This window comes from Bufo bufo, chromosome 1, assembly GCF_905171765.1.
Source record: "Bufo bufo chromosome 1, aBufBuf1.1, whole genome shotgun sequence".
NCBI lineage: Eukaryota > Metazoa > Chordata > Amphibia > Anura > Bufonidae > Bufo > Bufo bufo.
The window spans coordinates 171,637,306-171,781,484 of NC_053389.1; the positions used below are offsets into that span (position 1 = coordinate 171,637,306).

At 44.6% G+C, this 144,179-nt stretch overlaps 1 protein-coding gene across 1 annotated transcript; it reads left to right on the top strand.

Moving 5' to 3' along the window:
* The first annotated feature begins 16,693 nt into the window (after positions 1-16,693).
* On the top strand, positions 16,694-77,170 carry ADAMTS15 (ADAM metallopeptidase with thrombospondin type 1 motif 15). Its single transcript, XM_040432162.1, has 8 exons — positions 16,694-18,365; positions 48,904-49,036; positions 58,829-58,996; positions 62,527-62,810; positions 68,726-68,903; positions 71,455-71,630; positions 73,505-73,680; positions 74,282-77,170. Exons 1-8 carry the CDS (start codon positions 17,400-17,402, stop codon positions 75,021-75,023), a joined length of 2,823 nt encoding a protein of 940 aa, XP_040288096.1. The 5' UTR covers positions 16,694-17,399; the 3' UTR covers positions 75,024-77,170.
* The last annotated feature ends 67,009 nt before the right edge of the window (positions 77,171-144,179 follow it).

Genomic DNA, 144,179 nt, shown 5'->3' on the forward strand with positions numbered 1-144,179 from the left:
CTGAGGGCCCGGCCACCAGGGTCACCTTCCTGGGCATCATAATAGAAACCATCAAGATGGAGGCTAGCCTCCCCAGCGAGAAATTGCTCAGGATCCGCTCAGCTATCTCCCAGGCGGTTCGGTCCCACTCTCTGATCAAGGTGGAGCTGCAATCCTTGCTGGGGATGCTTAATTTCGCCACTAGAATTATGCCTCAGGGCAGGGCCTTTCTTTCCAGATTGTTACGTCTTCTGCCCTCTGCCCCAGAGCAGGATTCTGTCGTCCATCTGGACAGCCAGGCCATTGCTGACCTTGTTATGTGGAACAGTTTTCTCTCCGACTGAAATGGTATTTCTTTGTTCGTTCCACAGTGGGACTCTTCTTCCCCCATTGTATTTTCTGACGCCGCGGGTTCCTCCGGGTTCGCCGCCATTTTCAGGTCTCACTGGCTGGATGCCGGATGGCCGCCGGAATTAGCCTCAGACTCAGCAGCACTCAAATCCTCTCCCCTTCTGGAACTGTATCCCGTCGTGGCGGCAGCTCAGGTTTGGGGTCACCATTGGTCTAACGCTTCTGTGACCTTTGTTACGAATAGTCAGACCCTGGTGGACTTTGTCAACAAAGGCAGGGCCCAGTCCTTCAAGATCATGGCCTTGTTGCGCAAATTGGTTTGGCTGTCCCTCCGCCACAATTTTCATATGCGATGTGTCCACATTTCAGGCGAGCAGAATAGGGCCGCGGATGCTCTTTCCCGTTTTAATTTTCCGTTTTTTTTTTAGGAAATGCCCGACGCGGATCAGTCAGGCACGCCCGTTACTCGATTCAGCACACTTATTCTGGACTAGATTCCCTCATAGACGAGGCCAAGAGTCTGGTTAGAAAATCTCTGTCACGCAATACGGCAAGGAATTATCAGGCCGGGTTGAGAGCTTTTGATAAATTCTCCAAGATTCATCCAAGCGGGTCATCATTCCGAAACCTCCTATATCATGGCTTTCTTAGCTTATTGTCACTCACAACTGTCTCTGTCGCATAATAACATCAAACTTTATTTAGCCGGACTACAATATCACTTTATGCTGACTAATCCCCACCGCAGGTCCATTTTCTCCATTCAGGCTATCAAAGCCACCCTCCGAGGTATTCAAAAGGAGGGTAAGGGGTCCGTGAGCCGCAGGCAACCAGTGTCCAGCGAGTTGTTTAGGGATCTCTCCTTGTCTTTAGATGGTAATCCTTTTGGGCCCTCCACTAGCCTGATCCTGAAAGCTGCCATGTAACTCAGTTTTTATGGGTTCCTTAGGCCCGGGGAAGTTTTAGCCGGCCCAAATCGTCAAGGCTATCCTTTAAAGCAACATTTGTCATGGGGCATTGGTCATTACACCCTCCTTCTACCCTCCACCAAAACTAATCAGACTGGTCCCCCCACAGAGGTCAAATTCTACCCGATCTCAAACAATTGGTGCCCGTATCAGGTGCTGCATAAATTACTTTCACATATTCAGGACTCACCGCCAGACAGCCCGCTCCTGCCACACGCAGGCAAACCTCTCAACACCTCGCATTTCATTTCCTATATCCGTGCCCTTGCCCAGGGCCTAGGTTATGACCCCAAAGTAATTTCAGGGCATTCTTTCCGCATAGGGGCGGCCTCAGCAGCATCCCGGCATCAGGTGCCAGCTCATGTCATTCGGTTCATGGGGCGATGGCGGTCCTCCTGTTTCACCAGGTATATTCCCAATCCTCAAGTAGAGATATCTCGAGCCTTTTGTTCCTTGGCTTTGTAATCATTATAACAAAGTGTTGTACCTAACTGTGGTTTTTGCCCCCTTTTTCTTGGTGTACCCACGCCCGTGGCTCCCGGCACAATTCAGCCACTATGTTCAGGGCAGGATTCTCAGCGTACGCCGACTACTTTCCTAGCCCTGACCATAAATAGGTAAGGCTGTTACCAGCCTGTATTTGTGGGAGGGGCGTCTGGCTACTTATTCCTCACGCTAACGGTCAGCCAGGCGCCCGAGCCTCACGCCCCTCCCTCCCGCCCTTCTTTCCTTGGGTATGCCCCCTTTTTCTTGGTGTACCCACGCCCGTGGCTCCCGGCACAATTCAGCCACTATGTTCAGGGCAGGATTCTCTGCGTACGCCGACTACTTTCCTAGCCCTGACCATAAATATATATATACACACACTGCATCTATTATACAGTATAATAGATGCAGTGGACACAGGTATGTAGTATACCCAGCAGTGTACTGATATATGAGGTACGAGGTATAAAAGATGCAGCGTGTACAGATATATAGTATATACTACAGTGTACTGATATGTGAGGTACAAGCTGCAATTTATACCTCATAACTCACATATCGATACACTTCTAGCCAGGAACGGGTAGTGAGAGGGGCTAAGAATGGGGCATTTGGGCCAAATTTAGATTCTCTATGGGGCCCAGTGACTTCTATGTATGCCCCTGATTTCTGGTGTCTTTATAATCATATACAGTGGGATGCGAAAGTTTGGGCAACCTTGTTAATCGTCATGATTTTCCTGTATAAATCGTTGGTTGTTACAATAAAAAATGTCAGTTAAATATATCATATAGGAGACACACACAGTAATATTTGAGAAGTGAAATGAAGTTTATTGGATTTACAGAAAGTGTGCAATAATTGTTTAAACAAAATTAGGCAGGTGCATAAATTTGGGCACCACAAAAAAGAAATGAAATCAATATTTAGTAGATCCTCCTTTTGCAGAAATTACAGCCTCTAAACACTTCCTGTAGGTTCCAATGAGAGTCTGGATTCTGGTTGAAGGTATTTTGGACCATTCCTCTTTACAAAACATCTTTAGTTCATTCAGGTTTGATGGCTTCCGAGCATGGACAGCTCTCTTTAAGTCACACCACAGATTTTCAATTATATTCAGGTCTGGGGACTGAGATGGCCATTCCAGAACGTTGTACTTGTTCCTCTGCATAAATGCCTTAGTGGATTTTGAGCAGTGTTTAGGGTCGTTGTCTTGTTGAAAGATCCAGCCCCGGCGCAGCTTCAGCTTTATCACTGATTCCTGGACATTGGTCTCCAGAATCTGCTGATACTGAGTGAAATCCATGCGTCCCTCAACTTTGACAAGATTCCCAGTCCCTGCACTGGCCACACAGCCCCACAGCATGATGGAACCACCACCATATTTTACTGTAGGTAGCAGGTTTTTTTCTTGGAATGCTGTGTTCTTTTTCCTCCATGCATAACGCCCCTTGTTATGGCCAAATAACTCAATTTTAGTTTCATCAGTCCACAGCACCTTATTCCAAAATTATGCTGGCTTGTCCAAATGTGCTTTAGCCCACCTCAAGCGGCACTTTTTGTGCTGTGGGCGGAGAAAAGGCTTCCTCTGCATCACTCTCGTATACAGCATCTCCTTGTGTAAAGTGCGCCGAATTGTTGAACGATGCACAGTGACTCCATCTGCAGCAAGATGATGTTGTAGGTCTTTGGTGCTGGTCTGTGGGTTGACTCTGACTGTTCTCACCATTCGTTGCTTCTGTCTATCCAAGATTTTTCTTGGTCTGCCACTTCGAGCCTTAACTTGAACTGAGCCTGTGGTCTTCCATTTCCTCAATATGTTCCTAACTGTGGAAACAGACAGCTGAAATCTCTGAGACAGCTTTCTGTATCCTTCCCCTAAACCATGATGGTGAACAATCTTTGTCTTCAGGTCATTTGAGAGCTGTTTTGAGACCCCCATGTTGCTACTCTTCAGAGAAAATTAAAAGAGGAGAGAAACTTACAATTGACCCCCTTAAATACTCTTTCTCATAATTGGATTCACCTGTGTATGTAGGTCAGGGGTCACTGAGCTTACCAAGCCAATTTGAGTTCTAATAATTAGTTCTAAAGGTTTTGGAATCAATAAAATGACAACAGTGCCCAAATTTATGCACCTGCCTAATTTTGTTTAAACAATTATAGCACACTTTCTGTAAATCCAATAAACTTCATTTCACTTCTCAAATATCACTGTGTGTGTCTCCTATATGATATATTTAACTGACATTTTTTATCGTAACAACCAACGATTTATACAGGAAAATCATGACGATTAACAAGGTTGCCCAAACTTTCGCATCCCACTGTATATTGTGCAGGACTTTTTTCTCCAGTAAAAAAGCGTTCACCCGAACTAAAACTGAACAGACCCTATTATAGTCAATGGGATCTGTCCAGCTCCATTCATATCAATTATGTGCTGAATACGGCACTTCCTAGAACGCTGATATTAAAGGTCTATTACACATCTGGAAAGGCACTATCAATGCTGAATAGTATATAGAGGTTATCGAACAACATGTGCTCTCATCCAGAAAACTTCTCTTTCAGGGAAGGCCTTTCATATTTCAATGTTAAACCACATTCTCCATTCATCACAAAGTCATGGCTTCACAGAAGAAGGGTCAGGGTGCTGAACTCGTCTGCCTGCGGTCCAGACCTTTCTCCAATAGAAAACATTTTCCGCATCATGAAACGAAAAATCCTGCAAAGAAGACCCAGGAATGTTGAGAAGCTATAGAATCCTACATCAGACAAGAATTGGACAACATTCCTCTCCCAAAACTCCAGCAATTGGTCTCCTCACTTCCCAGATGTTTAGAGACTGTTGTTAAAAGAAGACGGGGTGCTACACAATGGTGGACATGGTCTTATCACAACCTTTTTGAGATGTGTTGCTGCCGTCAAGTTCTGATTCAGTTAATTTTTTTAAAGAATTGGTAAAATGTTTCACTTTCAATATGTGATATGTGTTCTAGAATCTAGTGTGAATAAAATATGGGTCTATGAGATTTGCAAATCATTGCATTCTGTTTTCATTTATATTTATTTACATCTTAGCCAGCATCCCAATTTTTTTGGGATTGGGGTTGTAAGATCTTTGTCCCCATGTGCAGTTGCATACTGCAGCCTGGCCTTCTTATGGCTGTTTTGGAGCAGTGGCTTTCAGGTTATTTCGATATAGGACACATGTTACTGTACATATAGATTTTGTACTCGTTTCCTCCAGCATCTTCATGAAGTTGTTTGCTGCTGTCTTATATTGATTTATATTTTTGACACCACAGTACATTCTCTTACAGGTGCGTACATAGAAATCACTGGGCCCCATGGCAATAATCTGAATTAGACCCCCTTGTGAGTGACCCATAGCACCCCGTGGGTACATGCACATCTGTTGCAGAGGTTCCAGCAGAAGCCTCAGTTGCAGATTCTGGCAAAAACAAAGGGCAAAATAATGCTGCATGCGGGAGCTTGAATGACCCCATTATTGTGAATGGGATCCGGCAGGTGCCAGCAGTGTTTGGCATATGCTGGATCTGGCGATTCTGGTATTCTGCTGGTATGCTGGAACAGAATACCAAAATCTGATCGCAGGTTATTACCTAGCCTTACCCGATGAATTGTGCCCGCTGCTGCTACATTTTATATAGTGTGCCATCCTTCCCCCATGGACTGTGCCTGCTCCTGCTTCACCTCCTCCCTGATGCCGACTTACCGTTTTTGCTGCTGGCAGAGCGTAGTCAGGGCCTGAGGCAGATCTTCACGGAGCTGGACTGGAGTCTGGACTGGTGACGCTGCTGGATCAGGTCAAGTCCGGACTGGTCAGTCAGGTCACAGTGCGATGTGTGCTGGCAGAGGAACAGGCAAGAAACATTTCACAAAGTGCAGACACAAAACTAAAGGATTTAATCCAGTCACAACTTATGTTTCTCTGACTGCTGCAGAACCTCCTAATACACACCTCAGCTGCTGCAGAACCTCCTAATACACACCTCAGCTGCTGCACAACCTCCTAATACACACCTCAGCTGCTGCAGAACCTCCTAATGCACACCTCAGCTGCTGCACAACCTCCTAATACACACCTCAGCTCCTGCAGAACCCCCTAATACACACCTCAGCTGCTGCACAACCTCCTAATACACACCTCAGCTCCTGCAGAACCTCATAATACACACCTCAGCTGCTGCAGAACCTCCTAATATACACTTCAGCTGCTGCAGAACCTCAAAATACATACCTCAGCTGCTGCAGAACCTCCTAATACACACCTCAGCTGCTGCAGAACATCATAATACACATCTTAGCTGCTGCAGAACATCATAATACACACCCCAGCTGCTGCAGAACCTCCTAATACACACCTCAGCTGCTGCAGAAGCTAATAATACACACCTCAGCTGCTGCAGAACCTCCTAATATACACTTCAGCTGCTGCAGAACCTCAAAATACATACCTCAGCTGCTGCAGAACCTCCTAATACACACCTCAGCTGCTGCAGAATCTCATAATACCCACCTCAGCTGCTGCAGAACCTACTAATACACACCCCAGCTGCTGCAGAACCTCCTAATACACACCTCAGCTGCTGCAGAAGCTAATAATACACATCTCAGCTGCTGCAGAACCTCCTAATAAATGCTTCAGTTGCTACAGAACCTCCTAATATGTACCTCAGCTGCTGCACAACCTCCTTATACACACCTCAGCTCCTGCAGAACCTCATAATACACACCTCAGTTGCTGCAGAACCTCCTAATACATACCTCAGCTGCTGCAGAACCTCCTAATACACACCTCAGCTGCTGCAGAACCTCATAATACACACCTCAGCTGCTGCAGAACCTCCTATTACACACCCCAACTGCTGCAGAAGCTCATAATACACACCTCAGCTGCTGAAGAACCTCCTAATACACACCTCAGCTGCTGTGGAACCTCTTTATACACACCTCAGTTGCTGCAGAACCTCATAACACACATCTCACCTGCTGCAGAACCTCATAATACCTCAGCTGCTGCAGAACCTCATAACACACACCTCAGATGTGGCAGAACCTCATAATACACACATTTAGCTGCTAGAAAACCTCACAATACACACCTTAACTGCTGTAGAACATCATAACACGCACCCCAGCTGTTGCAGAACCTCCTAATACACACCTCAACTGCTGCAGAACCTCATAATACACACCTCAGATGATGCAGAACCTCCTAATACACACCTCAGCTGCTGCAGAACCTTATAATACACACTTCAGCTGCTGAAAAACCTCATAATACACCCCTCAGCTGCTGCAGAACCTCCTAACACACACCTCAGCTGCTGCAGAACATCATAATGATGCTAGAGAACATAAAAGGCGTTGATAACATCTGTGTTAGGGGCCTCGTTCACAGATCAGGTCATAAATTCTGGACACAATTTTATAGCCTGGCAGATGGAAAACCGTCAGATCTCATCATGGTCAGTGGGATCCGTCAGGTGTTGTCCATGAAGCGCCAGTTCCAGAACTACGGTGATTTTCGTTGTTGTGCTCCTATGACGGCAGAACAGCGAATGTCACCAGCACAGATGTGAACAAAGCCTAATACACAACTAAGAAACTGCAGAAAATTCTAATAGTGACAAGGGAACTACAAGTCTCATCATCACCAGATTGTTGTTATTGGAAATTAGGGGGCAACAAAGAGAGAGGTAAAAGTGGAGAGAACTACAACTCCCAGCATGACCAGGCTGTTGTAATTGGATACAAGTGGATCTTACACACAGAGAGTATAAGGCCTTGTTCACATCACCGTTTAGTTTTCTGCACTTCTAAACCGTCAGAAGAACAGAAAAATAAAGAAAAAAAACAGATCCTGTATTTCAAGCATCAGTTCTGAGTCTGAGATCCGTTATTTTAGACGGACAAAAAGTCCTGCATGCAAAATGCAAAACTAAAAGATGATGTGAACCCAGCCTAAGAAGAGAGAACTACAACTCCCAGCATGTCAAGATTATTATAGGGCATCATCTAGTTGTACTAGGTGAGAACTTTAAAAGGAAATAACTATAACCCCCAGTATGGCCAGACTAATTATGGTGCATCAGTATACATTGCAGAGAGGGGGTATAAGAGGAGAGAACTACAACTCCCAGCATTACCAGACTGTACTAGGGCATACATTGAAATTACATGGAGAGGGATATACAGTGGGATGCGAAAGTTTGGGCAACCTTGTTAATCGTCATGATTTTCCTGTATAAATCGTTGGTTGTTACGATAAAAAATGTCAGTTAAATATATCATATAGGAGACACACACAGTGATATTTGAGAAATGAAATGAAGTTTATTGGATTTACAGAAAGTGTGCTATAATTGTTTAAACAAAATTAGGCAGGTGCATAAATTTGGGCACTGTTGTCATTTTATTGATTCCAAAACCTTTAGAACTAATTATTGGAACTCAAATTGGCTTGGTAAGGTCAGTGACCCCTGACCTACATACACAGGTGAATCCAGTTATGAGAAAGAGTATTTAAGGGGGTCAATTGTAAGTTTCCCTCCTCTTTTAATTTTCTCTGAAGAGTAGCAACATGGGGGTCTCAAAACAACTCTCAAATGACCTGAAGACAAAGATTGTTCCCCATCATGGTTTTGGGGAAGAATACAGAAAGCTGTCTCAGAGATTTCAGCTGTCTGTTTCCACAGTAAGGAACATATTGAGGAAATGGAAGACCACAGGCTCAGTTTAAGCTAAGGCTCGAAGTGGCAGACCAAGAAAAATCTCGGATAGACAGAAGCGACGAATGGTGAGAACAGTCAGAGTCAACCCACAGACCAGCACCAAAGACCTACAACATCATCTTGCTGCAGATGGAGTCACTGTGCATCGTTCAACCATTAGGCGCACTTTACACAAGGAGATGCTGTATGCGAGAGTGATGCAGAGGAAGCCTTTTCTCTGCCCACAGCACAAAAAGTGCCGCTTGAGGTGGGCTAAAGCACATTTGGACAAGCCAGCTTCATTTTGGAATAAGGTGCTGTGGACTGATGAATCTAAAATTGAGTTATTTGGCCATAACAAGGGGCGTTATGCATGGAGGAAAAAGAACACAGCATTCCAAGAAAAACACCTTCTACCTACAGTAAAATATGGTGGTGCTTCCATCATGTTGTGGGGCTGTGTGGCCAGTGCAGGGACTGGGAATCTTGTCAAAGTTGAGGGACGCATTGATTCCACTCAGTATCAGCAGATTCTGGAGACCAATGTCCAGGAATCATGACAAAGCTGAAGCTGTGCCGGGGTTGGATCTTTCAACAAGACAACGACCCTAAACACTGCTCAAAATCCACTAAGGCATTTATGCAGAGGAACAAGTACAATGTTCTGGAATGGCCATCTCAGTCCCCAGACCTAAATATAATTGAAAATCTGTGGTGTGACTTAAAGAGAGCTGTCCATGCTCGGAAGCCATCAAACCTAAATGAACTAAAGATGTTTTGTAAGGAGGAATGGTCCAAAATACCTTCAACCAGAATCCAGACTCTCATTGGAACCTACAGGAAGCATTTAGAGGCTGTAATTTATGCAAAAGGAGGACCTACTAAATATTGATTTCATTTCTTTTTTGTGGTGCCCAAATTTATGCACCTGCCTAATTTTGTTTAAACAATTATAGCACACTTTCTGTAAATCCAATAAACTTCATTTCACTTCTCAAATATCACTGTGTGTGTCTCCTATATGATATATTTAACTGACATTTTTTATCGTAACAACCAACGATTTATACAGGAAAATCATGACGATTAACAAGGTTGCCCAAACTTTCGCATCCCACTGTAATAGAACAGAACTACAACTCCCAGCATTACCAGACAGTACTAGGGCATCAGTTGAAATTACATAGAGAGGGATATAATAGGACAGAACTACAACTCCCAGCTTTTATAGGACGTTATATGGGTCTTCCCAGAACACCACTAACCTCTCCTCCAGGCACAACACAGAAGCTCCGCCCCCTCACAGCGACATCCCACAGGTCTTTCTCCAGGTCTCTGCACTGGTCACATGGTTGATTACATCACCAAAAGTCCTTCTCCACTTCTTACATTCTCTTTTAAAGGGGTTATCCCATGAATAATGTAAAAAATGTAAATCAGACATCATATAGTATATGACAATCTCTTTCTGACAAAGCTAGAACCAACCCTGTACCTCACATGGGTCCAGAGATCTCCCCATTCATTGCTCTGCTAGATTTACAGTCAGGTCCACAATTCGGATGCTCCGTTCCGTAGCCCCGCAAAAAAATATAACATGTCCTATTCTTGTCCGTTTTGCGGACAAGAATAGGCATTTCTACAAAGGGCAGCCCGTTCTGCAAATTGCGGAAGGCACATGGGCCTTATACATCACCTTTCTTTCCCAAAAGGGAACTCGGTTAATGATGGGATCGCGCCGGAATTGTGTTCGGTTGTATATACGTCGTTTGATGAGGCGGTTCGTTGGGTCAGGTTGTATGGGCAGGGGGCGCTGTTGGCCAAGGTTGACATTGAGGCAGCGTTTCGTCTTTTGCCGGTACACCCGGAGTGTCAGCACTTGGGGTGTTTCTGGGATGGGGGGTATTTTGTTGACCAGTGTTTGCCGATGGGTTGTTCGATTTCGTGCGCTTATTTTGAAAAGTTCAGTACTTTTCTGGAGTGCGTTGTACGCGAGCGGTCAGGTTGGGGTTCTATCATTCATTATTTGGATGATTTTTTGTTTATCGGGCCGCCATGTTCTAATGGCTGCTCAGTGATGTTGCATTCTTTTGAAGCCATGTCTCGCCTTTTTGGTGTTCCTTTGGCGGCTGGAAAGATGGAGGGCCCAACAACTTGGTTGAGTTTTTGGGGATAGTCATTGACACGGTGGCTATGGAATGCAGGTTGCCTGAGGATAAACTTGTGGATTTACAGCGGGAGGTGTCTGTGGCTTGCGGCAAACGCAAAATGCGGCTCCGCGAGTTGCAGTCCCTATTAGGCAAGCTCAACTTTGCGTGTCGCATAATGCCCATGGGGCGGATTTTTTGTAGAGAATTGGCTAGGGCAACGGCGGGAGTGCGGTCTCCCCACCATTTTGTTCGGGTTACCCGTGAGTTGCAGGACGACTTGACATTGTGGGCGTCTTTTGCAGGACGACTTGACAGTGTGGGGGAATGGCCGGAAGTATGGAAGGAGGAGTGCTTGTTGACAAACTTGGTGTTACTGGAACTTTTCCCCATTGTGGTGGCGGTGTCCATTTGGGGTGGAATCTTTCGGGACCGGAAGGTATGTTTTCATTGCGATAATATGGGGGTGGTTGAGGCCATTAATCGCATTTCCGCTTCGTCGCCACCGGTTGTGCGGTTGCTTCAGTATTTAACGTTGGGTTGCCTATCCTTGAACGCGTGGGTGGTGGCGTCTCATGTACCGGGGGTTAGTAACTCAATTGCGGATGCTTTGTCTCGTTTCCAGTGGGATCGTTTTCGTGCATTGGCATCGGAGGCAGAGACGGAGGGGACCAGCTTTCCACCGGAACTGTGGAATCTGCCATTCGGTCGGTTGAGGATCTGGTGAGGGGTTCTTTGGTGGCGGAGACCTGGGCGGCGTACGAACGGGCGTGGGCCCTGTGGGAGGCGGCGTTTGCAGGGTTGTGGGTTGGAGGATAGCGCGTTGATGTTGCTTTGGGTGGGGCACTGTAGGGAGGAGGGGTGGTCGTATTCCAGGTTGACTAAGTTTATGGCGGGTGTGGCTTTTGGTTGTCGGAGCCGGGGGGTGGGGGATGTGACGAAGTCTTTTTGGGGTTGCGCAAGCTTTACGGGGTTGGAGGAGGCGTGCATCCGAGGTGGATAGTCGCCGTCCGATTTCTTTTACTTTGTTGGTGGATCTGTTGGGTCAGTTGGAGGGGGTTTGTATTTCGGAGGGGGAGGTTAGGCTGTTTAAGCTGGCTTTTTCATTGGCCTTTTTGGGGGCCTTGAGGATCGGGGAGTTGGTTAGTCCGAGTAAGGGGCGGGCTGGGGGCCTTTGTGGGCAGGATGTGGAATTATTTGATGACCGATTGAAATTCTGCATTAGACGGTAAAAAACGGACCAGCTGGGTCGGGGTTGTCGGGTGGTGTTGTTCCAAGTAGAGGGATCGGTCGCGTGCCCGGTTCGATGCCTCAGGGAGTTATGGGGACGGGGTGGGACAGGGAGAGCGGGCCCTTTATTAGTTCATGGAGACGGGTCTTATCTTTCTCATTTCCAGTTTATATCGGTCCTGCGATCATGCTTGTTGGACTTGGATAAGGATCCCTCTTTGTATGGGAGACATTCTTTTCGGATCGGGGCAGCCACGGAGGCTGCCAGGAGGGGGTTGGGTGATGATGTTATTTGGCGCATTGGCCGTTGGGAGTCTATTCCATTTCGGTCATATGTGAGGCCCGCATGGGTATAAGGAACTTGCGGGGGGGGGGGGGGGGGGGGGGGCTGGGGGTAGGTGGCGGTGTTTGGTTGACGTTTTTTCTTTGTTTCTCGTAGGTGTTCCACCGTGCTTGGTTTGGATTATGGGGCACTCCTACGTGTTTTGGGGAGTATTGCGAGCAGCAGTCAGGCTGGATGGGAGGCAGTTGTCATTTTCGAGAGAGGTGGCGGTGATTCGTTGGATTGGGATGCGAGGGATGCTCTGGAGTCGGGTTCTTCCTGAGTTTCACAGGTTTGCACGGTTGGATAGGCCTCCTGGTGTTTTGGTGTTACATGTAGGGGAGTTAGCGAGGGACATTAAGTTTGACTTGCTACGATTGTGGGCGCAATATCCGCGACTAGTGACTGTTTGGTCGGATATGGTGCCGCGCCAGCATTGGAGGGAGGCGAGGTCTGTGGAGCGGCTGAATAAGGCGCAAATTAAGGTGAACAGGGCAGTTGGTAGGTTTGTGGCACGTAACGGTGGCTTTGTTGTTCGGCATAGGGAGCTGGAGTCCGGTGAGGGGGCGTTTTGGAGGAGCGATGGGGTGCACTTGAACGGGGTGGGGATTGATCTTTGGTGTTCTGGTTTGCAGGACGGCATTGAATTAGCGCTGCGGGTGTAGCGGGATACAAGTAGGTGAGGTGTTCACCTTCTTGAGTCGTGGGCGGTGGTGGGTCCTTGGAGTTGGTGGTTATGGTGGCTCTGCTGTGGTGGGGAGGGAGCCAAAGGAGGCTCTGGACTCCCCAGGTACTGGTTTAAGGTGTGATATGGCGGGTAGCAGCCCAAGTTGGTTGCCCTTGGTTACCAGTTCCTGCCTCTGAGCTGGCGTTTATCGGCTAGAGGTAATTTAACTGAGGACGAGGCCAGTTATCCGTCATTTATGGGGCTCCAAGGACCTTCCCCGTGTTGGCATTCATGGATTCTTGGTAAGGTTTTAGGGCGGGCCTTCAGGTGGGAAGGCCAAGGGTTAAGTTATGTATTTATGATATTTATTTGTATTTATGTTATTAATAAAAGGCTGCTGTGGCCATATAATCCACTTGCTGAGTCTGTCATTATTGGGGGGGGGGGGGGGGAGTGGAGTTTAAGAGGTAAGCGACTCGACAATACGCCGGTCATGTTCTTCTGTACCATCCTGTTCTTCTGTAACATCCTGTTCTTCTGTACCATCCTGTTCTTTTGTACCATCCTGTTCTTCTGTAATATCCCGTTCTTCTGTACCATCCTGTTCTTCTGTAGCATCCAGTTCTTCTGTAACATCCTGTTCTTCTGTACCATCCTGTTCTTCTGTAATGTACTGTTCTTCTGTAACATCCTGTTCTTCTGTACCATCCTGTTCTTCTGTAATGTACTGTTGTTCTGTAACATCCTGTTCTTCTGTACCATCCTGTTCTTCTGTAACATCCTGTTCTTCTGTAATGTACTGTTCTTCTGTAACATCCTGTTTTTCTGTACCATCCTGTTATTCTGTAACATCCTGTTCTTCTGTAACATCCTGTTCTTCTGTACCATCCTGTTCTTCTGTAACATCCTGTTCTTCTGTACCATCCTGTTCTTCTGTAACATCCTGTTCTTCTGTACCATCCTGTTCTTCTGTAACGTACTGTTCTTCTGTAACATCCTGTTCTTCTGTAACGTACTGTTCTTCTGTAACATCCTGTTCCCCTGTAACATCTTTTTCTTCTGTACCATCCAGTTCTTCTGTAACATCCTGTTCTTCTGTACCATCCTGTTCTTCTGTAATGTACTGTTCTTCTGTAACATCCTGTTCTTCTGTACCATCCTGTTCTTCTGTAATGTACTGTTCTTCTGTAACATCCTGTTCTTCTGTACCATCCTGTTCTTCTGTAATGTACTGTTCTTATGTAACATCCTGTTCTTCTGTAACATCATGTTCTTCTCTAATATCCTGTTATTCGATTGTTTCAGCTTATTATTCCGTTTTATTATTCTTCTCCGCCCCCCCCCCTTTTCTATACACTTCTACCCCTACAGTTTTGGGGTTACAAACGCTAAACTTTACCTATAGTGAGGTAAGTTGCTTGTGCTTTAATAAGCGATCCCACCCTCTGGGCCCCTGCGGCGAACCACTGAAGACCCCTTTTTTGCCATTGACTTTGAAAGGGAAAATTTTCAAATCGCTCCCACTCCCACAGTTTTGAATCTACACTCCCCAAACTCGGACCACATATGTAAATTTTGAGGGGACACCCCAAATTGGGCGGAGCTAGCAATGGCCAATGAAAATGTAGTGATACTCCTCCCACAGTTTTAGGAATACAATTACCAAACTTTGCACACTTGTTCCGCACATACTCGAATAGGTTGCTTGTGCTTTGTTAACCGATCCCACCCTCCGTGCCCGTTTGACGGCCTCCCGAAGACCCCATTTTTGCCATACACTTTCATTGGAAAATTGAAAACTTTTGCCACTCATGGGTCACTTAGTCATGGGGTCAACCTGAAAATTTCTGTCACATTTTGGGGACTCAAAAAAGTGGGCGGAGCCACACACAACCAATCAGATTTTCCTTATTGACTTCAATAAGAAAATTTAAATTGCTGTCATTCTCACAGTATTTAAGCCAGAATACCCAAACTTGGCACCGTGGGTCACTGGGTGACTGGGGTTAAAATTTATAAAAAATGGGCGGGGTCTACAACGGTCAATCAAATTTCAGCCATTTGTTTAAATGGGAACATTTTAAACTGCCGCTGCTCTTAGACTGTTAATGGCAGGGTCCTCAAACTTGGCACAGTTGGTCACTTCAGGACTGGGATCAAAATTAAATGGCAGAAAAAAAATTACTCACTGGGTGACTGCGGTCAAAATTTTGGAAAAGTGGGTGGAGCCTAAAACAGCTAATCAGATTTCACCTATTGACTTCAATGTAAAACTTTCAAATATTGCCATTCTCACAGTTTTAAAGCCAGAGGCCCCAATCTTGGCACAGACCATGACTGGGTGACTCGGCTTAAAATTCAGAAAACTGAGCGGAGCTTAAAACAGGCAATCAATTATTACCTAGTGCTATTCAATGGGAATATTTAAATTGCCATTCTTACACTGTAAATGGCAGGGTCTTCAAACTTGGTACATTCGGTTACTGGGTGACGGGAATTCAAATTTAAAAAGTGGGCAGAGCCAAAAGCAACCAATCAGATTTTCCCTATTGACTTCAATGAGAAAATGTAAAAAGCTGTTATTCTTACAATATGAAAGCCAGAGTCCCCAAACTGGCACCATGGGTCACTGGGTGAGTGTGGTTAGAATTTAGGACAAGTGGGTGGAGCCTTTAACAGCCAATCACATTTCAGCCATTCGTTTTATATGGGAAAATGTAAATTACTGCCGCTCTTTGACTGTTAATGGCAGGGTCCTCAAATTTGTCAGTCAGTCATTGGGTGACTTGGGTTCAAATTTTTAAAAGTGGGTGGAGCCACAAACATCCAGTCAAATTTCAAGCCAACATCCTGTGGTTTCTTCAGAAACTACACCATCTAGTTTAAACTAATGACTGTAGTACCTTTAGGTTTGTATATTACTCCCAAGGATTCACTAGCCTAGTGGAGATCCACAATGTATTTTTTTCTGATGTCTTGTTTAATTTCTTTCAATTTTCCCATGATGTCCAGCAGAGAGGCAAGTAGTCCTGAGTCGCATACCGCTTGGGGATAGGTCACAGCTATGGCTAGATATTGAGTTCAGTAGAGAGCAGGTAAGTATGCCTCCCTTACCACAGCAGCAGGATGGTAGCATGAAATCGAACTGTTTGGCCATAATGACAATTGTTATGTATAGATAAACCATGGGGAGGCTTGTAAGCCAAAGAACACCATACCAACCATGAAGCACGGGGATGAGAGCATCATGTTGTGGTGGTGCTTTACTGCAGGGACTTGTGCCCTTCACAATATAGATGGCATTATGAAGAAGGACTGTGCGTTTAGTTGCAGCTACATAGAGATCGTGCACAGTTCACCTTCCTATGCAACTGATAGATGCACATGTAGCAGAGCTCAGTTTTGTCATTGTGCATTATCTGTAGGTTTACATAGGACTGCAGGCAACAAGTACTGCATCAGCTGCACACAGGACTATAGGTAGCATTGACTGCATTATCTGTACTCAGAATTATCACTGTGTTATTTGTGGTGTTACATAGGACTGCAGATAATATATTCTGCATAGATATTACAAAGCAGGATAATGCAGCCTCGGATTGTTAAATAGCAAATTCAGCTCTGCTGTATCTGTATGTGGAGCCAAATATTTAAGCGGCATTGCTCAAAAGGGGCTGAGCTGTGGGTGGAGGTTTCTATAATTTTTGCGATAAGGCACAATGGTGTCAGGGTGCCGTCGCATGTTAAAATGAGTCACGTTGTGGCTCTGGACACTTCGGTTTTACAACTGTACTTTCATTACATCTTAAAATAAGAAACTCAGCAGAACTATAAAAAAGTGCTGCCCACTCCTGACCATCTATCTCCAGACTGGAAGAGAGGACATGACACTGGCTCAGCTATCTCATCCCCTAGGGGGGACATCCGGCAATCATCCTCTTACACAATGCAGATTCTATTGCTGGGAAATGTCTTGCAACTCTCTAACTCCAGTGTCAGGTCTAATCGCTGTAGTGGATGAAAAAGCCTCACATTTCTGCCAGTGCAAGAACATTGAGCATGGAGAGGGAGGGAGAGAACAGCTGCTCCTTAACAGATGATGTAGTTTGCTGGCTCTTTAAACCCTGCCGGCTATGGAGAAAGGGAGGCAGAGTAAATGTGTGTTAAAATGGGTGAAGGCAAGTCCAATGAGTCTTCACAGCACCTCCCAGAAAAGAAAAAAAAAAGTGTTTGCATGGGACAGGGATGTATATAAAGCCGTCCAAGAGGTTGATGCTGCATGTGAGCTGACAGGTAGCATAGCAGAGAGAGGCAGGGACAAAGGGCAGCCTGAACATCTGCACCACTGCCTCATTCTCCACCGGCAGAACTTCATTTATTGCTCATTTACACTTATTGGGCTTTGTATTTTGGCAGCTCTAGATCCATGGATTTATGATCTGCTCTTTCCCCTTTAAGTAGATTATTTCCAGTTTTTGTGCTCCTGGTAAATGAGTCACGGTCACCATGCACACACATCTGGCTGTCACCTTGCTGCTCGCTCTGGATTTGCTTCTTCTTCAAAGCACTTCTCTAGGCCACTCTCCAGATGGGGTCCTCGTCACCCCGAAAAGGTTGGATCCTGATATAAATGGAAGGCATTATTTCAAGGAAGGCAATGAACAGACCAAAGACACAGGAGTCATTTTCCAGATCTCAGCTTTTCAGGAGGATTTCTATCTGAATTTGAGCCCTGATTCTCAGTTTATTGCACCAGCTTTTTCCATGCATTTTCCTGGCGCTCACCCCAAACCATCACCAAGTGTCCGACATTGCTTCTACTCTGGAGATGTCAATTCTGACCGGGATTCATTTGCAGCACTGAGCCTCTGTGGAGGACTGCGAGGAGCTTTTGGCTACCAAGGGGTTGAGTATTTCATCAGCCCTTTGAAAAATAGTACTTTGGACCAGGTTCCAGGTAGTCAGCAGGGGCCACATCTGCTGCAGAAAAGGAGAGCAATTTTTCAGTCATCAGACACCACATCCAGGTGTGGGGTCAGCTCTGCATTGAACCACGGCATCATGGAAGCTCTGCAAAGATACAAAGGTTCCAAGCACCACAAATCTCATGTCAATGGTACCAGGCCCAGGGGTGGTCACCGATCTAGACGTTTTGCCTCTATTACCAGGTACGTGGAGACATTGGTTGTGGCTGACGAGTCCATGCTCAAGTTCCATGGAGACGACCTACAGCACTATCTACTCACCTTAATGGCCACCGCAGCCCGCTTGTACCGTCATCACAGCATCCAGAACCCCATCAATATTGCAGTGGTAAAGTTCATGGTTCTGACTGATGATGGGAAGGGTCCAAAAGTGACCACCAATGCAGCCATGACCCTGAGGAGCTTCTGTGCCTGGCAGAGGAAATGGAACAAAGTTAGTGACAAGCACCCCGAGTATTGGGACACTGCCATCCTCTTCACCAAGCAGGTGAGCGCTGATCATGTGTGAGTGCAGAGTGTGCACGGTGAGCATCTGTGGATGTATTGCTTGTGGGATATGATCAGGGTATTACGAGCCAAGAGGCATGGTAAGGAAGGGCACCTCTGCATCTTGTGTTGATATGGATTGCAGAATGTATGAACTTTTTGATTGAGGCTCAACCCCAAGAATTACACTGCAGCCAATACTGCATTGAAAGTGAAGCTATGATTTGGAGCTTCTTTGAAGATTATACAAGAGAACTATGAATGATTCCTACATGTAATCTCTACGTGTGCAGGTGGGAATAATTCTGATCGCACATCTACATCTGTGAGGCCACACACAGACTTTTTGTTCTGTTGCAGCTTCAATTTCACCTGTTGCTTAGCTTATGTGTGACTGCTTCAGTTGAACTATGACTTGCGGGCAAAATTTCACACAACTTGCACCAAGGATATGCGCTTGTGGTTGATATTTTGCCAACTAGCAGCTTGATAACAATCTCATGATAATTGGATGTACATGTGACCGTCTCACAATGCTCTAACATTAGCAGCGTGCAGGAGCCGGGAACAGCAGGCTCAGTTCTTTGGGGCTCTCACAGGGGATGTTGCAATGTGTTAATGGGCATTGCGACATTGCAAATTAGAACATTACATTAGACAACTATGCATAATACATAATAATGGCGGTGCCTCCAAACCAGATGTTCACTTCTATAGGAGACATCAGTTTGCAGCATGAGGCAGGGAGTTGCAAAGTTTCAAAGTTTGGGTTGAGAATTGGCAAATGGGAGAACCTGATTGAATAGTGTAAAAATCTACACTCAGGACTGAGCACTTATAAAAATAAGGACCCTTGCACACGACCGTATGTCCTCTGAGACATACGGTCTGTGAGCGGAATTGTCCCGGAACGGCGTTGATCGTGCGCACGGGAGCACACAGCATCATAGATCACAATGATGCTGTGGACGTCGGGCCGCCCGCGGGATTATTGTCCCACACTCATATGATATTAGTCCCGCAGGCGGCCCGACGTGCACAGCATTATTGTAATCTATGATGCTGTGTGCTCCCGTGTGCACGATCAACGCCGCTCTGAGACTTATGGCCCACTCACGGACCGTATGTCTCGGAGGTCATACAGTCGTGTGCAAGGGTCCTTATTGTCACAGTTACACGTTGACTGGGAAAACCGATGTGGAAAAGAATAGTGGGGATAATAGTTTATGGTTGACTGAACTGTAGCACCCAGTGACAGGTAGCTGCTGTAAAGGTTAAACATATCTTAGAATGCAGCAACACTGTTCTAGATGTACATAATCAGAATGTAGTTTACCTTCATATAAGCTGTCACATGACACATGAATACTGTGTTCAGGTTTGGGCACCAATACACAAGAAAGACATAGTAGAGTTGGAGGTTAATTAGATAAATTAATTTAGCAAATTTAAAGAGGTTTTCTATGCTCCTGATATTGATGACCTATCTGATTGGAGAGGATGCTGCACCCCCAGCACCCTCACCGATCAGCGGTTCCTGCACCCCCAGCACCCTCACCGATCAGCGGTTCCTGCACCCCCAGCACCCTCACCGATCAGCGGTTCCTGCACCCCCAGCACCCTCACCGATCAGCGGTTCCTGCACCCCCAGCACCCTCATCGATCAGCGGTTCCTGCACCCCCAGCACCCTCACCGATCAGCGGTTCCTGCACCCCCAGCACCCTCACCGATCAGCTGTTCCTGCACCCCCAGCACCCTCACCGGTCAGCGGTTCCTGCACCCCCAGCACCCTCACCGGTCAGCGGATCCTGCACCCCCAGCACCCTCACCGATCAGCGGTTCCTGCACCCCCAGCACCCTCACCGATCAGCGGTTCCTGCACCCCCAGCACCCTCACCGATCAGCGGTTCCTGCCCCCCCAGCACCCTCACTGATCAGCGGTTCCTGCACCCCCAGCACCCTCACCGATCAGCGGTTCCTGCACCCCCAGCACCCTCACCGATCAGCAGTTCCTGCACCCCTAGCACCCTCACCGATTAGTGGTCCCTGCACCCCCAGCACCCTCACCGATCACCTGTTCCTGCACCCCCAGCACCCTCACCGATCAGCGGTTCCTGCACCCCCAGCACCCTCACCGATCACCTGTTCCTGCACCCCCCAACACTGTGAATGAAACATGAAGCACAGCGCCGTTCCTAGTGCATACCTCCCAAGTGTCCCTCTTTTTGACCCATGTCTCTCTGTCCCTCTTTGACCCTTAAATGTCCCTCTTTTTGACCTGGGGAATTAGTGCATAAATGTGCATTAATACATTTACTAAATTGCTCCTTACTAAAGTATCTGTATGGTTTCTACCGATATATCAGACCATAACTTCTTTATTTTGTGCAATTTCTACCTCAAAATATCTATAATCTGATCATTTATGAGCTAATATTTAAATGGATATTGAAGCGCAAGAAAAAAATTGTCCCAGGGGCTCCACATGCTGTAAAAAAATAAAGGGTTTTACACTCACCTAACCGATCCCCAGCTAGTTGTGACGGGGGTCAGTAATTATGCTTTGGGCGGAGTTAGAGGCGTGCTGGCATATATTGTCCCTCTTTGCGATTTTCAAAAGTAGGGAGGTATGTTAGTGTAGTGGTCATGCTGGGTTACAGCACCTCTGCTCTCATTCACTTCAATGGGCGCTGAGCTGCAGTAACCCAGCATGACCACTACACTTTGAATGGAGCTGTGCTTCCTGTTCCATTCACATTGTTAGTTCCAGTGCTGGAGGCTGCAGGGAACAGATAATCAGTAGGGGTGCGGGGTGCTGGATCCTCATGATCGGATTTTAATCTTTAATGTTTTGAACTGAGAACAATTGTCAATTACCTTGTGCTTGTAATTGTTTTCGCTTTTTCTGGATGAATGCTCCATTGAAAGCCTCCATTGGTTTATTTGTAAATGTATAGGACCCCTTGAATGTTAACGGGATTTTCCAAGTTATTTTTATTGATGACCTATCCTCAGATTGGCGGGGGCAAGCAGGTAAACAATGCGCCTTCCCGGTGCGCACCTTCTCTTCAAACACCTAATCGGCGGTGCATGCCAGGATGTCTGACCCCCCGACAGTCTTATATTGATGACCTATCCTGAGGATAGGTTCTCAATAAAAAATAACTTGGACAACGCCTTTAATATGGTTTTTCATACGATTCCTGAGCCTTTAACTAGACAAGGTATGTAAAGGGATAGAGGGAGATACATGAATAAGAGGATTTATTCTAGTGGTAAAGACAAAAAGTTACTATTTAGAAATGTACTGAAATGAATCTGAGAGAAACCTTGGTATCTGTTCATACATGGAGGTGATCAGATACTGCTCCACGGTATGGGTCTCCATATGGTGTCCTGGTTTCAGTTATATGTGTTATGTCTTGGTTTTCTCTGTTATACCGATTGATGTGGTTGGATCGGGGATAGTCTGAAGTATGTAGGTGTGGTCACCGGTGTCATGTGACTGGCTGCAGCCACTTACATATACACACAGAAAAACACACTGCTCAGACTCGCCACCACTACTCCGCATGGGTGGGGCTGACAGCTTGTAGGTGGAGATAGGGGGAGAGAAGTTGTGTCAACCCTAATGTCTCCCACCTTCAGTAGAGCAGAGGCAGGTATATCTCAGTGCTGTATCCACTAGAGACATATGACCTACAGAAACTTTAATGCAACAAGTCCACAGGTTAAAATAGCAGAACACGTGATAGTAGTGATGGGTCCCCTTTAAGGAGGTCATAGATATATGTAGACATTTGTATTCTTGTGTTAAAACATTTACAAATGAGAATTTTTCAGGTTTTAAATGTTGATTAGTAACATCCAGAGACTAATTAATATCTAACAGGTGGAACAAACTATAGGAGGGGACCTTTGGATATTAATTGTATAATGTGAAATGTGTCCAGTTAAACATTGCTGGAGACTTTGGAGAAAGTTTCCATCCTGGAGATGGTGAATTGTTTATCTTGGCTAATCTGAACCATCATTAAGATGTATAAACTCCTCACGATTAGCCAGATAAGAGTGGACAGTGGAAAAGCTGTGACAGGGAGACTCAAGGACAAGTGGGTCAGATTAGGACATGAACCCAGATATGATTCTAGATGAATGGAGCCGGCTCCTGGCAGCTGAGGGCCTCTGATTTCCCTGATATTGAATCTGGGGTTGATGTTCTGTTCAGCCGCCTAATATGGGGGAGACACAGAAGATTCTTTAAAGGGAATGTGAGAGGCTGGAGACTGCTGTTATCTAGACAAGTGTGTGGAGACAGGGAACTTTACAACTTTGCAGTAACAGGATCCTGGAGCACAGTGAAGACGCACAGCTATGTAATACTGATACAGCGCTGACCACTGAAAAGGACTGCTCATATCGTTCAGACCCCCTAATGCCACTTGTCCAGAAACTCACCCCCAAAAACACTCCACGAATATATATTGCCCCAAATCTTCATCTTGTGGTTTATGTTTTTTTCTTTCCTACCCAGGTAACACACAAAGAGTGACAAACCTGAAGGGCCTATCCCAAATTTCATGTGGCATATAAATCTACAGTGTTAGGCTACATGCACACGACCGTTGTGTGTTTTGCAGTCCGCAAATCATGGATCCGCAAAACACGGATGGCGTCCGTGTGCGTTCCGCAATTTGCGGAACAGCACGGACAGCCTTTAATATAACTGCCTATTCTTGTCCGCAAAGCGCGAACAAGAATAGGACAGGTTATATTTTTTTTGCGGACCACGGAACGGAGCAACGGATGCGGACAGCACACGGAGTGCTGTCCACATCTTTTGCGGCCCCATAGAAGTGAATGGGTCCGCATCCGAGCCGCCAAAACTGCGGCTCGAATGAGGACCAAAACAACGGCTGTGTGCATGAGGCCTTATGTGACGTTTCATTTGCCCTGTTTTGATTCTATTGATTGTCTATAAGACTTCACTGTAGTTCTCAGTTCTGTAGACCTGAGCCGCCTGATTCCATTCATGAGCCAGTTGGCTAAGGATGAACCAAGCTGTGACTCCAATGTTAGAGGGAAGGAGTCCACCAGAGCAGGGAATTGTGGGAGAACACAGAAAAAAAGGAGTCAATTGGTAAGTGGATTGGTAAGGTGGTCAGAACCAGAATGATCAAGAGTAAGGGTCCATTCACACGTCCGTTGTTTCTTTCCTGATCTGTTCCGTTTTTTGCGGAACAGATCTGGACCAGATCTGGACCCATTCATTTTCAATGGGTCCTGAAAAAAATCAGACAGCTCAATGTCTGATTTTTTTTCAGGACCCATTGAAAATGAATGGGTCCAGATCTGGTCCAGATCTGTTCCGCAAAAAACGGAACAGATCAGGAAAGAAACAACGGACGTGTGAATGAACCCTAAATTGGGGTCATTTACAGATGCCAGTTTGGTATAAAAAAAAAGGTGCAAGCCCCCTTTTTGTGCCTTTTGATGCCCGTGCGGCAATATTTTGTTGCATGCAGTGTTTTTACGCCGTCCTCGCCACTGGGGAGGGACAGGGGTGTTTCAGGGCCTGGCCCACAGCTTTGGCAGATTCACTAATATTTGCACCTGGAAACAAGCGTAAATGTTGGTGCTCCAGGGAGTGGAGTTGTTCTTTACTCCAGGCGCACGGACTGCCGGAGGATGCACCGCATCATAAATTAGGCACATCTATCAGCAACCCAGGGGGGATTTAAAGACTGATGTTAAACGTCAGTCTTTGTAAGTGACCCCCAATGTGCGTCTATGGAAGAGCACCAATTTTCTCTTTCTCAGAACAGCTGTGAAAACCCCAAATATCAGAGAATCAAAACATTTATAATTAATTTTTCATTAAAAAAAAAGTAGATTTGGCTCTGATGGTTCCTCACATCTGGCCGAATCCTGCAGCAAATACTTTATTACATCTGTCTTCTCCTGCAGTCCCATCCCCTGCCTCTCGATGAAATGTTTCCCAGTGAGCGGTCTAAGGCTTCCCTGAGGTTCATGAAGTTCACGCAGTGTAGTTCTTGTTACCTTTCTCGTCTGTTGTCCTGGTTTGCCCTCCTATCCAGATATATCCTTGCACTGAGGAATCAAGACAAGGCGGTTCATTTCCTCTCTTCCTATACATTTCCAGACCATCTGCTTGTCTGAGATTCCCATACATCAGTGATTGTTAGTAGATGGAAGCAGCATGCTCTGCTGGGCTCTGTGACCCCTAATTTCATGATGCTGCACACAGAGGCAGCATAGAAGTGATAATAATCAGTCACAGCTCATCAAACTCTGCTCCGACCTATCACGTGGTGACATTTTCTTGGCTGCTGAGTGTTATCGCTTCTATTTAATCATTTATCAGCAACTGTTCAGTCATGTCCTATAGGCAACACTGCAGGTGTCCAGCTGAAATCTCTGAACGTTTCATGGGAAAATGGTTCAGATCGGAGCAAAAGGTTCTGATAATTCAAGTGCATCTGTCAGCAGATTTGTGCCTATGCAACTGCCTGACCTGTTACATGTGCACTTGGCAGCTGAAGGCATCTGTGTTGGTCCCGTGTTAATATGTGCCTGCTTTACTGAGAAAAGTAATGTTTTGATATATGCAAATGAGCCTCTAGGAGCAATGGGGGCGTTGTCATTACACCTAGAGGCTCTGCTCTCTCTGCAATTGCCACGTCCTCTGCACTTTGATCGACAAGTCCAGGCATTTTGATGTTTTCACTGCCTGGCCCTGTCAGAGGGTGCTGCAGCTGCAAAGAGAGCTGAGCCTCTAGGTGTAATGGTAACGCCCCTGTTGCTCCTAGAGGCTCATTTGCATATATTAAAACATCATTTTTCTCAGCAATGCGGACACATAGGAACATGGGACCGACACAGATGTCTTCAGCTGCCAGACGCACATGTAACAGGTCAGCCAGTTTCATAGGAACAAATCTGCTGACAGAAGCCCTTTAAAGGGCTTATCCATTGTGGATAACCTTATCTTGTCTATTAGGTCCCCCAGTAATGAACTGAACATGGGTTTCCTGCAACTCAGACTCAAGACAATGAGCTGTTATTATCAAGGGAAGTGGCCATTAACTGTTCATATTCTGCTGGGGAAATGAAGCACTACACTGCTCCCACTAATATCAGTAGTCAGCTGGGTTGTCGGAACCACATCTAGAATTATCCTGTTCCAGTCCTGAGATAAAAGCCTGAATTATGCACTGGTGAAGTCACTGTGTACATACAATACTTATCCTGTACTGATCCTGAGTTACATCCTGTATTATACTCCAGAGCTGCACTCTATATTCTGCTGGTGGAGTCACTGTGTACATACAATACTTATCCTGCACTGATCCTGAGTTACATCCTGTATTATACTCCAGAGCTGCACTCACTATTCTGCTGGTGGAGCCACTGTGTACATACAATACTTATCCTGCACTGATCCTGAGTTACATCCTGTATTATACTCCAGAGCTGCACTCTATATTCTGCTGGTGGAGTCACTGTGTACATACAATACTTATCCTGTACTGATCCTGAGTTATACTACAGAGCTGCACTCACTGTTCTGCTGGTGGAGTCACTGTGTACATACATTACTTATCCTGCACTGATCCTGGGTTACATCCTGTATTATACTCCAGAGCTGCACTCACTATTCTGCTGGTGGAGTCACTGTGTACATACAATACTTATCCTGCAATGATCCTGGGTTACATCCTGTATTATACTCCAGAGCTGCGCTCACTATTCTGCTGGTGGAGTCACTGTGTACATACAATACTTATCCTGTACTGATCCTGAGTTACATCCTGTATTGTACTCCAGATCTGCACTCACTATTCTGCTGGTGGTCACTGTGTACATACATTACTTATCCTGTACTGATCCTGAGTTACATCCTGTATTATACTCCAGAGCTGCACTCACTATTCTGCTGGTGGAGTCACTATGTACATACCTTACTTATCCTGTACTGATCCTAAATTACATTATCTATACTCTGGAGCTGTACACAAAGTTCTGCAGGCTTCAGGGCTGAAATCTCCCTGCTTGTTCAGTGTTTGCACAGAGCCTGACATAGGGAGAACTAACTAACCCCCGCATATTAGTTGCTCAACTAAGCTGTCTGGATCCATAACTATCTGTATGTGCCAGTGACCGAATTACATCACCGTAGCCATCTTTTTCCTGTATGGCAGTGAACCAATGCCTTGGAGACTTATCTTCTGGGGTCAGACATCTGTTCATCTCCCCATAGAATAACAAGTTATTGTCATGTTACATTTTTTGTGGGAATAAAAACTGAGATTGTGCAAGAATGTGAATGAGTCTGCGATTATGAACATTTCCCAAACAAAATTCAGCTTGAGTTCACTTGCTGCCGGATGGGATGTCATCCTGAGCACTGGTTCAACAAGTGCAATCTACCTCTAAGGCCTCTTTCACATGGGCGTCACGGATTTGGGCCGGATAAGATGCGGGTGTGTTGCGGGAAAATGCGCGATTTTTCCACGCGAGTGCAAAACATTTTAATGCGTTTTGCACGCGCGTGAGAAAAATCGGCATGTTTGGTACCCAAACCCGGACTTCACAGAAGTGTGGGTTTGGGTTAGGTGTTGTGGAGATTTTATTATTTTCCGTTATAACATGGTTATAAGGGAACATAATGGCATTCTTAATACAGAATGCTTAGTACAATAGCGCTGGAGGGGTTAAAAAAATAATAATAATTAAACTCACCTTAATCCACTTGTTCGCGCACCATGGGATGAGCGCAGTGACGTCACCACAGGTCCTTTTCCTTAAAGAAGAAGACAGAAGAGAAGCCGGGCTGCACGAACAAGTGCATTAAGGTGAGTTTAATTTTATAAATTTTTTTAACCTCTCCAGCCCTATTGTACTATGCATTCTGCATTAAGAATGCTATTATTTTCCCCTATAACCATGTTATAAGGGAAAATAATAATGATCTGGTCCCCATCCCGATCATCTCCTAGCAACCGTGCGTGAAAATCGCACCGCATCCGCACTTGCTTGAGGATGCTTGCGATTTTCACGCAGCCCCATTCATTTCTATGGGGCCTGCGTTGCGTGAAAAACGCACAAAATAGAGCATGCTGCAATTTTCACGCAATGCACAAGTGATGCGTGAAAATCACCACTCATGTGCACAGCCCCATAGAAATGAATGGGTCCGGATTCAGTGCGGGTGCAATACGTTCACCTCACGCATTCCACCCGCGTGGAAATCTCGCCCGTGTGAAAGGGGCCTAAGGCCTCGTGCACATGGCCGTTGTGCAGCTGTTCTGTGCATTGGGGACCGTGACTCTATTCCACATCTCCGAAATTGCGGACCCATTCTCTTGAATGAATTGATGCGTGGTGCATACGGACATGGCCGCCCAACGGCTGTGTGCATGAGGCCTAAGAAGTCCCCTGAAAGCACAAGCCCTTAAGTTGTTACTTCTGCATGCAACATAATATACTGTCTGCATGTCCAGAAATTCCCTGTGATCAGCTCTATTCACCAGGGAAGCTGCATCTGGATGCCCATTTACCTGCAGTGGCAAATCATTGACTAACAGGGCAGCTGTGCAACTGGCAGAGCTCTGTAGGGGGGTGGGAGTGGGGGGATTTGGCAAATTTGTGCATTACAGAGCAGATCCATCATAGCATCTCTCCTGTTATTATGTGTATGTTACATTGACATGCCACTGATCCCAGAATGGTACAGAGCTGGAATTACAGTGGGAGCGCAATCAAGTAACTTATTGGGAGCCATGTCCTGAGTACATACCGCACCGGGAGGCATCATGAGGAAGGGTTAGGAATGTGCTTAGACGTGACTGCCCCTGAATGCAACACCAGAATGATGTGTGCACGATCTTCACTTTACCTCAAGTGTTCACTAAGTGCAGGATTAGGTGGGAAGGGGAATCAGGAGACGTTCAGTTCTAGTCACTGTGCACTGCCATAACTGTATGTGTGCGCTGGAGGGACTGATGGCATTCCGTGCCAGACACAGTTCTAGTTACTTGAATTGCAGTGGCGTACACAGATATCATAGGACCCATAGCAAAACCTAGTATGCCCTCTAATGAGATTTCTGACACATTTACAACTTATTTTAATTAGGTGGAGGAATGTTTATTAAAAACAAAAAATTTCTTTGTCAGAAAAAGTGGATCAGGTGCTTTGGAAATATGACACTCCTTCTAGACACCATATTTGTCAATGCATTTACACCACACCGCTGGTATAAAACATTGATAAATACCCCTGCTTCCTTTCATATATTACAAAACTGGCTACCTACAGCCACCACTAGGGGGTGCTGACTGCATAGGAATTTATACAGTTACCATTGCATTTAGTAGAAGCCGTAAAATCTCTATGCATTGATTTCCCCCTTAGTGGCAGCTGCAGGAAAATGCTATAAATCTATGTTGGAAACAGGTAAAGCTGTTCAGCGTTGGGTCCCCCACTTACTCCAGTCCCATTGCAGCCCCATGGTCTGTCTCCATGGCAGGTACACGACTGTTCAGTTGGTGTTGGTGTTTCCATACTGATAAATGTACAGGACATCTTGTCATCTCTGTGTTGGGTTTAAAGGGCAGTCTTCTGGAAATAAAATTTCATAGTGAAAATTTCTGCAATAGATGTTGTGTGATATCTCACACCTGAGGTTTTGATACCGTTCTATTCAGTCTACATAATCCTTTGTGAGCTGCTCAGGCTGGACTCCAGGCTAAGTCTACTTTCACACTAGCGGCAGGCTGTTCACCCTGTCGTATCCGTCCTGCCGCTATTTCGCCGTGCCGCCGGACTGCCGCTCCGTCCCCATTGACTATAATGGGGACGGGGGGGGGGTGGGCGGAGCTCCGGCGCAGCACGGCGAGAGGCCACCGGAATAAAAGTACTGCATGTCCGACTTTATAGTCAATGGGAACGGAGCGGCAGTCCGGCGGCACGGCGAAATAGCGGCATGACGGATCCGACAGAGTGAACAGCCTGTCGGATCTGTCCTACCGCTAGTGTGAAAGTACCTTAATACATTTTACTTGCACTGATACATTGTAACAAATAGGATAGGGTACAGATTTCTTCTGATGAAGTGTTTAGGTCAAAGAGGATTGTATAGTCTAGATACATTATAGCAAATGCTCAGCTGTGAGAAGTATTTGGCTTGTACAAATTTTCAGGCTCTAAAGTGACTGCTGCATTCATGAACCCATGATGATCTCTTGTCTGCAGTGGTGTCTGATCAGTGTGTATATATACTCATAAGCACTTCCTTCTTGCTATATATATATATGCTGTGAACTGTGAATAGTAATGCTTTCTAGTGCAATGTTTTGTTTTTTTTCTAGTGTAATACTTTAGTTTAAATGTAGACAAGAATGTTTCTATTTATTGACAGTAAGTAGTGTAAGTAGTGAAGAGTTGAAACAGAGAGGGAAATGTATTAAATCTTAAAATGAAGTGCGCCAAAAGTATCAAAAGGCTCTTAATAAATTTGGTGCATCTTGGGTCAGCTTTAAACTAGAAAATTTAATATACGGCAAATTTGCAGCACTTTGTGCCATTTCTGGACTAAAAGATATGGAAAAAGATTAAAATTGCAGGAGCTAGCAAACAGTGGTGCATCTTTATGATTGACCCATTGACTTTAAAGGGTCAGTGTTCAGTCCAGATGTTCTCCATTCTGCACTTGGATAGCCCACGGACTGGAAAACCGTTTGTATGAATGAGCATTTTATCATGCTGGTATATACAGGGGAAACTCGAAAAATTAGAATATTGTGCAAAAGTTCATTTATTTCAGTAATGCAAATTAAAAGGAATTGCATTAATGCAGCTTAAAATTAGAATTTTGTGAAAAGGTTTAATATTCTAGGTTCAAAGTGTCACACTCTAGTCAGCTAATGAATCCATACCCCCCGAGCAAAGGGGACCTCAAAACTGTGACTTTGGGGTTTCATAAGCTGTAAGCCATAATCATCCAAATTATAACTAATAAAGGCCTGAAATATCTCGCTTTGCATGTAATGAGTCTATCTCATATATTAGTTTCACCTTTTAAGTTGGATTACTGAAATAAATTAACTTTGCACAATATAATTTTTTTTTTAGTTTAACCTGTATGGACACTGCACAGTATCACTTCTCCTGTCCAGTATACTGGGTGTAATGCTCTGTATCTGCTCTTATTCTGTATATATGGACGCTGCACAGTACCACTTCTCCTGTCCTGTATACTGAATGTAGTCCTCAGTATCTGTTCTTATTCTGTATATATGGACGCTGCACAGTACCACTTCTCTTGTCCTGTACACTGGGTGTAATTCTCAGTATCTGTTCTTATTCTGTATATATGGACACTGCACAGTACCACTTCTCCTGTCCTGTACACTGGGTGTAATCCTCAGTATCTGCTCTTATTCTGTATATATGGACACTGCACAGTACCACTTCTCCTGTCCTGTGTACTGGGTGTAATCCTCAGTATCTTCTCTTATTCTGTATATATGGACACTGCACAGTACCACTTCTCCTGTCCTTTATACTGGGTGTAATCCTCAGTATCTGCTCTTATTCTGTATATATGGACACTGCACAGTACCACTTCTCCTGTCCTGTATACTGGGTGTAATCCTCAGTATCTGCTCTTATTCTGTACCACTGTGAAATTCTCTGTCCATTGTGCACTGTATGTGACATGCACAGATGTGCCATCCTGCAGAGGAAATTCGGTTCAGGGCATTGTGCCTCCTGTGATTTGCCAGTTGGTGCAGGGGTGCAGGGATTATCGGACATCAGGCCCTGACAGCTGCGTTTTGGAGTCTGAACATTGAGCAGCTGTAATTTGTACCGGAGCTGCCTGTGTCATCCCTTCTCTCCATACAATGGGTATTACCCAGTGATTTTAGTCAGACCTCTGGGAAAGAAAACAAATGATTGTGTTCTCCAAATAGCTGCAGGCGGCAGGATCATCCTGAATCAGGAATGTCAGGAATCTGCGCTAGAAGAAGAGGATGATCCTGCGCCCTGACAATAAGCTGCCAGCACTGCTGGTGCAAGTGTCATGTCCATCGCCTGAGGATACAGCAACCAAGTCCTGAAATTTATGTGACAGACACTGGTCATTGGCACAATGTGGAATGTCCCACACAGTCCACATTGTGACACCCGCCGCCAGTTCCCACTACACTATCACCCAGCTTATATCCAGACTCCTGCACAGTATATCTACCTGGTTGTGCAGTGAAAGATGACAGGGGTATGTTGCCAAACGATTTCTCATTCAGGAGTGTGGGTAGTGACAGCCATATTTTTTTCCAGAATTGAGTAAAATTATGGTTGATGATTATGTTTTTTTCTGTCAGCTTTAAGTGCCAGTCACCACTACGGCCATCATCAACTTGACACCAACAGTTGTTTTTATACTGTCTGTGCCTTGCCAGTTATTGGACTCCCCGGTGCCCGCCGTCTCCTCATCATACAGCCGGCTGAGCTTTCATCTTGGCATAAAGCTTCACGATATACATTCAGGATTAAGTGTGGCAGCTTGGACATCAGAGGCCAAATTATTGTCACAGCAAGTGAATGTGCACTGAAGGGTAACGTCAGATGTCAGTGCCGACCCCCCGACGTGTGTGCTGAGCTCCCCAACACTAATTATTCACGTAGCCAATAGATTCTATGGTTAAAACTGGCAGCAGCACAACTGAATGGAGTCTGTTCCTGGGGCAAACCATTTAATGACATAAAAAAGATGCACAATAAAGTCTTCACCTTCTTTCATCGGATGCTGGAGTTCCTCTGTTGATTTTCCTAAATGCCACCAATGCCCTGCTGACTCAACGGCAGGGTTCCAAACCTCCTCTGACATTAACATCAGCTCAAAAACAGTGCTGGGAGCTTCATGGCATGGGTCTCGTTGGCCGAGCAGCTGCATGCAAGCCTTAAGGTCCAGTTACACAACAATTTTAGGCTTGACACGGATGGAGAAGCGTAAGGCATGCCATGACCAGACTGTGGAGCAGTGGAAACATGTTCTGTAGAGTGACAAATCACACTTCTCTATCTGGTAGACTAATGGACAAGTTTGGGTTAGTAAATGCCAGGAGAATGTTACCAGCCAATTGCTCTGTTTCAACTGTACAGTCTAGTGGTGGAGGGATAATTCTATGGGGTCATTTTTTAGGGGTTGGTCTAGGCCCCTTAGTTCCAGTGAAGGGAAATCTTAATACTTCAGCATACCAAGACATTTTGGACAATTATATTCCTTCAACTTTGTGGAAACAGTTTTCTGTTCCACAAGACTGTACCACATTGCACAAAGAAAAGTCTGTAAAGGCATGGTTGGTGAATTTGGTGTGGAAGAACTTGACTAGACTGCACAGAGCCCTGACCTCAACCTCATCTAATACCTTTGGGATGAACTACTATGAAGATTGTGAGCCAGGCCCTCTCGTCCAATATCAGTGTCTGACCTCACAAATTCTGGATGAAAGGAGAAAAAACAGACACCCTCCAAAACCTTGTAGAAAGTCTTTCCAGAAGAGTGGAAGGTATGTGAGCTGCAAAGGGGGAACCAACTCCATATTAAAATCTATGAATTTAGAAAGTGATGTCATAAAAGCTCCTGTAGGTTTGTGTATACTTTTGTCCATATAATGCATCTGTTTGATCGGAAATTGGTCTGAAATATGAGAAGAATCCGGCTTCTCCACACAATGCTGGGGTCACCTATTGTATAAGATGGAGCCCCCAAATCTTTCCTACTGCAGTTGTCAGGGGTTAAAAGAAAAGATTGCTAATTCATATGAATGAGTTTGAGCTGCAGGTTCACAGACAATAAGGGCGCTATTTCTCAAAATGAGTAGACCCTTCCTTCTAAGCTCATACAGTGGGCAAGAAGAGCCATTCACTGATCTGCTGGATCACCGTCTTTGGCTTGGCGCAGGCTTGCGTAAAGAACACTATGGATGTTTGAGTATTGTGTGGAGGAGGGTGTGATACATAATGGTGTGATCCACGCTGCTATTTAACGATCCTTTTCAACCACTAAAGTTGCTTTTTATAATTAGTCTGCAATGACTCCACACACTATGAGGTAATGTAATGGGCAGTTTGTGCTGGGAAAACATGGTTGAGGCCAACATACTGTATTATTCTAAGAATTCCTCCATCTCATTCCACTAATTCCGTCCTATAAATCCAGGATGTTCTGCAGCTCAACACTCAGTCTTGTCATCCGTTACCCCAGAGCTTAATGCTAACCCTCATTGTGGTCAGTGGGCACCCTGCCATCAGCCTGTCATCATGGACAGACGCCCTCTGTGATGCCCACTCTACTGAGAACAACAGAGGGGTCCTGCAAATTGGATGTTTTGATTGATTATAGCTACAATAGGATTTGTCTCTTTCTTCACATCAAAGATCGGTGCTGAGTGTTGTGTCATAGGGTCAAGCTGATGCTGAGAACAAGGGGTCAAGAAGCGGCCGGCATGGTTTTATCTGTACACATTACGATAACAAGGGCTCAGAATATAAAGATTCTAGTATAAAACATAGGCCCACATTTAACATTTCACCTAGACAATGCCAAAAATAGTGTCGAAATTTGGTGCATTTCTGGTGCACTGTGGTGTACCTAGTTTTAGAAAAATACATAGTGCCTAGCCTGCCAAGAAGGTGTGTCTCGGTGTGAAAGGAGCATGGTCTAAGATGCAACATGTGTCTTTCCATGTGTGAGTCCAAAGAGGGACATTTATTAAAGGTTTTACGCCCCTATTATATCATTAAACAATGTCCCAAATTATGGCGCACATCATAGTTACGCCACAATTTAGGCCTCTCGCCTGGTATGGAAAGGGGGCAGGGATTTGAGCGGCCCACTGGATTTTCTATAACCCTTAATAAATTAGGCACATCTCACTCTGGTGCACAGAGATTGAGTATGAAAATACCAGTCTTGATAAATATCCCCCAAAGTGTCTGTTCCTGCACCAAAATCAGCCTCAGCCTCCTGATTTGTGAATGTCAGACCTACAGTGAAGACTGCCTGGCAGAAAATAGGGTGCAGGTTTATAGGGGTTGTCTGAGCTAAATAAAACCTAGGTAAGCCCCTGTAAATGGTATAAAATAAGCCATAATCACCCCTTTTCTCCCCTCTGATGCTCTCCGGTCCTCCACTCTGCTGACATCACCTTTCTGGTTGAAGCAGTGACAATGCGTGCACACAGGTCACTGTGCAGCCCGTTTCTGGCCTCAGTAGTATATGGGATGTCACTGCTGAGGTCAGTGATTGCTGCAGTGATCTGTGGGCACGGATATCATGGTTTTAACCAGAAAGAAGCAGGGAGGACCGGAGAACATGGCTGGAATTGGCAGGAGAGAAAAGAGGTGATCATGAATTCTTTAAGGCTGTCCAAGTTTTTATTTAACTCGGACAACCCCTTTAAACAACAATAAGGATGCCAACTCACCTGGGAAATAATGCCGTTGGTGTGTTCAGAGAGAAATTCGAATCCCATTGCAAAAAACAGGTCTATTGTGTTGGCTGAAGTCTAGGAACTTCATTGCCATACTCTATCCTGTATAATATCCTCGCAGAGAATAACCCACTGGATTCACATAGTCAACCTGACTTGGCCTGGACTATAGTACAGTTGATTACCCTGCTGTACATGGCCACAGACCTCAGATCCTGTACCGTGTATGCAGCCGTGTAGTGTGACAACACAACAACATGGAAGGAAATTCTATCTTATAATTGTATATTTAATTGCTACAATGTAAAACATGCTTCCACAACACATTGCTGGCCTGCCCAGGGAGGTTGCAGAGCATTGCGCTGTAGGAAAAGGAGCTGCAGATTATAACACACAGAGAAAGTGCTGACAGACCTGGATGAGCGCTGAGTGACAGAGAGCTGTGCCTCAACCTGCCCATCTCGTCTTCATGTCAACTTCTTATTTTGCTTAAAAGATACAAGAGCCCCTTAAGTCAGTCAAGGGTCACAAGCAGCCCCCCCATCCTGCCACTCCCCAGCAGTATTGGAGAGAATACCATTTTAACCCTTTACAACCTGCAATCCTAGTATGTATGTGTGTGTGTGTGTGTGTGTGTATATATATATATATATATATATATACGTATATAGTACTGTATCACAGCAGCCTCCTATTGATACAGGCAGGTAGTCAAGTGCTTTAGCCTCACATATCATGACACCTGGAGACCGACCACCTACTGGGCCCAGGTTCACTGAGGTGCTGCGGCCTTGTCTGTATGAATCAGCCAGTAAATATAGAAGAGGAAGGGCCCAGTGTTCTACTTTTATACTGAGATGATTCCTGTGCAAGCAGCTTGATGTGGTCAGACATCCTTGGACAGAGCTCCTTCTCATCTTCCTGTGGTCAGTGAGCGGACAACTGTCCTTCTTGCCTTAAAGTTCTTTCCCTACAATAAGCATTGATGGTTTATCGATCAGATGTATTGTCAATGTTCCATTGGGGGATCTGACCACTGGGGATAATTTAGGGATCTGCCTAGAATGAAGCAGCTGAACAACACCAATCCCTACCTTAGTGCCTGGTCAGAGTTCCCCCACAGCCCATTCATTGTAGACATCGTTAGGGGTCCAGGAATTGGATTCCCACCAGTCAGATATTGATAAAAGATCAGATTAATATCCCCTCATGGGTTGTAATAAATTATGCTACTTTGTAATATACTTTTCGGTTCCTTGCTAGTTTTAAGAACTCAGTAAGGGAAACATTCTTGCTTAAATCCAAGGGTTGAAAACCCTTTCTGACCTCGTCCTGTTCACACAGTTAATGAATTGTTGCAATGTGTGAGCTAAACAGGGCAGCACATTAATGTCTCTTCTGCCCTGGACTCCAGACTCATCGCTCTTAACTTCACAAATGGCCCAGAGGTTTTTGTTAGTAGCCCTCCTGAGTGACTGCTCCTCTACTCTGATCATCTGTATGATGGGTCTTGGAAAGTCTAGGGTTACACGACGATCTTGGCAGCGCCAGCAAAGATCTCTGTATAGCAGTGCAACCTTTGAACTGAATAGGGTCGCAGTATGACTTGCAAGTTACTGCAACCCCAGAATCCCCAAAAATTCCAGCAGTGTTGCAATTTCTTTACGATTTTGGGGTTGTGCTGTGACCCCATTTAGTTCAATTGCTCCATTGCTGCACGGCCATCTTTGGTCATGCGACTGGTGTTGTGGCCAGATCGCCATGTAGCCCCAGCTTAAGGCTTCCTGCGCACGACCTTTTCCGTTTTGCGCTCCGCATATCGCAAAATACGGATGCAGTCCGTTTGCATCCCACAATTTTTATGGGACCCATTGTAAAAAAGCCTAATCTTGTTGGTAAAATGGACAAGAATAGGACAAGTTCTATCATTTGTGTCCCAGCCACAGAGATGCGACAGCGTGCGGATGACATCTGTGAGCTGTCCGGTTGTTTTGCAGGGTTTTTTTTTCTTTGTTATTTGTGTGGACCAAAATTTGAGGCCTCTACCTCAGCCAGGAGAGTTCACTTTCTTTCAAACTTGGCTGTATTAGAAATATTTGAATGCAGCCTCTTCTCTGATGAGACTACTCCCAACATCCAGTCATGGTGGTTGTCCCTTACTGAGAAGACGAATGTGCCTGAGCTGCAATATCCAGTGGATGGCGCTGTGCTTGGTAAGCTGCGAGGAGCTGCGGTGAGCGTAGCGGCTTCTTCATACAGCTGATTGGTTGGGGTGTCCGGAGTTGGTCCCTCACCGATCTGATATTGCTGACCTATCCTGGGGATAAGTCATCAATATCAAATTCCAAAAACCTGCAACTTGTATGGCTTAAAAAATAACCATATATAAGTAGGGGTAAGGCCATGTGTACATTTTGTTTTTGGCTTTTGTTTGATGTACGGTATACACCCAGAAAAGCTCCTGACACATACTCTTAAAGGAAGCCCCTACATTCCCATATTAAAAAAGGGACTCTGCGGAATGGAATAGTCTAGTGTGTTGCACTATTTCATCATCCTTTTTATACAGTAATCTAATGAATACTGGCCCAAAATGACACGTTTTTACTAACAAAGCACTATGGACACGTTTAGTACATACATCTGTTGCTTTCCTGGCATACATGTTAAATGTAAGCAGAACATTGAATGTGAACTCAGCCTTAGCTTTATGAATAGAGAGGGCCCATAGCATGAATGGAGCCCCCTGCTAGAGTTGATTCTTGCCATACCACCCCACCATTTCCAGAGAGTTGTTCCCTTCTCACTTGAAACCCTGTACAAGGTCACATAGTCTAGAAATAGGCTCCAGCAGAAGACAACCCCTCATAATAATTCCCTCTGGAGGGTCCAGTGTGCTGCAGTCTGACATTGGTCCATGGGGAAGTCTCCTTGCCGGCTATATCATTTGGATATATCATCCCTGTCCATAAACCAGGTTCCAGTGACATTAATCTCTATGAAATAAACATGTCACCCAGGGAAAAAAACCTCATAAACAGACAGCTGATCACATCCTTCAAGGATCATAATTCTGCTTCTATCACCTTCCAGATAATAAATCACATTTATGTCTTCTCCTATAAATTCCGGTAAATCCTATACTTTCTAAAAGGCCACCAGATAGGAGATAGAAGAGACTGAGATCAGGATGTTCTAATTACATTGTGTTGACAGCATAATGACACTTCACTGCAGGAAAATAGGATTATCCCCATCATAAAGAAACTGAGAGAGGCCTTCCCGATCTCAGTGCTGAGGACGCTAGGGGATTGAAGAGGAAGAGCATTTCTATGCAAACAGAAGATTCTCACAAATTTATTAAGATCTGCGTTTTAGACACTTGTCTTAATAAGCCCTATATGTGGCGGTGGATCGGCCGGAGTTATGAAGAGGCACAGTCTCTATATAACTTTGGCGCATCCAGCCCCAGTCTAAATGTAAGCCAGCTTCCTAACTTTCTTACATTTAGACCATTTTCTACCTGCCTAAAACAGGCATGGAAAATAATGAAATAGACGGGCCTACCGGCCCATCCCCTTCCCCGCCCATGGCCACTTTTTTACACTTGGCATGAAAGGGGAAAAGTCTAAGATTGCAGCGCAAATAACCTTTTTGCTGCAATCTGCACCAGAAATATGCCTAATATAGGCGTATTTCTGGATAATAAATGACCCCATAGTGTTACACAGGAACTCCACCAGCAGAACAGTGAGTACAGCTCTGGAGTAGAGGCTGTAGCTCAGGATCAGTAAAGGCTAAGTAATGTGTGTTCATAATGACTCTACCAGAAGAATAGTGTTGTGGAGTACTGTATAATACAGGATGTAACTCAGGATCAGTACAGAATAAGAAATGTAATATAATTTATGTACACAGTGACTCCACCAGCAGAATAGTGAGTGCAGCTCTGAAGTATAATACAGGATATAACAGTACAGGATATGTAATGTAAGGTGTGTTCATAATAACTAGACCAGCAAACAGTGAGAGCAACTCTGAAGTATAATGCAGAATGTAACCGAGGATCAGTACAGGATAAGTAACATATGTACACAGTGACTCCACCGGCAGAATAGTGAGTGCAGCTCTGGAGTATATTACAGGATTTAATTCAGGATCCATACAGGATAAGAAATGTAATATATGTAAACAGTGACTCCACCAGCAGAATAGTGAGTACAGCTCTGGAGTATAATAAAGGATATAACTCAGGATCAGTACAGGATAAGTAATATATGTTCACGGTGACTCAACCAGCAGAATATTAAGTGCAGCTCTTGAGTATAATACAAGATGTAGCCCAGGATTAGTACAGGATAAGTATTCTAATGTATATGAACAATGACTGATTGTTAATGGAGATTTTATCCCTATGGAAACTGAAGTGGGAAGCAATTTACAATGGTTGCACCAGATTTATTCTGGACTGGTGCCACTTTTGCTGTAGAATACTAGTGCACGTGTATGTCAGCCCTGAGGTGACACGAGGAAGCGTTACGGTTAAGCAGTCGATTTCCCTTTGTAAACATATTTTTAAAGCAGAAGAAAGACTGTGGTGTGGCTACTTCTCCCTGGATTGACAGTTGTGGGTCCTTAGTGGTAAGGACCTGGATCAGCGCACAGCACCTCGACATTATCCTAGCATTGAGTCGAGTGAGGTTATCGGATACCGCTGATAAAATGGGAGCAGAACATGATGCATACTATTAAATGTCAGACCACTGGACAGCAAAAGATGACTGTGAGGACGTGAATTGTTAATATGGTCAGGGGATGCGACCATGTTCCCCTCACACCGCGCCGTCCGCTCAGCTATTTCTCACACTTGGTTTATTTGCTGTCATATTCCAGCATGTTCATTTAGACTCAGGATACATTAATAATCCCAATCATTAGGTGTGTGACTGACTGTGGTGAACAATGTGTCAGTCGTACTATGCCGCATAACAGCCTCTGGTATTAATTCCTCAGTCTCACAAATGATTGTCCCTTTAAGAAACAATGGCCCCCAGCCCATACAGGTGGGTTAGTTGGCCATGTCCTGTCCTGTTTACTTAGAGGGGGGAGTGCCAGGACTTGCTGCCATACAGGAATGTATTACCGGCAGAGGGGTGGGGGGTGTGGTACGGCAGGTCGGGGAGGTCAGCCAGAGGACAGTTATATGTAGAGAGGGTGGGGAGAGCCCAGGTAGATTACACCGCCCCGGGCATCCACTAAGGGAAAGAGAATTAGGAAGTTATGTGATAAGAGTCTTCAAACACAAGACAGGAACTGAAGGAAACATGAAGTACCAATCTGTCTATGAAAAATAACGCGCCACACTTATAGATAAATCCTCTACTTCTACTTACCTTATGCAGAGCCTGTCACATCCAGAGCGGGCAGTCACAATTCTGCTGTTACACCATGTCTAGTGCTTCAGTCATACTTTCAGTCTGAAAAGAAGTTGGCCGTGTTTGACATTTTCGGACGTAAGATCTTTCATTCAAAGAAAGACCAATCGTGGATGAACGTGGATGAAAGAACGTTCCCAGAAAGATCTTTTGTCCATCTCCCAGTGTCATTGAACATGTCTGACCAGTTTTTAACACCTGTAATGGCGAAAATGGACCAAAATGTGTATGGCCGTGTCTGCAAAATAAGGGTGGTTTCACACATAGGTTTTTGCACACTTTTGTGCTTTTAGTGGCTTTTTTTTTGTGCGAAAATTCTATGGTAAAGATGAAACCTAAGGCACAGGAACATTTTTTGCCACTGCTATTTTTTGTAAATTAGTTTTTTTTTAAAAAACACTGCACGCTGAAGCTTTTGACCCTTTTTTTTGGCATTTCAACTTCTCCTTTTCTATAATTGCTGAAAATGTGGTTCACGCAGTCATTTGGAAAAAAAAAGACTGGTAAAAGAATGTCACAAAAATCTTGTGTAAATGGAAAAAAGAGCAAGTCGTTTCTGTAGCGTTTTTTGAATGGTAGAAAAACACCAGTGCAAAATCATATGTGTAGGGATCATTATAATGTCTGCACACAATGCGGATTACGTGCAGGAAATTCGCTCGGAAACAACTAGCATAGTACAGTACCCACAAAACGTATAAGATTAGACCAATCTCATGCACATCTTGCTTTATTTCTCCTTGTGGAAATTGACCTGCCATGGGGTTTTACAAGTCAACAGCAGGTCAATTCTTGTATGGATTTCACCCTTTTCAATGCAAAGATGAGATCTGTGGAAATTCTGCCTCAAAACGGCACCAAAATCCGCATATGGTTTTTGGTAGAATCTGGTGCGAAAACATACAGAAATTTGCACACAAAAAACGCACAGATTTTCTGTTTTGAATCCTGCAGTCATGTGCAGGTACACGTAACGTAATCGGCAACGTGTGCAAGGTACCCTAATGGTTACATTTTATAGGTTACATTCTGTCATTCTTGTAGTACTAGCGTTGTTTATTGGGGGAGCACTCTGTTATGTCTGCTTGGGGGACACTCGTTGCGTTTTTTATACGGTATGTTCTCCTAGCATTATAACGGACACTGCTGGATAATGTTCAATGGGGGTCACCTTCTGGCATTACAGTGTGCATTCAGCTAGTGTCGTTTTTGGGGGCACAAAGCCATTGTCTTATTTTTGTAAAAAATAAATAAAATAAAGGAAAAAACAGAATGCAATGATTTTTAAAATCTTATATTAGCCATATTTTATTCACAATAGATCATAGAACACATATCAGTCACTTAGAACTTGATGGTAGCAACGCGTCTCAGAACAGTTGGAACAGGAGCAACAAAAGACTGGAAAAGTGGTAATAATAAAAACAGCTGGAGGAGCAATTTACAACTTAGGGCTCATTCACACAACTGTATGTATTTTGCGGTCCGCCAAAAACGGATCCGCAAAAAATACAGATGACATCCAATGTGCATTCCATATTTTGGCGGAAACGGAACAGCTGGCCTCTTCATAGAACAGTACTATCCTTGTCCGTAATGCGGACAATAATAGGACATGTTTTTGCACAACGGAAATACGGCAAATGGAAACAGAATGCCACACGAGAGTAACTTCCAGTCTTTTTGCGACCCCATTGAAGTGAATGGGTTCCGCTTCGGTCCGCAAAAAAAAACGGAACGGACACGGAAAGAAAATACGTTTGTGTGCAGGAGCCCTAAGTCACATAATTAGGTATAAAAGAGCATGTAAAAAAGGCACAGTCTCTCGAGGCAAAGGTGGGCCAAGGTTCACCAATGGCGAAAAACTGTGGAATAATTTCAGAAAAATATTTACATAATATTGTGAAGACTTTGACAAGTCCCAGAACATGATACATGCAAAGATTCAGTAGAATCTGGAGAAATCCACGTGTGCAAGGGACAAGGCCAACGGTCAATTGGATGCTCGTGATCTATAGGCTGGTCAGACGGCACTGCATTAGGAACATACATGATTCTGTACAGGAAATCACTGCACGGGCTCATGAACACTTCAGAAATCATCATCTGTGGACACCGATCGTGTTTAATCCACAAATGGAAATTAAAGCTGTATGATGCAAAGCCATGTGTCAACATGATCCAGAAGCACTGCCATCTTCTCTGGATGAATCAGATGAATCAAAATTTTGAGATGTGTTCTGTGGGCTTAGGCCCCCTGCACACGATCAGGATTGCGTGCGGATTTTCCGCGCGGATTTGCGTGCGGAAAATCCGCACCGTAGGTCATGTCCATTGTATTCTATGAGAATTTGAAATTCTCAATGCACACGATGCGGATTTTTTCCGCGCGGATTTTGACCTGCGGTGCGGATTTTAAAAATCCGCGACATGTCTATTAATTTTTTTTTTCCTGACCGCGATTTTCTTCATTCACTTAGTGAAATCCGCATGCGGAAAATCCGCACCGAATCCGCACCAAATCCGCACGCAAATCCGTATGCAAATCCGCACCAATTAATGCGGATTGACCGCACAGATTTGCCTGCGAACACCTGCGGATTTCAGTGCGGATTCTCCGCACATGAATCCTGAACGTGTGCATGTACCCTTAAGAGGAGAGAGACCATCCAGCTTATCAGCTTATCACAGTTCAAAAGCCTGCACCTCGGATGGTATGGGATGGCACTATCAATGTTGAACAGTGTATAGAGGTTTTAGAACAACATATGCTCTCATCCAGACAATATCTCTTTCAGGGACGGTCTTGAATATTTCAGCAAGAGAATACTAAACCACATTCTCCATTCATCACAAAGTCATGGCTTCACAGAAGAAAGGGTCAGGGTGCTGAATCGTCTGCCTGCCGCGACCAGACCTTTTGTCCAATGGAAAACATTTTCTGCATCATGAAACGAAAAATCCGGCCAAAGAAAACCCAGGACTGTTGAGAAGCTAGACTCCTACATCAGACAAGAATTGGACAACATTCCTTTCCCAAAACTCCAGCAATTGTGTCTCCTCACTTCCCAGACATTTACAGGCTTGTTAAAAGAAGACGGGGTGCTACACAATGTTGGGCATGGCCTTTTGTCCCCAACTTTTGTTTGAGATGTGTTGCCTGCCCGTCATGTTCTAAATGAGTTAATTTTTATTTATGAAAGGATAAATGTCTCACTTTCAGGCATCGAATATGTGTTCTATGATCTATTGTGAATACAATCTGGATCTATGAGGTTTGCATCCTGTCCTATTTACAATTTGTACACAGGGCACCATTTTTTTGGGATTTGGGGGTTGGTACATACACAGAAGAATATTAATAATGTTTTGGTGCGGATTTCACGTAGCCTGAAATGTCATTTACTAAAACTGGCTTCTTTTATGGACTGTTTTAGATTTCTCCCTGCGCTGTCATGAGATTTTGCTAATCTTAAAATTCTTACTCCTCATCATAAGGCGAAGTTCACACGAACGTGTGTGACCCATGCCTGTGCTGCGGACCGCAAATAGCGGGCCGCAATGCACGATCGCTGGCCGTAGGTCAGCCGCATCGGATCGCGGACCCATTCACTTTAATGGGTCCGCGATCCGGCCGTTCCGCTAAAAGATAGGACTTGTTCTATCTTTTAGCAGAGCGGAAGTACGGGACGTAACCCCACGGAGGCACTCCGTAGTGCTTCCGAGGGGTCCCGTCCCGTGTGGCCGTTCCGCGATTCCGGATTTGCGGACCCATTGAAGTGAATGGGTCCGCATCCGTGATGCGGAATTCACACGGAACTGTGGCCGTGTATTGCGGCCCGCGATTTGCGGGCCGCAATACGGCCACAGATCACACAGATCACGTGTGAACTTAGCCTAAATTAGGTGCATCTACAGCAGTCTGTGTGCCTGGAGGGAAAAGCAACTCCACTCCATTCCCTGGAAACAGACGTAAATGTTCCAGCCCAGGCCCCTGCCTCTCCCAAGTGTCAAACACAGTGCAAAAATTACTGTGCAACAACATTTTGCTGCATTGGTGCTAAAAAAGGGGGGGTCTTTTTTACACCTACAACAGGCGTAGCACACTTTGTAAATGACCACCTATGTTTCCATTCATTTCCATGGAAATGTAATCTGCACAGAAATCCACAACATAATTCACTAATGAAATACCCTTCTTGTTCCGTTCCGTAAAGATATACAGCATAAACCGCAACAAAAACTGAAACTTTGTAAAACCTGCACCTAAGGATTTTGCTAAAAATTCCACCACTTAGGGTGTTGCCACCGAGTCACTGGCTGTGCTGCCAGTTTGGGGTGGCAAAAAAATAAAACGCACAAGGATTTTGCAACAACATGCATGCATTTATGCTGCAAAGGAATGCACACGGCAAATTTTAAACTCTATTTGTAATTAATGTAATTCGGTTTTGCTCCTTTTTCCGTTTATGTGTTTTTTTTTATGGCGTTTCTTTTTGCTGCACCAAAGCACAGCAGAGCGGCGACGTGTCGCAGCACCCTTAGGGCATCTGTATATGTTGAGTATTAGGCATGGTTTTTCTGCGTGGATTTCCGTGAGGAAAAAAGCCCAAAAGCCCAAGATACGCAAAGTGTATGAGATTAATCAAACTTTGCAGATTTTTTTCTGCGAGGAAATTGAACTGTTGTGTGGATTTCAAAATGTTCCAATGAAGGGTAAGATCTGAGGCAAAACTGCAGTTTGGGTGCAGAAATTCCCAAGATTCCTCAGCACGTTCACCCCCACCCGTGTGCAGGTGCCCTTAGGGCATGTTCACATGACGGATTTTGAAAATCTGCCTACAAAATTCTACGCAGAATCGGTTTGTTCTTTTTTATGTTTTTGAAGCATTTTTAAAAAAATTTTTTTTTAACCAATGGTTGTTTACTTCAATACAAAAATGCATTTTCAACTCATGTATTTTGGTCCAGATCCTTTCTTTGACATGCTGCAGATTTCAAAATCTGCACGGCAGGTCAGGTTCCACACAGAAGAAAAATTGCAAAGCGTACATGAGATTTTTCAGATTTCCTTCACTTTGCTGGTACTGTATTACGGTGTGGTTTTTCAGAACGAAAATCTGTGTGTAATCCACATCGTGTGCATTTACCCTTAGAGAGCTGCCACATGTTCAGCTTTTTTTTTTATGTAGTTTTTGAAGCCAAAACCAGAACTGTATTAAAACAAAAGTGGAGAAATGATATTAATAGTCTCTCTCCTGTTATGATCCACACCTGATTTTGGCTCTAAAAACTGCATTAAAAAATCAGTGTATAGCAACACCTTAAGGCTATGGCCACATAGTCAGGTTGATGCGGTTTTGGAAGCTAAAACGAGGAATGGATCATAAAAGTAGAAAAAGTATAAAAGACAGTTTCATTCCTTTTTTAAATTTCCTCCGCGTTTTGGATTCCAAAACTGCATCAAGAAACCTCATTGTGTGGTTGTACCCTAACAGGCAGATTGTATTTCTCCTCTTTTGTGAATCCACACCTCATTTTAGCTTCATATCAGAACAAAAACCTTTACGGGCAGCCCTAGTCCAGGTGGACTAGGGCTGTTAGTCTGGGTTGTCACTACTATTGGTTCAAATGGTCCACCATTTATTATTGGCTCAGATAGTCATCATTTACTGTTACAATTTACAATTGGTCCAGGTTGCCACTGTTTACTGTTCGTCCAGAGGACTACTGTTTCCCATTGGTTCATATGGTCATCATTTACTGTTGGTCCAGGTAGTCACCATTGGTCCAAGTGCAATAAGCACAGATTAACTTTGTGACTGGCTGATATTGATGTGGTGCAAACCCTGCCCGCGAGGGCTTACAATCTACAAAGGATGGAAGGAATCTGTAGGTGAGTGTAGAAGCTGCTCTGCTTTATTGTAGGATTTCATGGAGAGATGTGTTTTCAGGTTGCATTTGAAAGTTTTGATGTTGGGGGAGAGCCTGATGTTCTGGGGTACAGAATATGAGTAATACATGTGAGATATCTTGTAGACAACTGTGCGAGGAGCAGACAAGAGGAGAGTTAAGAAGGAGGTCTTGTGAGGATTATGATTGTGAGGATCATCATTTACTATTGGTCCCAGTGATCACCATTTACTAATAGTTCAGGGCACCATCATTTATTGTTGCTTTGAGATTTGTAATTCCAGATTTAGGGTTGATGGGGGTGGTTGAAAAGGATTTTTGTCTATATTTTCCCCGCATTATGGAGCTAAAATGTGGCAGGTCCCCATAGGGAATGGCTCAGACATGCTCTTTAATAGATTATGTTCTAAATACTGGACCCTAGCCACAAATAACAGAGATCCTGCCAAGGAATAGAGGAATTCAAACAATTACCCTGGCAAAAATCAAACTGTGCAATTCCATAGCGTGCACAGCTCCAGACAAACACCATTATGTTCTATTACATGGGAAGGGAAGAGACAATGTAAGAAGGCAGAAAGCGTAAGCAACATGACGTTAGCATGTAACACGCCTAAGGGAACGGTGGTAGACTCAAGGGTCACGTGATGTACAGTGCTAGGCATACATAACAGGACAGCAGAGGTTAGTGATATAGATGAGGGTCACGTGATGTGCTGGGTACATGTAAGGCTAAGTTCACATTGAGTTATTCCTGTGCTGAAAAAAATTTGCATTCTTCTTCAGGATTCTGTGTGGGGTTTCTCTTTTGATGTGGTTTTTCATCTAATGGTAAGTTTGGTTGTGGATTTGATGCAGAATCCGCACGAAGGATAAACATGTCATTTCTTTTTCCATGCCACGGTGAAAACGGGAGTGGAAACAAAACGTGTTGTGTAAATTAACCAGCTGTTTTCGGCGCGGTTTTTGAACGCGGAATTCTTGCCAAAATCTGTGCCCCAAAAATTCTGAACACACCCTAACATGTCTGCAAATGTCAGTTCTATACAGTCATGATAAACACAGGGTACACCCTCTTTGAAATCCATGGTTTTATGTATTAGGACATATTTAAAAAAAATCTGGTCTTTGGAAGGTCTTAATTTTAGGGCTTATGCGCACGAATGTGTGCTGCCCGTTCCGTACATTGGGGACCGCAAATTCTGGCTTTGCATCCATGATGCGGTGCACAAACAGCTGGTGCTCGTATATTGTGGACCCATTGTTTGCGGGCTGCAATACGGGCACCCGACAACAATGGTTGTTTGCATGAGCCCTTAGGGAAATACAACCTCAGATGAACAACAATGATAAATTACACCGTGGCATTAACAAAAACTAGGCCAAAATACAGAAGCAAGTACATCCATACTTCTTCCATAGGAATTGAGGCTAAGTAGCAGTCAAGTGCTGATAATCAAATGTCCTTGATGAATTGATCATCAGCAAGTGTGACCACCTCTATAAATGCAGACTTTTGGCACTTTGCTGGTCTGGAACATTCAGGAGTGCGCCAAGGAAGAAAGACATCAGCAATGATCTCAGAGAAACAATGCCCATTAATCTACAAGGGATTATAAGGTCATTTCCAAACTATTTGAAGTCCATCATTCTACAGTGAGAAGGATCATTATACACAAGTGGAAATATTCAAGACAGTCAACAATCTTCCCAGGAGTGCATGTCCCAGCAAATTCACCCCAAGATTAGACCATACAATGCTCAGACAAATTGCAAAAGACTCAAGAGCTACATCTATGACTCTACAGCTCCCATGTCAAATGCATGTTAAATGTTGAAGTTCATGACAGTCCAACTAGAAAAAGACTGAACAAGTATGGCTAGTTTGAAAGGGTTGCCAGAAGAAAGTCTCTTCTTTCTAAAAAGAACATGGCAGTACAGCGTAAGTTTGCAAAGTTGCCTCCGAACAAACCATGAGAATTCTGGAACAATATTCATTGGATAGACAAGACCAAAGTGGAGATGTTTGGCCAGAATGTGCAGCATAACATTTGGAGAAAACCAAACACAGCATATCAACACAAACACCTCATAAGGACTGAAAAGTCCAGTGGTGGAAGGGTGATGATTTAGGCTCGTTTTGAAACCACAGGACCCAGCCACCTTGCAGCATTGCAGTGACCAATGGACATGATGCAAGTGGGGGAGGTCACTAACCTCAGTGAACTGAAGCAACATTGTAAAGAAGAGTCGGCCAAAACTCCTCCAGAATGATGTGATAGACTGATTAAGTCATAGAGAAATCAATTACTTCAAATGATTGCTGTTAAAGGAGGTCCTGCTAGCTATTGAATCATAGGTGTACTTAGTTTTTCACACATTGCTTCATGGTTGTTATATTTGCCCAATTAAAGACCTTGTAAGGACCAGATGCATTTTTATTTTTTCCTGATACTGAAAACTATAGAATACAAAGAGAGTGTACTTGTTTTTTCTCATAACTGTATATTTGAGGGTTACATGATTTACAGTGCCAGGTACACGTGACATGTCTGCAGACCCCGGCCGACATGAGAGATTATGGAGTAAGAGATGCAGCAGATATGATGTTCTCTGGTATCAGGCTCTGCAGAACTCAGCAGAATGTTTGTCTTTCCCTCCTTGTAGGACCTGTGTGGCGCCTCCACCTGCGACACCCTGGGAATGGCAGATGTGGGCACCATGTGTGATCCTAAGCGCAGTTGCTCAGTGATAGAGGATGACGGGCTCCCTTCGGCCTTCACTACAGCTCATGAGCTTGGTGAGTACCCCAGAAACATGAAGTATGCACATTGGGGGGAATTTATCATGAAGGTAATATTTGAAGTCAGTTTTGCTTGAGTTGACATTGAAGTACTTGGAGCCAAATTTATCAAATGTTATCACGTTGTTTGTGAAATTTGGGGCATCTTTAACCCTAACACTTACTAGAAATGGTGCTCTAGTTTTCTTATGCTAGCCTCCTACTGGAGTGAACTTGAGACTTTCTTAAATTTTTTTTTTTTTTTTTTTTAAGTCACAGTGATGAATCTGGAGTGAAACTAAATCACATAGCTAACCATGCTCACTTTCACACTCACTTTTCTAAACTGGAGTGAGTTGTGTAAAATTGTAACATTCTGGCACAAATAAACCCAAATGGTTGGAAAAGCTCTACTCTGCAACGTTTTAAAGACAGAATTCCAGATTTGATAAGGACTTTGAATTGAATTCAGGACTTGATAAATCCCCTATAGTTGTGTTTTTTCTTTTCCATGGATAGAACTGGGATTGACAATGAGTAGAGCGCCCTCTAACATGAATGCGTTGTTTCACATTAATAGTATCATCAGTCATATGTGAATAAGGCCTCATGCACACCACTTTATCCGTTTTCTGTTCTGCAAATTGTGAATCGCCAAAATGTGGATCCGGTCCGTGTTGCATCCACATCATACCTCCCAACTTTCTAAATAAACGACTCATTGTGCGGTGCGCAAAGCATATTTTTTCCGTACTAGGCCACGCCTCTTACTCCGCCCAAAGCATAACTATGCCCCTAATCCCTCGATTATCCAGGAAGTAGTACTCCTAATTCAGAGCCATCCACATATATGAGCATAGGAAAACATCGATTTCCACATGTATCCTCCTTTCCCTCAGCGGACAACTCTGTGGAACATCAAAAGTCGCACCAATAGTGAAGCACTGTCTCCAAGGGTCAGGTAAAAAAGGAATTTATTGTACTCACAAACGTAGTCAGATAAAAAGCATTTCAAAGAGGTTGAACACCCCCGTAATCCTGCCCGACCCGGGTTTCGCTCCAAGCTTCGTCAGATAGCCTGTAGATACAGTGCTTGGAAGCATCCAGAAGGTAAAATCTGTACAGACCCCAGTGATACTACTCAAAGCTCCAGTTTTGTTACAGTGTATTCTGTGTAGACAATCCTCGGTGAGGTGCACAGGCTGGACTCCAGACCAGGGCATTTTACCTGCACCAATACCAGTGGTGTAGCTAGAAATGACTGGGCCCCCAGCAAATTTTTGAATGGGGCCACCCTCCCCCAGTAATTTTTTCACGACCCCTTCCTTTCATGCCGCCCCCATTCCTGTGGCTAGTAAAGATCGCTCTCTCAGACCAGGCCCGGCAGCTGTTCCATCCGTTTTCTACACTGTCTATACTGTCACTGTATATAATTTCATTGTGTAATACTGTTGGAGGGGCCCTGACCAAATCCTTTAGTCCTCCTCCTCCTGGATGGGCCCCTTCTGGGTCAGGGCCCCAAAGCAGCCACTTCCCCTATAGCTACGTTCCTGACTGATACATTAAAACAAACTATCAGAACATGTCAGGACAGAGATTTGTGCTGCTCATGTCTTTAGCTCACAGAGCATGGCTTAGCCTGACACATTGTCACAAACTTCAGCTGTAAGAACTATTAGATCTCTATGGTCCAGTTTAAACTAATAGTGGACTTAATGTATCGTTGTGGCACAAAGCCCTACATTTCTGCCCCATGAATAATAATCTTAGGCGGTGTTCTGTCTTTTAGGGGCCTCCATCACAGATTGCCCCTCACCTGACAGATCGCCCACTGTTCCCATGTTAGAACACAATGAGGCTAGGCTCAAACGATGGATTCTCACCAATATGGTTTCTGCTGTGGTTTTTCCATTTTGAATGTCCCGGTCCCGCTCTCGGTTTAGCTCTTATGCATGGAGATAAATGGCGAGCAGGCTCCCACTGCGGCTTTCCGTGATGTGCGAGCAGTAACCATGCCAAAAATGGACATGTACATTCTTGTCGCAGTCTGAAAACCGCATGTGAAAAATCCCCGGCCACATGAACTGCGGTGCAGCCTCACATTAAAAGATGGTTTCAGCCCAGATTCAGTGCCGAAACACATGCCAAAAAAAAATCAGTTGTGTGAACATGCCCTAAGAGTAGTGCTAAGCGTTTTTTTGTGGCAGGTTTTGGGGCCAAAATCACAAGTGGATCATAAAAGGAGAAAAAGTATACAGGACAGATACATTGGGGGTCATTTATTAAGACCATCATTTTTCATACCTTTTACACCAGTGTTGCTGCTGGAAAATGCTCCTAATTTATAATGGAGTGTGTTTCTGCAACTTTTATGCCTTTTTTCTCTTGTAAAAAAAACTTCTATGTATAGTTTTTTGCTGGACTCTGCAGGATGGAAACACGGGGTGTACTACACTTTTCCATCCTTTTTCCCCCAATGTATTTGTTAAACGTAGGGCAAAAACATTATGTGAACCCAGTCTGCAGAATTATACTGACCGGCAGTTAGTACCATGTCACACTTGTAATGTCATCTGCTATCAGCCACTAGTTATTTTCTCATAAGAGGTTCTGCAGCAGCTGACATGGTGGTTTGGCCAGTATTTCCCCCTCATGGGCGAGGTTCATGTTATTTCCAGTAAATAATACAGTTTGGGAGGACACTTCCCCGAATGTTTATACATCAGATGTTGAGTCCAAAACTTGTAAAAGGGTCCAAGCAGTTTAATCTCAGTCTGGACCATAAGGGTTCTGGAAACTGCGACTGTAAATCATAGATCCTGTCTCCAGTCCAAGTGGATGTGACAGCAATACATTAATAAATGCCCCCACATACAAGTCAGAATTTAATGGAAGCACGTGGAGTTTGTCCGTAGAAGACTTAGGCTACTTTCACGCTAGTGTTTTTGCTGGATCCGACAGGGTTCAGCAAAAACGCTTCCGTTACTAATAATACAACCATCTGCATCCGTTATGAACGGATCCGGTTGTATTATCTTTAACACAGCCAAGACGGATCCGTCATGAACTCCATTGAAAGTGAATGGGGAATCTATTTTCTATTGTGTCAGATTGTGTTAGAGATCCGTCCCCATTGACTTGCATTGTGGGTCATAACGGATCTGTTTTGCTCCGCATCCCAGGACGGAAAGCAAACCGCAGCATGCAGCATTAATGCATTTCAATGGGAAAAATGCCGGATCCGACATTCAGGCAAGTGTTCCAGAATCTTGGACGGAGATAAAACGGCAGCATGCTGCGGTATTATCTCCGTCCGGAAAAGTCAAAAAGACTGAACTGAAGATATCCTGATGCATCCTGACCGGATTGCTCTTCATTCAGAATGCATGGGGATAAAACTGATCAGTTCTTCTCCGGTATTGAGCCCCTGTGACAGAACTCAATGCTGTAAAAGAATAACGCTAGTGTGAAAGTACCCTAAGGCTCCTTTTACGCAGGCGAGAATTCCGCGTGGGTGCAATGCGTGAGGTGAACGCATTGCACCCGCACTGAATCCGGACCCATTCATTTCTATGGGGCTGTGCACATGAGCGATGAAAATCGCAGCATGCTCTATATCGTGCGTTTTTCACGCAACGCAGTCCCCATAGAAGTGAATGGGGCTGCGTGAAAATCGCAAGCATCCGCAAATAAGTGCAGATACGGTGCGATTTTCACGCATGGTTGCTAGGAGACGATCGGGATGGAGACTCTATCTTTATTATTTTCCCTTATAACATGGTTATAAGGGAAAATAATAGCATTCTTAATACAGAAAGCTAAGTAAATTATGGATGGAGGGGTTGAAAAATAAAAAAAAGTTATTAAACTTAACTCCATCCACTTGTTCGCGCAGCCCGGCTTGTCTTCTTTCTTCTTTGAGGACCTGGGAGGAAAAGGACCTTTGGTTACATCACTGCGCTCATCACATGGTCCATCACCATGGACCATGTGATGTACCATGTGACAGACCATGTGATGAGCGCAGTGACATCACAAAAGGTCCTTTTCCTCCCAGGTCCTCAAAGAAGAAGAAAGAAGACAAGCTGGGCTGCGCGAACAAGTGGATGAGGTGAGTTTAATAATATTTTTTTATTTTTTAACCCCTCCATCCCTATTGTACTATGCATTCTGTATTAAGAATTCTATTATTTTCCCTTATAACCATGTTATAAGGGAAAATAATAAAATCTACACAACACCTAACCCAAACCCGAACTTCTGTGAAGAAGTCCGGGTTCGGGTTTGGGTACCAAACATGGCGATTTTTCTCACGCGCGTGCAAAACGCATTAAAACGCTTTGCACTCGCATGGAAAAATGTGCATTTTCCCGCAACGCACTCGCATCTTGTCCGGCCCTAAGATTCCTTCACACGCTGCGGATTTTGCAGAATTTTCCGCAAATGAAAATCAGTTCCATTCATTTGAATGGGATGACAAGTACACGGATTTCTGCAAGCCCCATTCAGGTTGCAGAGAATTCTGCCACACATACACGTGACTGTACCTTTAGGCCACCTGCACACATTGCGGAATATGCATGGTTTTTACGCATGGATTCCCTTATGGGAAACCGCAGAGTAGTAGAGTACCATCAAATTGTTTGAGATTAGACAAGTCTCATGTACACTTTATGCTTTGTTTCCGTGCGGAAATTGACCTGCATTGCGTATTTGCAAGTCAATTATGTTTGCGGTTTTAGCTGCGGATTCAACCTTTTTCAATGGAAAGGTGAGATCTGCGGCAAAACCTCATCTAATCTGGTGCTGATATGCTGTAGAAACGCACATAACTCCACATGGAAATTCTTGCGGATCTTATTTGCGTTCACCCGCAGGTGGCGGCACAGGAAAAAAAAACATCACAATTGCATCAAATCATGCAGTTTGCATGCGGTTTTCAAAGTAGTTGCGGTTTTTAAAGGTGAAACGTGTTCTTCGGAAATTAAGAAAATTAAAATACCTAAATATATTGCCAAATACCTTACATTAGTTAATGGCTCGTTTTGTCTAGTAGTAATCATTAGGAGAAACAAAATGGCCGCTGTCCTATTAGTACACAGAAAACCTGTCCTGATCACACAGGAGGACAAGTTACTTCACAACACTGAGGTAAAGAGCTGCCTCATCCTCCTCTCTGCTCTGCTTGTCAGGGATTATGATCCTGAATACAGTTTAATATGATATTTAGCTAAATCTGTGTAGGAATGGAGTTCATGAGGAGACATGAAGTACAGAGATGACAGACAGGACAGACTCTGGTAATGTGGGGCTGTTGTAATGGAGACTGCAGACAAGTGCTGCTGCTCATTAGCCACATCTGCTCATGAATTCCATTCCTACAGAGATTCAGCTAAAGAGTAGCTGTATTCAGGATCATAATCCCTGACAGAAGGATGAGGCAGCTCTTTAGCTCAGTGTTGTGAAGTAACTTGTCCTCCTGTGGGATTAGGACAGGTTTCGTGTGTACTAATAGGACAGCAGCCATTTTATTTTCCCTGATGATTGCTCCCCAGACAAAACGAGCCATAATAACTAATGTAAGGTATTTGGGATTATATTTATAATGAAATAATATTTAAGTATTTTCATTTTCTTAATTCACAGAGAACCCCTTTAAATAAATCTGTTTCACCTGTTAAAACCCCAACAAAACCACATCATGTTTTTTCCGATGTGGTTTTTGCCACACTTTAAACGACTGTGATGTGAACGGAGCTTTCTTGCCATGATCCAGAGCCTGTGGAATGATACTGCTTTGTGTTACACAATCAAAAGAACACATGGAAAATAACAAATAACACCCAGTCAGAGCTGAAGTTTGGTATTTTTACGCAGTGAAGAAACTGTATAGCACCTCACAAATACAGAGACACCTCCATGATTCTTTGTCTGCAGCTATTGTGCTTCATTTTAATGCTTGGTTCCTGATCCGCAGGAATTTACCCTTTATAAACACTTCATTGACCTGTGTAAATCTCTACTCGCTTTGTCACTGGACTCTCCATCCAATATATTATTATTCATTACAGCACAGTCGTAGTGGCCATAGGGTAGTATGGGGCCCGGCAGCTGTGACCACTGTCCTGTTTCACGAAACATGCAGGGACTTTTAGGGTTCTGTTACACAGCGGTATGGCATGACATTTCACTTAATGTTTGTCAATGGTGTCTCAATGCGACATGTCGCTGCCAGACATGTTGGATTTTGTTATATATACAGGTTATAGAGCTGAGCAAACTGATATATAGTTTTATGGGGAAAACAATTTAGTATTAATTGTAATTTATACATTTAAATTCCTGCTTTGAAGTCCAGGAGGCGGTCCTATCAGTGACTGACAGCCATCTCTGCATACACAGTCATAGAGGGAAGGCTGTCAATCACTGATAGGACCGACTACAAAGCCCAAAATGAGAAGAAAATGAATGAAATACAGGTATGGCCTCATGCACACAACCGTTGTTTTGGTCCGCATCCGAGCCAGTATTTGCGGCTTGGATGCAGACCCATTCACTTCAATGGGGCCGCAAAAGATGCGGACAGCACTCTGTGTGCTGTACGCATCCGTTGCTCTGTTCCGTGGTCCGCAAAAAAATATATAACCTATCCTATTCTTGTCCGTTTCGCGGACAAGAATAGGTAGCTATATTAATGGCTGTCCGTGCCATTCCGCAAATTGCGGAATGCACACGGACGCCATCCATGTTTTTCGGATCCGCAATTTGCGGACCGCAAAAGACACAATGGTCGTGTGCATGAGACCTTATACTGATTCCCCCCCCCCCCCACAAAACTACATACCATACCAATTTGCTCAGCTCCTCCTGCTCTGTAACATGATGTCTCCAGCTCAGTCACCGTGTTCAATTTGACAGGTACCCTTAAATCCATAACTGTCAAAAATAATAATAATTGTATGTACACTTATTTAAAAACAAAAATCTTACCCAGGGATAATGTTAGAATAGTGTCACCTGCTGTTTTTATTCTAGAGCCTTTCTGTGTCCATCTCAATAAATGTGCCAAGGTGGACGCAGATGCTCAGTCTTCCCCCTTTGGGTATTCAGTGTGGTGCGCCAGCTGCTTCTGAAGCTGGAGGATCTTCTCTCAGAAGAAATGCTGAATAAGTGATCAGAGAGTGAGACAGCTATACTGTAACTGCTGCGGTGGACACCTGGAGGCAGTTTAATAGAAACAGCAGGTGGCGCTACTCTTAGGACCCTTTCACACAAGCTTGACGGATTAGATCCGGGTGCGTTCAGTGAAACTTGCACCATTTTGCAAGCAAGTTCCGTAACAGCCCGTTCAGACCTGAGCGTTTTACAGCGCGTTCCTATGCGCTGTAAAACGCTCAACAAGGAGAAACCAATGCTTCCCTATCGGCATGGTTCTCACCTGGGCGTTTTACAGCGCGTACGATCGCGCTGTAAAACGCCCGACGCCCCAAGAAGTTCAGGAGCTTCTTTGGGGCGTAGTGTCTCGCGTTCCCGTACATAGACTTCCGGGAACGCAAGACACTGGGCGTTCGCTTCTCTCTGTATGCGCGATTGTAAACGCCCGTACAATCGCGCATACAAAGCGTACGTTCAGTACGCTCTGGTGTGAACCCAGCATAAGTTTTGTCTGCGATTGCATTCAGTTGTTCAGTTTTTTCCGCACGAGTGCAATGCGTTTTGATGCGTTTTTCACGCGCGTGATAAAAGCTTTAGGCCTCTTTCACACGGGCGTTGCGGAAAAAGGTGCGGGTGGTTGCGGAAACACCCGCGATTTTTGCGCGAGTGCAAAACATTTTAATGCGTTTTGCACTCGCGTGAGAAAAATCGCGCGTGTTTGGTACCCAAACCCGAACTTCAGAAGTTCGGGCTTGGGATCGCTGTTCTGTAAATAGTAATTTTCCCTATAACATGGTTATAAGGGAAAATAATAGCATTCTGAATACAGAATGCTAAGTAAAACAGGGCTGGAGGGGTTAAAAAAAAATAAAAAATCATTTAACTCACCTTAATCCACTTGCTCGCGATGCCGGGCATCTCCGTCTGACTCTTTACTGTATAGGACCTGTGGTGAGCATTAACTATAGTTTAAGGACCTGGGATGACGTCACTCTGGTCATCACATGGTACGTCACATGATCTTTTACCTGCTCACCACAGGTCCTATACAGTAAAGAGTCAGACGGAGATGCCGGGCATCGCGAGCAAGTGGATTAAGGTGAGTTAAATGATTTTTTATTTTTTTTTAACCCCTCCAGCCCTGTTTTACTTAGCATTCTGTATTCAGAATGCTATTATTTTCCCTTATAACGATGTTATAAGGGAAAATAATAAGGTTCGGGTCTCCATCCCGATCGTCTCCTAGCAACCGTGCGTGAAAATCGCACCGCATCCGCACTTGCTTGCGGATGCTTGCGATTTTCACGCAACCCCATTCATTTCTATGGGGCCTGCGTTACGTGAAAAACGCACAAAGAGGAGCATGCTGCGATTTTCACGCAACGCAAAAGTGATGCGTGAAAATCACCGCTCGTGTGCACAGCCCCATAGAAATGAATGGGTCAGTATTCAGTGCGGGTGCAATGCGTTCACCTCCCACATCGCATCCGCGCGGAATACTCGCTCGTGTGAAAGGGGCCTTAGGTTTACAAACAACATCTCTTCGCAACCATCAGTGAAAAACGCATCACACCCGCACTTGTTTGCGGATGCAATGTATTTTTCATGCAGCCCCATTCACTTCTATGGGGCCAACGTTGCGTGAAAAACGCAGAACATAGAACACTCTGCGATTTCCACGCAACGCAGAAGTGATGCGTGAAAAACAACGCTCATGTACACAGGCACATTGAAATGAATGGGTCAGGATTCAGTGCGGGTGCAATGTGTTCACGTCACGCATTGCACCCGCGCGGAAAACTCGCTCGTGTGAAAGGGGCCTTATGTTGTTCCTGCAAATATCTGTAGATACAGAAAGGTTAAAATAATGGGCTGGATTCAACGAAACAAACAGCATTGCACACCACATCTTACTGTAACTTGGATGAAACAAGAATAGCTGAAGAAATGGCTGTATTTTTGTTTGCTTTGAAAGGGTTGTCCTTTTTTTTAAGGATAGGCCATCACTAGCTGATTGGCAGGGGTCGACACTCTTGCAGATCAGCTGATCTGTGTATCTCCATTGACAGAAGTCAGTGTCGGAGCTACCAGCACCATTGACATTGTAGAGGATGTCACCAGCGGTGTGGGATGTCAGATCCCTGACGATCATCTGAGGAAAGCCCAAAAAAAAAACTGTACAACCCCTTTAAGGTAAGATAAAGGCCCAGGGATATCTATTTGTTGGTGACTGGTTCCGATCCGGTTTATGTGGTTAAGTGATTAACAGCTGTGGATTCAGACCTGACGTCACCTGCATGTAGTGGGAATATTCTGCCTGTACTTGGCCTTGGTTTTCGGCCTTATCCCCGTACCCCATTCTTAGCGCTGACAAGCCCCAGAAGTAGAGGCTGAAAGGTCGCTTATTCTCTCCTAGCTTTATTTATAATGTACAGAATTCCTCCTATCTTCCAGAGATTTACACCCCTCCCCGCCCTCCTCATCCAATGCATTACACATCTTTGTACAATTTAAGAAATAAAATAACCCCAGGATTCGGGAAGAGGGGAGTAAATCACAATTGCCCAATATCTTGTCAAATTTCCAGCGCCATAAATAAGGTAGCTGTAAAGCTTTCACTGTCTCCTTCACTGACTCCCTTCTTTTCTACCATAGGTCACGTGTTCAACATGCCTCATGACAACGTCAAGGCCTGCGAGGAGGTGTTTGGGAAGCTTAAGGAGAACCACATGATGTCACCCACACTGATACAGATCGACCGGGCCAATCCATGGTCTGGGTGCAGTGCCGCCATAATTACAGATTTCCTGGACAATGGACACGGTGAGGATCATATTGTTCTTCTTACATGAGTAATCCAGTGCTGGGAGGAGATTTGTGGGCCCCAGAAGCCGGACTTGTGATGTCACTGCACCCAGTGTGGTCATCTAACTCAAGAAGGAGCAAGAAGCCATGGTCTGCCTCAGCTTCCATCATCTCCATCTTCTCAACTGTCCTCAGAATCAAACATAAAATATCACTTAGGGCTCATGCACACAAACGTATTTTCTTTCCGTGTCCATTCCATATCTTTTTTTGGCGGACCGTATGAGGAACCATTCATTTTAAAGGGTCCTAAAAAAAATATGGAAGTTACTCCTTGTGCATTGCGTTTACGCATGTCCGTATTTCCGTTCCGCTAAAAAATAAATCATGTCCTATTATTGTCCGCATTACGGACAAGTATAGTACAGTTTTATTAGGGGCCGGCTGTTCCGTTCCGCAAAATACGGAATGCACACGGACGTCAACCGCATTATTTTGAGGATCCATTTTTTGCGGACTGCAAAATACATACGGTCATGTGCATGAGCCCTTATGTGGTTATATACGATTCCATCAGTGGTGCAGGCCATGGTCATCTAGCACACCCTACTGCTACACGTTTATTAACACCAGACGCATGTATGTGGAGAAAGTGGTCATATGTCATACAAATCCTTCTACTCAGCCATCCATTACTGTAGATAAGTGTGTGGGAGGCAATTAGATTCTGTCATATATCATTGTCTATAACAGTCCACACCGGATGGAGAAGCAAGCAGAATTGTCAGGGCGCAGCCGTGACATGGGAAGGGCGAGCTGATAATGCCTGATTTGGCTGAGGCCTGTGCAGCCTGGATTTAGGGATACACACAGCTGTCCAGCTGAGGAACTTGGCTGGTAAGTGAGAAGTCCACTTACAGCTGGGTCCAGTCCCTAATGATTTCCACAGCTGAACGGTTTAGTTCCCTCTCTGGCTCGGCTCTGACGCCTCTTTAAACAGTTTACTCTTGGCATCCGGTTGCATTTGTAAACTTAACACGAGATTTGGATTTATGCGCTGATAGGGAGGACGCTGTGGAGATCACAGGGGTGTTTGCTCTTTCATTTTAGGGTTCATGAGATCAATAGATTATCCCTTCCATAGTTCACTTCTCAATGGCAGACTCCATGAAGATAATAGAAAACTGATTGCTGTGTATACTATTATATAATGTGTTATCAGAATTAGGCCTCTTGCACACGACTGTATGTCTTTTTCAGTATTTTGCGGTCCGCAAAAAACGGATCCGCAAAAAATACAGATGACGTCCGTGGGCATTCCGTTTTTTGCAGAAAGGAACAGCCGGCCCCTAATAGAACAGTACTATCTATCCTTGTCCTTTATGCGGACAATAATAGGACATGTTCTATCTTTGAACGGAATGGAAAAACGGAAATACGGAAACGGAAGGCATACGGAGTACCTTACGTTTTTTTTGCAGATCGCTTGAAATGAATGGTTCCGTATACGGAACGCAAGAAACGGAAACGGAAGAAAAACGTTCGTGTGCAAGAGGACTTAGGCTATGTTCCGTGAAAAACGGATGTACGATGGCCATTTTTTTAAAAGCCGTCACACGTCCATTCTAAGAATAATGGTAATCTATGGGGTTATTCACACAGCTGATGGTCAGGGAACAAGCACTTAAGCACACGACTGCAAATCCTGAAAACATGTATCCTTTTATACCGTATAAAAAAAGCCTTGTGCTGCCAAAGGCCTCATGCACACGACCGTTGTGTGCATCAGCGGCCGTTGTTCCGTTTTCCGTTTTTTTTCGCGGACCCATTGACTTTCAATGGGTCCGTGGAAAAATCGGAAAATGCACCGTTTGGCTTCCGCGTCCGTGATCCTTTTTGCAGTCCGTGAAAAAAATATGACCTGTCCTATTTTTTTCACTGACAACGGTTCACGGACCCATTCAAGTCAATGGGTCCGTGAAAAATCATGGATGCACACAAGATAGTCATCCGCGTCCGTGATCCGTGTCCGTTTTTCCTATCATTTTCAATGCAAACTTGACTTAGTTTTTTTTTTCACTTTTCATGTCCGTGGATCCTCCAAAAATCAAGGAAGACCCACGGAAGAAAAAACGGTCACGGAACAACGGAAATACGTTTTGCGGACCGCAAAAAAAAAACGGTCGTGTGCATGAGGCCATATACTGTACATAGGATAACTGTCCATGGCTGGTTCTGTATCACCTCTGTTCTGTATTGGGCTATAGTCACACCTAGCAGTTGAGATGTTAAAACCTACATCCAAACCACATCGGGGGAAAAAACGCATGCTTTCTTTTTTCAGTGTGGTTGTGTTTTTTTACAGGCAAAACTCAAGTTTCACCTGTTATAACCTGCAGTCACTTTGAAACCACAGCAAAAACACCCACATTTTCTTCTCTTTTATTTTTATGCAGTTTTAGGGCTCATGCACACGACCGTGTATGTATTTTGCGGTCCACAAAAAACGGATCTGCAAAAAATACGGATGGCGTCCTTGTGCATTCTGTATTTTGTGGAACGGAACAGCTGGCCCCTGATAGAACAGTCCTATCCTTGTCTGTAATGCGGACAATAATAGGACATGTTCTATTTTTTTGCGGAACGGACATATGAAAACGGAATGCACACGGAGTAAGGCTATATTCACATGACTGTATGTATTTTGCGGTGCGCAAAACACTGATCCTCAAAAAATACGAATGACGTCCTTTTGGAATCCGTATTGCATACGCTTTTTTTGCGGATTCATTGTAACAATGCCTATCTTTGTTGGACAAGAATAGGACATGCTCTATAATTTTTGCGGTGCTAGGGCATAGACATACGGATGACAGCATACAGTGTGCTGTCCGCATTTTCGCGGACTCATTGAAATGAATGGGTCCTCATCCAATCCGAAAAAAAAAAACAGAATAGACATTGAAACAAAATACGTTAGTGTGCATGTAGCCTAACTTCAGTTTTTTGTTTTTTTTACGGACCCATTGAAATTAATGGTTTCGCATACAGTTCTCAAAAATAACGGAATGGACATGGAAAGAAAATACGTTCGTGTGAATGAGCCCTTAACAGCACCTCAGTCGTGTGTGTATATATATATATATATATATATATATATATATATATATGTGAATATACCTTTAGGGCTCATGCACATGTCGGTATGTATTTTGCAGTCCGCACAAAAAAAAGGGATGACATCTGTGTGACATCCGTCATCCGTATTGCATCCGTTTTTTTTGCATAGCCATTGTAACAATGCCTGTCCTTGTCTGCAAAATGGACAAGAATAGGACATGTGCTATTTTTTTTTGTGGAACGGACATGCGGACATAGGGAAATGGAATACACACAGAGTCATTTCATTTTTTTTTGTTGACCCATTGAAATGAATGGTTCTGCATACGGACTTGTAAAAAAACCGAACGGAAACGGAAAAAAAATACATTCGTGTGTATGAGCCCTTATTGCTTCCATTACATTTTTCTCTTTGCACTCCTCTTTAGGTGAGTGTCTCCTGGATGAGCCAGCAAAGCCAATATTATTGCCCGATGAGCTCCCGGGGGTCAGCTACAACCTGAACCGCCAGTGCGAGCTCGCCTTTGGTCTGGGATCCAAGCCTTGTCCTTATATGCAGTACTGCACCAAGCTGTGGTGCACGGGGAGAGCCCGGGGGCAGCTGGTGTGCCAGACCCGACATTTTCCTTGGGCGGATGGTACCAGCTGCGGTGATGGGAAGTTCTGTCTGAATGGAGCATGTGTGGAGAGACATGACACCAAACGATACAAGGTAGGTCATGACTTACATATGGGCGCTTTCCTTTATTAATGTAACGAGAAAGGTTGTTACATTACTGTACTCCAGGGACACCATTCTCATTCTGTCCACGTAACTCCCTCGCTCAGGACTCCTCTACACTGTGTCAAATTAAAACCATGAGCGCTGTGTTCTCAGGGAGACACTATGATTGATAAGGTTGGGTACAGAAAGGAGTATTCTGTGCCAGCCCTGCCAGTCTGTGTGATATACTGTGAGAATGTCCTGCAAAGAATACCAGGGAGATATTTGTGATATGTCCACCGTGTCTCTGCTGAACGCACCGTGGTAATCCGGAGAGGCAGCTGCGTGTAGTGATCAGGACTTGCGGAGACATTCATCCATCGTCTGAGGAGGAAATGGGCAAAATCTGGCATAGGATACAACCTTCTGACTCCACCCTGAAGAACATTCCTGTATTATTTCTATATACATGGCCGCCGTCCTCAGGGTAAGGGTGCATTCACATGACCGTATAAATGGATCCGCATCTGTTCTGCAAATTTGCGGAACGGGTGCGGACCCATTCATTTCAATGTTCCGTGGCCCCGCAAAAAAGATAGAGCTTGCTTGTCCTATTCTTGTCCGCAACCGCGGACAAGCTTAGGCATTCTCTATATAGCGCTGGCCATGTGCGGTCCGCAAATTGCGGAACGCACACGGCCGGTATCCGTGTTTTGCGGATCCGCAATTTGCGGACTGCAAAACACTTACGGTCATGTGAATGCACCCTAAGGCCTCTTGCACACAAATGTATGTATTTTGCGGTCCGCAAAAACGGATCCGGAAAAATTACGGATGACATCTGTGTGCATTCCGTATTTTGCGGAACGGAAAAGCTGGCCACTAATAGAACACTAGTATCCTTGTCCATAATGCGGACAAGAATAGGACATGTTCTATTTTTTTGCGGAACAGAAATATGGAAACTGAATGCAGTTTACGGACCCATTGAAATGAATGGTTGCGTGTACTGCCCATTCCATCCTTGTTTACCTCAGCTGGAGACATCGAGACCATCAGGTAGTCAAGATTAGACGACAATTAGGAGCCTTCACACGTGCCAGATTTTGTTGCAGAAATTTCTGCCATTTCCACTCATCTCAATGCGGCTTGCAGAAATCCATGTGCTTGCCGCCAAAACAACCCCATTATAAAGAATGGAAATGATTTTCAGCCACAGAAATGTGTGCCACGTGTGAAGGCGCCCTTATATGTCATCTCAGACCTTCCTACATGTCCTTACTGAAACCGGTTAATAACGATGAAGTAGTTACAGATGGGGATGATGAGAGTGGGGATAGAGGAGGTTCGGTAAGATATGGAGGAGGTCTGTGCGGTCACACACTTTTGTAATGTTTGTTTTATGTGGTGACCGGCAGAATGAGTGCTTTATCTGAATGTCACATATAACCGGCATGTATGACTCTGCAGCCTCACATCTGTTAGTGTTTGCCTACAGGGTCGTTAAGATGACTGATGAGAGTTGTGTAACTTCCATGACACTCATCGTCCCATCTATAACATCAAACGTGCTCACTCCTCTTGTACTGCATTACATGCATGTCAGGGGCTTCCAGAGGGGGCATATACTGTACATTGCGAGTCTGAGCATATGTACTGAGAGGGCAGAGCAGAGTGACCTGTGTCCTTCAATGTATAGAGACCCCATCATATGTTCTATATAAAATGCACAGTATAATATAGAGGGACCAATGAGAGCTGTAATCACTATACATATGCACTCAGATATCCCAGCAGGCACGCAGCGCAGATACCCCAGCAGGTAGAAGGCACAGACACTCCAGCAGGTACATGGCACAGACACTCCAGCAGGTACACAGTGCAGACACGCCAGCAAGTACATGGCACAGACACCCCAGCAAGTACATGGCACAGACACCCCAGCAAGTACATGGCACAGACACTCCAGCAGGTACACAGTGCAGACACGCCAGCAAGTACATGGCACAGACACCCCACTAAGTACATGGCACAGACACTCCAGCAGGCACACAGTGTATATACCCCAGCAGGTAGATGGCACAGACACTCCAGCAGGTAGATGGCACAGACACTCCAGCAGGTAGATGGCACAGACACTCCAGCAGGTACACAGTGCAGACACTCCAGCAAGTACATGGCACAGACACTCTAGCAGGCACACAGTGCAGATACCCCAGCAGGTAGATGGCACAGACACTCCAGCAGGTAGATGGCACAGACACTCCAGCAGGTAGATGGCACAGACACTCCAGCAGGTAGATGGCACAGACACTCCAGCAGGTACACAGTGCAGACACTCCAGCAAGTACATGGCACAGACACTCCAGCAAGTACATGGCACAGACACTCCAGCAGGTACACAGCGCAGATACCCCAGCAGGTAGATGGCACAGACACTCCAGCAGGTAGATGGCACAGACACTCCAGCAGGTACACAGTGCAGACACTCCAGCAAGTACATGGCACAGACACTCCAGCAAGTACATGGCACAGACACTCTAGCAGGCACACAGTGCAGATACCCCAGCAGGTAGAAGGCACAGACACTCCAGCAGGTAGATGGCACAGACACTCCAGCAGGTAGATGGCACAGACACTCCAGCAGGTACACAGTGCAGACACGCCAGCAAGTACATGGCACAGACACCCCACTAAGTACATGGCACAGACACTCCAGCAGGCACACAGTGTATATACCCCAGCAGGTAGATGGCACAGACACTCCAGCAGGTAGATGGCACAGACACTCCAGCAGGTAGATGGCACAGACACTCCAGCAGGTACACAGTGCAGACACTCCAGCAGGTACACAGTGCAGACACTCCAGCAAGTACATGGCACAGACACTCCAGCAAGTACATGGCACAGACACTTCAGCAGGCACACAGTGCAGATACCCCAGCAGATAGATGGCACAGACACTCCAGCAGGTTGATGGCACAGACACTCCAGCAGGTAGATGGCACAGACACTCAGCAGGTAGATGGCACAGACACTCCAGCAGGTACACAGTGCAGACACTCCAGCAGGTACACAGTGCAGACACTCCAGCAAGTACATGGCACAGACACTCCAGCAAGTACATGGCACAGACACTCCAGCAGGCACACAGTGCAGATACCCCAGCAGGTAGATGGTACACACACTCCAGCAGGTAGAAGGCATAGACACTCCAGCAGGTAGAAGGCACAGACACTCCAGCAGGTAGATGGCACAACAGACACTCCAGCAGGTAGATGGCACAACAGACACTCAAGCAGATAGATGGCACAGACACTCCAGCAGGTAGATGGCACAGACACTCCAGCAGGTAGATGGCACAGACACTCCAGCAGGTAGATGGCACAGACACTCCAGCAGGTAGATGGCACAGACACTCCAGCAGGTACACAGTGCAGACACTCCAGCAAGTACATGGCACAGACACTCCAGCAGGCACACAGTGCAGATACCCCAGCAGGTAGATGGTACAGACACTCCAGCAGGTAGATGGCACAACAGACACTCAAGCAGGTAGATGGCACAACAGACACTCAAGCAGGTAGATGGCACAACAGACACTCAAGCAGGTAGATGGCACAACAGACACTCCAGCAGGTAGAAGGCACAGACACTCCAGCAGGTAGAAGGCACAGACACTCCAGCAGGTAGAAGGCACAGACACTCCAGCAGGTAGATGGCACAGACACTCCAGCAGGTGACACCACAGACCCAGGTAGACATGACAGACTCCAGCAGTCACAGCAAGCAGTACAGTGCAGACACTCCAGCAAGTACATGGCACAGACACTCCAGCAAGTACATGGCACAGACACTCCAGCAGGCACACAGTGCAGATACCCCAGCAGGTAGACGGTACAGACACTCCAGCAGGTAGTAGGCACAGGCACTCCAGCAGGTAGAAGGCACAGACACTCCAGCAGGTAGAAGGCACAGACACTCCAGCAGGTAGAAGGCACAGACACTCCAGCAGGTAGAAGGCACAGACACTTCAGCAGGTAGATGGCACAGACACTCCAGCAGGTAGATGGCACAGACACTCCAGCAGGTACACAGTGCAGACACTCCAGCAAGTACATGGCACAGACCCTCCAGCAGGCACATGGCACAGACCCTTCAGCAGGCACATGGTACAGACACTCCAGCAGGCACATGGTACAGACCCCCAGCAGGCACAAGGCACAGACACTCCAGCAGGCACACAGCGCAGATACCCCAGCTGACACCCATCACATCAGAAATACTGTAGCTGCGTATGTTTCATAGGGTAATATTATAAATTAGGACGGTATAATGTTTATATGGGGATGCCAGTGTATTCATTCTTTTTTTTGTAAATCATATCTTTGGAGATTTCAAGTAATAGAGGAATATATCTTTCACTTGTATGATCATCGCTTGTGTGCGATCTCATTGCTGCTTTGTAATTCATACAGAGAGTCCTGTATCTGGGCAGAACTCTGAGCACAGGTATTACCACATCTCAGATCATCATGTTCAGTACCTTGGCACCGTGCCATACATACCTGATGACAAACTTGCAGCTCATACCCCAGGGATATTCAATGCACTCGCAAAGTCTTCAGTCCCTTTCACTTTCCTTGTACCAAATTTTTGCAAATTTATTTACAAAGGAAAAACAATTTTTTTGTATGGACTTAAATATTCAGACCCTTTGTTATGACACTTGAAATTTAGCTCTGGGGCATTCCATTTCTCTTGATCTTCTTTGAGATGTTTCTACACCTTGGTTGGAGGGTACTGGTGGTAAATTCAGTTGATTTGACATGATTTGGAAAGACACAGTCCTCTCTATACAAGGTTTCACAGCTTACAATGCATATCCGAGCAAAAACCAAGACACAAGGTGGAAAAGACTGCCTGTAGAGCTCAGATACATAATTTTGTGGAGGCACAGATCTGGAGAGGGGTACAAAAACATTTCTGCTGCGCTGAAAGTTCCCAAGAGTACAGAGGCCTTCATAATTCTTAAATGGAAGAAGTTTGGAACAATCAGGACTGCAATGAATGCAGATTGATTTGGGAAGGGGGAGAAGGGGGGGACTTGATTATTTTATTTTTATTTTAGCACAAGGCCACAACATAACAAAATGTGAAAAAAGTGAATGCATTGTATTTCCTGCAACACAGCATAATGTTGTTAGTACATACCAGCATGGTGCTGTTAGTATATACAACATAAAACATGCTCTTGGTAATTAGTGTTGATCACGAATATTCGAATTGTGAATTTCAATCGCGAATATTGGCACTTCGAGAATTTGCGAATATTTAGAATATCGCAAAATATATTCGTAATCGCGAATATTCTATTCTTTTAAAAAATACCAGTTCATGCGAATTTTTATGCGAATTTTCGCAATCAAGAAAATAATGCTTAGAGATCATGAATTCGCGAATTCTCGAATATATGGCGAATATTCGCCCAAATATTCGCGAAATATCGCGAATTTGAATATTGCCCCTGCCGCTCATCACTATTGGTAATATATAAAAGCATGGCAATGAAAGTATGTACTACATGTAGCAGGGCACTGCTTGTATAAACTACATGTAGCATGGTGCTGGTAATATATACATCATATAGTATAAACCTGGAAGCATATACCTTATATGCCACTATAGAATTGTGCTGCCTGGTAGTATACACCTCATATAGCATTACACTGGGATGACACTGGTAGGATATATGACACATTGCACAACGCTTGTATATGCTAAATACATACAGTACTGTGCTGATAGTGTGTAGATAGATATAGTTATGTGTGCATCGCATACAGATGTAATATTATGTAGTGCAACAAAAATATCAATTTCTTTAGTTCATTGTTTCCTTGGTTTTCTTTATCTTTTCCAAGGTGGATGGATCATGGGGCAAGTGGAGCCCTTATGGACAGTGCTCCAGGACCTGTGGTGGGGGGGTGCAGCTTGCCAAACGAGAGTGTAACAATCCAGAGCCGTCCCATGGAGGAGCCTATTGTGAGGGTCTACGAGTGAAATACAGATCGTGTTCTCTCAACCCCTGCCCAGACACTGGTGAGTAATTACAATGGTATACAGCGCCGTGTATATTACATGCATGTCTCTCCCACTACTGGTGAGAGATCACACTGATGCATACCTCCCAAACTCCCAAAAAGCACAAAGAGGGACAATATGTGCTGCACACTATGCGTGCCACGGCAAGCAAATTTATTCATACTAAGCTACACCTCTAGTAATTCCCACACTGTGCCCCTCACAGTAGCAATGCCCACATTGTGCCCCTTCACAGTAATAATTCCCACATTTTCCCCCTTTACAGTAGTTATGCCCACTTAGTGCCCTTCACAGAAGCAATGCCCACATTGTGCCCCCTTACAGTAGTTATGCCCACATGTACACCCTTCACAATAGTTATGCCCACATGTGCCCCTTCACAGTATTAATGCACAGATTTCCCCCCTTCACTGTAGTTATGCTCACGTGTCTCCTTAACAGTAGTTATGCCCACATGTACCCCCTTACTGTAGTTAAGCCCAGATGTGCCCCTTCACAGTAGTTATGCCCAGATATGTGCCCTCTTCAATTTAATTATGGCCAGGTATGTGCCCCCTTCACAGTAGTTATGCCAAGGAATGTGCCCCCTTCACTGCAGTTATGCCCAGGTATGTGCCCCATTCACCGTAGCGATGCCTAGGTATGTGCCCGCTTCATAGTAGTTATGCTCAAATATGTATTAACTTCACAGTATTTATGGCCAGAAATGTGCCCCCTGTAAATACTCACCTAGTTCCACTGATTATCATCACAGCTCACCCTCCACTCCCCAGCTGGATACTGTTACACATTGTGCTGCTGGGCTGTATAGGAGGTGCTGATTCCCGGGCCTGCACCCATGGGCGTCCGCAGAAATTTTTCCAGGGGGGGGGGGGCATCATTTTATTGACATCCATGCTCTGCTTGTTTCTGAGAATGTAATGAAGTAACAAAGTATAATAACGCATGAGCTGTGCAACGTGGTGGAAAAGCTTAAATGTATATTATAAGTGCCAGGAATACAAAGTTGTATCCCTGGTTCTATAGCTCCCTCTGCCTCCCCTCTGCCTCCTTGCCCCCTCATATATAATAAAATGGTACTTTTATTCCTGTCTGCAGTCCCAGTGGGCAGCACTGCCCTAGGAAGTACCTCTAGCTGCCATATGAGGAGTGGTCCGTGGATGTATTCCTAGGCAGTAATGTAAACATTGGATTTTCTCTGAAAACATAGGGTTTACTGCAAAAAGCTTGAAGGGGCTGATTATACTCACCAGAACTAATATAATAAGCTGTAGTTGTACTGGACCTGGTGATTATAGTGCGCCTTTAATGTAAACATTATTCAATGCACCACATTAGTCATACACCCAGGATCAAGGCACTATAACCGAATAAAAAATGTAGAAACTGCAGGGGCAATACTGCCTGGTATATGGACAGCAGAGATGGCATCCTCTTGGCAGTACTGTCTATAGGGTCATCCTTCACCAGCACCCTGACTGCCACCTGCTTGGCCTGGCTCTCATGGCACTTCACTGCCTGCTGCTTGGCTATCAGTGACTCACCCCACACCTAACACTCAGGGTCAGGGAGTGACTCCGTAGTCACACTGTGACACTGACTGACTGTCACTCACTGATAGCCAAGCAGGTGGCAGTCAGGGTGCTTGTGAAGGATAAATTGACCATAGACAGTACTGCCCAGAGGATGCCATATCTGCTGTCCATATAATACCAGGCAGTATTGCCCCTTCATATACCGCCTGGTCACCCCACACCTAACACTCAGGGAGTACTGTCACACTGACTGGTCTGTGACACTGACTGTCACTCACTGTGTTAGTGTTGCTCTTGCTCATTCATTCATGCTGCCTATGGTTGCTGGAGTCCTGAAGCGGCCGGCACACTGCGGGCGGCTCCGCAATGTCTTTCCCGCCCCGAAGGTGGGCGGAGCTTCGTACTGCCGTGCGCGCCCGGCCCTGGTGATTCATCAGAGCGCGTGCATGCTCCTGATAGATACCGCTACTCACTCTGCGGCGCTGCGCAGTGCAGTAGCTGCCAGAGCCAGAGGCAGAACTCTCAGTTCACAGATTTCAGGGCCCCTGGGGGGGGCTACTTGCCTTCCCCTGCGGACGCCCATGCCAGAACCTCTCCTCCTACTCAGGCCCAACAGTGTGGAGTTTCTGGCAGCTGAGCTGAATGGGCAACTGTCGGCTTCCTATGGATTTAGAGACAGCTGAGAGCGGGACATACTCCAGCCGTTCCAGGACTGTAGGACAACCACGAATTCCGGGACTGTCCCATCAGATCCAGGACCGGCTGTGAGGTATGCTGGTGTACAGCACTGTGTATATTGCATGTACTTTATGTCTGTCCCACTGCTGGTGAGAGATCACACTGGTGTACAGCAGTGTGTACAGTATATTGCATGCATCTCTGCCCCAATACTGGTGAGAGATCCCACTGGTATACAGCACTGTGTATATTATTTTAGCTGATATGTTTGCCTCCTCTGCCAGCCCTGTGTGATATGCGATTGAATGGAAGCATGATTATGTTCTATGTCGCAGGTAAAAGCTTCCGTGAGGAGCAGTGTGAGGCTTTCAATGGCTTTAATCAAAGCACAAATCGTCTGATGTCCACGGTCGGATGGGTCCCCAAATACTCTGGCGTGTCACCGAGGGATAAATGCAAGCTTATCTGCAGAGCCAATGGCACCGGCTACTTCTATGTGCTTGCACCTAAGGTTAGTGCAGCTGTGGGTGAACCCTGTACAGCACTGAGTACTCTGGGAATTAGTGCAGTGTCCATACAGCAGTGAGAAAGTGAATTCCTGATTGTAGGGTCTTTTCCCTAATTTCTGGGGAGGCACAAAGTATTTTCTTCTTTCAATTTCACTTAATTCTTGGAGATATTCAGTCGGAGCTTTATACAGTACAGACCAAAAGTTTGGACACACCTTCTAATTCAAAGAGTTTTCTTTATTTTCATGACTATGAAAATTGTAGATTCACACTGAAGGCATCAAAACTATGAATTAACACATGTGGAATTATATATATAACAAACAAGTGTGAAACAACTGAAAATATGTCATATTGTAGGTTCTTCAAAGTAGCCACATTTTGCTTGGATTACTGCTTTGCACACTCTTGGCATTCTCTTGATGAGCTTCAAGAGGTAGTCCCCTGAAATGGTTTTCACTTCACAGGTGTGCCCTGTCAGGTTTAATGAGTGGGATTTCTTGCCTTATAAATGGGGTTGGGACCATCAGTTGCGTTGAGGAGAAGTCAGGTGGATACACAGCTGATAGTCCTACTGAATAGACTTTTAGAATTTGTATTATGGCAAGAAAAAAAGCAGCTAAGTAAAGAAAAACGAGTGGCCATCATTACTTTAAGAAATGAAGGTCAGTCAGTCATCCGAAAAATTGGGAAAACTTTGAAAGTAAGGGCTATTTGACCATGAAGGAGAGTGATGGGGTGCTGCGCCCAGATGACCTGGCCTCCACAGTCACCGGACCTGAACCCAATCGAGATGGTTTGGGGTGAGCTGGACCGCAGAGTGAAGGCAAAAGGGCCAACAAGTGCTAAGCATCTCTGGGAACTCCTTCAAGACTGTTGGAAGACCATTTCAGGGGACTACCTCTTGAAGCTCATCAAGAGAATGCCAAGAGTGTGCAAAGCAGTAATCAAAGCAAAAGGTGGCTACTTTGAAGAACCTAGAATATGACATATTTTCAGTTGTTTCACACTTGTTTGTTATGTATATAATTCCTCATGTGTTAATTCAGAGTTTTGATGCCTTCATAGTCATGAAAATAAAGAAAACTCTTTGAATGAGAAGATGTGTCCAAACTTTTTGTCTGTACTGTATATTTTTCCTTTTATAGTTATAAATCCATTCCTAATACTGATGAAATAGTCCCTACTGCACGTATGAAATGTCCCTCAAAGTGCAGTCAGAAGCCCCATGAAACCCCACAGACTCTGGAATGTCGGGGATATAAAGGTGGCACAGAAAGCTCTCGAGGCTTTCGACTGAGTGGGCCTATACAAAGACAGGCATATTCATTCCTGTCCCAGGAGATCACAACCTAATATCCTTATCTCAGGCACATAACATAACATGCACCAGGGTCCACAGGTTCTATGTTCTTTCTGTTCAGACCCCATGCCATCTTGTCCTGGTCAGGTGCAAACCCAAGACCCAGTTCTGCAAGATAACAGTGCCAGTTGCTCTCTGCTACCCAGTGATAGATCCAGGAAACACAATCCTTATATGCTGTATCGCTATACACTATAGCCCTATATACTCCATCCCAAGCTCTAGTCTTATAGCAGACCAGTTCAGTTCCACCACCTGGTACAGGGGAGGATAAGACTGTGCCGAGAGAACATTCCGTCATATTAGCACGTTGTTCCTGTGTCCTCTCTTCTCTCAATGTACCGTATTATACATAAATATTTAGCATATTTTTGGCAACCTCTGTAGCTGGATCATTTATTTTCCTCAGTCTCATGGTATGCTATGCTGGCAGCTACAAAGTAACCACATTAGGACCTTGAATGAGTTTATAACCTCAACCCAGTGTGACATTGTGATTCATCCACCACACAGGTCGTCGATGGGACCCCATGTGCCCCTGACTCCACCTCTGTCTGTGTGCAAGGCAAGTGCATCAAAGCAGGATGTGATGGCCAACTGGGGTCAAAGAAGAAATATGACAAATGCAGAGTATGTGGTGGGGACAATAAGAGCTGCAAAAAGATCTCTGGCCTTTTTACTAAACCCATGTAAGTATCTAGAGTCCTACACAAAGATGAAGATCCTAATCTCAATCTCCAAACAGCTGACACCTCCTGCACAGTGTTTCTCAAGGTTGTGCACTGTGGGTGGAGGGCACCATAGGAAAACCAAAATGGGCACCCCTCTTGATATAACCCCGATTTCAGCTGCGTCAAAATCCCCTCCCTATCTCACTTGGTGAGGCTGATACCCCTATTCCCCACTTCTTGAGACTGGTTGTGCACCAGTTGTCATATAGTGTTATGGCACATCTTGGTGAACATTTGCAAAGACCAGCATTTTAATAAATGTCCCTGCCCCAGCCCGCCCCCACCGCATCCCCATTACTTCCAAGTGGCGAGCATAGAGCAAAGAATGCCCATGCGACAAAAAAAACTGGAGTTGCACAGATAGTAAATGACCCCATATTGAATGGTTCTGTGATGTGTCTCCGAGTCATCTCTCCTTTTGGTTTGGTCAGGGATCTATTTGTTGTTATTTTCCTGTCACCCATGGCTGCAGATTGTTTCACTTCCTTTTTTTCCTGTTTTATGTATTTTACAGTATGGGCTTGTCCTCAGTAATGCACATATTTTCTTTTCTCTGTAGACATGGCTATAATTTTGTGGTCACAGTTCCTGCCGGTGCCAGTAATTTGGATGTGAGACAGCGTGGCTATAAAGGACTTATCAATGATGATAATTACCTTGCAGTGAAAAATGGACAAGGTCGTTACCTGCTGAATGGGAATTACATAGTGTCTGCAGTAGAGAGGGACATTTTGATACGTGGGAGCCTTTTGAAGTACACGGGTACCGGCACTGCAGTGGAAGGCTTACAAGCTGTTGGTGTGATTCACGAACCGCTGACTATAGAGGTTTTATGTGTTGGGAAGATGACACCTCCACGACTGAGGTACTCATTCTTTATCCCAAGGGAAAAGAAAGACAGCAAAACTGTGCAAATAATAAGCAATAGTCTCACCGCTCTTGCACCTCCGCCTCCCCGACCCAGACCCCAGTCTCACTGGACAGCAGGTAGTTGGGGGTCATGCTCAGTCTCTTGTGGTGATGGCCAGCAAACTCGAATAGTAGAATGTCGTGACCCTTGGGAACAGCTGGCATCAGATTGCCCAGCATCTCTCCGCCCACCTGAAATAAGGACCTGTGGTGACCCTTGTCCAATATGGGAGACTGGCGAGTGGACAGTGTGCTCAAAGACCTGCGGCCGGGGATTTAAAAGACGGCAATTGCGGTGCAGTGCTGGAGGTGGAGTAACCTTACCAAGAGAGCACTGCACATTGAAACGAAAACCTCAGGAACTAGACTTTTGTGTCCTGCGCCCATGTTAGTGATCAAAGAACAGGCAACTCTGAGAAATGTAGAGCTCTGCTCAGCAGAGAATCTTGGAGCATGTGCTAAGCTCAGGCCCCAGGTAGCGGTGAACCACATTTCATGACCAAAGGGACTAATTTTGCATTGTTATGATGACTGGGGAATATTGTGGACATTTGAAGGTTAATGCTTTGCACTTTTATTAGCTTTTATTGTGTTTCTGGATAATTCTACAATGTGTGTGTGATTCTCACCACAGTTGGCTTCCACCTTTCAGCTCTTATTGTGGAGTCAGTGGATGAGTTTGTGAAGAAGTTTCGTCACTGTGTGATCAGTCACGTCTCTATGTTATAACACTCAGTATGAGGAGATCTAGAATCTGACCAAAGGCTTGGAGAGGTGGCATACTCTTGAGATGATCCAGCCAATGTATCTGCTATTGGGCTCATTGAACAAGAGGTCCATCCTTCCATCTCTGTGGGTTACACCCTTCAAAAATTCTTTGGCATCTGGGAGAATAATCTTTTTTTCCACTCTCAATGCATTTGAAGACCTCACGGGTCTGTTCCTCAGGCACGGCCATCATGGCTGATTTGATCCTTTGTGGCGCTCTCCTGTCCTATAGCACTGCAACAAGGGATGGGGAACATGGCTATTTCTCTGCACTAGGGTGAAAAAGCCACGTACTTGTCACAGGACCAGGGGCTGTGATTGAATAAACAGCACAAGACGCTTGATTTTTATTTTTGGTCTTCCTTGTGTGTAAGAGCAGCAGAGCTGGATGAATAATCTCTTAGAGACGTGACTGTCACAGTAGTGTCCTCTGTTATATGAAGGAGTCATGTAGATGGGTCAGGCCCAGTGCAGCTATTTACAATAATATTTGCCCATTGGATGTTGGGTTATACATGGTGAAAACGTTAATGGTTTTCATACAAGAGGATATGGGGAAGGGAATGGTCCTTAGAATTAGTGACATGCAACACAATGATGGAAACAAAGAGATGACGGGCCCTCCTGTCACTCTGAGATATTCGCACATGGACTAAATTTGCACAAGACTATTACACGTGAGTGACATTGTGCTTTATGACTCCGGGTCCACGTCAGTGATTGTACGCAACAGGGCAAGTACGGGGTTAGCAAAACCAACAGTTAAATCTACCTCTATGTATCACCTGTACGACATGATGGAGAGATGGAAGGGCTCTCGATATCGGGATGGTGTATAGGGGGAAGGGCTTTAAATATTGGGATGATGAGGGGAAAGGGCTTTAGATATCGAGATTATGGAGAGAGGGAAGAGCTTTAGATATCAGTATGATGGAGAGAGGGGAAGGCTTTAGATATCTGGATGATGGAGAGAGAGAAGGGCATTAGATATATGGATGATGGAGAGAGGGAATGGCTTTAGATATTGGGATGATGGGGAGGGGGGGCTTGAGATATCGATATCAGTAATTCCTGCCCTAAAATAGATTTACAGCCTTGTCATTCGTATTCTGCAGCAATGAGCCCTTACCATCCAACACGTTTCACTCATTGAGATTACAAGGACTGCGATTTGTCAAATGATTTCACTTTTTTAGATATTGGTTTTCTAACAGGTGCTAAGACTGGGTTGTCCATAGATACCCGGCAGCCATACAAAGCCCAATTACCAGTTGCCGGCCAAGATCTTCGTCAGTAGCAATCTATAGAAAGAGGCATTGCATTTCATGTGTTTATAAAAAAAAATTACTCGAATAATTCTAAAACATTAGAAATATCTATGCAGCAAAATGTAATTCTGTAATAGAGAGGCTGGTGATTATCTGGTCATTGCAGAATATAGAGGCAATATAGAGGTGCTTGTGATTATCTGGTGTTGTGTTGCTTTTTACAAAATGCATAAAAAAACACACTGCAAAAAACAGCATGCATTATTACAGTTTTTTTTTTTGTTTTTTTTTGTTACAGGTGATACGTGTCAACCCAATGTAGTAATTGCCTATGCTATGTGGTAATTGTCTAGCTAGGGAAAAAATACTTTGTTTAGGACTTTTTTCCGTCTAAAATAACAGATCTCAGGCAGAAGTAGCAAAAATGGATGAAAATTGTACATAACTGAACATAACGGATTCTTAAAATTCAGGATCCATTTTTTTTTTTTTTTTCTGTTCTTCTGACAGATCAGAAGAACAGAAAACAAAACGGTGATGTGAACCCGGCCTAAGCCTGTGGATGGCGTAAACTTAGACTGCCTAGAGCTGCACCATATTTATCACAATGGCTCTATTGGATGATAAATGTGGTGTAGGAATAGACATTTTTGTCTGATTCTCTGCCAAGTATTGGTTGGCTTACTATAAAAGAGAATTTAATGGGGCCCAATTTTGGCGCAAAAGTTGCATATTAGGTCACTCTCTCCCTTACAATAAAGTCCCACAACTCTATCTAATCCCCCCCCCCCCCCAATCTGAACAAGTTGAAAAAGATTGGAGAAAACCCGGGTTGCTCCAGAATTACATCAATTTGCGCTACTTTTTAAACAGATTCGTGCCGTACAGACATTACTAAATCTGTTTGACCTATTTAAAAAATTACACATATGTTTTTTGGATGTGTGTTTTTTTTAATGTGATTTTAAAAAGCATAACAAAACCTGCCCTTATGTAGAGAAAATGTGAATTATCTGGACTATAGACTCTCTGGTGATTACACTGTCGAGAGAGCCAGGTTTTACAAAACTATTCATATTCTTTACAAGCCTAAGTAAGGCAGATGTGGTATGACACTGGTGATCTCACCACCAGTCCTGCCGGGTGAGGACTTCTTAAAATATAATGATGTTGTAAAGGAGCAAGGCTAATTATTCCCAAATTGGAGATCTCTGTTGTGTTTTACGTTTGTTTTTGTACATTTATTTTACTATATTTTTGATAAAGCAGAAGACAAGCCAAAGTTGCGGCTGTAAAAATCTGTATACTGTGTATACTCTGTATAGTCATGAGTGATCAAGAATAAACACTTAGAGAAACCACAAACTGTTACGTCTCAGAAATGTTTTTTTATGCAGAGAACAAATCAGCTGATGTTTCAGATATCATGTACAGGGACCATATAGAATAACACTAGACCTCATACAGCTATGTTGCTATAGAAATCCCAAAAAGTTATTGCTGTTAAGGCTATGAATGTGGAAAGGCAAAAACAAAACAAAAAAATTCTAGCTATTTCAGAAAGTAACACCCACACCTCTGTCAGGCCTCTTGCACACGAACGTTTTTTTTTTTCCGTTTCCATTCCGTTTTTTGCCTTCCGTATACGGACCGTATACAGAACCATTCATTTCAATGGATCCGCAAAAAAACAGAAGGTACTCCGTATGCCTTCCGTTTCCACATTTCCATTTTTCCGTTCCATTCAAAGACAGAAAATGTCCTATTATTGTCCGCATAACGGACAAGAATAGTACTGTTCTATCAGGGGCCAGCTGTTCTGTTCTGCTAAAAACGGAATGCGCACGGACGTCATCTGTATTTTTTGCGGATCTGTTTTTTGCGGACCGCAAAATACTGAAAAAGCCATACGGTTGTATGCAAGAGACCTCAGTGAAAGGATCTAATTACAAACTACGCAGCATACAACTTGCTATATCCAATTTAGGGTATGTTGACCCCTTGTTGGTTTTTTAGCAATCTTTGGTAGAAGTGACAATAAACTATATACAATACCTGAGTTTAAGTCATCAATATCAGAATCTTGGAAAACCTTTTCACATGATTTACATCCTGTATTATACTCCAGAGCTGCACTCACTATTCTGTTAGTGTAGTCACTATGTACATACATTACTTATCCTGCATTCTAGTCTCTATTATACTCCAGCAGTGGCGTAGCGTGGGTTGCCAGCACCCGGGGCAAGCCAAAAATTGCTCCCATCCTCCCCTACCCCGGGCATTTCGCTTTTAACAGATACTGTAATAGATCACTAGCAGTCCTATATAACACCACAGATAACAGTGACAACTGTCTGTGTACAGATAATGTAGTAGATTCACCTGCAGTCCTATGTAACACCTCAGATAACACAGTGATAACTCTCTGAGTACAGATAATGTAGTAGATGTTACCTGCAGTCCTATGTAACACCTCAGATAACACAGTGATAACTCTCTGAGTACAGATAATGTAGTAGATGTCACCTGCAGTCCTATGTAACACCTAACTCCAGAGCTGCACTCGCTATTCTGTTGCTAGACTCACTGTGTACATGCATTATATTACTTATTTCATACTGATTGACATTATAGTGCAGAGCTGCACACACTATTCTGATGATGCAGTCACTGTGTACATACATTACTTATCTTATACTTATCCTACACTCCAGAGTTGCACTCGCTAGTGAGTGTACAGCTTCTGCCATGAATATGATATCTCTCAGAATGCAAATCGCAAGAGCAAGCTCTCTGCAGACCCTGAACAAGCAGGATGTGCTAGGAAATTTCATCTCTGAATCTGCAGAGTTGCAGCTGTTTCTCAGGATCACTAAAACCTAAAGGGATTGTGCAGCTTGTTTATATTAATGACCTATCCTCAGGATAATTCATCAATATCTGATTGGCGGGGATCTGATCAGATATTGTTCAAGCGAATGGAGCGAGTACTTGTGATTACACTGCTCTTCAGAGACGATGGGCAGTGTAATGAAGAGGAAGTAGTGCTCGCATGGTGCGCCACCTCCTCTTCAAACAGGTGTTCAGCGGGGGTGTCGGGTGTCAACCTATCCTGAGGATGGGTCATCAACATAAACAGGCTGCACAACCCCTTTAAGTAATGTTATGCATTTACAGAGTGACTCTTCCTATAAATAGACTATATACTAAATGCAAACAAGCAAAATAGGGGCTACAAATAGTAATTAGCCACATACAGAAAAGCTATGAGCAAATACACCTATGAAAAAACGACTATTTATGATACACAATATTGTGAAAAGATATACCATAAGCACTTTATTGAATCACAATTAAATAAAAACACTGTAGCATCATTCATACACAAAATAGACCCCCCCCCCATAAAAACTGATCATAGGAAATACATAATCCTATTGAAACATGATACACTAGTTAACACCTCATATTGGGCGTTAACTAGTATATCATGTTTCAATAGGATTATGTATTACTTATGACCTATGCCTTATGGGTGAAAGTCTATTTTGTGTATGGTTGATGCTATCTTTTAATATTATTTAGTTAATTGTCATTTAATAAAGTATAACTTTTTATCAATATTGTGTATTGTATAGTTTTTTCATAGGTCTGTATATAAAATGATATTCACATTTAAATATATGATGACTGCAGCTCTGGATGTAACTGGAGTAAAACACATGATGTAATAGCAGAACTGTGGCTGCAGCACTGGATGTGACTGGAGTATAAGGGAAGTTGAGTAAGTCAGCTTTACACAGAGAACTTACTGTAGATGCTGCACTTTTTGCCTACAATTCAGTGCCTGGTCGTTCACTCTTACCATGACGCTGGTATTGGTTACCAGCACACCAGTTACCCGCCCCAGATGTAACATTACCCCAAATGATGACTCTAAAATCCAACCATTGTGTCAATCTCCTACAGCAGCCTTTTGTATTAACTCAGATGAATATGAAACAACTTCACATATAATTTCCTAATGACAAGGAAGGTCCTCGAAGCCTAAAATATTTTATTCCCATCCGGGGAACTCCATCTTGCCTCCAGCTACTGATCACCATTTCAGAGACACCAACTGTTGGACCCCTTAAATCCACCACAAACCACCAACCAAGAGAGTCCAGCTCCAACCATGGGGCCCATCCCTACTCCACAATCTGGCAACTTTGAGAACCTCCTATCAATACTCAGGCTTGAAACCTTAAGCTTGCATGTCCCTCAACATGGCCAATACTGTCTCAAGGCCCCCCTTAACACCAAACACCCCAAATCTATACCAACCGCATTCAAATGCACTCCATCACCCCTCCAAAACTCACCCACCCCTTGTTCCAACTCCCAATGCCACACTGCCACAGCTCCATTCTGGGCCAATAACCGCCCACAGCCCGATTCACCTTAATTCTGGCTTTGTTGATCTGCTCCACAGAATGAGCCCCTCTCCCCACCTTCTGAGGCACAATGGTAAGTTCCATTTTATCTAAAGGTACTCTCTGCCAGATACACTGCCACCTGCTGGACAACCAGGCACATATATGTAATAACAGTTGCATAACAATATTGTTAAGGCACAGTATCAGAGGACCTGGAATTAACAGATGACATTCTTTGCTAGCCATTAGAGACAGTAGATAGGTGTAAGAATGGTAGTGCCACTCTCCGGGGTACTACACACATAAGGATCCACATCCTCCCCAAACAAGCCTCCCGGCCGCCTAGTACTAGTGCTGACCAACTACCCGAGCTGAAGAGCTCTGAATAAAGCCAACGAAAATGCTAGGCAGAACAAATGGACCTCAAACATTGAATGGCAAAACCCCACCAACTGATCCCACAACCCCTGCAGCAGATAAAAGCAGACCGGCCTTCAGTGATCCCTTTCTGAACGTGAACGATGCCATTCCTTCAAGGCTTGTGCTACTAAAAATGATTTTGTGGCATCTGGTAACCCGTGCAACATGAAACTGAACGCAAAGCCGGCAACACACCTATTCAGTTTTGCCACAGACCAACCCTCATCCTTGCAATGACCCAGAAACAACAGTGAGGGTACATCAAAATTCTCTCCGGTCACACCCAACATGTCACACCAGCTTTCCCAATATCGTCATGCAGAACAATACTTGGGCACGACATATCCACTTCGTCTGCCTCCAGCACCAGCTGCTTAAACCACTTCCACTGCAAAAGAGAAAGGGCATCAGCAATGCAATTTTGAACACCCGAGACATGCACCACCACCACTCAAGTGTTTAAAGACAAATGTTGCAACAACCAAATGTTGCAACAACCTGACCTCCGAAAGAGATGAAGCAGACAATCGGTTTATCGCCTGGACCATTGCCAAATTGTCACAGTGAAAACAGACCTTGCGATCTGAAAACAAATCATCCCACAGAAAAACAGCCAGCAAAATGGGGAACAGCTCAAGTAAGGCCAATTTCCGTACCCAACCCCTAGACACCCACTGTTCAGGCCAACGATCTGCACACCACTGACCTTGGCAATATATGCCAAAACCCACACCACCTGCTGCGTACAACTTAAATTTAAAGAAATCCACAACATCTGCCATAACCATTGCTCGATCATTAAAAGAATCCAGGATGGAGACCCAAACCTTCGAATCCCAGTGCAATTCCCACCCTAGCTGAACAGCCCACGAAAGACTGTAACTCCTGCAACCAAATTTTTTTCATACAACATGCCCTGGCCACTTCCTGTCGCAACCCTGACAATTTATCCTCAGGTAAGCCACACTTCATCCTAATTGTGTCGATGACAATACTCAAAAAAATAGAGTCAAGATAACAGAAAAGTGGTGAACAGTGTTCTGGTGCCTTCTACCCCACTGTGCTGGCAAAAATAGCAAACGCCTGCAACCAAGTAAAAAAAGGTATTAGGTTTCAAGCGATACTGCCTCTTTTCTTCTCCTTCCTTCTTCCCCTTATCCAAATTAAAACCCTCCAGCGGGAGCAAAGAAAAAATATCTATGTACTCCCCTTTCCACACCCGCTCCCTAACCTCCTGCTTAAGATGCGCACCCAATTGCTTCTCAAAGCAGATGCACATGTGGGGCAGGAAGACAGGGGAGTCCTCTCCTGCATAACGGAAATGGGACGGATCCATTTTGCAGCCCATAGACTTCTATTATGACGGAATGAATAACGGAAGGCTGTCATAGAATTGCGTTATGGCGCTCCGTACAGTATTCGAATATTTTGGCTCCGAGGAGCCAAAGTTATTACTTTGCGATGTCTCGTGAGACTTCGTATAATAACTTTGGAAATTAATTTCTACTATAAAAAACCTTTGTACCGAACTCAGGTTCAGTTCCAAGGTACAAAGGTTTTTTACAGTAGAAATTAATTTCCGAAGTTATTACGCAAAGTCTCGTGAGACTTCGCAAAGTAATAACTTCGGCTCCTCGGAGCCAAAATATTCTAATACTGTAAGGAGCGCCTGCTCCGTACAGTATTAAAATTAAGTTTTATGCGAATCGACTTCGGATGAATCTTCCGAAGTCGATTCGCTCATCCCTATATGTGACCTTCACATAGTCCTATGCCTGCAGATTGTGTCCTATGAACTTCATGAAATCTCCATAGAGCAGAACTTCATCAGATGGAATCAGTTTGTCTTTCCTCCAGTGATTCCTGATTTAAAACTCATGGACCAGAGAAGAAGACGAGCCAATTTGATAGAACGATGAGCAGCAACATGACTGATGTTATGTGAAAGTTTTACCAACAAATAAAAATCCTGAGAGAAGAAAAGATCATTGTTAATCATTACTGTCTAATCCAGACCTAAAGACTCATGTTCTGCAGAGCTCCACACGCAACAATACAAAAATATTATATACATATTGATGAATCGTATCTCATCTGTATGTTTTAACATGCCACATCTACAAGACCCAACACATGATACATCAAACATATGCTATCACTCTGAAAGCAGAAAATTCTGAATATCGGGTCCCTGTTATATTGCCTCCTATGTACAAGACTATTACTACTATAATACAGCTTCTTATGTACAAGAATATAACTACTATAATACTGGCTCTTTATGTATAAGAAAATAGCTACTTCAATACTGACACTGTATGCAAGGATATAGCAACTTTAATTTTTGCCCTGTATGTACAAAAAATAGCTACTGTAATTCTGCCACAATGTACAAGAAAATAGCTACTATAATACCATCCCATATATACAAGAATATAACTACTTTAATACCCAACCTTCGTACAAGAAAATAGCTACTATATTTCTATAATACTGCCCAATTGTACAAGAATATAACTACAATAATACTGTTCCTATGTACAAGAATACAACTACTATAATACTGTTCCTATGTACAAGAATATAACAAATTTAATACTACACCTATGTACAAGAATATAACTACTATAATACTGTTCCTATGTACAAGAATACAACTACTATAATACTGTTCCTATGTACAAGACTATAACTTTGAATTGTATCTGACTAGAGTAAAATTTTCAGAAAAGCTTGAGCTTCATGTAGCCCATGTTGCGTCTTCCTAATGTGTCACTAATTGGATTTGATGGTTCTGGATCATTTACACACTGGAATATTCCATTAGAAGAGAACCAGTTTTGAGGTGAAATATCCTGGGTCACATGAACCGAAGATCTCATGTCTCTGGATTGTCTGATAGATGGTGTCACATTCACTTTGAGTAATGGGATTATCGATCATTCAGGAGATCATGAAGATTTAAGGATGAACGAGGTCACATCTGGTGGTGAGGCCGCAGATAATTTGCTGAATACCTCATACGACTGATATGCTGCTAAATTAAAGACTCTTCAACCTACTTAATAATGTGCAGCACATATGTAGGGGATTAGGGTATAAGCAGACAAGTTCCAGAATGCAAGATCATGTCCTCCTCTCCAGTGTAACCACATCCAGGTGGTCAGTGGCACATCCACTCCTCAGCTTATTCTTATTTATTTTCAGTGCCCTCAATGACATATATATATTAACACACAGGCCAAGGGATAATTAGCAGGATAATGTGGGGCCAAAACCTTTGGTATCTAGCTGCTAATTGCCCCAATCCACAATTTTTTATAGTTTGGTGCTCATGTCTGTAATGTAAAATGGTTTGTAGTGTCCATTACCTCTTCTTCAGGTATCACGTGGTTTAATGATTCAGTCCCGAATGTCCTGTGGTTTCATTTTGCTGATGTACTTTGGTTTGGTGCCCTTGCCACTGGGGTACTGTTTAACACCCCAGAGTGGCATTATCACCATTTGTGCCCCTCTACTATCTGCTATGGTTAAAATGTTGTCATTATGTGTATTTATTCTAGGTCCTGCAAAATGTGTATCTCTATTTCTATGCAAATATTATGTTAACTTGTAATGTGCCTGGTTCACCAGCAGATGGCAGCAATCTTGGCAGAGCTAGTTTCCCTGGAATGGAACCTTCTATCCATTCTAGCCCCCTCTCTAGAGAGGGAGGTGTTTGAGTAAGTAAATGGTCAGTCTAGAGTACCCCCTGCAAGGGGAAGGGTGTATGCAAGCCAGCAGAGCTCACCTTCAGCTCTTTTGGGCATAGAGGCCCAAGCTGCAAGTCTCACAAGCCAGGAGAAGTTCCCTGGATAAAGATAAAGGCAGACCAGACTACAGAAAGTAAAGTTCAGCAGAAAGGAAATGTTTCTATTTAATCTGCCAGCACAGCAGGGCTAAAGAGGTTCAGATGTAGCAAAACTGAATGTGTTTGCCTGCCAAAACTTATGCCAAAGCTTGCTGGTGACCAAGATAAAGTTGGACGATTGTTTTCTGATGCAAGTTTATTCAAGTAAAGCTGTTTTCAACATTAATACAAAGTCTGGACTCAATCATTTCTACAAATCCCTCAACTATTCCCCCTGTTTACACTGCTTCGAACGACAACACGTGGGATTCCAGGATATCCAGGTAGGAGCACCATGACACGTGCACAGCCACAACACCTAAAGCAGAGATCAGCAACCTTCGGCACTCCAGCTGTTGTGAAACTAAAATTCCCAGCATGCTCCATTCATTTATATGGGAGTTCTGAGAAGAGAAGAGCAAGTATGCATGCTGGGAGTTGTAGTTTCACAACAGCTGGAGTGCCGGAGGTTGCCTACCCCTGACCTAAAGGGACATTTTAGGCTACCCTTGCCCCACTCTGGCATTCCTATAACTGGGTACCACCTACCACCAACACCATCTACTTATGGGGACTCTGTTCCCTGTTTCTGAAATGCAACTGGCGTCACAACAAAACTCTTTTACTTTAAGGGACCCCTGGTAGTACAGTGTCCGTTGCACTGTGGTATGGTGATCTTGCCCTTCTTGGTCTGTGCTTTGTTGCTACAGTCCTAGTGTTCTGAGGTTTGGTGCTCTTGCCCATGACATCCTGTTGTTTTATGCTTTTGCCCCAGTGTCCTGTGGCTTGGGTCCCTCATGTTCCATGGTCAAGTCCTTGATCTTTGGTGGTTTATTCCTCCATAGTTCTGATTTGTTTTTTCTAAACGCTATAGTTTGGCCCTGTCCGAGCTTTGTGTTTGGTTTCTATGAGGAGGTTGCACTTTAGTGCACTTTCACAGAATTGGCTCCTAGTGATCACCTTAAGGTACAAGGAGCAGTCCTTCATACCATGTATTGGGAATCATTTGTATCTCAGCAGCATTATGTTTTGTTTACAGTCAAATGAGAGAAGAAGATAATTCCCTCATATCTTATAGCAAGTGCTGACTTTGCAATGGATGAGCCGCAGATCTTGCTGCTGCCCTCATCTTCACCTTGCATCCGTCTCTGCACTGGAATTCACTGAATTCACAAGAAAATCAGCAAAACCTCAGAGTCTTGTGATGGGAGCCATGTGAGTGTGAGTCAGAGAACAGCTTGTAAGTGGTGGTAGAGCGTTCTCTCTTAAAGAAACAAAGAACTTGTTGGTAAAATGAATTATTTTACTCTATCACACAGTGGCATCCTACACTTGATGGTTACAATTCACAATGAAGGTCACAGTAAGTTTGATGGTTAAAATTCATTTCAAGTAGTGCTGATAAGCTTGTTGGTTCCTCCCTCGTTACTCTTGATGGTTCAGTAGACTTGCATGTGGTAGAACTCAGTGGTAAACAGAGGATAAAACAGTACAATGTAATCGGTAGTTCACACTAGACAACTTCAGCTGCTCATACAGTAGGTCAGTATGTACAGAGACTGCTGGAACTAGAGGAAAGGGAGACATATATAACATTGCATAGAATTGCATATGAAACATACATAATGTTGTAATTAAAGAACACAATATTAATACAGTCAACTCTGGGTTATTACACATGCAACACTCGAACCACTATTTACTCAGAAGGGACACTCTCTAAAGGCCTGCTTTTATCAAAAAGAGCCCATAGGAGTAGAATTCTCTCTCTAGACCCGGCCAGTCCACAAGTTTCGAATGACATGCCACTAACAGGCCGCAGGGATGTTAACCCTCCCTTCTATAAGTGATCACAGTTTGTCTCAGTGCTGAAGCCTTTCAGAACCCAACTTTCCACAGGGTGAAGTTATCACAGAGCCCATGCGATATCACAACAGCTCCTCGCAAGAATAAAGTCTCCCACAGACCACCCAGACCTGACCTCTCCCAGGGTTGAGGATACTTTCAGTCCACACTGCTACAGTGGCAGTCTTCACAGCCTTCCCCAAACTGTTCTCTCCCAAGGCTGAAGGTACTCTTAGTCCAATAGTCTATAGTGGCAATTAGTTTCCACTGTCAGCTTACTATCTGTTCCTCAATTAAGTATTCTATGGCGTTCTACACAGTAAGGCAATGGTACGGTCAGTACTCTAGGTCCCAGCTCAAGGTAACCCCCACTGTTTTAGTATTTCCTCAGGCACATTGTCACTCACTCTGGCCTCTAGCCCACCAACTTTCTCACAGTGGACAAGCTCAAGCCTAACAGGCACATAGACCAACAATGGTTTCTCCACTCCATGTGGTCTGACCGCAATGCCCTTTGGCACTAAAACACTGTTTTATATACATTCCCTTTTGCCCCCTCCTACCAGCATTGTGGCAAAGTGCTGCACCAAAAAACACATGCCTTCAGCTGTGTTGGGTCCTTCTTGGGTCCATGCTAAAGCTAGCACCTCCTCTGATTAGCTGGCCAGAAAGCTATTGCTCCTTCTGTCATAAACTATATGGAAGCTGCTCCTGCCAATCCAAAATCATTGGTGCACAGAAAGTATAGGGCAAAATTACCTAAACGTACAACACAACATAAACATATTACATTTGCATCATATACAACAAACAGCATTACAAAACAAATAAACATTTTCTTGTAAAATGTTCAGCCCCCTTTACACTGTCACAAGCCTGGAACCATATCCACATGATGTTTCATTACACTGCTATCGGGCAATCACCACTGGACGTGTTGGCATTATGTCATTTTATTCAGAAATCTCAGGAGCAGTTTCATCATATACCTTGTAGTAACAGCAGATGTAACATTATATAGGAATAATTTGTGAATGTGAGAAGACTTGTCTGTGAGTGTTTCTGATGTTTTGCACCCCTATTAAAATTTTACATAAATACACAGGACTCTGTCAATGACCTAGAGTTTTACACAAAGCAAGAATTAAGATAAGAGGCAGAGAGATAAAACTATACCATAATATACAGAGTGCGAGGTTAACAGTTCAAGGAGTGGAGATGTTGTATAGAATCCATCACTCTGATGGCGGCTCCATGGACAGGACAGTTTCGGGCTACATGGCTTATAGTGCAGCATATGGGACACATTACATAGACATGCTGTTCTGACATTGCTCCACTCTCTGCTTTTTTTGGCAGCTTGAGATCTTCCACAGATGTTTTGGTGCTGACCCAGCTCAATGTGCTCGGCGAATCTTGATCCTGGTCCCAGTGAATTGTAATCAGCACAGTGTTGGCAACAGCACATTGAGGCCTCAGTCTGGGCAACACGTGGTCAGTCAAGGATTCATAGTGAGAAGCGAGCAACATTAGCTAGATGATTGTCACGGCCTTTGGTGTGCACTGTGACACTTATGCCACGTTTGCTGTTGCCTGTGGCAACGTTTTGCTGTTTCAGCATGCTGGGGCAGTGTCACGGCCTTTGTGGTGTGTGCCGTGACATCGTTGCCTTGCATGTTGTTGCCTGCGGCAACGTGTAGCTTTTTATGCTGGTGTGTACACTTCCCCTTTCAGTTGTTTCCTCCTCTGTCCAGTGCTGGCGGGGTTAATCACCTTGTTGGGCGTGGTCACTAGGTGCTTCATCTTACCTGTGGCTAGAGGCCAGGAGTCAGTGGTACTCCAGCCATGGTGTGTGTTGGAGTTATGCTCCTGGTCTTCATGTTCCATCTCCCAGAGTGAGGGCCTAGTGGGACATCGAGATCTCCAGCGATGTATTATCTTCCCTACATGTGTTGTATGTTTGGTGTGGGGTTATAATTTGGTGTGTTGTAATGTCTAGCCTGGTGTTCCTTGTCTGGTATGTTTGGTGATATCTTCCAGCATAGTTGCTAGACTTCCTAGCCTGTATGCAGTGCCACCTGGGGTTGCCATGCACCTTAAAGCATGGGGGTCCTGGCGGAGTCTGGTATGCTGGATACCTGTGTGAGTTGCTGGTACGGTGTCCTGTTTGGTGTTAGGGCTCCGGTATGTATTCACGGGTTCCAGTCGTGGTGGCAGCGGCAGGTAAGTGTGTCGTCTTGTTTTCTTACCTGCTGATTCTCTTGCTGCATATTGTCTTTTCCTTTCCCTGCTTCTAGGCCTTTTTAGACTCCTGTTCTTCCGTGTCCTGGAAGAACAGGGCGCCTCTCCTCAGCTCCTTTGTGAGGGATTCTCAGGGCGACTCAGGGCCTTAGGTATCCAGGGTATGAGCCCTCCTACTATCCAGGTCCGCTCATACGGTGAGGAGTTAGGGCTAGGTATAGGGTATAGGTATATGCATTAGGAGGTTGGGGGTTTTCCCCACTTCCCACCTTGACAACGATCCACCATGGGAAACATGGTCCGTAAGGTCCAGCAGTGGATCACAACGTGAGGCTACACCTGGAGCCGATCACTAGAGAGCTACAAGGGATATTGACTTTTAACCTTTTAATTCTTATTGACCTCTCCTGACCCCTGGAGCCTTAGCTAGTTCCTCTGGTGGGTTCAAGGTTCCCGACTCCAACACTGTATTCTGATCAGGGAGCATAGCTATACGGGTTGCAGAAGTTGCACTTGCAGAAGGTGTCTCTGCTTCATTCGAAGACACCAGTATTATAAATGACACATGGTTGGTGGGGCCCTATTACAGATTTTGCATTGGGGCCAAAAAGCTTCACAGAGAGATATGAACCAGATGCTGCATAACACTAATAGAGTCATATCCACTAATAAGTCAGTGATTCATAGTAGTGTCACGGTCCCTCCCATGACAGAGGTTAGGAGATCTGAGAGACTGGCTGCACGTGAGGTTATCTGACAGCCTCTCTGTTTTCACTTGTTGCAGTGTTGTTGTTGGTAATGACCACACCTCTTGTCTCAGGTGCAGCTTGTGGTCATTATGCCTTTTTTTTCTCGGTATTGAGCCCCTGTGACGGAATTCAATACCACAAAACTTTAACGCTAGTGTGAAAGTACCCTTAGACTACGCCCTAACTCTTCTGGGGACGAAAGTCAAAGAGTGGGTATAATAATTTCGTTACTTAAAGGTGACCCTCAGTCTTGGGCTTTTTCGTTGCTGACCAGGTCACAGTCTCTCTGGTCAGTAGATAAATTTTGCAGAGCTCTAGATCTTATCTATGGTGACCTAGATCGGATCTCCCTAGCCGAGACTAAGTTGCGTGGCTTACGGCAGGGAGAGCGTTCTGCGGAGACCTATTGCTCTGAATTTAGGAGATGGGCTATGGATATGGAGTGGAATGACCCAGCTCTCCGTAGTCAATTCTGTCAAGGGTTATCCGAGAGCCTGAAGGACGCATTGGCGTTTCATGAATATCCTGAGTCATTGGAAGCGGCCATGTCTCTTGCTGTATGTATTGCTAGACACCCGAGGGAGAGATCTAAGGTTCCTCACATTCAGGACGTACTATCATATGGGGTGGTGGCCTCCTCCGACACTTTGGTAGAGAGACACTTGATTTCATGTCTGGGGACGAACCAATGCAGCTGGGGGGAGCTAGCCCTGGACCTGGTGATAAGAACTTTAAGCTTAAGAAGAGACTCTGCTTTTTATGTGGAAAAGGGGGACATTTTTTTTAACATATGTCCATATGTTCAGCGTCAAGGTGAAAAAGAAAATGATTAGTCCTCATCTCACTCTTGGTGGGGAATCTGAAAATTTACTTTTGTCATTTGCCGGTAGTACCAGATTTCTCCTGTCTGCTGAGGTGGCGCTAGATTCCAAAACTGTGGGAACTGAAGTGTTTATTGACAGTGGGGCAGGGGTAAACCTAGTTGATGGTCAATTCGTCCGTATGCATGGGTTGACAACAAGTGCATTAGACAAAATTATTTTGGTGTTTGCAATTGATTCCGCTCCACTCACACAGAAAAGTTTGTCACAAATGGTGCAGGACATTTTCATCAAGAATCAATTTCGTGTGTGCTGGAGGGTCTGCCTGCTCCCTTGGTGCTAGGTTTACCATGTTTAAGCAAACATAGTCCTACCATCGATTGGCAAGCAAGACAGATTCTTGATTGGAGTGATTATTGCATAGGCAACTGTCTTAGCACGTCGCTTTCTGTTGTAACCACTAAAGTTGTACCTTTGTTTATTTCTGATTTTTCTGATGTATTCTCTGAAAGTGGAGACCAGGAGTTACCTCCACATCGGGAGTATGATTGCCCCATCAACCTTGTTCCCAGGCCTAGGTTGCCCAAGTCTCGGTTGTATAATCTTTCTGAACCCGAAAGAGCAGCCATGTGAGAATATATTACTGAGAGTTTGGCGAAAGGCATATTAGACCATCCAAATCCCCAGTGGCGGCAGGGTTCTTCTTTGTTAAGAAAAAGGACGGAACTCTTAGGCCATGTTTGGACTTCCATGAGCTTAATCGCATTACTGTCCGTGATCCTTATCCCCTTCTTTGATCCCAGATTTGTTCAATCAGATTGTCGGTGCCAAGGTGTTCTCTAAGTTGGATTTGAGGGGGGCATATGTAGTGTCCCACTAGGTAAATGTGGGCACTACACAAGGGTTAATATGATCAGTATAATTGATATGATGTGTTATGTGTATTTTCCTGTGTTATCTGGGTATCAGGCCTGTTAGGGTGTAATTCCTCCTCCTAGACATTAGAGGGAGCTAGGGAACCCCTAATATATATAGTTAGGCCCAGACAGGAAAGGGTAGGGTAATCCAGGTGGCTAGCAAGTGCAGACCAGCCAGCCTGTGGATATTGAGCCAGAGTTAGCTCAGAAGATTATTACCAGGGGAAGAGTTGCCTCCTGAGAAACCAAGTTCCCATAAGCAGAGCAGAGCCAGTATTCCAGCTAGACAAGTAAGCTGAAGGGCAGAAGTATTATACCTAAAGCAAGGATATATACCTGAGGAAGTTTGCTACCAAAGATAAAGCCAGCATTAGGGCATACGGGCCTTGGGATACAGACAGCCAGGATTTCTGAGGAATAGTGCAGCCTGGTCTGTAAGTGTTGTTTTTACCCTCTGAGTATCTTGCAAAGAACATTGTACCTGCCATTGAAGTGAAAGCCTGCTTTATACTGCTGCATTACCTGGAACTTTACAAAATACTGTACAAAGTTAACTGTTTCCAGTAAAGGAAGTTTTGGTACACCATAACAACGTGTTCCTCACTTATTACCACTATTATGTCACGGATGATGTTGCAGAAAACAAGAAGTAACAAATAAAGATCCGACTAACTTGATCCCAAACTAAGGAACACAAGGGTAAGCCCTATTAAATCCCTAGAGCTCTCCCTGGCTGCTCAGCCCATGCAAAGATCTCAATGATAGAAAGTTGCATGTCCACGTACCTTGACTGTGTGACACCTGGACACCCTATAATAGTGAGGGGACACGACAACCGGCTCCCTGCACTTAATACGGAGGGAGTCAGGGTCACCTAGAATCAAGTCAACAGGAAAACACAATACAGAAATAGACTTATCTTGAGGAACCAGCAGTAGCAACTTCAAGCAGTGAAACCAATCCAGGAAGTAGTATAAACCGCAAGGTGAGGCAGTATGGGAGGAGATATATAGGGAGGCAATCACTGCTAATAGATGACAGCTGGGAGAGGGAGAAGAGATGTCAAAGCGAAAGCAAAACAAAAGAACATCATGCAGGAGATACTGAAGAACGTCTGTCAGAACTCCTCAGAGATCTGGCGGTGACAGTACCCCTCCCTCTACGAGTGGACTCCGGACACTCAGAGCCCACCTTCTCAGGATGGGACCTATGGAATGCCCTGAGAAGACGAGTGGCCTTAATGTCCGCCACTGGAACCCACATCCTCTCCTCAGGACCATAACCCTCCCAATGAACGAGGTACTGAAGAGAACCGCGGACAATACGAGAGTCGACAATCTTAGAGACCTGAAATTCAAGATTACCATCAACCACAATCGGAGGAGGAGGCAAAGAGGAGGGTACAGTGGGTTGGACATAAGGTTTTAATAGGGACTTGTGAAAAACATTATGGATCTTCCAAGTCTGAGGAAGATCAAGACGGTAGGCAACGGGATTGATGACGGACAAGATTTTGTAAGGCCCGATAAACTTAGGACCCAACTTCCAGGAGGGAACCTTCAATTTGATATTCTTAGTAGACAACCACACCAGATCACCAACATTTAGGTCCGGACCAGGAACACGTCTCTTATCAGTCACACGCTTATATCTCTCACTCATGCTCTTTAGATTATCCTGAATCTTTTGCCAAATAGATGACAAAGACGAGGAGAATCTCTCCTCATCAGGTAAACCAGAAGCCCCCTCTCCAGAGAATGTCCCAAACTGCAGATGAAACCCATATGCACCAAAAAATTGTGACTTATCAGAGGACTCCTGACGACGGTTATTTAAAGCAAACTCAGCAAGGGAGAGAAAAGAACACCAATCCTCCTGATTCTCCGCCACAAAACAGCGCAGATATGTCTCCAGATTCTGATTGACATGCTCTGTCTGGCCATTCGACTGCGGGTGGAAAGCAGAAGAGAATGACAACCGAACCCCCAAGCGAGAACAGAAAGCCTTCCAGAATCTGGAAACAAACTGCATGCCCCTATCAGAGACTATGTCTGAAGGAATACCATGCAATTTGACAATGTGATCAATAAATGCCTGCGCCAGCGTTTTAGCATTGGGCAACCCAGGAAAAGGAATAAAATGCGCCATTTTGCTAAAACGGTCCACCACCACCAGAATCACAGTCTTCCCTGAGGAACGAGGCAGGTCCGTAATGAAATCCATGGACAGATGTGTCCAAGGACGGGAAGAAATGGGTAACGGAAGAAGAGGACGTGATGGCCGTGAATAAGGAACTTTGGCACGAGCGTACGTCTCGCAGGCTGCCACAAAACCCTCAACCGACTTACGAAGAGCCGGCCACCAGAATCTCCGAGCAATGAGATCCACTGTGGCTCTACCCCCCTGGTGCCCAGCAAGGACAGTATCGTGGTGCTCCTTAAAAACCTTGTGTCGTAAAGCAAGAGGCACAAACAACCTCTCAGGAGGACAAAGATCAGGAGCCTCTGCCTGGGCTGCCTGAACCTCTGCCTCCAATTCAGGATAAACAGCAGACACAACCACCCCTTCAGCCAAAATGGGACCCGGGTCTTCAAAGTTCCCCCCTCCCAGAAAACAACGTGACAGGGCATCCGCCTTCACATTCTTAACCCCAGGGCGGAACGTGACAACAAAATTAACCACCTCAGGACCGCCGTACGCAGGATTGCGTCTTTGCGGCGGTCCTGTTGTTCTGGGTGGACGCGCCGGTGCGTCCTCTCGCGAGACGCGAGATTTCCTGTGAACGCGCGCACACAGGCGCGCGCGTTCACAGGATCGGAAGGTAAGCGAGTGGATCTCCAGCCTGCCAGCGGCGATCGTTCGCTGGCAGGCTGGAGATGTGATTTTTTTAACCCCTAACAGGTATATTAGACGCTGTTTTGATAACAGCGTCTAATATACCTGCTACCTGGTCCTCTGGTGGTCCCCTTTGTTTGGATCGACCACCAGAGGACACAGGCAGCTCAGTAATATGTTGCACCAAGCACCACTACACTACACCCCCCCCCCCCCGTCACTTATTAACCCCTTATTAGCCCTTGATCACCCCTGATCACCCCATATAGACTCCCTGATCACCCCCCTGTCATTGATTACCCCCCTGTCATTGATCACCCCCCTGTAAGGCTCCATTCAGAGGTCCGTATGATTTTTACGGATCCACTGATAGACTGATCGGATCCGTAAAAATCATACGGACGTCTGAATGCAGCCTTACAGGGGAGTGATCAATGACTGTGGTTATCACCCCATATAGACTCCCTGATCACCCCCCTGTCATTGATTACCCCTCTGTCATTGATCACCCCCCTGTAAAGCTCCATTCAGATGTCCGCATGATTTTTACGGATCCACTGATAGACTGATCGGATCCGTAAAAATCATACGGACGTCTGAATGCAGCCTTACAGGGGAGTGATCAATGACTGTGGTTATCACCCCATATAGACTCCCTGATCACCCCCCTGTCATTGATTACCCCTCTGTCATTGATCACCCCCCTGTAAAGCTCCATTCAGATGTCCGCATGATTTTTACGGATCCACTGATAGACTGATCGGATCCGTAAAAATCATACGGACGTCTGAATGGAGCCTTACAGGGGAGTGATCAATGACTGTGGTGATCACCCCATATAGACTCCCTGATCACCCCCCTGTCATTGATTACCCCCCTGTCATTGATCACCCCCCTGTAAAGCTCCATTCAGATGTCCGCATGATTTTTACGGATCCACTGATAGACTGATCGGATCCGTAAAAATCATACGGACGTCTGAATGCAGCCTTACAGGGGAGTGATCAATGACTGTGGTGATCACCCCATATAGACTCCCTGATCACCCCCCTGTCATTGATTACCCCTCTGTCATTGATCACCCCCCTGTAAAGCTCCATTCAGATGTCCGCATGATTTTTACGGATCCACTGATAGACTGATCGGATCCGTAAAAATCATACGGACGTCTGAATGCAGCCTTACAGGGGAGTGATCAATGACTGTGGTGATCACCCCATATAGACTCCCTGATCACCCCCCTGTCATTGATCACCCCCCCTGTCATTGATCACCCCCCTGTCATTGATCCCCCCCCCCCCCCCCCCCCCTCTGTAAGGCTGCATTCAGTCTTTTTTTTGGCCCAAGTTAGCGGAATTTTTTTTTTTTTCTTACAAAGTCACATATTCCACTAACTTGTGACAAAAAATAAAATCTCACATGAACTCACCATACCCCTCACGGAATCCAAATGCGTAAAATTTTTTAGACATTTATATTCCAGACTTCTTCTCACGCTTTAGGACCCCTAGAATGCCAGGGCAGTATAAATACCCCACATGTGACCCCATTTCGGAAAGAAGACACCCCCAGGTATTCCGTGAGGGGCATATTGAGTCCATGAAAGATTGAAATTTTTGTCCCAAGTTAGCGGAACGGGAGACTTTGTGAGAAAAAAATAAAAAATATCAATTTCCGCTAACTTGTGCCAAAAAAAAAAAATTTCTATGAACTCGCCATGCCCCTCATTGAATACCTTGGGGTGTCTTCTTTCCAAAATGGGGTCACATGTGGGGTATTTATACTGCCCTGGCATTCTAGGGGCCCCAAAGCGTGAGAAGAAGTCTGGTATCCAAATGTCTAAAAATGCCCTCCTAAAAGGAATTTGGGCCCCTTTGCGCATCTAGGCTGCAAAAAAGTGTCACACATCTGGTATCGCCGTACTCAGGAGAAGTTGGGGAATGTGTTTTGGGGTGTCATTTTACATATACCCATGCTGGGTGAGATAAATATCTTGGTCAAATGCCAACTTTGTATAAAAAAATGGAAAAAGTTGTCTTTTGCCAAGATATTTCTCTCACCCAGCATGGGTATATGTAAAAAGACACCCCAAAACACATTCCCCAACGTCTCCTGAATACGGCGATACCAGATGTGTGACACTTTTTTGCAGCCTAGGTGGGCAAAGGGGCCCACATTCCAAAGAGCACCTTTCGGATTTCACTGGTCATTTACCTACTTACCACACATTAGGGCCCCTGGAAAATGCCAGGGCAGTATAACTACCCCACAAGTGACCCCATTTTGGAAAGAAGACACCCCAAGGTATTCCGTGAGGGGCATGGCGAGTTCCTAGAATTTTTTATTTTTTGTCACAAGTTAGTGGAAAATGATGATTTTTTTTTTTTTTTTCATACAAAGTCTCATATTCCACTAACTTGTGACAAAAAATAAAAACTTCCATGAACTCACTATGCCCATCAGCGAATACCCTGGGGTCTCTTCTTTCCAAAATGGGGTCACTTGTGGGGTAGTTATACTGCCCTGGCATTCTAGGGGCCCAAATGTGTGGTAAGGAGTTTGAAATCAAATTCTGTAAAAAATGACGAGTGAAATCCGAAAGGTGCTCTTTGGAATATGGGCCCCTTTGCCCACCTAGGCTGCAAAAAAGTGTCACACATCTGGTATCTCCGTACTCAGGAGAAGGTGGAGAATGTGTTTTGGGGTGTCATTTTACATATACCCATGCTGGGTGAGAGAAATATCTTGGCAAAAGACAACTTTTCCCATTTTTTTATACAAAGTTGGCATTTGACCAAGATATTTCTCTCACCCAGCATGGGTATATGTAAAAAGACACCCCAAAACACATTCCCCAACGTCTCCTGAATACGGCGATACCAGATGTGTGACACTTTTTTGCAGCCTAGGTGGGCAAAGGGGCCCACATTCCAAAGAGCACCTTTCGGATTTCACTGGTCATTTACCTACTTACCACACATTAGGGCCCCTGGAAAATGCCAGGGCAGTATAACTACCCCACAAGTGACCCCATTTTGGAAAGAAGACACCCCAAGGTATTCCGTGAGGGGCATGGCGAGTTCCTAGAATTTTTTATTTTTTGTCACAAGTTAGTGGAAAATGATGATTTTTTTTTTTTTTTTTTTTTTTTCATACAAAGTCTCATATTCCACTAACTTGTGACAAAAAATAAAAACTTCCATGAACTCACTATGCCCATCAGCGAATACCCTGGGGTCTCTTCTTTCCAAAATGGGGTCACTTGTGGGGTAGTTATACTGCCCTGGCATTCTAGGGGCCCAAATGTGTGGTAAGGAGTTTGAAATCAAATTCTGTAAAAAATGACGAGTGAAATTCGAAAGGTGCTCTTTGGAATATGGGCCCCTTTGCCCATCTAGGCTGCAAAAAAGTGTCACACATCTGGTATCTCCGTACTCAGGAGAAGGTGGGGAATGTGTTTTGGGGTGTCTTTTTACATATACCCATGCTGGGTGAGAGAAATATCTTGGCAAAAGACAACTTTTCCCATTTTTTTATACAAAGTTGGCATTTGACCAAGATATTTATCTCACCCAGCATGGGTATATGTAAAAAGACACCCCAAAACACATTCCCCAACTTCTACTGAATACGGAGATACCAGATGTGTGACACTTTTTTGCAGCCTAGGTGGGCAAAGGGGCCCACATTCCAAAGAGCACCTTTCGGATTTCACTCGTCATTTTTTACAGAATTTGATTTCAAACTCCTTACCACACATTTGGGCCCCTAGAATGCCAGGGCAGTATAACTACCCCACAAGTGACCCCATTTTGGAAAGAAGAGACCCCAAGGTATTTCGTGATGGGCATAGTGAGTTCATAGAAGTTTTTATTTTTTGTCACAAGTTAGTGGAATATGAGACTTTGTAAGAAAAAAAAAAAAAAAGAAAAAAATCATCATTTTCCGCTAACTTGTGACAAAAAATAAAAAGTTCTATGAACTCACTATGCCCATCAGCGAATACCTTAGGGTGTGTATTTTCCGAAATGGGGTCATTTGTGGGGTGTTTGTACTGTCTGGCCATTGTAGAACCTCAGGAAACATGACAGGTGCTCAGAAAGTCAGAGCTGCTTCAAAAAGCGGAAATTCACATTTTTGTACCATAGTTTGTAAACGCTATAACTTTTACCCAAACCATTTTTTTTTTACCCAAACATTTTTTTTTAATCAAAGACATGTAGAACAATAAATTTAGAGCAAAATTTATATATGGATGTCGTTTTTTTTGCAAAATTTTACAACTGAAAGTGAAAAATGTCATTTTTTTGCAAAAAAATCGTTAAATTTCGATTAATAACAAAAAAAGTAAAAATGTCAGCAGCAATGAAATACCACCAAATGAAAGCTCTATTAGTGAGAAGAAAAGGAGGTAAAATTCATTTGGGTGGTAAGTTGCATGACCGAGCAATAAACGGTGAAAGTAGTGTAGGTCAGAAGTGTAAAAAGTGGCCTGGTCTTTCAGGGTGTTTAAGCACTGGGGGCTGAGGTGGTTAAACCTTGAAAAGAACAAAGACCATCTGGCCTGTCTCGGGTTCAGACGCTTGGCTGACTCCAAGTAGGCCAGATTCCTATGGTCGGTAAACACGGTAATAGGGTGTCTGGCTCCCTCTAGCCATTCCTCAAAAGCTAGCTTGATGGCCAACAACTCCCTATCTCCCACATCGTAATTTCTCTCTGCGGAGGAGAGTTTCTTCGAGAAAAAGGCACACGGTCGCCATTTGGCAGGAGAGGGACCCTGAGACAAGACCGCACCCACACCCACCTCAGAAGAGTCCACCTCAACAATGAAGGGTAGAGAGATATCAGGTTGTACCAAGATGGGAGCGGAAGCAAAACTCTCTTTGATACTAGAAAAGGCCTTACGCGCCTCTACCGACCAGGAGGAAAAATCTACCCCCTTTCTAGTCATCTCAGTCAGTGGCTTAACAACAGAGGAATAATTCAAAATGAACTTCCTGTAATAATTGGCAAAACCTAAAAAGCGCATCAGCGCCTTCTGATTCTCAGGAAGCTCCCAATCAAGCACAGCGCGGACCTTCTCGGGGTTCATGCGAAAACCAGAAGCGGAGAGAAGAAAACCCAGAAATTGAATTTCTGGAACCGCAAACATACATTTCTCCAGTTTAGCGTACAATTTATTCTCCCGCAGAATGAGCAAGACCTGACGTAGGTGGTCCCTATGAGTTTTGAAATCAGGAGAAAAAATCAAAATGTCATCTAGATACACTAGTACAAATTTCCCCATTTAAATGATAAAAAATGCTGTTCACAAAATGTTGGAAGACGGTTGGAACATTCATCATACCAAAAGGCATAACCAAATTCTCAAAATGGCCCTCAGGGGTATTGAAGGCCGTCTTCCATTCATCCCCTTCTCTGACCCTGACCAGGTTGTATGCCTCTCTTAAATCCAACTTGGAAAAAACTTTAGCCCCAACCATCTGGTTAAACAGGTCCGGGATCAGAGGAAGCGGATAAGGGTCACGAATTGCGATACTGTTCAGCTCCCTGAAATCCAGACATGGTCTTAAAGAACCATCTTTTTTCTTAACAAAAAAGAAACCAGCGGCAATAGGTGACTTTGAGGGTCGTATGTGTCCCTTTCTCAGGCTCTCAGAGATATAAGAACGCATAGCGACCCTTTCAGGTTGGGAGAGATTGTATAAACGAGATTTAGGCAGCTTGGTGCCTGGGATGAGATTAATAGGGCAATCGTACTCCCGGTGAGGGGGCAGCTCCTGGACACCACTCTCAGAAAACACATCCGAAAATTCAGAGAGAAAAGATGGTACAGTCTTAGTAGAAACCTCTGAAAGAGACACTGTGAGGCAATTCTCTCTGCAAAAGTCACTCCAACCATTTATTTGCCTCGCTTGCCAATCAATGGTGGGGTTATGTTTAGTGAGCCAGGGTAGCCCCAACACTAGAGGAGTAGGTAACACATGACACATCCTCAACATGAGCATCAGCCACAATCAAATGGATATTGTGAACTATGCCCTTTAACGATTTTTGAGAAAGTGGAACCGAATCAATAGCAAAAACAGGTATGTCCTTTCCCAAAGTGCATACCTGGAAACCATGTGTTATAGCAAATTGATTATCAATGAGATTGACAGCTGCTCCACTATCTAAAAAAATCTCACAAACAATATTCTTGCTCTCTAGCGCCACCCTGGCAGGTAGGACAAAACGGGAACTACAAGCAAACGGAAAACCTTCAATTTCCGCATCAACCTTGCCAATAGTAACAGATGGAACGTTTTTAGGGGACTTTTTTCTTTTTTTTTTCTTTATTCCCCTCAAAAAACTCCCTGAATCTCCTAGAGGGACAAACATTTGCCAAATGATTTATACCTCCACAACAGAAACAAACCCTCCTCTGAGAGCTGAATCCTCTATTGTTAGAGGCAAGCAAACCCAGCTGCATGGGCTCCGGCTCAGAGAGGATTGAGAGAGGCTGAGGCTCCTGTGCGCTGAATGAGACCACCCCACTGTCCTTGGACTGAGTATGGCAGGAAGGAGTGATCTCTCCTCTCTCTCTAAGACGCCTGTCAATACGAACAGCCCGAGACATGGCAGACTCCAAGGAGGTAGGTCTCTCATGAGAGGCAAATGCATCTTTCAATCCCTCTGAAAGACCATGGCAAAATTGACTTCAGAGTGCAGCATCATTCCATCCAGTATCAGCTGCCCATCTCCGAAATTCTGAACAGTATATCTCTGCGAACTGTTTACCCTGGCATAAAAGACGCAGTTTAGATTCAGCCAGAGCAATACGATCCGGATCATCATATATCTGACCCAGGGCTACAAAAAATTCATCCACTGAACAGAGGGGCCGTGCCCCCACCGGCAGCGATAAGGCCCAGGACTGAGCGTTATCCCTGAGCAGCGAGATGATGTCCCCACCCTCCACTCCTCATCACCAGAGGAATGGGGAAGTAGGCGAAAATTGAGTTTGCAAGCCTCTCTTAAACGAACAAAATTCTCACTACCCCCGGAGAACGTATCCGGAAGCGAGATTTTAGGCTCAGAACAAATTCCATGAACGCAAGCAGAAACGGTCAAGTGAAACTGAGAGACAGTTTTACGGAGATCTGCTACCTCCAATGAAAGACCCTGCATGTGGTCAATCAAGGCTGAAACCGGATTCATGCTTAAGACGGTTTTGGCGGTTTATAATGTCACGGATGGTGTTGCAGAAAACAAGAAGTAACAAATAAAGATCCGACTAACTTGATCCCAAACTAAGGAACACAAGGGTAAGGCCCTATTAAAGCCCTAGAGCTCTCCCTGGCTGCTCAGCCCATGCAAAGATCTCAATGATAGAAAGTTGCATGTCCACGTACCTTGACTGTGTGACACCTGAACTCCCTATAATAGTGAGGGGACACGAACACCGGCTCCCTGCACTTAATACGGAGGGAGTCAGGGTCACCTAGAATCAAGTCAACAGGAAAACACAATACAGAAATAGACTTATCTTGAGGAACCAGCAGTAGCAACTTCAAGCAGTGAAACCAATCCAGGAAGTAGTATAAACCGCAAGGTGAGGCAGTATGGGAGGAGATATATAGGGAGGCAATCACTGCTAATAGATGACAGCTGGGAGAGGGAGAAGAGATGTCAAAGCGAAAGCAAAACAAAAGAACATCATGCAGGAGATACTGAAGAACGTCTGTCAGAACTCCTCAGAGATCTGGCGGTGACATATTATCAACCGGTGTGCCACCGTTACAGGCACTGACGTCACGAACCTTAAAGGCACCTTGCCCCCGGCACATTAAACACCTGCAACACCCAGGGCACCTCATCTACCATCAGACCTGGTCCCTATATACAGAGAGTGCCCCAAAGGACTTCTGTGCCAGCCTCTCCATCACTGCTGTACGCCTGCCCAGGGTCTTCCTACAAACTGTGAGTAACCCATAGCAACCCTCGTTTGCCTAAGTAACTGTTACCTCACATCGCAATATCCTGCAGGGCTGCGTACTGCACATATAATCTGGTAAGGATCAAGGAGGGGGACGAATGGGAGACGACCTTTAATACCCCTAAAGGTCATTTTGAGAATATGGTCATGCCTTTTGGGTTAACCAATGCTCCTGCGGTATTTCAACATTTCATCAATGACATCTTTCATCATCTGGTGGGCAGGTTTGTTGTGGTGTATCTGGATAATATTCTAATTTATTCTCCTGATATGGAGACACATCAGGATCACGTGAAACAAGTGTTACAGATCCTAAGAGAAAATAAACTGTATGCTAAGATGGAGAAGTGTGTATTTGCAGTTCAGGAAGTGCAAGTCCTAGGTTACCTACTCTCATCTTCAGGTTTTCATATAGATCCTGAAAAAGTCCATGCGGTGTTGGACTGGGATCGACCCAAAAACCTGAAAGCGCTTATGCGATTTTTGGGGTTCACCAACTACTATCGTAAATTTATTTTGAACTACTCGACTGCTGTTAATTAAACCTTTAACGGACATGACTAGGAAAGGTTCGGATATCTCAGTATGGTCTGATGCGACATTACAAGCCTTTTCAGCTGTGAAGAAATGTTTTGCTTCTGCTTCTATACTGGTGCAACCTGATGTGTCACAGCCATTTATTGTGGAAGTTGACGCATCTGAGGTGGTGTTAGGAGCAGTCTTATCGCAGGGTCCTTCACCAGGTAAATGGAGCCCATGTGCTTTCTTCTCTAAGAAGCTCTCAACTGCTAAAAAAAATTATAATGTAGGTAATAGAGAGTTGCTGGCCATTAAGTTGGCTTTTTAGGAATGGCGTCATTAGTTGGAAGGAGCGATTCACTCTATTACGGTAATAACCAATCACAAAAATCTGGCTTAACTGGAGTCGGCTAAACGTCTGAACCCAAGGCAGGCCAGATGGTCGTTGTTTTTTACCAGATTTAATTTAGTTGTCCCCTATCGCCCTGGGATTAAGAACGTCAAAGCGGATGCTTTGTCGCGTAGCTTTCCTGGGGGGGTGGGGGGGTGATTCGGAAGATCCTGGTTCGATATTAGCTGAAGGGGTAGTAATATCCGCCCTTTTTCCCGACCTTGAGGCAGAGGTGTTGGAGGTCCAGGGAGATGCACCAGATTCCTGTCCTCCTTTCTGAATTAGGGTGCAAGGTGTTTGAGGAACATCACTGTACAGTTCTTACAGGACACCCTGGGAGCAGATCCACGGTCGATCTCATTTCTCGTAGATTCTGGTGGCCGGGGTTGCATAAATGTGTTGAGGGCTATGTGTCAGTTTGTGGTACTTGTGCACGTGCCAAGGAGACATATACTCGCCCTTCAGGATCTCTACTTCCATTGTCCATCCCGTCCCGACCTTGGACTCATTTATCCATGGACTTTATCACATATTTGCTGAATTCCTCAGGAAAAACTGTGATTCTGGTGGTTGTTGATCGCTTCAGCAAGATGTAGCGCTTTATAGCATTATCAGGTCTACCTAATGCTAAAACTCTTCGCAAGTGTTTGTCGATAACATCGTGAAGCTACATGGTATTCCCTCTGATGTGGTGTCTGATAGGGGGACTCAGTTTGTTTCCAGATTCTGGAAGGTGTTCTGTACTTGCCTGGGGGTACAATTGTCCTTCTCTTCAGCCTTACATCCTCAGTCGAACGGACAGACTGAACGCACTAACCAGAATCTGGAGACTTATTTGAGATGTTTTGTCTCAGAGAATCAGGAGGAGTGGTCTTAATTTTTGTCTTTGGCTGAAGTTGCCATAAATAACCGTAGGCAGGTGTCCATTGATAAGTCGAAGTTTTTTGGGGGCATATGGGTTCCATCCACAGTTTGACACATTTTCTGGTACTGAGACTTCTGGTATACCTAAAAAAAAAAAAAAAAAGTATAAACGTATGGCTGACAAGAGACGTACGAGTGGTCCGGACCTGAGAGTGGGTGAATCTGTGTAGCTGTCCATAAGAAACATTAAGTTGAAGGTACCTTCGTGGAAGTTGGGTCCAAGGTTTATTGGTCCATATAAGATCTCTGCCATTATTAACCCGGTAGCCTTTCGTCTTGAACTTTCGCAGGCTTTAAAAATTCATAATGTTTTCCACAAATCTGAAGAGATATGTCGAACCTGCTGAACTGTCCTCCTTGCCTCCCGCTCCTGTCATGGTGGACGGTAATCTTGAATTTCAGATCACCAGGATAGTGGACTCCCGAATTCTCCGTAGATCCCTTCAGTATCTCGTTCACTGGAAAGGTTATGGTCCAGAGGAGAGAATGTGGGTTCCAGCGACTGACGTTAATGCTAGTTGCCACGTGAAAGCCTTTCACAGGGCTCATTCGGATAAGGTCGGTCCTGGGTGTCCGGAGGTACCTGTAGAAGGGGGGGTGCTGTCATGGTCCCTCCCATGACAGAGGTTAGAAGATCTGAGAGACTGGCTGCACGTGAGGTTATCTGACTGCCTCTCTGTTTTCACTTGTTGCAGTGTTGTTGTTGGTAATGACCACACCTCTTGTCTCAGGTGCAACTTGTGGTCATTACTGCTCCTCTATTTAGTCTGGACTCACACTTCATACCATGCGGTTGATATTATCTGCCTGTAGTTGGAAGAGCTGGTGTGTGGTCCTCACTTATCCTGCTTATCCATTTTCTATTGAAGATAAGTGTACTTCTCTTTGTATTTTGTTGTCTCCATTTGCTTGTTGTTTTTTAGGCCTCAGGAAGACACTGGTTCGTTCATCTGTTCACCAGTAGTCTCAGACCCTGTCACTACTCCTAGGGCTATTCAGGGTTACTAGGGCCTAAGTTTCCAGTGTATGAATATTCCCACCTTCAGGGTCTATTCATACTGACAGGAGCCAGGGCTAGGTTTAGGGTTTCCTAGGTGGTTATCGTTTACCTAGCCTTGAGGCGTAGTTCCTGGTCTTTTCCTACTGGTGCCATTCTGGTGTTCCTCCCCTTACATTGTGACAGGTAGAGGCTGAGAAGGAATATAACATGAAGTGCTCAGAATTAAAGCTGGTCATATAAAATAGTCTTTTGTCGGCCGAACCTGCCCAGAGCCAACACACTAATGGGTATGGGGTGTTGCGACTCTCACCTGACATTATCTGACAAGGATCGGCATTTTGTTTTCCCGGGAAAGTATATGTGTATGGGGAAGCTGGGAGGCATTTGGGAGATGATTGTTTGGCTGACAGCTATTGAATGTGTATGGACAGCCATGATACAGATTGTATGTAAAAATGTCAGGACCAGGAGCATCTGATGAAATCAGGATAGCTGGTACATGGGTCCAGTATAGACTTCCATAAACAGCTGCTACATCCTGTTCATCCTCTTTTATAGGAATAATGGCCCTCATTTATCAAGACCAGCGTGTTCATGTCAGTTTTGATGGGCCCTGCGTTGCCAGAGGAGGCACTTAAATGGATTTTCCCATAACAGACAATGGGGGCATATCGCTAGGACCTACAACGAGAATGGACCGGGGAAAGTTGTGGCTGGAGGGCGCACTGTGCATGTGTGGCCCCCGCTCCCATTCGTTTCTACGGGGCTGGCAGAAATAGCCAAGCCAGCGCTCGGGTATTTTTGGTGGTCCCATAGAAATGAATGGAGGGTGGCTGTGTATGCACAGTGTGGCTTCCACTACTTTCCCCGCTCCGTTCTCCACGAAGGGGCGGGTGTCCTAGTGATATGCCCTTATTGTCTGTGATGGCAAAACCCCTTTAACTTATGATGAGGTACATGTCTTGTCATAAATTAAATGCATCTTCCAGCAATCTGTGCCCCAGACTGAAATCTACTCCATCTCATAGCTGGCAGAGATTTCAGTCATCATTTACACTATTTTCTGATGTAAATAATCATAAATGTGCTGGCTCTGATGACCCCGCCCACCAAGATGAGCATTAGGGGGTGGGCAAACAGGGCAATTGCCCAGGGCACCCAACCCTAAAGGGGCCTTGGAGCAGGGCCAGGATGTGGGGCACACCTAGTTTAGTAAAGAAAAAAAAAAACTTTCTACAGGGTGGCCCACGAAAAAGTAGCCTGTCTCCAAAATCTCCAAATCAAACTGCCTATTCAGTTTGATAAAAGTGGCCTATTGTGTCAGAAAGAAGGTGTTCTCCCTGATTGTGGAAGGCTATGTGGGAAGCAGATTGATTAAGGAAATGAAAGAGACCTTTGCTTACAAGTACCCAGGAACAAAACCACCAGCGAAATGTTGTATTCAGAGTCTGAATAGTATTATGATAATGTATCCACTTGCTTGTTCATCTTGTCATACTATCGCCGGAGGTGGGCTATTTTTACGTGGGCCACCCTGTACTTAAGAGCTTATTAGTGCAGGAGATCTAGGAAGCAGTGAGTATAACGCTGTGCTGGCATTACTCATCGCTCCTTGGTCCTCTTCTCCTAGAGCTGGCACTGCACAGTGTCCTGACAGTGTACAGCAACAGGACGCAGTGGGTATAGGAAAGAGCACAGTGGACCACAGAGGTGGTGGCACCCAGAGCACAAGATGATGTGTATTTTATTTTATTTTATTTTTTTGTCTGGCCTGAGGTCTGCAGTTAGGGGACAGTATAGTGGAAATTATAGGGTACTCAGAGGGTCTGAATGAATTTGGGGTCGCATCTGGGGTCTGTATGAATAAGGGTCCATTCACACGTCCGTATGAATGGTCCGGATTTGTTCAGCAATTATGCGGAACGGGTGCGGACCCATTGATTTTCAATGGGGCCGGAACGGATGTGGACAGCTCACTATGTTCTATCCGCATTTCCGGATCCGCAATTCCGTTCCTGAAAAAAATAGAACATGTTCTATTCTAGTCCGCAACTGCAGACAAGAAAAGGCATTTTCTATTATAGTGCTGGCGATGTGCGGTCCACAAAATGCGGAACACACATTGCCGGTGTCCGTGTTTTGCGGATCCGCAAAACACTTACGGACGTGTGAATGGACCCTTAGGGGGTCGGATAAGGGGTTCGTATAAATTAAAGGGGCTGATCTGGGGTTTGTATAACTTAGGTGTGAGGATCTGGGGTCTATATGAATTAGGGTGGCTGATCTGGGTTCTGTATGCATTAGAGGGCTGATGTTGGGTCTGTATGAATTAGGGGGGTAGATCTGGGGTCTGTATAGAGCTGATCTGCGTTCTTTATGAATTTGGAGGGGCTGATCTGGGGTCTGTATTAACTTGGGGGCTGATCTGGGGTCTGTTAATTTGGGATTTGTACAAATTTGGGGTCTGATCTTGGGAACTTAGTTGACATCTGTATAAATTGTGGGCTGATCTGGGATCTGTATTTACTTTATTAATTTTGGGATTGGCCATTAATATTGTGGCAGGCGCAGCACTATGAAGTGCCTTTTGTGCTGTGGCATTAGAAGAATTTTGATATCTCTGACTTGTAGTCTAATCAGACTGTCTATTACTCTGTAATTCCTCTAGCGCCGTTCTATGGAAACAATAAGTTTAAAGAGCGCACCAAATGCTTGAAATAACTTCTTCATTAACTTCAACTTTTCTTCATATATAACACTGCCTCCTCCGCAGCAGATAGTCCATGTACATAACACGTGTTGAAAAGATATCACAAAATGGCGGTATGATTAAGATGATGGTTCAACTGTTTAATCTTGTCATTCAACATAAAATGGTGGATATATTTCTTTCTTGAGTATCTGTACTCTCACTTTAAGTTATTTAAGCACTTTATGGTGTCTCTGAGAGGTGTATCTGAGGTCTAACTAATAGTTCACTTGCTGAATTTGGTCGCCATTTTTCAGTATGCAGTTAGCAGTAACTATTTGCAGATTGGTTGAGTATGATCTGGTATGGTAGTATGCAATTTGGATTGTGAACTTTGTAGTTTGCAATTGAATTTGTATGCCTGCAATTTGTAGCTTGCAATTTGTATTTGGTGGAACTGTAAGTAAACACACATATAACTGGTTCAGTATACAGTTCTAATCACTATACTAACAGTAGGGAACATTATATAACTGTTTTTAATACCTATTTTTGCCTCTCTGCTTCCATAAAAACACAGCTCTCAGTGGGGTGAATGTCTATTCAGCTCCTGTCTCTGGTGAATAATGATTCTAGCAGCTCCTGCTAGGGGAATTCCCAGACAGGCTGTGTGTGAGGCTAGCTGTGATTGGTGCAAACTCTTGCTGTGTGAGAAGCTGTCTGTGATTGGTCTAGACTCCTGCCCAGCAACAACAGATTAACACTATGCTTTCTGTTGTTTCTGCTGTGTCACTGAGCTTATCTTACATTACAAAATGAATCTTAAAGGCATATTATCTTTTTCTGCTTCTGTAAACACAAAATATAACAGTTATATGACATCCAAAACATGATGTCACAGTAAATAACTCTGCTATTGTCTCTAACACATAAACATAGGAACTGTATTAAGGTTATTGGCAGGTCTAGCTGCATAAACATATAAGCTATGCTAGCAACTTAGGACAGGTCTTAGCTGGCCAACTACAAATATCACATTCCTGGATAACCTGTTTAACTGTGCATCATGAGCATGGCCGTTTCTTCATGGTTCATATTCTATAATAAATCTCTGCTCTGCATTATACTGTGCCTCATAGCTGTGAAGGAACATTGTGCTATGAAGGAGTACATAGTAGGTGGCAGGATCCTGTGCCACCAACCTACTGCGACACTTTACAGTCAAAACTGGATGCCAAAGTGCGAGATTTGGAGCAGGAACTCTCCAAAATCTGTCAACTCCCAAAGGAGGATCCGGCAGAAATGAAAATACTTAGACTCTATATCTGATTCTAGACGATTAACCCTGTGAGGGAGACTGAGCTTCGTAGGATACAATTCCATGAAAATTACATATTGTAATGACAATGTTATAGTATGCTGCATAATCCCTGATATGGAGTCAGGTCAATGGTTACTGATGACATCATATTATTATAGTCTATTTCTGTTGATAGTGGGCATCATTAAATATTAGTGACTAGTGTTGGGGCCGAATATTGAATCACGAATATTAATCGCAAATATTGGCACTTCAAGAATTCACAAATATTTAGAATATAGTGATATATATTCGTAATTTCGAATATAATTTTTTATTTTATTAGTAACCTACCTTGCTTGGGGGCCAATGAGAAGGCTGCAATGTCTTTGTCTGAGCTTAGTAACATCCCTAGCAACCAATAGGAAAGTTGCCTACCCCTTACTTTATAAGAACCTCCCCAGCAGCCATTTTCTACAGTTTTTTAAAGTTCTGAGAGAGAGACAGCAGTGTCATTGCTGTGCTCTGTGCTTTCCACACTACATTAGATAGATAGTTAGATAGCTTATATATATAATACAGATAGTTAGTGGGAGATAGTCAGTGTAGGTTAGATCCTGATATAGTATAGCTGTTGCAGTGCAGTGTGTTAGGTAGTGTGATAGGTTCTGCTGTTCCATCCATACATTCATGCAGGCCTGCTAAAATGTGAAGTTTCAGGTATTGCGCCAAAATATTCACATCATTAGTGCCGATTAGCACAATCACGAATATATTGGAGCCCTCTAACTGCATATAAAGCCATTTTTAATGTTCTGCCGTGCCTACTATTTTATCCAGTCTCAGGAAACTTCTAGCAGCTTGGAAAATGTAGCAAAAGTGACCCATGCCTGTATTTCGCGCGCATTACGTGAATATTACATTGCCGATTTTTCGCAATCAAGAAAATAATCTTGAATACGCGAATATATGACAAATATTCGCCCAAATATTCGTGAAATATCGCAAATTCGAATATATCCCCTGCCGCTCATCACTATTAGTAACTAGTGTTGATCGCGAATATTCTAATCGTTAATATTTATCGCAAATATATGCACTTTGAGAATTCACAAAGATTTAGAATATAGTGCTATATCTTCGCAATTGAGAATATTCTACTTTTTTTTTCATCAGTACCCTGACTGCTTCTTGCTTGTGGGCCAATGAGAAGGCTGCAATGTATTTGTCTGAGTTTAGCAACATCCCTAGCAAACAATAGAAAAGTTGCCTACTCCTTACTATATAAGAACCTCCCCAGCAGCCATTTTTACAGTTCTGATAGAGAGAGAGAGAGAGAGAGAGAGAGAGAGAGAGAGCAGTGTTATTGCTGTGCTCTGTGCTTTGTTGAGTGATTTACATTGCTGAGTCAATTACATTAGATAGATAGTTAGATAGCCTATATATATAATACAGATAGTTAGTGAGAGATAGTCAGCGCAGGGTGTTAGGTAGTGTGATAGGAATTACTGTACTGTTCATTTTCTCCAGTCTCAGGAAACTTCTAACAGCTTGAAAAATTTAGCAAAAGTGACTCACGCCTGTATTGCACGCGCAATACGCGCATATTACATTGCTGATTTTTGCAATCAAGAAAATAATGACTGAAGATCACGAATTCTCGAATTTGCAAATTTATTGTGAATATTAGGCCAAAAATTCACGAAATATCGCAAAAACGAACATTGCCTATACTGCTCATCACTAATGACTAGAGATGTCGCGAACATAAAATTTTCAGTTCGCGAAACGGCGAACGCGAATTTCCGCAAATGTTCGCAAACGGGCAAACCGCCATAGACTTTAATAGGCAGGCGAATTTTAAATCCCACAGGGACTCTTTCTGGCCACAATAGTGATGAAAAAGTTGTTTCAAGGGGACTGTGGCATGCCGGAGGGGGATCCATGGCAAAACTCCCATGGAAAATTACGTAATTGACGCAGAGTGTGGTAAGTTGAATTCGCAATGCGATTAATATAACCTGCATTAATCGCATTGCGAATTCAACTTAGAGCTAAGTTCCTAATGGTTGTATTGCTAGAATTGACGAATATAACGAATATAGCACTATATTCTCAATCTTCATTATATTCTAGCAATACAACCATTAGGAACCCAGCTCTAAGTGGAATTCGCAATGCGATTAATATAACCTGTATTAGGCTGAGTTCACACGAGCGTGTCCGGATAAGGTCCGGATGCGTTGCGGCAAACCCGCGCGAGTAGGTACCGAATTGCAGTCAGTTTTGACTGCGATTGCATTCCATTGTTTAGTTTTTATCGCGCGGGTGCAATGCATTTTGCACGCGCGTGATAAAAAACTGACTGTGGTACCCAGACCCGAACTTCTTCACAGGTTTGGGTTTGGTGTTGCGTAGATGTTATTATTTTCCCTTATAACATAATAGCATTCTTTAATACAGAATGCTTAGTAGGTGGTCAATTGAGGGTTAGAAAATAAAAAATAATTAACTCACCTTCTCCTCTTGATTGCGTAGCTGCCGGTCTCTTCTTACTTCTTTAATCATGAGCTGCCGGCTAAAGGACCTGTGGTGACGTCAGATCAGGTGGTCCGAATATAACGAATATAGCACTATATTCTCAATCTTCGTTATATCCTAGCAATACAACCATTAGGAACCCAGCTCTAAGTTGAATTCGCAATGCGATTAATATAACCTGTATTAATCGCATTGTGATTACAACTTAGTCAAATTTGTGACACTGCAGCTTCAGAATGAATCTAAGATGGATGCTGTCCTTGCTTTTTGATAGGAGGTGGGAGGGTCTGGGAGGGAGGGTATGCTGATTGGCTGAAATGTGTCTGCTGACTGTGAGGTACAGGGTCAAAGTTTGCTCAATGATGATGTATAGGGGGCGGACCGAACATCACATATGTTCGCCCGCCGCGGCGAACGCGAACAAGCTATGTTCGCCGGGAACTGTTCGCCGGCGAATAGTTCGGGACATCTCTACTAGTGACCTCAGAGGTGGACAAAAAGGTGTCAACCAGCAACTGTGTCTATGGGCATTGTACAGCGAACCAGCGACCAGGGTAGCCATGGATTAAATAAATACCTGAAGCTCTGATCATGTCCTTTTGCACCATGTTGTGTCACAGGGGTACTGGCTAACTGATGTTCCTATAACCAAGGCTTGACCTGCAGTAGATCATAAAACACAATCTCTTTCGTCTGCACATTATGTAATTTTTGTGCTCATCTTATAAGCTTCATCGCTATTCTTGCCAGAGGCAAATCAATTAACCATAGACGACTCATAAGGCAACAATGAGCTGCATTCTTATCTGACAGACACGAACCATCTGATGCTTCTGGGACCTGGGCATGGGCGCAGGATTATATCCGTCTTCCTTTCTCATGGCACCATTTGCCAGGACACTTGCTGCATTGTTTGCTTCTACCTGCCCATGGGTGTTGTAGATTTCCATGATCTCGTCTTCTGCAATGAAAATAAGAATTAATCAGCTATTGTCAAAAATGATTGTGTAATGTAGGGCAGCTTCAGTCACTGCAGATGGTAACACGATCCCTACGTGAAGGTGTTAGATGTCATTTTCACTAAATCCTTTATTTATATTGTGAATTCCCTCACATTTAGGACAGAACACATTCTTTATCTTCTCTGTACTGAGGTGGGCCATTCTCCTATGCTCAGTCTCATCCCCTGCTGAATGACCATTACCGCCACCATTACACCTGAAATTTGTTAAAGTGCTACGCCAAAAACTGCCAGAGAAAAGTCACTAACTTTGGCACAAGTTCTGTTTTGCGCCAAAATTTGTGACTTCTCTCCCACACTTGCCTCTTTTGTAAAAGAATAGGCGAGGCTTGGTGAGACCTACGTGGCTTAACACAATTACCAATACAGGGGCACATTACACCAGAAATCTATGGCAGCTCCTCGTTGGTGTAGATTAAATTTTCTGGTTCTTGGACCTCCCAAAGAAGCACCAAATTTATTTAGATGCTATAATTTTGGTGCAGTATGTTTTTATGGAGACTGGAATAACAAATGCCAATCTAAATAAGTTATAAAGTTGTGCTAATTCGGCCAAATAAGCCACAATGTTTGTGCCTGAGATCTTTCAGAAAAAGTCAGCTGAGCAGCCGCAGCAGCAATGAGATCTCTGACAGTACTGTAACTGGCAGTTTCATCTGCCTCAATGCAAAATCTGCATCAGGCCCCAGGTACTTTGTGGCATTTATATATAGTAATATAGATGCCTTTACATGTGAAAATACCCTACCCTGTTTCCCAAACTCTGTCTGCAGCGATAGATGTGCTAATATCACAGAAACAAAGTCATCCAAACTTTCCATGTTCCAAAATGACAAACCAGACTACTATGGGAACAACATGGGGATCTATCACTGTAGGGTCTAGCTTTACAAGATACAAATAAGAAAAACTTAAATGGAATTTGCAACAACTTGTCAGAAGGGTGACGACACCCCAAAGCTGATAATTATTGGGTATTATCTGATTTTAGGGTGAACCACTCTTCAAAGCAGATTAAAAGGATGCAGCGCTCTGTCCTTGTATCCACCACTCGCCTGCCTGGTCTTCTAGGTGATGGATGACATGTTCAGGCTTTTCTCAAAGCTGATTGCTCTTTAAGATAAATTGGTAATGCAAACCTTGTCTCAAGGGATGCAGACGAGCTGCTGGTGATGAAATATTAGTGACCTAATAACTCAATTATTCTGCGCGCTTATTTGAAAGTCATTCCTGTTAGACTGTTAGCTCTTGTGTCATGTTATCCCGTGTCCCAGCTGATACATAGTGTTCAATCAGCCCCCACCCCTGGGATTCAGGGGAGATAACACACCCGGCCTTCCTGACGCCTTTATTTTTCCAGCTGTTTTTAGTCATATGGTGGTGGGACGGATAATCACAATAATTCTCCCCAAATCGTGAACTTTCCCAGAGTCAGAAAACCTCATAGAGGATCTGTTTCATCTTCTGCTCCGTGACACTTTTTCCCCTGATATTTCCAGTCACAGGGGCTCATTCACATAAGTATAATGGCCCAGCTCAGTGGGAGCAATGGGATTATATTTGGGTTTAGGACTGGTCTGCAGCGGTCCCCAACTTGAGATGGGCTACAGCGCTTCTCATCCATGGCTCTCATAGTTTGTGAATAGAATGTCTGGCTTACAGTAATGACTGGAGCGTACAAAGGCAGAGCAGTGGGGGATGAAACATACAATATATGTATCTGAGGAGCTTTAAAGTAAAAATATATAATTGTACAGGGAATCATTTCTGTTTTTTGCGGCCCCATTGAAATAAATAGTTCCGGATACAAAAAATACGTTTGTGTGCATGATCCCTTATGGTGGTGTATTTTACGCCTAGGGGAATTTCAGATACAAGGTGTTCTTGCCCCATCTGTAAAATAACAAGATGGGGTATTAATAAGGTCCCATGAATAGGCAGATGACTCCACCAGTTAGGAGATACTAGGGGGAATTCATGAAGCTCTATCTGCCAAAGTTGAAGATTTTGGTGCAAACCATTTCTGGCCAAAAATGTACCTTTTTGTGATTTTATACCACTCTTGGACCTTTTAAAAAAGTGAGTGGGAAAGCGGTCGGCGATAGCTAGGCAAGTAGGTGTACGCCAGATTTATCAAATGTGTCCTTTTCAAAGAGTCACAAGAAATGGCACAACTTCACTCCAGTTGGAAGATAGTGTAAAAACAAGAGTAGCATCTCTAGGCAAATGTGTTATGTTAAATGGGTTGTGCAGTGCTAAGATATGATGAAGTATAGGTCATCAGTCTTGCACTGTACTACCCCTTTAAAAAACATGATATAAATTTGGCTTAAATTTTGGCTATACAGACTCAAGCCAAACTGACTTCAAAAAGGTCTGTCTTGAAAAGTTTCCTCCTCTGTATTTTCTCTTCTGTCACTTGTAATATTTCATCCTATAATTGGCTCAGGATTGGAGTGAATTATTTCCTGTTCTGATATTTTATTGTGATTAATAATTTAGTGAGATCTTTCTGCAACTTTGTTACTGTCTTCTTATTTGGTTTATATTAGAAGCCTTCAGCTCGTATCTGTCCTGAGTACTTCAGATCCCACAAAAACAAAGCAGAAAATTATTTAGTCCAATTCTCAAATCTGAGCCAGAACCCTTAAGCACTAGAGTCACTAGATCAGGATAGGCAAGTATAAATAATAATAAACCGTAATTTTACACCTAGCTACAATCTCTATAAACAGCAGAGTCACTATGCATAAACATGAAATACCGTATCCTATAGCAATCCTGAGTTACATCCAGTGTTATACTCCAGAGCTGCACTCGCTGCACTACTGGTGGAGACACTGTGTACCTATATTACTTATCCTGTGCTGATCCTGAGTTACAATCTGTATTATACTCCAAAACTGCACTCACTATTCTGCTGCTGGAGTCACTGGGTACAAACATTACATTATTCTGTACTGATCCTGAGTTACATCCTATGTTATGCTCCAGAGCTGTAATCATTATGCTGCTGCTGCCAATTACAAGCAGGGACTCATAGCAGCAGGCATTAGTGCTGAATATTCTGAGGTGTAGTGGATTACAAATACCGTAAGCAAGTGCTCATCCTTGCAGCCAATAGCAGGGGGACCAGGAAGAAATGCTAAGGAAGGAAGATATACAGCAGCCATCTAAGAGACAGCAGCATGGCCAGCAGATAGACAGACTGAGAGATCTCCACAGACAGAAATGTGCTCTGTTTCTGTCCAGACATTAGAGCACAGTCCTGACAGCTTCTGTGTTTCCAGTGTAAGAAGGGAAAGCTCAGCTGCTGCATTACCCCTACAGCCAAGCCTGCATCCCAGGAGGATCTTGCCCCTGACTCCACTACCATCCAAGCTTCTGAATGCTGCAGTCCCCAGATGGTTCCTGGGCAGGACAATCGTAAGTGCACCAACATTAAAGGGGTTGTCCGGGTTCTGAGCTGAACCCGGACATATCCCCATTTTCGCCCCTCTGACATGAGCATTGGAGCAGTATTGCGCAGGGCAAACTGTTTGTTTGTATTTTTCACACTGCTAGGCGGAGGCTTCCATATAGCAGTGTTGCCGGTGACGTTAATGGCACTGATGGGCAGGCATTAGTGCTGCCCTAGTCATTTTACAGGCTTGGGCAGCGCTAAAGCCCACCCATTAGTGCGATGACGTCATCGGCAACACTGCTATATGGAAGCCCGGTACATCACCGGATCTCCAAAAAAAAGCCTTTTCCCTGCGCGATTCATGAAATGCCCCAATGCTCATGTCAGAGAGGGTGCCTGGGGGAAAATGGGGATATGTCCGGGTTTAGCTCTGATCCAGGACAATCCTTTTAACGAGCCAATGTTTTTTTGCAACCAGGCCCCAACTTTCGGACTGGGTTAATTGCTAGATAGTAGGGTTTAGTAAGCATTAGAGATGACCGAAGTTTTGAAAAATTTGATTCAGACTATTCGCTGAAGTTCTTCAAGAAATTTGATTACGGTAGTTACGAATTAATTAATCTCAAATTGCGATAAACATGGTATTCCCAGGCCACTCTGTCTAATCATAGGCATCCCACTTGGTGGCCCAATCACAGTGTGAACTTAAACTGCAGGGAGAATGCAGGGAGACGGTTACGCCATGTGCATCACTTTCTAGTGCACCCACATTCATAGTTAATCCATTCTGTAGGTACTGTGCCGTCAGTATTACAGGCCGTTGTAATTCATCGCCTTCTACATCACTGTGCAGGGCACCAAGATTCATAGCTTATCCCTTCTGTTAGCTGTGGAATTAATCTGCGTCAGTATTACGGGTCAATGAAAGAATCAGGTCTAACTTATCGCTGTGGACTAAACAGTGCAGTGTCCCAAGATTCAAGTAGTGGCCCCATGACAGAGAGGGGAGGGTGGCAGCAGCAGTGGCAGTAGTGGCCCTATGGCAGAGTGGGCAGGGTGGCAGAAGCAGTAGTGGCAGTAACCACGACAAAAGTGGCCCCATGACAAAGTGGGGACTGTGGCAGCAGTGGCAGTAGGGCCCCATGACAGAGTGGGGAAGGTGGCAGTGACAGTAGTGGCCCCATGACAAAGTGGGGACGTGGCAGCAGCAGTAGTGGCCCCATGACAGAGTGGTGTCACGGACGTTCCCACGACAGGTGGAAGGAGATCGGTCAGACTGGCAACACGTGGTTTGATCTGACATGTTTTCTGACGTCTGTGTTGTTTCTGGTGCTTGCCAAACCTTCTTTCCCCAGGTGTGGCTATTAGGGTCATTTAACCTCCTCTATTTATAGTTGCTTCTCACACAATGCTGTGCGGTTTATAGCTTCTGTTTGGACCTTTTGGATAGATCTCAACTGAGTTCCTGGTGCTTCCGTTGCTTCTGTCTTTCCTTTCCCTTTTGTATTTTGTTTGGGTTCTGTGTGTTGCATTTCGCTATTGTTTGTATTAGGCCAGAAGGAGCCTCCTGTTCGTCGTTCCTTTTGGAGGAACAGATAGTCTCGTCCCTGCCATTACTACCAGGGTCCTATAGGGCTTGATAGAAGTCTAGGTATTCCTGCATATGAACTCACCTACCTCTGGGGTCTGTTCATACTTGTAGTCAGTCAGGATTTTGGTTAGGGTTTTTCACTAGGAGGTGTCCATTTTTCTTCCCTAGTTCTCAGGCCTGATTCCCTGTTTTTCCCTTCCCTCCCAGGCTCGGTGTTATGTTTCCCTCCCACACCAAAGCGTGACAAGTGGAGACAGTGGCAGCAGCAGTGGCAGTTACCATGACAAAAGTGGCCCCATGACAGAGTGGGAAGAGGGGACAGCAGCAGCGGCAGTAAGGCTATGTTAACATTACTGTTTATGTTTCTGTTCTTATGATCCGTCAGAAGAACATAAAACAAAAAAACAAAAAAAAAACAATCCTGTATTTTGAGCATCCATAAGAGCTTCTTTCAGATCATCAGTATTTTGTCAGTGTTTTGCATCAGTATTTGATCAGTAATTGTAAGCCAAAATCAAGAGTGGATCCAATGTAATTATTTGCATCTCATCTGTGTTTTGGACCCACTCCTGCTTTTGGTTTACAAATTCTGATCAAATACTGATGCAAAACACTGACCAAACACTGAGTAAAAAAACTTATTAGCGACGATGAATTTGGGATGAGTTGGTAGAGTGATTTGTGTGGTTCATTTCGATAACCAATGACACTCCTCTCGTATGGCAATAATCGAGCTGCCATGTTTGATCCATCCAGCAAGTTCGGCCCATCTGGTGATTGTGAGCCAAAATCAGGATTGGAGCCTCCTCAGATATAAAGTATAAGGGAAAGATCAGCTCCTGTTCTGTGTTTAGAGCCACACCTGGTTTTGGCTCACAATCACTGATGGAAATCACTGACCGAACACTGACTGTGTGAATGAGGCCTAATACTTGTTGAAAGCAAAATACCATTAGGTTCATAGTTTGGAGACATTCTGGACCTTATGGAGGAATCCACATTCGCTAACAGAACTTGGTAGCTAGGAATGATGAATTCAGTTGGTGAACCGGCCCTCATTCACAGAGCGGCTGCACGGCAACATGGTCACAGGGTCGGGGGTGGGTGGGATCTTATTAAAAAGACCTGGGACCGAGAAAGTTTCCATTGTGCCCCTCACAAAAGAGCAAGCTACGCATGCGCAGATCACGGGTCTACAGCAGCAGCTACAGACAGACCTGTAGGCTGAGGAGCGGAAGCAGTTCACACAGCGCAGCATGAAGGGTAAGTTACCGTAATGTACTATGTATTACTATGTGTGCATCCAATATACCAGGCTGTGCCCTCTAATGCACTCCGTCAGCTTACATAAGGGATTTACATTAGTTCTCTTCTGTACATGGATGGACATGACTCATGTATGTAGCAGTTGCATCCCATGGGGATGACTTCTGAATTGTTATAAAGTCATTTACATGTATGTCCTATGGGCTATAAAGTGTCCACCTGAAATTGTGTATGGCTATTTATTTTTTGCTTCCAGGACTAGGTCAGCGTCAGCCACAGCTCCTGTTCTCCTCTGTTTGGTCCTGGTATCTTCTCTCTGGGCTCCCGACAAGTTTGAGGACCTCAGCCAATCAGTGGACGCTGCTGTGTCACGTGTCAGGCCAGTGATTGGCTCATCGAGAAAGGTCCTCAAACCAGCAATAGTCTGAAGCAGAGAGAAGATACCAGGACCACACAGAGGAGAAGGGGAGCTGCTGCAGACAGGACCAGGGCCAGGTGAGCTGCGACAGCGATACAGATGGCAGTGCTGCAGCAAGGCAGGACAGCGATACAGATGGCAGTGCTGCAGCAGGGCAGGACAGCGATACAGATGGCAGTGCTGCAGCAGGGCAGGGGAGGGAGAGGCGTGTCCTCTGTTCGTCTGATAGGCTGCCAGCACTAGGGGGGGCTCTTTTTACTGGCACATGATGGTGGGGGGGCTCTTGTTTCTGGCACATGATGGGGGGGGCTCTTGTTACTGGCACATGATGGTGGGGCTCTTGTTACTGGCACATGATGGGGGGGCTCTTATTACTGGCACATGATTGGGGGGATGATCTTGTTCCTGGCACATGATTGGGGGGGGGTGCTCTTGTTCCTGGCACATGATTGGGGGGTGCTCTTGTCATTTAACCCTAGGAGTTCCGTGTCCAACTTCCTTGAGGACCAAGTGGCGTTCAGCATTAACTGTCCTGTGATGCCCTTACATGTCCAGGGCTGCACGCGCGGCACTGAAGGGATCACCATGTCTCTACCCTTTACCAATAGGTGAAGGTTACCCACTCAACGTCAGTCGTCACAGGGATCAGGGATTGTAATACTGGAGCAGACAAATTTATTTTGTAAAAGACCAGTTTATTTGGTAAAAGACTAATATTTTCGCTGAATAAAAATAATTTTTCAGATAAAAGAATAATTATTCTACCAAAAAACGACGATCAACTCTGCTTTGCGAAGAATCACTTTCTTTGCACTACTCACAGGGTGTTAAATAAGACCACCCTTTAACACTAAATAACAGTAACTGCGGCTAACGGAAGGGGTTAAATATCAATGTGGACACGCCACAAACAGTAGAATGAGACAGGTGTATCACCCCAATTTGTGAATCAGGGCCTAATAGAATTGCTTATCTATTAATCAATGTGGAAACGCCACAAGTAATAGAATGAGACAGGTGTATCATCCCAATTTGTGAATCAGGGCATAGAATTGCTTATCTATTAATCAATGTGGACATGCTGCAAACAGTAGAATGAGACAGGTGTATCACCCCCAATTTGTGAATCAGGGCATAGAATTGCTTGTCTATTATGCAATGTGTCTATCTTTAACAGAACAGATTAAGTATTAATGGCGAAGCAAGTGAACTAGTGTCATGCCCTGCTCAGGTTATGTGCAGAGGTCTGCCAGGTTAGCAGCACGTGTGTAGTTTTTTGTTTGTTTTGGGTTTGGAGTTGAGCTGTTTCCGCCTCCCTTCAGGTGCACTGGGTGGGGTCGTTTGTGTGAGTTTAAATTACGCCCCTTCCCAGTGTCCTGTGCGGGTTATAACTTCTATCTTGCTCTGAGGAAAGGTGGATTTGCTGTTTCTGCTCTGCTACAAGATAAGTTGGTTTTGGTTTCCTTTTTGTGTTCTGTCTAGGATGTTAGAGAGACACCTGCCTCCTCCAGGACCTGAGGAAGCAGGCTGCCTCTTTCCCCCTTTCCACCATCTCAGGGACTTTAGGGAATCTTCAGCCTTAGGCACGGGGGCACGTTTATTCCCACTTTTAGGGTCTGAACGAGGGCACAGAAGTCCAGGGAGAGCTGGTAGGGAATTGTCAGGAGGTGACCTTTATCCCCAGCTTCTGGCCTAGACGCTTGTTTTGAGGTTTTCTGTGTGTTTTTTGTATCTTGTATCCTACCCACTGTGACAACTAGATAAACACGCCTATATATTAGACCGCCTGTTGACACTGACTCTGATGCACAGTAAGTCTTTGTATAACAGAACAGATTAAATATGAATGGCGCAGCAGATAAACTAGGTAAATGCACCTATAAATTAGACCGCCTGTTGACACTGAGTCTAATGGACAGTAAGTCTATGTAAAACAGAACATCTTAAGAATGAATGTCACAGCAGGTGAACAAGATGCACAGGGTGATTACACTGAGCCTGCACTGTCCCTACAGTCTCCTTATGCTCTCCTTACAGTATCTAAAAGCTCTCCCTATGATCTCTCTACACTCTCCTTGCATTATCCCTATCCAGTATTCTACAACTAAAAGCTTTCTAACACACTGTCCGTAATGCTTGCCACGTCTCTCCCTATGCGCAGTTCACAGTGAAATGGCGGCAATCACGCAATATGTCTGTAATTCCTAGGATGAGGGGTACAAGATTAAGATATGGCTGGCCAGGACCATGGTAAAGTATAGAACAGTGTATTAGCAATGTCTTTCTGACTGCAGTAAACTCGGCCTTAAATAGCGAAGACCTTACTGACTGACTCCAGTGCTCAGACTTGCAGATTCTGGACCTTCCAATTTAGTTTTTTTTCTCTCTCTCTCTGAAGTACTGGGGAGTAGAGATGGCTTTCTTGATGCAAATATCTCAGAGATTCTCTACTTTCCCCAAGGAGTGATCACCTGTAGCTACTCTCTCTTCCTCAGCTTACACTAGACTTAATCACTAAACTAGGAGCAGACCTAGGTCCATCTCCTAGTTTTCTACAAGGACAGAGTCAGGATCGTTAACAATGACCTATCCACATAAAACTATACAGGTACAATACAATATATCAGAACCAAATAACATTAAAGACAATAACATTTTTTTTGCAAATATCATATTCTGGGTTACTGCACACTGACTCCTATATTACTCTAGATTAATTCTATATGTGAACTCTAATTATGATCAGAGCCGAGATGCACTTACACTAAATTCAAAATGAATGTGTGTCCATTTTGTCCTCTGATGTCAGTGAGAGCTCCAATGTCATCTGTGCAACACTATATTTTCCAGTAGTGGATGCTGCTGTCAGGCATAATGTCCCATAGTGTACAACACGACTACAATGCTCAGTGGAGGCCGTAATATCAGATCTGTGTTTGCTATCACAAGTGTTGTGAGTTTAGCAGCAGAACAATTTCAGAACCTTCTATGTTTACCTATAGGTCTCAGCACCCTCCAGCTTCCATGACCCCATAGATCAAAGACCCCCTCCCAGGACCCGATAGACCACAGCCCTATCCCCAAGAACTCTGTAGACCACAGCCTCACAAAGATCCCAGCTACAGATGCAGCATTTTTTGTGGTGATAATCACAGGCTTATTATATATCAAGGATTCATCTCATTGTAGTGTACGGGGACTGTAATACCCGTCACTACCAAAGTGTCACTTGGTGTGCTGTCGTCCCTCCTTAGTTATGGAGAAGTTGGTATATGTCAGTTTTATAAATTGTCATGTAATGTAATGTTATGTATTTCCCTGTTACTGTGAAACTTGCATGTACAGGCCTGCAGGGGTGTCATTCCAGCTTCTAGTCGCTAGAGGGAGCTAGAGAGCCCTAGTTTATATAAGGCCAGACAGGGAAGCAAAAGTCAGTCTAGACCACAGCTCAGAAGTTTCTAGAGCCTGAGGAAGTGTCCAGAAGTTGAGAGAGACAGAGAAGCAAAGATCAGGAAAGCAAGAGGTACTCAGAAAGACAGAGGAGGTACTGATTAAAGCTACAGCCAAGGATATAAAGCCAGAACTAGGTTATTGGGCCTTGGTGAAGATATGCTATATTCCAGGATCAGACAGAAATAGAGTGCAAGCTCCTGTACTGCAAGTCCTGTGTTCAACACTCTGTAATCACCTTGCTAAAACTGTAATTGCCTGCATCAACCGTATTGCAAGATCGACTGTATGCAAAGGAACTGTGATTCCACTAATGTCCCTGTATTGATGATGACTACTAAAGTTGGAGTTTGGTTTTAATACCACGTGTTCCTCAATTTATTCCTGCTATCCGCAAACGGCGTGCCACCGTTTACTTGGCACTGGCGTCACGAACTATTTCTACCTATACCTGCCCTTGCAGAGAGTCAGCCGTACCAGGTTAGTGTATATTGCACTACATCACCCAGAAACACCTATTGCACACAACTTGAGTACGCTGCACCTCTCTTTTGGCGTCACGAACAGGATACGCACGCTTTCTAGTGCAAGAAGCGTGAACTTTGTGCCTTATACAGTTGCCCTGTGACCAAAGTGACAATTTGCCTGTTTTATTCAAGTGGACTTTGTGGACTGAAAATCATACCCAAAGTGTACCCAAAACTTCTAAAAAGCGCTGTGCAGTGTTGCGCTACACAGAGGAAGAAAATCGCCACATTGGAGTGTGGTTTTGTGGACTTTTTACAATCCTGCTTGCTGTCAGTGAATGGACAGCGTTTTGCTAAAGATGGCCACCGGCTGCCTGGAGTAAAGTTTCCCGCGCCGCTGAGGACCTTCGTGGGCGGATCCCTGCAAAGACACAGAGAGTCCCGCCCCTCTTCATCATCGCACCGCCGCGGCCCTGCTTCTCCTGCGTCACCGCGGTCTCAGGACGTCCGGAATCTCGCGAGACTTGGCCTGCGCAAGACCAGCGATACCGGTAAGCACTTGTAACCGGAGGGAAGGGGAGTGTACCGGCCCCTTTAGTCGCCAGCGGCCACCTCTCAATAGACTACCATGTCAGAGCCAGGAGTGCCTGAGCAGCCGGCCCCAGGAGAGCTTGCGGCTCCTGATCACCCTACAGCCCCTAGCATGATGCCCTTTACCATGCCCTACTATTTCGGGGCCCCATGGTTCCCCCGCTACAGGGGAGAGACCCATACCCTACGGGACTTTGAAGAAAAGTTGCTGGCACTATTCCGATTATACCCTATAAATGCCGACCAGCAAATGGAAATCATGCTGGCGCAACTGGAGGGGGCTGCCCGCAGGGAAGTGTTATCATGGCCTGCTACTGAGCGGAGTACTCTAGAACAGATATTCACCCGCCTCAGAGCCACTTTTGAAACTAGGACTGCCTCAGAGATAAAGATGCACTTCTTTGGCAAGAAACAGAAGTCCGGTGAGTCCCTCCGTGACTTTGCCCTCTCACTCCAGGAGGCTTTAGGGGCTGTAATTCAGATAGATCCCAAAGAGGCTGATAACCAGGACCAGACCCTGAGGGAACAATTTATCACCGGGGTGTCTAGTGAACAAATAAGGACCCAGTTAAAGATGCTGTCCGCCCAGCACCCTAACAGTACCTTTCTGGACTTTAAAGAACTGGCTATAAAAATTCTGGGGTCCGCAGTATCTCCTGAGTTGAGCGCCCTATCTGAGTCATCAGCCTGCAAGCCAAAACCGCTTGTCACTAACCGAGCTGAGGCCGGCCAAGCTGTTCAAGTGTCAGCTACTGATACTATTGCCATGCTGACAGAGCAAGTAAATCACCTCACTAAAAGTCTAGAGAAAGTGTGCAGAAAAATAGAGGAATGGGAAAAACCCATAATGCTAGATGAAGAATTCCTGTCACCTCCTAGGCCGTTCCCACCTCCTTACCAAGAGACTCACCCCAGGGATCCTGGGAGGCGTAATAGAGGTCGCAAGAAGCCCGTGTGTACATACTGCAAAAAGCTGGGACACACAGAATCCACGTGCTGGCAGTTAAACGGGCAACCCCTGAGGCTGAGGACCACCCCTCGGGAGGTAGAACACTAGGTCCAGAGGATCCAAATTGGATGTCACGTTATGTAGGATCCCATCCTAAAATCAATATAGAGATCAACGGGATCCCCTTTGAAGCCCTATTAGATACTGGGTCTCAGGTCACTACTATTCAGCTGCCTGCATTTGAAAAGTTCTGGGACACCAACCAGTTGACCCAACCGCCTGAATCCTGGGTGGAAATTATCGCCAGCAATGGCAAACCAGTAAAGGTTCATGGATACTGGGAACCCACCCTGCAGGTGGGAGAAGTAACCCTGCCTCAACAGGGAGTGATCGTAGTACAGGCCGGTGACAGAGGAGGACATCCTGTCATTCTAGGCACCAATGTCTTCAAAAACTGTTATTCAGAAATACTTGCTGTATTACATCAGACTTTGCCCACTGCTTCCTCTGCATCCAGGAGGGTGATTCAAAAGACTATCACTGTGTTAAGTGCCCAGCAGAGGTTTGCTAATGGGAAAGGAGAAATTTGTACTGCCAAGATCCGTGATAATAAACCTGTGACTTTGCCTCCTAATTCTCAAACTCTTTTGTGGTGTCGTGCTGTCCTGGGAGTCGAAGGCCGAGATTATCCAGCCCTGGTGGAACCACTCCAGATGGAGGATTATCCTTATGTGAGAGCTGCCAAGTGCCTGGTGAACGTCTCCCAAGGTAAAGTACCTGTCCGTCTGATTAATCTGAGTAATCATCCTGTTGCGCTTACTAAGCATTGCCCTGTTGCCCAGCTGTCCCAGGTGTCCTTCCAAGACATCATTCGTCTTCCAGTGACAGAAAAGCCGCCAGCTGCAGACAGCAGATGTTCGCCGGTGACCCAGCCACAAGTGCCCTGGTGGGAAGAGCTCCATGTCGGGGACGAGAATACCCCCCAACGGCAACAAGAAGGGATTATACAGCTTGTCAAGGAGCACCACCAGGCCTTCAGTAAGCATGCCACTGATTATGGAGAGGTGAGTGCCATACAACACACCATACCTACTGGCTCTCATCCTCCTATCAAGGAGAGATACCGACCTTTACCGCCTACTTCATATCAGACTGTAAAGGAAATTATCCAAGAGATGAAGGACTCTAATGTAATCCGGGACAGCCGTAGTCCGTGGGCTGCACCCCTGGTCCTTGTAAAGAAGAAGGACGGTGGTATCCATTTCTGTGTGGATTATAGGAAAATTAATCAAATAACCCACAAAGATGCATACCCACTGCCCCGCATTGAGGAGTCACTAACTGCTCTGGGCTCCTCTGCCTATTTCTCCACATTGGACTTGACCAGTGGCTACTGGCAAGTACCCATGGCCCCTGCAGATAGAGAAAAGACTGCCTTCACTACTCCCATGGGCCTGTTCGAATTCAATTGTATGCCGTTCGGGCTATGTAATGCCCCAGGAACTTTCCAGAGATTAATGGAGCGGTGTTTGGGTCACAAAAACTTCGAAACAGTGCTGCTGTATCTAGATGACGTCATTGTGTACTCAAAAACATATGAGGACCATCTGAAACATTTAGCAGAAGTATTTGAAATCCTTATCAAATATGGCTTGAAGGTAAAGCCATCCAAGTGTCACCTGCTCAAACCTGCAGTAAGATACCTGGGGCATGTTGTAAGCGGAGAGGGAGTGCAACCTGACCCTGATAAATTAGCAGCTGTCCGTAATTGGCCGGTTCCTACTACCGTCAAAGAGGTGAGGAGTTTCCTTGGTTTTGCCGGCTACTATAGACGTTTTATCCCCCATTTTGCTCAAATAGCTGATCCTATCCAGGAACTCTTGAGGGGGCAACCCAAAAAGAGTCCTAGAACTCCTGTGCCCATTGAGTGGAATGAGAAAAGAGAGATAGCGTTCCAATTGCTAAAAAAGAAACTGACCGAGCCTCCAGTGTTAGGTTATCCAGATTATAGCAAGCCTTTCCATCTTTATACCGATGCTAGCAAGCGAGGCCTGGGAGCTGTGTTAGCCCAAATCCAAGAGGGAAAAGAGAGAGTGATAGCATATGCAAGCCGCTCCCTGAAAGGAGCTGAGAAAAATGACCAGAATTATAGTTCCTTCAAACTAGAGTTCCTGGCATTAGTGTGGGCGGTGACAGAAAAATTCAAGGATTATCTAGCCGCCACCCCGTTCATTGCATTCACTGACAATAACCCTCTGGCACATCTCAATACAGCTAGATTGGGGGCCTTGGAGCAGAGATGGGCCTCTCGCCTTGCCAACTATAATTTCTCTGTAAAGTATCGTGCTGGACGTACTAATGATAACGCTGATGCTTTATCCAGGCTTCCCACAGAGACAGCTCCTGATGATGTGCGAGATGCTTGGGAAGATGTAGAGATGCCGGCTTTCTATAACAAATTTGCTCAACAGGATCAGGCTCGAGCTACCAATAACAGAGCTGCAGTTCCTTCACCCTCCAGTAGGCCTGAACCTAAGGAAGAAAGGTGGGTGAAACTACAGTCTGAAAGTAGAGTGCTGGGTGAGTTGTTGGACTTCATTACTAGTGGCAGAGCCCCTGAGAGGATCCGGCGTAAGAGTGCAGATCCTGAGCTCATCAAATTGTGGAGACAGCGCCATCAACTCTTCATACAAAAGGGCCTATTGCTACGGAGAAGCCTAGACCCAGTGTCCAACGAGAGAGTGCACCAGATTCTCATACCCCGACGAGATGCAGGTATGGTGTTGGAGATGTACCACAATCAATCCGGTCACTTTGGGGTCCAAAAGACTGAAGCTACTATCCGCCAGCGGTTTTACTGGGTAGGCATGAGAGAAGACATGGAGAAGTGGTGTCGAGAGTGTGTAGCCTGTGCCTTGAAACGAAGTGAGCACCATGATCAGAGGGCACCACTGAGACCCATTGTAAGTACCCGTCCTCTTGAACTTGTCGCCATCGACCATGTAAAACTGGAGCCTAGTCGCTCAGGGTATGCTTATGCCATGACTATTATTGATCATTTCACAAAGTTTGTTGTAGCAGTGCCTGTGAGAGACCAGACAGCCAAGACTACAGCCGAAATGTTCTGGAAGCACTTCCTCCTGCCCTATGGATGTCCAGAAAAGATCCTCACCGATCAAGGACCTGCTTTTGAGTCCCATCTGTTCCATGAACTGTGCCGCTTACACAACTGTAAGAAGATCCGGACGACGGCCTACCATCCTCAAGGTAACGGATTATGTGAAAAAATGAATCAGACCTTGATAGAGATGCTGAGGGCCGTGCCTCCTGAAAACAGAGGAGATTGGCCCAGTCTGTTGCCACAGCTCATGTTCACATACAATCATACCATACATTGTTCCACCGGGTATACCCCTTTTTACTTGATGTTTGGGCGCCAAGGGACATTGCCTGCTGATCATTCATTGGACATACATGTACCTGATTGCATTAACCCATTACCTAACACCGACTGGGTTGCTGAGCACCAAAGGCGATTGGATGCAGCCAAAGCCATTGTTCAGGAACGTATGGACTTTGCTAGAGACCGACAGCAGAGAGACTATGATCAGGCAGCCCATGCAGAACCCTTGACCATAGGGGCCGTGGTATGGTTAAAGAATAACCGTCGTACCAGCAAATTGGACAGTAAGTGGGAGCGAAGTCCCTATGTTGTCACTGCAATCCCAAATGTTGGAACTCACACTTATGAGATCACCCGGGAAGACAAGGGATCCCAAATTGTACACCGAAACCGGTTAAAGCTCTGCCTGACACCAGAACCTAGTGACGAGAGTTCTGGATCTGAATATACTGTGTCAGAGTCAGCACTACAGCCCGAGGATCCTATGCAGGCTGTTAGTAATCTGAGGTATGACGCTGATCCCATGCATTGGCTTCTGACACCTTGGTTGAACTTGCTGGTGCCTGCTCCGGCACCTACTGTAGCTTCACCTCCAGAAGAGCCGGTTCAAGATGCTCCGGATCCAGTACCCCCTCTCGTGGATATTGTTGTTCCAGTTGTTCCTGTTGTTCCAGCTGTTCCTGACCAAGGTCTCATGGATGGAGACCCTCCTGTTGCTCCTCTCCCTTCTACCTCGTTGCTAAGGGAAGAGGAGACCCCTGTGTTGAGACGGTCTACCCGGATGACCAGGGGACGCCCGCCAGTCCGTTTAGGAGACTTTGATTATTCTGGTGGTGTCTCCTCCCGAACAGTTGCCACTGGCAATACTTTACTTGACATTTGTGCGCAAGAATGGACTCCCCCACGTGAGCCCTTGCCTGTGATACACCCACGGGAAACTCCTGGGTAGTTCCGTTATTTTGCTGTTCTATTATGGACTTATTCATTGTCATGGACTATCCTGGTGATAATGTTACGCTGTGCCAGGTCAGCGCCCCCGTTCCATTCACTATCCTGAGAGAAGAGAACGACGCCCCTTGTCACTACCTTTCACCTTTGCCAATTGGACCTGATGTAAATGTAAATGCAGATGAATTACATGTATGTATGCCTGCATGTCTCTATTTTCTATTTCAGGTAGAGATTCCAGTTGGGCGACCCATGATGGAGTACGAGGTCGTACTCAGCTTAAAGCAGTGGGGTATGTAGTGTACGGGGACTGTAATACCCGTCACTACCAAAGTGTCACTTGGTGTGCTGTCGTCCCTCCTTAGTTATGGAGAAGTTGGTATATGTCAGTTTTATAAATTGTCATGTAATGTAATGTTATGTATTTCCCTGTTACTGTGAAACTTGCATGTACAGGCCTGCAGGGGTGTCATTCCAGCTTCTAGTCGCTAGAGGGAGCTAGAGAGCCCTAGTTTATATAAGGCCAGACAGGGAAGCAAAAGTCAGTCTAGACCACAGCTCAGAAGTTTCTAGAGCCTGAGGAAGTGTCCAGAAGTTGAGAGAGACAGAGAAGCAAAGATCAGGAAAGCAAGAGGTACTCAGAAAGACAGAGGAGGTACTGATTAAAGCTACAGCCAAGGATATAAAGCCAGAACTAGGTTATTGGGCCTTGGTGAAGATATGCTATATTCCAGGATCAGACAGAAATAGAGTGCAAGCTCCTGTACTGCAAGTCCTGTGTTCAACACTCTGTAATCACCTTGCTAAAACTGTAATTGCCTGCATCAACCGTATTGCAAGATCGACTGTATGCAAAGGAACTGTGATTCCACTAATGTCCCTGTATTGATGATGACTACTAAAGTTGGAGTTTGGTTTTAATACCACGTGTTCCTCAATTTATTCCTGCTATCCGCAAACGGCGTGCCACCGTTTACTTGGCACTGGCGTCACGAACTATTTCTACCTATACCTGCCCTTGCAGAGAGTCAGCCGTACCAGGTTAGTGTATATTGCACTACATCACCCAGAAACACCTATTGCACACAACTTGAGTACGCTGCATCATCACTTACTATGACTTCCCCCCCACACTCCCATGCTGTGCAGCGCTCCTGTATTTAGAAGGGACCTTAAAGGCTATGTACACCTTCGGAGGCAACATTTTTTTTTATGATTGCATGTTTATGATTGCATGTTACTCATTTTTGGCTAAAAATCATTTTTTCAATTGGCCTTTATTAAAAATATTGAGCTGCTCTGTCACAAAGGGTTAACTGTTTTTCTAGCTGTGTGACTGGTACTTTGTGCAGGTCATCTAATAATCCTTATCTCTAAACTACTGAGAGGTCATAAACACTTATTTAAGCCACATTCTTATCAGTAAGATAAGAACTGAGCTATAAGTGTTTATTACGGCAGAGAGCAGACATAAGGAGTCCATCTGCTCCCAGATGACGGAAAAGACTAAAAATCCCCAGGCTGCCACTGCAACATGTCAGCTCTGTACAGAAAAAAGGAAGTCATATTTTTTAATAAAGACCAATTTGAAGAAATGATTTTTAGCTCAAAATAAGTACAATGCAATAATTAAAAAAAATTGTCCCCAAAGGTGTACATAGCCTTTAACGATGGTTTCATTACAGCTATTAATCGCCACTGTGTGTCTGTGATGGAGACTGCAGGTGACACGCCAATTAGAGTTGTTGATAACTACTGAGAATTTTTTTTTTTTTAAGTCAGCACTCTCAAGGGAATTTATGATGGGTCAGCTAATTTGAATATGATCACACTGTAGCATTGTACAGTACTTTGGGAATTTAAGGCATTTGCCTGGCTGACCACTCATAAATGACATGTCTGTCCACATGGGACTGCAAATCTGCAGCATTTTATAGTATTGTCAGTTAGGCTAGGGATACAAGGCGATGTGTGTTGTGTGACTTCTTGTCACAGAAAAGTCAAGCAACAATTTTTGTAATGATTCCAAGTTGGGTTTTTGTGCGACTGTCGCTTCTCAGTCACAGAAAGTCGCAGTGCAACACCATTGACTATTCTTACAAAACATGTTGTGCAACATTGATGCGACCTACCCTTTTTATTGTCATGCAGCCCTAGTCTTAATCCTCTATTGCACCTATATTAGTTTTGTACTTTTTGATACAATAGTATTTTGCACAGATTTTTCTGGCACGGTACCAAATCATTTTCGCCCCAGGTTTAGTGGAATGCCGAGTGGTATGGTGCAGCCTATATGTGTCACGGTGCTCCTGACTGGATACAGCGGGAAACCAGGCTTACGCTCCAAAGCAGGGGAATAGTTTAGTTAGGGGATGAAGAATAACTTGAGTCCAGACCTTGATAAACTTTAACAGCAGCTTTACTTGGGTAAACTTGATTCCAGACAATAATCAGGCTTTTCTTACATTCAGGCTTTCTGTTGGTTCCAGCAGGCTTTGGCATAAAGTGTCAGTCAAACTTGCTAATTGTGCTTTCTCTCTTTCTCTGCTGGGCTGACAGGCTCAGTTAATAACTCTGCTTTCTTTCTCTCTGCTATGCTAAACTCTGCTTGGGTCTGGTTACTGGACTTTTGGTCGGTTCTGGTATCCTTGGATTGGGGTGCCTTGGGCTGTTGTCCCCTTCCTGACACTCAGTAAAATAAATTAGCATGCTCTACAAGCTACTTCCCTTTTGTGGCTCCTGCTTCAGCCAAAGAACACTTTCCTCTGGTTGCTATATCTTCCATACTGTACATCTGATTCCCTGGCAAGCATAGCTTAGCCTGCACTGGCTGTTATAGGCAGATCTGGCTGTGACCATGCCTAGACCTACCCTTCCCCATCTAGACAAGAACTAACTGGCACTGCTGCCCCTCCCTTCTGGTAGGAAGCAGGACTAGCCCACTTCTGCCCAAAGGGGCGAAAATGGAATGGTGAGTTCCATTCTATCTAAGTATCTCTCTCTCTGCCATATATGATGCCACCTGCTGGTGAACCAGGCTGATTACATGAACACAACAGTTTCATAATAATAAGATCAGTGCACACTGGTGAAGGACCTGGACATAAATACACAGATGACATAGGCATTAGCAATAAAAGACAGTAGCAGAGTGAAAGAATAGTAACACCACTCTGGGGTGCTAAACATGGCTCATGAATACAATGAAAGATCACACGGCAGTTGAAGGGATGAATATGAATCCACACATGTGAGTGACTCATGGATTGAGAGCTCTCAACTTTGGCAATTTATTCAAGCAGCCATTGGGTCTTTAAGGAACTTTTATATATGTTGGGCTTTGATGTGTTATTAATGGGCATTGATGTGACTAGCGCTATCAGAAAAGTGAAGATAAGCCCTTGGGTGTTGAGCTCATTGCACTATCCAAGTGTTTAGTCTGCTCCTGGTGTCACCCCTCATAGAACCAATTTCTGAAATTGTTAAGGTCCTTAATAAGGGTCCTAAGCTGCAGATATGTGGGCTGGAACCCCCTATTTGGAGACTGAGCCCCTATGCCATTTTTTTGAGCTTCAATTGACTTTTCACTTGGCAGATCAGCTGAATTCCTTAGACGTGGATCTTGGCCGAGGTGGAGATAGGAGATGCATGAGACCCAGCGTCTCTCTCTTCAAATCCATCATATTTGTTACAGTACAAGATATGTCCGTGGGAAAGCACAGCCCTAGGGCGTTTCCTGTCTGCCTGAGAAGTGTAAATAATGGGATCTGTTAACCCTTACACATGTTCTGTGTTATCAACCCAACCCCATAATGCTTGTACCAATTATAGGAGAAATATGTTTCTACTATAATGCTCACTGGAAATTATATCTATGTACAGAATGAATATAAGAAAGCTTATCCTGGTGTTCAGACTGGACAAGAATAAGGGAATTCTCAGGAAGGTCACTGCATAGCAAGACGTGCGCCAAGGAAAATCAATGACCTTGAAATATTTGAGAAGTCCTATGGTGTAGACTGTTAGACTTTGTGTTTTAGTGCCTCACCATTTTAAGAGCACTAAAAGATCCCACGATAATTATACATCACCTATCCACAGAAAGTTCTGCAACAAATCTGCTGAATGTGAATTCACCCTAACAGGTAAAGTCCAATTTAGGCTACTTTCACACTAGTGTTAATATTTTCTGGTATTGAGATCCCTCATAGGGTCTCAATACCAGGAAAAAACGCTTCCGTTTTGTCCCCATTCATTGTCAATGAGGACAAAACGTAACTGAACAGAACGGAGTGCTCCAGAAGGCATTCCATTCCGGTCTCATACCGGAGAGCAAATAGCAGCATGCTACGGTTTGCTTTCTGTCCTGGGATGCAGAGCAAGACGGATCCGTCATGACCCACAATGCAAGTCAATGGGGACGGATTCATTTTCTTTGACACAATCTGACACAATAGAAAACAGATCCATCCACCATTGACTTTCAATGGAGTTTATGACGGATCCGTCTTGGCTATGTTAAAGATAATACAACCGGATCCATTCATAACGGACGCAGACGGTTGTATTATCAGTAACGGAAGCGTTTTTGCTGAACCCTGCTGGATCCAGCAAAAACGCTAGTGTGAAAGTAGCCTTAGACGGGGTGATAATTGCCTTAATGATTATTCTTTGGTCTTTAACACATCCCCTTGTGTAAATTAGCATTTCCCTGACTGTCTGTCGCTAACACTGACTATACAGCTACATGGTCAGGTTTCCTGAAGCATTTTTGGAAACCAAAATCGGGAGTGGATCTTAAAAAGGAGAGAAAATATAAAGGGCATATACACCTTCTCCTCTTTTTTTGAATTCACTCCTGGTTTTGGCTTCCATGTGGGCGACTCTGAGGGTGAGAAACAATTGATCAAATAATGCAAAAAAAAAACCAATTATTGTTGCATGTATATGCAAGTAAATAAGTTATCTACTTCTGTATTAACTCATCTGCCATTGTAAATAGACCCTGGGCATGTGTGGCCACTTCCCTGCTGAGAATGCAGTGCTAGGCAGGGATGGACATGCCGCCTGGGCAGCCGGTTCAGTTGCACAGGGGCCCAGCGTGGGAGGGGGCCCATTCATACTAGTTAGTGCTTTCATTATGGAAGCGCTCACTAGTCTGCAGGAGGCCGGGAGTGAAGCGCCTTGAGTGCTGTACTCACCCCTTCTTCATGGTTCCCTCCGTGCCGCCGGCTGTGTCCTGGCTGCGTACAGCACGCACTATGACATGACGCTGTATGCAGTCAGGTGACAATGCAGAGTGGGCCGGAGGAGACCAGCAGAGCAGGGACTGCAAGAGAGAACGCCGGACATGGAGAGCAGCGGTGGAGCAGGAGAGGTAAGTGTATTTATTTATTTTGATTCTGATCTGAGATCTGATGGGGGTCTGAGCATTGATATGGTGGGGTCTGAGCAACTGATATGGGAGGTCTGAGCATCTCATATGGGGGGTCTGAGCAACTAATATGGGGGTCTGTCTGAGAATATGGGGGCCAGAATGAGCATCTGATATTGGGGACTGAGCATCTAATATGGAGGTCTGAGCAACTGATATGGGGGTCTGTCTGAGCATATGGGGGCCTGAGCTTCTCATATGGAGGCCTGAATGAGCATCTGATATGGGGGTGCCTGAGCATCTAATACGGGGTCTGAGCATCGATAAGGCGGCCTGAGCATTTGATATCGGGGTCTGAGGATCTGATAAGGGGGTCTGAGGATATGATATGGTGGTTTGAAGATCTGATAAGCGGGTCTGAGGAACTAATATGGGGGTCTGTCTGAGAATAACGGATGCCAAATGTGCATAAGGCTACTTTCACATCTGCTTTTTGGCATTCCAGTTTTGAGATCCAGCAGGGGATCTCAAAACTTGTCCAAAACAGTTCAGTTTTGGGCCAATGCATTCTGAATGTAGTACACTCTGTTTAGGATGCATCAGGATGCTTTCTGTTCCGTTAGCATTTAGTTTTGTAACCGGACACAAAACCGCTGCAAGCTGCGGTATTGTGTCCGGTCTGTGAAACAGAACAAACCATAACCGGCACTAAAGACAATGTAATGCAATAGTGATGAATCCGTTTTTTAGGGTCCTTAAAAAACTGATCTGTCACCCGTTCACTTACAATGTATTTAGTGACAGATCTACAACTGCATCCTAATGGAATGGATGCATACTGTTGTATAAATCAGAAGGGAATCGTTTTGGTTCGGTTTTGAGATTTTCTGCCGGATCTCAAACCCGGAAGGAAAACCGCAGATGTGAAACTAGCCTAGCTGATGCGCATGATGTTTTTTTTTTTGTTTACAGGATCCTGTTTTTTTTTCTGTTCTTCTGACGGATCAGAAAAATGGAAAATGAAATGGAGATGTGAACTCTCTCTAACTCATATGAAAGATTCATCATGTCATCACCCTTCTGCTGGTTTACTGGGAAAGAAAAACTGATGTTAATTATTCACAATTTCCATGATCTCTGCATATTTCAGCAAATTTATAGATTCTTGTCTACATTCAAAGAGCTCAAGCCGTGTGAACAGAATGGGTTTTCTGCCTCTAGATCAGGGGTGCACAACCTGCGGCCTGGGGGTCACGTGCTACCATTCTGTGCGATCTGGTAAAAGACATGTATGTTTATGTCTTGTGGCTGCTCACATGTATTTATCATGAATTCCCCCATTAGATTGGAATCCTGGAACTGTAACTAGACATGAATTGTATATACAGTATGTTCAATATGCCATAAATACAGCATTTCAGTTGTTAATAAACCTTTAAATTTTATTTTCGGCCCTTGACATTGGTTCAGTCTGACAATGTGGCCCCCACCCAGAAAACTTTGTGCACCCCTGCTCTAGATCTAAGCAAGGCCATTACATTCATTGACAACATGCTGTGATCTTGAAAATCGTAATGAAAGTAAAGTATATGAGAGAGTGCTAGACACAACTTTATTCTTTTCCTGAATGATCATTAATAAGGGTGAATATGTTCCGGCTCTAGCTCCAGAAATAGTCCTCGTCATCCTGTGTGTTATATGAGTGGCGTCCAGACGTTGATGCGGCCTCTGCTTCGTTGTTAATGCTTTAACATTAGAGCTATTTTTCCACATTCAGCCCTTGGCATCTCCTGCCAGAAGTTCCATTGTAAAATCCTTGTAAGCTGATATTGTAAGGTCAAAAATCATTACATTCTGCATGGTCTCAGGACTGGCAGGAAACGCATTATGCTCCAATATTTGCTTCCAATTAATAATTGTGATAAGTTGTGATAAAACATAACTGTGTCTTAGGCCTCTGCTTAGATATGGTCGTTACCACTTTAAACAGGTCAGCAAAATTCTCCTTTCTATCTACAACCCCATAAATGAAAATACAGTCATTGACAACAAAAAAAAACACCAAGAAGGAGTTGTTGGAATCGAATGAAACTTTGTGTGAATGTAATGTAATGATAATATATGTAAGTAATTACGACATTACAGCGAAAGGATAAGTGTATTAGGGAAAACTGTACAATTGAAAGGAAGCTCTGGTATCCTGTTCGGTCACCTCTAGCCTGGATACTAGATGAGACCCAGTTGGACATGGAGATATACAGGTTCCATATGGTATCCTGCAGCATATTTACCAACAGATGTTGCAGCAGGGCCTGTGGATCCTGCACACTCATAGGTTGCTGAAGCTGGGGTCCCATAAATGCTTGTCTGGCGATAATATGGTGGCATGGTGCAGCGTGCCGGTCCCCAGGGGAGAACGCGTGAGGTTCACGGTGGGCCGACGAGTGCAATAGTTCATCGGGTACTCATGGTTAGCAGATGCCTCCCTGGGCCAGCAGTGCAGTGAAGGAGAGAACAGCACCAAATTCTCCGGGGCAAGCTCTATTACAGGGGACACCGGCCAGGTGGTGATCGAGGTGCCCTTGATGGTGATTGGTTTTTCTGGGTGCTTGTGCGGCTGGGCCCCTGCCTTGGGTAATGTCGTGACGCCAGCACCTTGGTGGTGCAAAATGATGAGAGTGGTTGTAGTATGGAGATAGAAGAATGAGGCAGAGTTTGAATCCAACTAAGAACTTTACTGTAACCAGGATCTTTACTGTAACCAGGATCTCTTATGAACATGAAGGTTGAATGTGGTAAATCCAGGTAACAGGCTGTATATGTGGCTATATCTCTAGTTGTGTACTCATTGGTATTCAGCTCTTTGCCTTGCTCCAATCTCAGTAAGGGTGGTTCAAGTCTTTATCTTCTACACACAAGTGATGCAACAGATGGCCTGTCTGTCTTTGAAGTAACGGTGAGGCTGCCGGAAGCTAATAAACAATTACCTGATTGCAAAGGCTCCTAGAGCCTAGAATAATGGCTATTGTCCTTCCTTTGTCTTTCCACATACAAATTTGTAAAATCCACTTGGCACTCCGGAAGAGTAGACGGTAGAATAAAGGCTTCACCTCTGGCTATTTTCCTTGCTTGACACTGACACCAAGAATTGGCTCCTCTGGGCCATGGAGCCCAAGAGAGAGCTGAGAGGAGGGGGCCTCTGCTTCCACCTTGCCCCTCACTCCATCTCCTCCTGCTTCCACACTCTAACTCCAACCTACCTCACTAGGCCTAAACTGTAGTATATATACTGTGGTGCTGTCCCCATCTAGTGGTGGAATGTGTCTAGTGCACCTAACAGCCTGTTAACAGGGATCTTTATACAAAAGTGCAATACAGCATGATACAACAAACATCATAACCAAATTTGCAGTGCCCATGTACATGAGTGGGACGCTGCACTGGCACGTCAAGAAAGTGTTGCGATCTGGTGGAGACATTCCTGGGAAACCCCTGCTTTGTGTGGGCAAGCATTATCCTTTTTGAATTTAGAGGAAAACAAACCAGGCTGGTGTAGTGAGCTGCATTTATATTTATATAAGGAGATATATAACGCGAGTTTGACCGCGACGCGTGGTTGATTAAGTGTGTGACTTAAGATTAAGTGACTTTAGATTCAGGGACTTCAGTGGGGGACTGCAATTAGCCAGTTTCTTAGTACTATATTATATTGTATTTTTCATTTTTGTGGTGTAATCCCCATTTAGTATGTGTTGCACAATTGACAACGCAGTCCAGTGCACATCTTGCATGATGTATGCAGTCCTGGAACAGCCGTTCGAGGGTGTACAGTATATCTTTGTTCAAGATGTGAGCAAATTACCCGTTTGGAATCGCAAATCGAGTCTCTAAATGAGCAAGTTGCAACACTGAGAGGCATTGACAATTTGCAAAAGAGTTTGCTTCTCACCAAGCAAGCACTCTTTGGGGTAGATGAGGGGGAGGGTGACAGAGAGGAGGCTGAGGAAAGTGAGGTAGCTAGCTGGGTAACAGTTAGAAAGCGGGGTAGAGGGAAGAGTGCCAGGGAGGCTAGCCCTGATCTGACACACCCCAACAAGTTTGCACGTTTGGCAGATGAGGGGGATATCAGTCCAGGGACGGCACTGCCGCAGCCGGACACTTCCTCTGCCAGTCAGGGGAATGTCAGCTCCGGTAAGCAGGGGACCAGGAGAGCAGGGCAGGCCAGACAGGTGCTGGTAGTGGGAGACTCAATTATTAGGGGAACAGATAGGGAAATGTGTCACAAAGAACAGTGTGCTGTCTTTTTGGCGCTAGAGTTCGACACATCGCGGATCGGGTTGACAGATTACTGGGAGGGGCTGGAGAAGATCCAGCGGTCATGGTCCATATCGGAACCAATGACAAAGTTAGGGGTAGGTGGAGAGTCCTTAAAAATGATTTCAGGGATTTAGGTCAAAAGCTTAGGGCAAGGACCTCAAAGGTAGTATTTTCCGAAATACTACCTGTACCACGGGCCACACAAGAAAGGCAGCGGGAGATTAGGGAAATTAACAAGTGGCTCAAGAACTGGTGTAGGAAGGAGGGGTTTGGGTTCCTGGAGAACTGGGCCGACTTCTCTATCGGCTACAGGCTCTATCGTAGGGACGGGCTGCACCTCAATGGGGAAGGGGCAGCTGTGTTGGGGAAGAAGATGGCTAGAAGGTTAGAGGAGTGTTTAAACTAGGGACTGGGGGGGGGAGGGTAATTACATTATAGGAGGGGAAGATAGAGACCGGGGGCAAGGTAATGGGACTGGGGGAGGAATGGAAGGAGGGACTAGAACAGTTCAGAAGGAAAGGTGTAGGGTAAAAAAATATACATAAACCTCTCAAATGTATGTATACTAATGCCAGAAGCCTGACTAATAAAACTGGGGAACTGGAATTAGTGATGTGTGAGGAGAACTATGACATAGTGGGAATAACTGAGACATGGCTGGATGATAGCTATGACTGGGCAGTTAATGTACAAGGTTACAGTCTGTTTAGAAAGGATCGTCAAAACCGGAGAGGGGGAGGGGTCTGCCTTTATGTAAAGTCTTGTCTAAAGCCCACAGTCCGTGAAGATATAAGTGAGGGACATGAACACGTGGAGTCACTGTGGGTAGAAATACATGGAGCTAAAAACAATAATAAATTACTAATAGGAGTTTACTATAAACCACCTAATATGCCAGAGTCCACAGAAAATCTACTACTAAACGAGATAGACAAGGCGGCAAATCATAATGAGGTGGTTATTATGTGGTTATTATAGGGGACTTGAACTACCCAGATATAGACTGGGAAACTGAAACTTGTATATCTCATAAAGGAAACAGGTTTTTGGCAATAACCAAAGACAATTACCTCTCCCAACTGTTTCAGGACCCGACTAGAGGGACGGCCATACTGGACTTAGTATTGACCAATAGGCCTGACAGAACAACAGACGTCAAGGTACACTTGGGAAATAGTGACCATAAAGTAATAACCTTCCAATTATCATTTAAAAGAGCGTTTCTACAGGGAGGAACAAAAAAATACCAAACTTCAAAAAAGCTTTAAAAGCATCCTAAAATCTCATTGTGAGAGGTACATACCGTATGGGAATAAAAGGTTAAGGAACAAAAAGAAACCAATGTGGATAAATAGAACTGTAAAGAAAGCAATAAATGACAAAAAGAAAGCATATAAATCACTAAAACAGGAGGGTGGCACGGAAGCACTGAAAAACTATAAGGAAAAAAATAGAACATGTAAAAAACAAATAAAAGCGGCCAAACTAGAGACCGAGAGATTAATTGCCAAAGAGAGTAAAACTAACCCTAAAATGTTCTTCAATTATATAAATGTTAAAAAGTATAAATCTGAAGGTGTCGGCCCTTTAAAGAGTAATGAGGGGGGAGTCACAGAGAGCGACGAGGAGAAAGCAAAGCTGTTAAATATTTTTTCTCCAAAATAAACTGTCAGATGACATGCAGAATGTAAAAATAAATTCCCCATTAAAAGTGTCCTGTCTGACCCATAAAGAAGTACAACAGATTAAAATAGACAAATCGCCAGGACAGGATGGCATACACCCCCTTATCCTAAGGGAATTAAGTAATGTCATAGCCAGACCCTTATTTCTGATATTTGCGGACTCTATACTGACAGGGAATGTCCTGCAGGATTGGCGCATCGCAAATGTGGTGCCTATATTCAAAAAGGGTCCAAAAACAGAGCCTGGAAACTATAGGCCGGTAAGTTTAACATCTGTTGTGGGTAAACTGAAGGTTTTCTGAGAGATGCTATCTTAGAGCATCTCAACGGAAATAAGCAAATAACGCCATATCAGCATGGCTTCATGAGGGATCGGTCATGCCAAACTAATTTAATCAGTTTCTATGAGAAGGTAAGTTCTAGACTTGACAGTGGTGAATCAATGGATGTCGTATATCTGGACTTCTCCAAAGCATTTGACACTGTACCACATAAAAGGTTAGTATATAAAATGAGAATGCTCGGACTGGGAGAAAACGTCTGTATGTGAGTAACTGGATCAATGATAGAAAACAGAGGGTTGTTATTAACGGTACATACTCAGATTGGGTCACTGTCACTAGTGGGGTACCTCAGGGGTCAGTATTGGGCCTTAGTCTCTTCAATATATTTATTAATGATCTTGTAGAAGGCTTTCATAGTAAAGTATCAATTTTCGCAGATGACACTAAACTGTGTAAAGTAATTAACACTGAAGAGGACAGTATACTAATATAGAGGGATCTGGATAGATTGGAGGCTTGGGCAGAGAAGTGGCAGATGAGGTTTAACACTGACAAATGTAAGGTTATGCACATGGGAAGGAATAATGCAAGTCACCCATACATAAATGGTAAAACACTCGGTAACACTGACATAGAAAAGGATCTAAGAATTTTAATAAACAGCAAACTAAGCTGCAAAAACCAGTGTCAGGCAGCTGCTGCCAAGGCCAATAAGATAATGGGTTGCATTAAAAGGGGCATAGATGCCCGTGATAAGAACATAGTCCTACCACTTTACAAATCGCTAGTCAGACAACACATGGAGTACTGTGTACAGTTCTGGGCTCCTGTGAACAAAGCAGACATAGCAGAGCTGGAGAGGGTCCAGAGGAGGGCAACTAAAGTAATAACTGGAATGGGGCAACTACAGTACCCTGAAAGATTATCAAAATTAGGGTTATTCACTTTAAAAAAAAGACGACTGAGGGGAGATCTAATTACTATGTATAAATATATCAGGGGTCAGTACAGAGATCTATCCCATCATCTATTTATCCCCAGGACTGTGACGAGGGGACATCCTCTGCGTCTGGAGGAAAGAAGGTTTGTACACAAACATAGAAAAGGATTCTTTACGGTAAGAGCAGTGAGACTATGGAACCCTCTGCCTGAGGAGGTGGTAATGGTGAGTACAATAAAGGAATTCAAGAGGGGCCTGGATGTGTTTCTGGAGCGTAATACTATTACAGGCTATAGCTCTGGATCAACTTGCAGGATGACAGGCCGAACTGGATGGACAAATGTCTTTTTTCGGCCTTATGTTACTAAAAATGCCAGTTCAAAGCCCTGCCATGAGAGGCAACACATGTATCCGATGGCTTCCGAGATCATCACACCAGCAGTTGGGGCAGTGTGTCACTCCACAGCAAAGGCAGGATTGAAATCCTTTCCATGATATGGAGAAGTAATGGGCATCGTGACACCAAATTTACTTCTGCTAAGCATCTAGAAATTGTCCAGGTAGAGAATAGAAACCAAGTAGTGGAGTACCCTGGCCAAGCAGGGTAGGCGGCTTGACGGGGGTAAAACTAAGGTCAAGGGATAGCTGAAGCTAGTTTTTTTTGTAGTTTTGGAGCATTATTACAGGGGATTCTATTAAGGGGAGTATTACTTTAACATATGGAAGATTAGGATCTGATCGGTGGAGGCTAGTTAAGGATATGGAACTAGGGGTTGGTTTAGGGTAATGTTATTAGTTGGGGGAAGTGATGTGAAATTTTAGAGACCTCAATGCAGCATAGGTCAAGGTGTTGAGGTTTAAAGTCACACTCCCAAAGATACTACCAAACCACTAGTGGACCGGGTGTCTTAATAATCATAAAATATAACTTTTACTAAATATACCTTAAAAGCCAATACAGTAACTAACTAAGACAGTAAGAAAACAAATTGCAACAGAATCTCAATCTACATCTCAGCATGCTCCCTAGTCACAACAATAGTAGTAAGATACGGTCTTACCACTCTCAGATGTATGGACAATGGGCAAGCAACTGGTGTGCAATTACAGTATATCCTCCACTGCTGTGGCCGAAGGATGTTGGTGGCTGGTGTTTCTGATGTTAGCAGCATAAGGTTGAAATACTCCTATAGTACCCTTGTCATAATGCGCTACTTGGTGTGGGTAAGGGGACTATTAAATTTGGCTGCCTAACAGACACAGAGCACCTGCCCCGATAGTGCCCCGGGAAGTGAAGTGGCATTAGTTTGAGTACCAACAAACTTTGGTGACGGTTGTGCTTACCTTGTGGTCCGGGCATCTTTGAGAAATCTGGAGGACCTGCTTCATTGGTTGCATGGTGCAGTTAGTCAGCTTGGGAAGGACTTTAGCAGCTGCAGATGATCTTGGACATGCAGGGTGGACAGGCTGCGGGTCCTCCTGGTGCGACTAGGGCTAGTGTGCAGTGTACCAGGCCACCAGAGCGGCTTAGCCCTGAAACGACTTCTTGGGTCCAGTGACGCATTGGATGCCTCAGCAGGGAACCTCAGCAGCAGATGAAAAAATCTCCAACTTCCTCTTCTTCGCCTCGGAACCAAAGGAATTCTTCACTGCAGCCAAAGTGGGCAGAAAGGAGGAGCTATTCTCTTGCTGCCTACTCCTCAGAACATCTTAGAAGCATGGGTTCCATAGAGGCTGCCTCTTCTCCTGTGGGGAGGGAAGCTCAGCATTGTGGCAAGTCTTCTGGCAGGGCAGCCCACACCTATCATAATGCAGTTCCAGGAGTCGACACGTGGCTGGCAGTCTGTCTCTGGATGTAACCACTGCGCCACCTGTTTGTCGGTACAGGAAGCTGCCATCTCAGAGAGAGCTTTCTGGCGGCCGTGGTG

Bases quoted from the DNA above. Each gene is read 5' to 3' on its own strand.
- ADAMTS15 (XM_040432162.1), top strand. From the start codon at position 17,400: ATGCACACACATCTGGCTGTCACCTTGCTGCTCGCTCTGGATTTGCTT. The intron at 49,037-58,828 runs GTGAGTACCCCA...TTTCTACCATAG, and splicing joins CACTACAGCTCATGAGCTTG to GTCACGTGTTCAACATGCCT. The intron at 73,681-74,281 runs GTAAGTATCTAG...TTTTCTCTGTAG, and splicing joins GGCCTTTTTACTAAACCCAT to ACATGGCTATAATTTTGTGG.